This window comes from Girardinichthys multiradiatus, chromosome 8 (assembly GCF_021462225.1).
Source record: "Girardinichthys multiradiatus isolate DD_20200921_A chromosome 8, DD_fGirMul_XY1, whole genome shotgun sequence".
NCBI lineage: Eukaryota > Metazoa > Chordata > Actinopteri > Cyprinodontiformes > Goodeidae > Girardinichthys > Girardinichthys multiradiatus.
The window spans coordinates 4,116,545-4,260,723 of NC_061801.1; the positions used below are offsets into that span (position 1 = coordinate 4,116,545).

The window sequence follows — 144,179 nt, forward strand, 5'->3', positions numbered from 1 at the left end:
GAACCTTGGGTTTGGAAGCTCTTAGTCTCTGTCTGTAGGTTGGGATGAGGTGGATTAGATTATGATCTGAAAAACCCAGAGCAGCCCTGGTAACAGCATGATATGAGTCCTTTAAAGCTGTTTAACAATGGTCCAGTGTGTTTTTGTCTCTGGTGGGACACATAATATGCTGTCTGTATTTGGGGAATTAATTTGAGAGGTTTGCGCTGTTAAAATCTCCCAGTATTATGATGAAAGAGTCCGTGTATTTTTTCTCCAGGTCTGTAATCAGCTCAGCAAGATGTTTTTCCGCGGCAGAAGTGCAGCCATGCGGTGGAAAATATGAGCCGATTATTATAAACGAGGAAAACTCTCTTGGTGAATAAAACGGCTTAGAGATTATGGAAAATGACTCCAGATCCGGGCTACATGTTTTTCCCAGCACTTTTACGTCTCTGCACCAACTTTCATTTATATAAAAGCAGATTCCGCCTCCTCGCTTCTTTCCCGATAGCTCCGCGCTGCGATCCGCTCTGAGCAGCTGGAAGTCCGGCAACAGCAGTGCGCGGTCCGGGATGTTTTCACTTAGTCATGTCTCGGTAAAGCAGAGAACCGCTGATCCGCGGAGGTCCGTGTTTTTACCGGTGAGAAGAAGCAGTTCGTCCATCTTGTCGTTGAGAGAACGGACATTTGCCAGGTGGATTGAAGACAGTGTTGTGCGAAGTCCTCTTTTGCGGCGCTTTACCAGCGCGCCAGCACGCTTTCCCCTCCGCCGTTTTCGGCGCAGAATCCCGTATAGAGCCGCAGTTCCGCTTGCCAGAAGCTCAGTGAACCTCGGATCGATGAAAGATGGTGAAAAAATCCCAAGAGAGGACTCTTTGATGTTGAGAAGTTCCTCTCTACTGAATGAGACCACAGGATTGTGGCCCGACATCACAGAACTGTGGCTCGAAAAACATAAAAACACACAAAATACAAAAACAAAGAGAGAGCGAAGCTCCGAGGCTGCCATCGTCGGCGCCATCATGTTCAGCATTTGTCCATGATGATGCATACCAAGTTTGAAGTGGATCCGATGATGTATGAGAGAGATAAAGCATTTAAAGTTTCCTAGGGGGCGCCATTGATCTAAATTCCAGCATAATCCATTAGAGCTGTTTGGGAGATGACAAAGAAAAACACCTTGAAGCTTGCATGAGTGAGAGTTTAAAAGGAGGACATCCAAAAGTGACCCACATGATTTCCTGTTCTAAGTGAGCGGGGCTAAAGTGAGGTCATAAGTTCACCATACCAATGTGTTTAGCATTTGTTCACAATGATAAATACCATATCTGAAGGGGATCCGATGATGTACAATGAAGATAAAGCAGTTAAAGTTTCCTAGGGGGCGCCGTTGATCCAAACTCCAATGTAATCCAATAGAGCTGTTTGGGGGTTCACAAAGATCAACCATATTCAGTTTGGAGTAAATCAGACTTTGCGTTTGTAATTTAAAGCCAAACGTAACGCCATGTGGTGACGTCGCACTTTGCCACATTGCCACGGCCACACCCTTCAGCAAAACCTGTCAGTACTGGAGACCAACTTACACCATCATGTTATCTGTCTCTGGGGACAGGTTTGTGTTGATTAAGTGAAGGGCATCATTTATGGAGCACCCTAAGTGAAACATTATATTTCCTGTTCCCAAGGGGCGGGGCTTCGATGATGTCAGCATTTGACCTTTGAATATTGTTTCGGGCCAGATGCAGATCAATTTCAGAAGATTTTGAAGTCTGTAAGTCAAAAGTTGTAGGAGGAGTTTGCTTAGATTCAACGTATGTAAATGAGAGAAAATGGGATGTGGAAGCGTGGTAAGGTGTATTCGTCACTTCCTGTTTTCATTGTTGCACTCGGTGGATTGTTTGGTGTATGAAGGCTCTCTCATTTGATCTGATTTCTCTCTACTGTGATATCTCTGACTTGTTTTAATACATAAGCATGTTAAAACATATTTTCTGTTGCAGCATTTAACATTTGGGGACTCTCGATGTCTTGCACGATTTTTCAAGTAGTGGTAAGGGGTCGCTAGCTTAGCGTTAGTTTTAGCTCCACCATGGCTACCCGTTCTGCTGTTTATCTCCACCGAGGGTAGCTCCCCGTAACAGTCCTTCAGCAGAGCCTGAGCAGCCGGGGCCTCAGGCCGGCTGGGTGACGGTACATAGAAAGCATAGTCCTAGATCCCAGCCCACAGGTCACCACCAACCGGTCTACATTTCTAACTACATTTTCCCTGCTCAGCGACACACCTGCCGAGAAGCCAACTCTGGTAATTGGCAGTTCCATAGTCAGAAACATGGCACTAGAGACACCAGCGACCATAGTCAAATGTTTGCTAGGGGCCAGAACGGGCGACATCAAATCCTAACTGAAACTGCTGGCTAAAGATATGCGTAAATACAGTAAGACTGGTATTCACGCTGACGGTAATGACACCCGGTTTTTGCCAATCGGAGGTCACCAAAATTAGTGTTGCTTCGGTGTGTAAGTTTGCCAAAACAATGTCTTACTCTGTAATTTTCTCTGGTCCCCTCCCTGATCTGACCAGTGACTACATGTTTGGCCGCATGCTGTCATTCAACCGCTGGCTGTCTAGGTGGGGTCCAGAAAACGAAGTGGGCTACATTGAAATTTGGCGAACGTTTTGGGGAAAACCTGGTCTGATCCGGAGAGACGGCATCCACCCCCTTTTGGATGGAGCAGCTCTTCTTTCTAGGAATCTGGACTAATTTATTAGTTCTCCAAAACTCTGACAACCCAGGGATCAGACCAGGAAGCAGGGTCGTAGTTTAACACTCCTCTCTGCAGTTTCTGTACTGCTACCCACCCATTATCCTATTAAGACAGTGTCTCAAAATTTATTAGATTAAGGAGGAAATCATGAAAATCTCATAAAAATAAACACAACTCAGACTAAAAATAAAAATATTAAATGTGGCTTACTGGACATAAGATCTCTCTCTTCAAAGACTTCGCTAGTTAGTGACTTGATTTGTGATAATCAGATTGATTTATTTTGCCTCACAGAAACCCGGCTGCAGCAAGAGGATTATGTTACTATAAATGAGTCAACTCCTACTAATTATTTGAATTTTCACTTACTTTGAAATACTGGGCGAGGAGGAGGAGTAGCAACCATCTTTCAGTCCAATTTTTTGATTAGCATGTATATGCTTCCAATAGGTAAAATTATTAGGCAGCATAGGATAAATGTTCACTGTTAGGCTAACGATACTCGGCTTTACTTATCCATAAATCCCGATGATCCCAACCAGTTAGATAGACTACAAGCATGTCTTGAAGACATAAAAACTTGGATGACTTTAAATTTTCCGCTTCTAAATTCAGACAAGATAGAGGTTGTCGTCTTTGGACCGGAGTCTTTGAAAAAGAAACTGCTTAGTCAATCACTTAACTTGGATGGCATTAAATTGACCTCCGGTAATAAAGTAAAAAACCTTGGTGTTATTTTTGACCAGGACATGTCATTTAAATCCCATATTAAACAGGTTTGTAGGATTTCCTTCTTTCACCTCGGGAACATTGCCAAAATTACAAATATCCTATCCAGGAGTGAGGCTGAAAAACTAGTGCATGCATTTGTTACTTCAAGGCAAGACTACTGTAATTCTTTACTATCAGGTTGTCCAAAAAATGCAGTTAAAAGCCTTCAGCTGATTCAAAATGCTGCAGCAAGAGTTCTGATGAAAGAGAGATCATATGTCTCCTATTTTAGATTCCCTTCACTGGCTCCATGTCAAATCTTGAATATAATTTAAAATTCTCCTTCTCACATGTAAAGCCCTTAATGATCTAGCTCCATCATACATCAGAGATCTAATTGTTCCATATATTCCTAACAGAGCACTTCGTTCTCAGACCGCAGGTTTACTGGTGGTTCCTAGAGTCTCTAGAAGTACAATGGGAGGCAGATATTTTAGTTATCAGGCTCCTCTCCCGTGGAACCAGCTCCCAGTTTTAGTCCGTGAGGCAGACACCCAGTCTACTTTTAAGGCTAGGCTTAAAACATTCCTTTTTGATAAAGCAAATGGACTGAACTTATATAGCGCTTTTCCAGTCATACAGACCGCTCAAAGAGCTTTACACTAGCGCCACATTCACCCAATCGCACTCCCTAACGCTCACACATTCATACACCGATACGCAGATCGGTAGGCAACTTGAGGTTCCTACTGAGCCACAGTCGCCTCTAGCTTATAGTTAGAGTGGCTTAGGTTATCCTGAGCTATCTCTGTAGTTATGCTGCTATAGGGTTAGGCTGCTGGAGGACATAATGACCACTTTCAATCTCATCGCTACATTCTCATACTACTCTCCAATTTTGCATTATTTGCTGTTATTTCAGCTTTTAACTTTATGTTCTCTCTCTTTTTTCTTCCTAGAAGCTACACCTGGCCTGACTCTGGCCTGTGTCTACCTGTGACACCTTCCTGGAGGGGGACATTGTCCAAGCTTCTGCTGGCAACAACTTAATGCTCACTTTCTACCAATGATACATTTGACCCTGTCTCTCTCCTAGACATAGCTACTGACTGAGCTTTTACTGTGACTAATTATATGTGCTCTCTTTCATACTCCAACCTTGAAAACTGGCTCAGAGTTTATCTGTTCTTTCTTCCTAAATGAAACGACTAAAGGAGCTACATCCATTAACATTTACTTTTCCTTCCCATAGAAAGTACTCCTGGATCAGTGCTTCTGTGTTCTTTTTGTGTCTCTGCTCTGTTCTCTCAAACCCCCAGTCGGTTGTGGCAGATGGCCGCTCACACTGAGCCTGGTTCTGCTGGAGGTTTATTCCTGTTAAAAGGGAGTTTTTCTTCTCCACTGTCACTACATGCATGCTCAGTATGAGGGATTGCTTCATAGTCAACGCCAGTGACTGTCCACTGTGGCTACATGCTCATCCAGGAGGAGTGACTGCTACAAGTCTCTGACTCGATGCAATCTGCTGGGTTTTCTCAGATAGAAAAAGTTTTTATCCAATTTGAATAAATAACTGTATCTTACTGCACTGTTCAATGGTTAGGATTAATTGGAATGTATGTACCTGACTTTGTGAAGTGCCTTGAAACGACATTTGTTGTGAATTGGCGCTATATAGATAAAACTGAATTGAAAACTGAATTGGTGGCTTTGATCAAAAATGGCCAACTTCCTGTGGGGTTTGGACATTGGGTCCAAGAGACTTTGGAGATCCTGATAAGTTACATATGTGTAACGAATTTCATAAACCTCGGACAAAACATGCTTTGGGGTGTTTTAGTACTTCTAGATGGCGCTGTGGAGAAATTATGCCATGTCCACCAATTATTTTACTAGATATCTTTAGGGAGCTGGACTAAGATCAATCATGTTGAATTTGATGTTGATCGGATGAAAAAATGTGGAAATCAGAGGCAAAAGTAAAAGGCCATGGCCCGACATCAGATTTCACCACGGCCACGCCCTCCAGGCAAACCTCTTTGATGATGTCAGGATTTGATAATTGAATATTGATCAATACCAGGTTTCATGTCTCTGTGACTTTCCTTGCAGGAGCTATAACATTTTCTTTTTTTTTGGCGAGTCGTCAAACTTTGAGGCCTGGCTACGCAACTTCAACACACTCAAAAGCTCATGATTTTGATAACTTTAGTTCCCCTATCCCCTCTGTGCAAACTGATCAAATTTCAAAGTGATCAATCAAAATCTGTAGGAGGAGTTTGATCAAATATGGAGGCTAAAATGGGGTCAAAATCGCAAATTCAATCCAAGATGGCCAAACTTCCTGTTTGTTATAGAACATGGGTACAAGCAACTTTCCAATCAATGCATGGTTAAAATTCGCCGGATATTGCCACAAACACACTGGGGTGTTTTGTCTTTAGCTTAGCAACAACTATGCTGATGACATCACATGCAGTGTCGGCAACAGCTAAAGGTGGAACGTATACTGTTGCCAAAATAACAGTGGTGAACTCTGGGTAAATATAATGGACGAAAGCGTACTGCTAACTGGACTGCGGAGACTACACTTCACAGTAACATCCTAAATACACCATCTGTTGTTCTGTCACTACTGTCAGTCCACCTCCTTTGCTTTTCCGCTCCTCTTTAAATCTCTGTCTGCTTGTATGGTCAAAAAGCCTGATGGAGAGATGCTGGAGTCAGGGATATGATCCTGTAGCCACGTGAAAAACATAAGAAAAAACCAGAAACCAAAAACCAAACAACCCCAAATCATAACACAATTCAATTCAATTCAGTTTTATTTATATAGCGCCAATTCACAACACATGTTGTCTCAAGGCACTTCACAACAGTCAGGTACATACATTCCAATTAATCCTAACCATTGAACAGTGCAGCCGGAGTTAGCTTTTTATTCAAATTGGATAAAAAGTTTTTCTATCTACGGAAACCCAGCAGATTGCATCCAGTCAGTGACTTGTAGCAGTCACTCCTCCTGGATGAGCATGTAGCGACAGTGGACAGTCACTGGCGTTGACTTTGCAGCAATCCCTCATATTGAGCATGCATGTAGCGACAGTGGAGAGGAAAAACTCCCTTTTAACAGGAAGAAACCTCCAGCAGAACCAGGCTCAGTGTGAGCGGCCATCTGCCACGACCGACTGGGGGTTTGAGAGAACAGAGCAGAGACACAAAAAGAACACAGAAGCACTGATCCAGGAGTACTTTCTATGGGAAGGAAAAGTAAATGTTAATGGATGTAGCTCCTTTAGTCGTTTCACCTAGAAAGAAAGAACAGGTAAACTGAGCCAGTTTTCAAGGTAAGAGTCGGAAAGAGAGCACATAGAGTTTGCTACAGTTAAGCTCAGTCAATCGCCATGTCTAGGAGAGAGAAAGGGTTAAGCACTAAAAGACAGGGCTATGTGGATCATCGGTAGAGGGTGAGCATTAAGTTGTTGCCAGCAGAAGCTTGGACAATTCCCCTCTCCAGAAAGGTGTCACAGGTAGACACAGAGCCAGGCCAGGTGTAGCTTCTAGGAAGAGAATAGAGAGAACAAGGTTAAAAGCTGCAATAACAGCAAATAATGCAAAATTGGAGCGTAGTGTGAGAATGTAGCGAAGAGGGTGAAAGTGGTCGTTATGTCCTCCAGCAGCCTAAGCCTATAGCAGCATAACTACACAGATAGTTTCAGTTCAGATTATTTAGTTAAACGGCGCTTATTTACAACAATGTCGTCTCAAGGAACCCCACAAAGGGTCCCACTGATGGTATTGGGATACCTCTCTCTGTCAAACTGATTATAACCATTGGAAAAGAGAAGGGGTCATACAGGTAGCAGAAATGGAGGGTATGTTTGCACCTCAACCATAACTGAGCTGGTTTAGGCTAAACCTGACTCCCCCTTACTTCAACCAACAGGGAGGGAGGAAGGCTCCCTCACAGGATCAAAACAGTCCAAACACAAATCAGGTTCCGCAGTTATTTCCAATGTTGTCTCACCTGCTGAGGATGAAGTAATCATCTTCGGGAGTATGTCAAAGATTTTCTTTTTAATAGAATCAATTTTATTTAAGAAGAATCTCATAAAGTCATGGCTGCTAAGAGCTAAGGGAATGGATGGCTCAACAGATCTATGACTCTGTGTAAGTTTAGCAACTGTACTAAAGAGAAACCTAGGATTATTCTTGTTCTCTTCTATTAATGATGAGAAATAAGCTGTTCTAGCTTGGCGAAGTGTCTTTTTATACAACAGTAGGCTATTTTTCCAGATTAAGTAGGAATCCTCTAGGTGTGTAGAGCGCCATTTTCTCTCAAATTTTCTAACATTGTGCTTTAAAGTATGCAGCTCTGAATTAAACAAAGGAGCTAGCCTCCTATGAATGATTACCTTCTTTTTCAAGGGGGCTGCATTGTCTAATGCATCACGCTATGATGAAGACACACTATGAACAAAAGAATCAATTTGTGAAGGGGCAGAAACAGAATTATTGCCCTCCATTGTGCTTTTCAGTGATAATGAGGAAATTAAAAGTGGAACAGATTCTTTAAAGGTTGTTACAGCATCGCCTGATAATGATCTACTGTAAGGAAATTTTCTTTCAGGTGGGGAGTACTCGGTTAAATTAAACTCAAAGGTTATTAAGAAATGCTCAGACAAGACAGGTTTATGAGAGAATATCGTTATGTCTTTACACTCAATGCCATATGTCAGCACAAGGTCCAGAGAATGAAGACAAAAGTGGGTAGGTTTGTTAATGTTTTGAGCACAGCCAATTGAGTCTAAGATAGCATTAAACACTATATTTAGGCTATCACTTTCAGCGTCAACATGAATGTTAAAATCCCCCACTATAATAACTTTATCTGTATTTAACACTGAATCAGATAAAAGGTCTGAAAACTGATCTGAAAATTGAGAGTAAGGGCCTGGTGGACGGTACAGAACAACAAACAGAAGTGGTTTTAGTGCTTTGCAATTTGGATGAGGAAAACTAAGGATTAAATATTCAAAAGAGTTGTAGCTATTGATTGGTCTGGGACTAATCAATAAACATCAAAAATGACGTCCTTGTTTGCCTGATGCAGTGCTGGTACTGTCTGCAGGCCCATCATTCGCCAATGGTGGAATGACAATAACCCGATTTATGCTTAGCAGCTACCGGGAAGAACGCCGTGATATGACGCCGTTTATACCCACCCTTCGAAGCTGACCCTATTTTAGAAAGCTTCACCGTTAGCTTTCACACAGGGTCATAGGGTGAAAGGAAGTGGGAACCGACTCAGCACCTTCGCAATAGCAGACATAAAAACCACTTGGAGAGGGAGCCCAGATGTCAGTCAAAGGGCCAATACGCTCATAAAAAATGAGCCTATCGGCCTAATTTTAGCGTAACGGTGAAAACTTTCAAGTTAGCGGCCCACTACGCTAAAATGCACTGGCAAGAATCCTGAAAGGCCTGCTGGAAAATGAAATCAGCAACTCCATAAAGCCTGTCAGCAGAAGGAAGTAACATGCTCTAAAATGTCCTGGTAGATGGCTTGGTTGACCGTGGAATTCAGAAAACGCAGTGGACCGACAACAGCAGATGACATGGCACCCAAAATCATCACTGACTGTGGAAACCTCACACTGGATTTTGTAGAGGTAAACTTTGAAAGTGCTTAGGTATGTTTTAATTTAGCTAAAATAATTTGGACTGTTAAGAAGCATTTAAAAAAATTCCCCAAAGTTTTTTAAATGATCAGCTGAACTACATGTACATGGAAATGGGGAAATACACTCAACCCATGAACACTTAGGGACGACATGGTAGACTCACCTTCATGCTGATTTCAGTTGATCCCAGGAACCAAAACTCCAGAGAAAAAAATAATATCATTCCCTAAATATAAGTCACTGCTTCTTGACCCTTTACATGCTCTGCTCATTGTTTCAGCGTTCCCAGTCAATGGAGTTGTTTTCTTTTCCCATCCTTTTACATGACATTTATGTTTATAGAAATATTTAAAGAAATACACTAAATGTTTTAGAAAGCAAACATTAAGTGTATGCTAGGGGGATTTTACAAGAAACATACCACACAAACAGACAGTCTCACAAACATTTTCAGGGATGATTCTTTATTAGTTTGTTGGACACCAAAGAAAGTTCAAAATCCCTATATATAATCTGAACTGTAAAAGAAAAGACAAAGAATATTAAAAAAAACTATGACGTGATCAAAGGAAGTAGTTTCAACTTTCTGGGGAGAGTTTTATGTCCTTAAATGCAATTTTAGCATCTACATAAAAACACAAAAATTAAGCACTGCAAATGTCAGCTGTTTTACAAAAAGTATCTGAATAATAAACAGAAAGCCTCAGAAAGACAGAGCATGTACATGTATTGGAGTTGCTTCTGCTATCTTCTGCTCTGTAATCTGAAACTAAACTTGGGGAACATGTATACTTCTTACTTTTGGCTTTGTGGAAGCCTTTATCACAGCCATGATAACCTTATTCAGAATTGAAATGTTTATGGTATAAGGCGAATTGTATGGGCAGAAACTTGCTCAGACTGACTCTGTACTTGTGTAATTTCAAAATGAATGCTATTAAAAGAAAATAAATTTCCTGAACTGAATTTAATGGTTTGAAACTGAATTCATTTGCTTAAAAATATATTTTGTTGTATTGCAAATTAAGTTTGACTACTTTTACTTTCTATGATTCAATTTCAATTCCAAAAATAATTAAACACAAATTCGCCAATTTAAGTTTCACATTAAGTTAAAGTTCCTTTATGGCATTTTGAGCTGGAGCAGTAGAGCTTACATGAGCTTGGCTGATGTCATTTACCAAGTCAAATGAACCCCAATAAGAAGCATTATGTAAACAAAAGATGGGTTAATTGTAACAGTTTTGTTACCTTTAGCTATTAGCTAAAGAAGTTAAATTAGCATAGTGTGCTGCTATTATTACGTCAATCTGCGTTTCCCCGTCAATATGTTTGACATGGTGATTGGTATCAGCCAAGCCCATGTAAGCTTCTCTGCTCCAGAGCAAAATCCAGGAAAGAAAGTTTAAGGAAGTAAAACGTGAATCTGTGTTTGATTAGTCGGTAGCTTTCCTCAAGGACCCGGATGTGTGACACAAAAAACTGAATTTCGGAATTGAAATGGAATTATAGAACTGAAAGTGCTATAGTGAAACACAATTTTTAATACAACAAAATACATTTTCAAAGCAAATTAATTTAGTTTCAAACCATTAAATTCAGTTTCAGTTTAGTGAAATACATTTTCAAATGAATGCATTTAATTTCAAATTAGAGAAATATAGATTCAGTATTAGCAATTCAAATTCAGTTTCTGATGGCACAAGTTTCTGCCCAAACAATTGCTACCTATTATCCTTTTGTGAATGAGGCATTTAAACATGCTGTTGTTCTGTTTTATTCTCTAATTACAATTTTGTCAAGTCTGTTGTTGCATAAGCAAATATGAGAATCACTCACACAGCACAGTACAATATAACTGCAGCCAGACAGAAGCACCTGCAGCTATGCACTTCACCACTGGATCAGGTCAGGACCAGCGAACGAGCACCTGGTCTCCATCCTCTATGGAGTAAAACTGGAGTGTCTTTAAGTCGCCGTCCATGTCAAATTCTGTCCCCAACATCTGTCACCAAAATAGCTTGTTAGAATCAACCAAGACTTGAGTTTATTTTAAATAAAGTAATTTCAAATAATTTTTGTGTTGAAAAAAATGTATTTAAACAAAAAACAAATGTATTAAAACAAACAAAACAATTTAATGTAAAATGTTTCTTGTTTTTTTATTGGAGGTAGACTACAAATGAACTACACTTCTGAAAACTATATCAATTTAAAAATGTTTGAAGCATTTCTTATAAAGAGTGATTATATGACTAAATATTAATTCTGTGTTTTAGAGGAAAGCCAGATCTTCAAGCATTCTTCAGTTCATAAAGTAAATGAAGATTGATAATTTTTTGAGTTTCCTAATATTGCTTTTTAACTTGAACAAGGGAGCAAAGACCTTTCTCATTTATTTAGTGAAAGTAACAGGATGTGATTGTGGAGAGATGCATAAGTGTTCCTTTGCATTGGGTTCCTTTTTAACAAAAAATACAACTAAGTCCAGTTATATTTCTGGACTACATACACGGCGTTGCAAAAAAGTATTATGCTGTTTATTCTTTCCGGTTTTGCCTTTTGTCACACCATAACACATCAGCAAACAAATTTCATAAACAGACAAAATTAACCTGAGTAAACACAAAATGTACTTTTCCAACAATTACATAATCTCTATCAAAACTAATCAACTTGATGAATAAATCAAATTTTTTGTAAAGCTAGTTTTATTTCACTTTTCACCCCCAGGTCTGACAACTGCCAGACCTGTGGAATTAAAAACACTTCGCTGTTTCCCGTCTGGGATCGGAGGCCGGGAGAAGGAGCGGGCCTTCTAGCCTAGGTCTGTGCTGGGTTGGGTTTCAGGTTTTGGGGGTTGTCTAGTGCTTCTCTGGGTCGCTTGGACTTCTTTGGACCTCGGTCCCCGGCATTGGTGTCCTGTCCGTCGGCTGGGAGGGGGTGCTGGGCTCCGGAAAGGGGAGCTTGGCCAGGCACAGTGTGTGGTGTTGATTGGGATGCGGCTTCGCTTTGGTGGAGGGGCTGGCCGGCTGGCCTGCTGGGTGCGGCGGGGTGTGTCGGCGGGCGTGGAGGGGTTGCAGCGTGTGGGGTCCCCTTCTTGGATGTGGATTCACCGGCATTTGAATCGGCTGAGCAGTGATGGCGGGACTGAGCTGGTTAATGTTTCTCCCTGGGCTATCATTGCAGTGGCGGTGATGTGGTGCTTGCCGCTGGCTGGGGAACTCTTGCCAGGTGAGTTTGCACCGTGTGGGGTCAGGGACTTCGTTGTGGGCACCGTGCTCAGTGGTGTCTGCCCTGTTGGCCCTGCGCGGGGCCCTGGCCTTGTGCCACGCTGTGTGGTGGGGGGCAGGGTGCGGCGGGGGTGCTTGGAGCGGGGCGATGTGTGGAGCTTGCGCTGTGTGTGTGTGTTTCTTTGTCGGCTTTTCGGGGATGGAGCTTACCTGTGGGGGTGTGCCCCTGTGGGGAGGGGATTCATGGTATTTGGGTTCGGGGGCCTGTGTTCGATATTTGTGTCCTAGTTGGGGGTGGCCATGTGAGGAAATTCATGTTGGGGTTCATGGGGGGGGCTCATGGGGTTGAGATCAGAATTCATTGGGGAGTTGGGACTGTTTCACCCTGTGGTGGCTCTGGTTGGCGGGCTCGTTTGGACCAGGTAGACCCCTCTTTTGTACATGGCCCCCTCTCCAGGTGGGGATTGGGGTTGTTGGGGACTTGGGTCGGGGCGGGGGGTCGGGGTCCAGGCCAGGATTACTCGGGTTTGGGAAGTGCTAGGGCGGTTTGCCTGTAGGGGTGCCTGGACCTGGGAGTACAGAGTATGTATGGGAAGTGTGAGTGAGTGTACGACATCCATTGTTGTTTGTCTTTACGTTGGGTGCGTGGGTGTGTTTTTATGTCTACGCATGAGGGTGGAAATGTGTGATTGTGACTGTGTGCATGTTTTTTGTGTCAGGTTAGGTCTTGGGCTGTTCTCTCTCTCTCCTGGATCAGTTTAGGCCCCCCTTCAAATGTGGGGCATATTTCCTCCCTGACACACTACCTGCCGGTGGTTGGTGTCTCTGCCTGCTTGTGGTTCTCGGTGTCCGGGGCTGGGTGCTTTGGTGTGTGCTGGCTCACTCTCGGTGGCTGCTTGCCGGGGCTTGGACCCCCGAGCCATGTCCGTCCTCTGCATGGGGGGTGATATGTCCCAGGGTCTTGGGTCTCTGGGTGCATGGCTGGATCTGCTCTGGTGTAGACAGCTGCTGGCAGGGCCTGTGGGCTCGTCGCTGCAACTCCCTGGAGCTTCTGCACTGTGGCTGCTGGGTGGTTCCCCTGGGACTCTCCCCTGGTCTTCTCTAGGGGGGTTGCGATTGTCCCAGCGATCGTTCTCCTGGGGTTCCTGTGCTGTGGGAGCCTTTGGATGTCTTGGTGCTAGCAGAATATCTGCAGCACACATGTTCAGTTTTGTGTTCTTTGTCTGTGTGTTTTTAAAGTTAAGACAAACTTTATTTAAAGGGTTATTTTAAACAGAAGATTGGCCATAATGCACCGTCTGCGCTTATGCTGCCAAATAATATTTACCCAGAAAAGTTTAGTTTTCAATCCAGCAAATAATGTGCCCCTAACATCATTTTACTAAATTTGATAACTAAGTAAACACCATTAAGCCCCATTTCTCTAGAAAGATGTGGCTCTTTTCCAAAATACTCCCTTAATAATATTTCTTTAAATATTATTTTAATAAATAAAGGCAACTTCTTAGACACCGTTGAGAAATGGTCATCCAGAAGGTTGGTTTTATTCAGCAGATCATTATTTAAAACAGTATTTTATTAAAATAATATTTTATCTGATCTTGCATTGTGAAGGGTTGTCTAAAGGTATGCTGATTATTGCCTAAGTTGGTTCCAAGACTAACTTAACTTCATTTCCAGATTCTTCAAGAAAATCCTTTGTTCTCAAACATAAATAACATTGCATGGTAATGTTCCATCACTCTTTTGGTCATGGTTCTCAATCATCTTTGATGAACTTGTTTATATTGCACATAGCCCATTAGTCCTCGTTATTCTTTAATTCTGCTTGGTAGTTTAGTTGGATTGTTTTAGCATAGTAAAGAGTTTGTTGATTGAAATCTGTTTGACTTTGAGTTGACTTATTTTTGTTAATAAATTCTTGTATTTTAAGAAATTGTGTGAATTCATTCCATGTGTGTGTAGAGTTTATGCAGTTCAATAATGTCAGAGCTTGTCTCACACCTTTCTATTTTGTCCTAATACCATCGCCTTACTGGGCTGGTATTCACAGGACAACCCTTAACAGACCGCAATATTATTTGATAAAATATTAATATTAAATAATAATCTCAGATTCATAATCCCAACATGGCTCAGATCACCTGTTTAGATTCAGGTGTTACCAGATACACAAATGTTCTATACTGAGCCGCATTTACCACTGAATACATCATGCATTCATTCGTGCACTTTTTGGTAAAAAAGCTGTTATTATATATGTTTCTGCAGGTGCAGAAGCAAGCAAGGTGTTATCTTGTAATCTCTTCATCCTTTTCTCTCCTCCATTCTTTTCTCCTTCTCTCCCTTTTTTCTTTTTGCCCATCCTCTCTTTTTCGTGCTTCTTTTTTCCTTTTCGTTTCCGTCTCCGTGTCCGTAACAATTGAAAAAATTGTTTTTAAAAAAAAAGAAAAAACTTAATCAGAATCTGCTTGACAACATAAAGTAGGTTTAAAGATCTTTAGTATTGTGGCTATATTTCTGGCAACCTTAGGCAAGTGTTCGGCTACTTCCATTTCCCTGTCATACACTGCTTAAGTTTTCTTTAAAAACAGTCAGAATATTATTCAGGAATAAATACACAAAATACTGAAATAAGTTCATACAGGTAAGATAAGGCCTTCAAATTAAGCAGACTATGTTTAAATAGTGTAGAAGGGGGATGATCTGAGAGTACCAGCTGTGGGTAAGGACTATCAGATTGCTTTTTGCTTCTTCTTAGTTTGGTATATAGTGAAATTGATTTATATAGCTAATTCTCTCTTGAGAATTGATCTAACTGCTCTTCTCTGTGACATTTGTTTCTACTACTTTATTTGGAACCCTTCACATGTTTTTTTTTTCTGTGTTTAAAAGCAGCAGTTCTCCAGCCGAGTCTGCACAACTTGGGACCTCGAGCTAGATGCATCTCAGGAGGTAAGAAGCGTGGTCCTAGATCCCAGCCCAAAGTTCAACACCACACTGCGTAAAATTGTAACACATTTTCCCCACTAAGCAAAACAACCACAAATACGGTACCTCACATAGTCAAAAGCATTCCAGTTGCCAGAGTGGCTGACAGCAGGTCCTACCTGAAACTCCTGGCTATGGATAGGTGTTGATACAGTAAAATTATTATTTACGCAGGTGGTAATGGTGGTTGGCTACAAATCAGAGGTCAGTAAAATTAATGTTACCTTGGTGTGTAAGTTTATGAAATTTAGTCGCATGCAGTCATTTAACCACTGGTTGTCTTGGTGATGCCCAAAAAAAACACTTATAATATTATCCAAAGACCTGGGCCAATTAAAAGTTACAATTCTTGCGAAAATCTAACTTTATATTTTTCATTCCAGTTTTAAAGCAGTGAAAAAACGTTTGCTTGTGGTTTTGTACTGCCCACCATGTCCTCACGGAAAGTTTTTAGATGGGTTTTTAATCTAAGTTAGTATTAAATACTAGGATCACTATAGTAGGGGATATTAAAATTCACATACACATTAAAAGCAATAACCTTAATGCAGCCCTCAATAATTCTTAGATTCAAGAGACTTTGCCCAAAAAAACTTTCAGACCTGCAGTCTTCTTACTCTTGACCTTTTGCTGACATATCGCCAGACCTTGGAACAAGATATTGTTTGCAAGTTACACATACTGTCAAGTCTTTCTACCAAGTCTACCAGGTAAAAGACATAAATGTCCATTGTAGAGTTTTGTTATGAATAGTTTAGTAATGAGTATTATTAAGATGTAATAGGATGCATCTGTATTTTAAATGTAAATCTGCAATGGATTTTTGGGTTAAATAGTGTCAATGTGGTAAATCACAGATGTTTTTTGATCAAATATTTTTATTTTGTAAAACTGGAAGTACCTTTTTTTTTTTGCAATTCCTTTAACGTAACTGTGTAAAATGCGGTCCCTGAGAGGAGCTATATTCAGCAATTAAAGAGTTCAGTTTGAGGAAGAGCTTGGCATTCATTATTTTTTCTATTTTGGAGCTGAATCCTAGGAGGGAAGCTATGTTTGTGACTATGTAAAGTCTGTAGACAATGAAGGTTAATGCAAGACATGCTAATTAAATGTTGAATGGACTTTCCAGTCATACTGACCACTGAAAGCGCTTTATACTAGAGCCACATTCACCCAGATGCACTCACTAACGCGCACACATTCATAGCACACAGATCGCAGATTTGTAGGCAATTTGAGGTTAAGTGCCTTGCCCAGGGGCACTTGCCCAGGGGCATTGAGGAGGAAACAATGATAGACTTTATGGAGGGAAAGATTGCATGAGATTTTAGTTTCAGGATCACATTCTCATGTGGAAGGCTAGTGCCAGTTGACTTATTTAGAAGGAACAAGAATCAGTGAGTGTGCAACAAAGCAATGCAGGGTTTCAAGCTCTGCCAGATCACTAACTGGACAGACTCTGAAATTGCGTATAAAGAAATATTGTGGGGAAAAAAGTCTGCAGCAAAAATGTTGGTCTCAATATGAAACAATGAACACTGTGTAAAACAAACAAGTTTGCCAATCTGGGATAGTATTTGACTGAAGTAGCAGGAAGAGCTGTAGCAGGACACACAAAAAGCAATTTACATCATGGTTAGCTCTACACCTGAATCACAGTCCCTTTGAAAGAAAGGAAAGTAGTCACTGGGCGTGCGTCCAAATTACTGTACTTAACTTTCGTGAGAAAATCATCTGATGTTGTGGCTCTCAGGGAGTGGTGTGATGAATAAGATCCAGATTTGTAGTCTGGAATCTGTAGGTGTTTCAAGTAAAATAAATGGCTGTCTGCTTTGTCAAGTGTTCTTACAGTTCATTCCAGAGCTTAATTACACATGAAAAACAGACAACAAGTAGAATGTGCATGAATTTATACAATTCCTGTAAAATGAAGGCCATAGCAGACAGAGTGAGAGCACTTCAGGTTATCAGGCACACCCCAAAGGATTATCTAAAATGTACTGTGTGGCACTGTCTTTTGAACAACAGTGGCTCAAACCATATTGTGTCTGACAGGATTAAAAGAATGATAGACTCATAGCTGTAGACAGGAAGTTTTTATGGGCTTTACAAGCGCCATTTACAGCATCTAGTGTAACCGACGCCATCTGTATACATTTAAGACTAGATAAGGACACACAGATTTCCAAACAGCTGCACAACTTCTGGGAGTTGGGAGTCTCTGGCCAGTATAAATAAAAAGATGCTGTTGAACATTACCTACCACATCCCGATGTCATCAGAGAAGACAACGTAAACACTAAACTAAAAGTGATGTTGCCCTTCTCTCAATGACTGCACCTAATCTTAACCCAAACCTGTTGGATGTGTCATCAAGTTCAGACTGCACCAAATAGCTTTCACTGCAGACATCATCAAGAATTATCTTCAGATAGCTCTTGCAGAAAAAGATAAAGACACTGTCGTGTTTCAGTGGCTGCATGGACTTTAAACCATTTGAAATTGAGTGGCATGTCCTGACAATAGCAAGAATAGTATTCAGGGGTTTCGCCCAGCCCATTTCACCTTGCAGCAACCATAAGAAAAACCAAAGACAGTGTTGATGATTTTATTTCAAGTTCTAGTGATGTGGAAGAAGCATTCTCAGTGACCACAGAGGCAAACACTATCCTGTCCAATGCAGTAATGAGCTCATGCAATTGACCAACTGCCCAAAATTGAGAGTGGACAGATGGTTGTGTTGGGTGTTGGGATTTGTATGGAAAACTGACATCTCAAGTTTGAGCTAAAAGAACTGCCTAATGTTTAAAAGAGCAATCTTTTCACCATACAATGTGAAAATACCTACAGGAAAAGGGAGTTGGCTAAGAGGTGAAGCTACCACAAGACTTGACTGAGATGTGGGATGAGTAGTGTTCAGAGCTTCTACTGCTTTATCTAGTTATTGTTCCAAGATGGTATCAAATTAAAAGCTAAATTCATAAACAGTAAAACTAAACATCTTCTGAGATGCAATTCCGCACAAAATCAGTCCAGGAGCCGCAAATGGGTCATGGGCTGCCCTTTGGATAACCCTGGCTAAGAGAAAAAAAAGAAATACAAATATTTTGCATACTCTTTCTTACTTGTCCCATACTTTTTAACATCAGAAATCTACTGAATTTAAATTCAACACTTCCCTCCCCAATTTCACCGAAATTATTAAAGCTATTTTAAACAACAAGCTGTGTATTTCAATGCTACAAAATCCTAATCAACTTTATCTCTGATCCGCACCATCAGAGCTGGTTACTTATCAAAAATGAAACTGAACTTCAGTGTATGGATAGGCAATACAAGCTTGAAATATTTTCACCTTTTTTTTGTATTTACTGAAATGGCTATAAATAAAAGTGACGATAAATTATTCCTTCCTAGTTTGAGTCTATTTGGCTATAAATGTATCATCAAGTATAGTCCAGAGCATGATTAACAAAAACACTGGTGTAAAAATAAAATATATGACTCAAACTTGCTGAATTTTGGTCAAGAAAACCAAAATATTAACTGTGGCTGGTCTTAGCAGAAATATTGGGAATGTTACTGTGCTTCCCCGAGCACTAAACACCCTCTCTGAAACTGTACTGTTTGCTGGGACACACAAGAATGTATTTGGCCAAATGACTGAGCAGAGGAAAATGTACCTTCAATACTGTTTTTTAACTGTCTGCCAGTTGACTATAACAAGTAAGTGTTCAATACACACTCAATTTTCAAGATTTCCTGCACACTTCTACAGCTTTGTCAATTTTGGTATCTCTTATGCTTCAGCCCCCAAAAACAACAGAAAATAGGTAATAGGGATGATATACTTGGCCCTCTCTTTCAGTGTTACGTAGCTATTGGCTGAGCTTTTACTAACTAACTGTATTTGCTCTTCTTTATACACTAGACTTGAAAACTGACTCAGAGCTAATCTGTTTAGCTATTTTGCTGAAGCAACTAAAGGAGCTACTACTGCCATTAACTTTTTACTTTCTTCAACATAAAGGTTCCTCTTGGATCTGTGCTTCTTCTTTTTTTATGTGTCTATGCTCTGTCTTCTCAAATCTCCAGTAAGTCATGGCAGATAGCCGCTCACATTGAGCCTGGTTCTGCTGGAGGTTTTGTCTTGTTAAAGGGAAGTTTCCTTTCCGCTGTCAACACATGCATGCTCAGAATGAGGGATTCCTGCAAAGTCAACAACACAAAGCAAGCAACTATTAACTGTTGCTAAATGCTCATTAAGGAGGAGTGAATGCTGCAAGTCACTGAATCGATTCAATCTCCTGGGTTTCTTTGGACAGGAAACCTTTTAACCCATTTGAATAATAAACTGTTTTTGACTGTAGTGTTTCTTAACTAGGATCAATTGTAATGGATGTACTTGACGTGTAATCGGCACTATGAAAATAAATTAAATTGAAAACTAGGTGGTGTGTCTCGGGGTCTTGGGCCTCTGGGTACACGGCTGGATCTGCTTGGGCGTGGACGGCTGCCGGCGGGGCCTGTGGGCTCGTCACTGCAGCTACCTGGGGCTTCTGCACTGTCGCTGCTGGGTGGTTCCCCTGGGACTCTCCACTGCTCTTCTCTGGGGGGGTTGTGGTAGTTCTCCAGGGGTTCCTGTGCTTTGGGGGGCCTTTGGATGTCTGTGGCTCGGATCTCCTCAGTGTCCGTCCAGGGACCATGGGGCAGGTCTGTGGGTCCTCACACTCGCTATTGCATATTTTTGTGGAGAAACCTTGTATACAAAAGCACACTCATACTCACAGGTGTTAAGCTTCAGGTGTTGACAGATACACAGATGTTCTATATTGGGCTGCACCTCTCACTAAACAAAACAAACAAAAAAACAGCTGCAGGTGTATAAGCAAGCAGGGTGTAATCTTGTATTCTCTTCATCCTTCTTTCTCTCCTCCACTCTTTCCTCCTTTTCTCTCCTTTTTCCCCATCTCTCTCTTTTTCGAGCTTCTATTTTCCCTTTTATTTCAGTCTCTGTATCCGTAACAATGGAAATATTCCCAAAGAAGTTTATAATAAAGTTTATTTTATAAATATCAAGCAGAGCTTTAAAGCATTAGCTGTGATGCTCCGCTTGTGAAAGTAAATCTGTTGGGCAATTTCTCGGCACTCAGACAACAATTCTGAGCGATACTCTGCCGGACAGGACACGGTAAAAAAAAAGAAAACTAGGTAAAATAATTATATACAGGTCCTTCTCAAAAAATTAGCATATTGTGATAAAGTTCATTATTTTCTATAATGTAATGATGAAAATTTAACATTCATATATTTTAGATTCATTGCACACTAACTGAAATATTTCAGGTCTTTTATTGTCTTAATACGGATGATTTTTGCATACAACTCATGAAAACCCAAAATTCCTATCTCACAAAATTAGCATATTTCATCCGACCAATAAAAGAAAAGTGTTTTTAATACAAAAAACGTCAACCTTCAAATAATCATGTACAGTTATGCACTCAATACTTGGTCGGGAATCCTTTTGCAGAAATGACTGCTTCAATGCGGCGTGGCATGGAGGCAATCAACCTGTGGCACTGCTGAGGTCTTATGGAGGCCCAGGATGCTTCGATAGCGGCCTTTAGCTCATCCAGAGTGTTGGGTCTTGAGTCTCTCAACGTTCTCTTCACAATATCCCACAGATTCTCTATGGGGTTCAGGTCAGGAGAGTTGGCAGGCCAATTGAGCACAGTGATACCATGGTCAGTAAACCATTTACCAGTGGTTTTGGCACTGTGAGCAGGTGCCAGGTCGTGCTGAAAAATGAAATCTTCATCTCCATAAAGCTTTTCAGCAGATGGAAGCATGAAGTGCTCCAAAATCTCCTGATAGGTAGCTGCATTGACCCTGCCCTTGATAAAACACAGTGGACCAACACCATCAGCTGACACGGCACCCCAGACCATCACTGACTGTGGGTACTTGACACTGGACTTCTGGCATTTTGGCATTTCCTTCTCCCCAGTCTTCCTCCAGACTCTGGCACCTTGATTTCCGAATGACATGCAGAATTTGCTTTCATCCGAAAAAAGTACTTTGGACCACTGAGCAACAGTCCAGTGCTGCTTCTCTGTAGCCCAGGTCTGGGGAATGCAGCACCTGTAGCCCATTTCCTGCACACGCCTGTGCATGGTGGCTCTGGATGTTTCTACTCCAGACTCAGTCCACTGCTTCCGCAGGTCCCCCAAGGTCTGGAATCGGCCCTTCTCCACAATCTTCCTCAGGGTCCGGTCACCTCTTCTTGTTGTGCAGCATTTTCTGCCACACTTTTTCCTTCCCACAGACTTCCCACTGAGGTGCCTTGATACAGCACTCTGGGAACAGCCTATTTGTTCAGAAATGTCTTTCTGTGTCTTACCCTCTTGCTTGAGGGTGTCAATAGTGGCCTTCTGGACAGCAGACAGGTCGGCAGTCTTACCCATGATTGGGGTTTTGAGTGATAAACCAGGCTGGGAGTTTTAAAGGCCTCAGGAATCTTTTGCAGGTGTTTAGAGTTAACTCGTTGATTCAGATGATTAGGTTCATAGCTCGTTTAGAGACCCTTTTAATAATATGCTAATTTTGTGAGATAGGAATTTTGGGTTTTCATGAGCTGTATGCCAAAATCATCTGTATTAAGACGATAAAAGACCTGAAATATTTCAGTTATTGTGCAATGAATCTAAAATATATGAATGTTAAATTTTCATCATGACATTATGGAAAATAATGAACTTTATCACAATATGCTAATTTTTTGAGAAGGACCTGTATTTTTGTTCTTATGCTTATATAAGTGTGCATGCATACTGATATATGAGTGGGTATGTTTGTGTGTCTACTTGGTAAGCGTGAGATTTTGTTATGAAACCTTATTCTCAAATATTATGTTCATAAAGCTAGTGGTTAATTGTGTATGCATCAAATACAATAAAGGCTCACCCTAACCCCTAACCCAAAACCAAATCATGGCAGTCTTCCTCACTTATTCAATGACTGTTCTGACAACATAAGCTACACTGTACATCCTCAGGCAAACTTTGTTTCCTCCCATCTGAACACCTTTTTTGAAGAAACTGCTTTAAATTATGTGCAATATTTTCTCCCGTGTGGTCATTGTAATCATGCGCTCACGTGTTGTGTGTGTCTGTGCGTCAGGGCGGAGCTCCACCGCGATTGATACAGACAGCAGAAAATTGTATAGGTAGATATAACTTAGTGTATAGTGCATTATGCTTGTTTCACAAAAGGACAATGTATAGACATGTTTAATATAGAAAAGGTAACCTTAAATATCTTCTGTTCTATGTTAGTTATTAAAACAATTTGATATACTTAACTGGACCATCTAAATATAACCTTCCATTACAACACTATGTGTCTAGTAAGACAAATGTTAGCACCTGTAATTAGGTACATTTCAAAATTTAGAAAAGTTCAAGATTTAGAAAAAAAAAATGTTTGCACTTCTTGTATAAAATAAAATTGTATAAAATGAAAGACAACTTTTTGGATGTTGTTGTAGCATTAAAAAGCATATATTCTGTATCCACTATGCGCAGTTTTGTATTAATGCATTGTTAAAGCTAATACAAATTATACAAAAATACATAATGAGTTTCTTTTCAAATAGGAGTACGAGTACTGTACTATGCTGACATTAAGGTGACCCACCAGTAAGGTGACAATACGGGTGCCCGCCCATTTGTGATTGAAACCCCTAGAATGCTTGCAGAGTGAAGCATGAGATTAAATAATTCTATTATGGAGTCATTGCTGTGAAATTTAAATAGCACTTACGAAAAGTCTGTCGTATATGGCATCTCAGACTTGGCGAAAGTCATCTCAAGAATCATATGACCAAAGTTAGTATGTGCCATTAAGTAAAAAGGCAATCCTCAATAGGGAAATATAAAGTTTAGAACAGTATCTCATCAGGTAAGGACCTAACACTCTGTTAGACAATATTTATCTGTATCTCACTTCTGTATCAGAAGCATTCGTGGATAATAGAGAACAAACACGACTTGATAAAAAAATAGGCGCACACAGATCTGCTGGGCTTGATGAGCAATTATTTAGCCCAATTTGCTTTGTGAATCCTGTGTTCAAATAAATCAGATAGACCAGTTGTGTCCAAACTATTGTCACGTGGGCTAAAATTGTCAAGTCAAAAGTACTTGCAGGCCACAAAATATTTAAAAAAACATTAATATCACAAAGAATGAAATTATGAATTTTCTTACCTGCTAAACAATAGAGTAAGCATTTTAATTAAATAAAGTAGTCAGTATCTGTATTTTCTGTGCAAAATATTGTAAATCCAAACAGGTTTTGCACATTCTCCTTATCAACAGAAAGCTTCCACTGCAAAATTCTTTTGGGATGAAAAACAGAAAAAAAGTCTATTCTCAGCAATAGGAACAGGATTTGGGTCATTTTTTCTTTGTAAACACTTGACAATTAAGCAATTATTACCCAAGTTTAACAAATTGCTTAAAAGTAGATTTGGGTGCACCATAGTCTGCCTTTGAGTAAAAGTCATTAAACTGATGTGGTCCTATTTACTATTAAAATTAAAGAGAATACAAAAAGTGTGGTTATTGAAAGATAAATACTCTTTTGTTTTTTTAACTTTATCCATTGTAAGAGGATTTTAATTTGGTGGTAATAATTTTGCCCTGATTAAAACTGAAAAAATTCAGGGTGTGGCACTGGAGCAGCGGTAGAGCGCCCGACCCATGTATTGAGGGTTTTCAGCCCTAGACGCAGCTGTCCCCTGGTTCGAGTCCGACCATGTCCACCTGTGCTGCATGTCTTCACCCCATTCCCTGTCTGCCTACTTTCAAAAAATTACTAAATAAAGGCCACTAGTGCTGCAAAACAATTCTTAAAAACAAAGAAAAAACTGAAAAGTCTCCATCTGCATCAACCACTCATGATGGTGGGCCAAATTTCTATCATTCTTAAACTGCATTTGGCAGCAAAATTGTCTGGCCCCCCGCAAGAGGCCCCTGCGCTGCACTTTGGACACCCCTGAGATAGACGGTGCAAAGGTTTTACATAAGATGCAGCAAACTCAATCAACTTGTGAATGACTGTCAGGGATTTCTGTGTTATGTGTAATGAAGTGTTACCTTGTGGCTGGTGTAGGTAAGCCTCAGATCTGAAGATGGGACCTTCAACAGTCTGTGCAGCAGTCCTTTTACTTTCTGAACAACCATAGAGGCTGCAAAGGAGAAAAACAAAATTGCACATGTTTGAGAGATGGAACTTTCACATGAGATTTAATTAATTAATAAAAGTTTAATTAATGCTGAGCCAGAGAACCAGTCTAGCGCTTTGGTTTTTACCTGGTAGTTTCTTCTCTATAGGTTTCTGGTTAGTATCATCAGGAAAGACAAACGTAATCTCTAAGAAGAAATGAGGAAACCAAAAACATCAAACAGTACCATATTTGTGAATCAGAACAATGTTAATTTGTGGAGCCAACAGAAAAGCAGAGAGATAAATGAGGAAGAACTGACTTAAGAGCTGATTTTTCAGCGCAAATGGCTCTTGCTTCTTCAGCTCGCCTTCATCCGGGGCTCCATACTCTTAAAAAAAAAATCAACAAGAAAACAATGAATGAAAAACCCAACAAAAACATTGTGTCTTTTCTAGGGACTCCATTTGTTCCTAATACAGCGCATTATAAGCCCGTTTTTAAATTCAATGCAATTTATCTATATAGTATCCGCTGTTAAATTGTGCTATTTAGAGGCATTGCAGAAGACAAAAAATTCCTTCCAAGATGCAGCAAGTAACTTTTGTAAAAATGAATTTTTTTACATATTTGTTTAAACTGTCACTTTATCCTGACAGTAGGGAATAAATAAAACTCCTCTGGCTCCTCCCAGTGGTCCTACCACCTTATGCAGAAATACACAGTTCTTGGTCAGAAACAACCAAACAAAGCTAGGAGTAATGTCTTAGCAGTATAAAGCTATTATCAGAGTGTTGTTTTGCACAGCACTTGGAAATACTTTGTCCTATGGAAACCACAAATAATGCACTCAACCGCAATTTCTGCACACTCACTGCAAAGGACTCTCACAGTGATGAAAAAGCAAGTTGAAGCTTGCTTAAAGTTTGCTGTAGAAGATTCAGGCAAGCGAGTGAAATACTTAGAACACAAATGCTGATGAGAGTTAGGCAAACGGAGAACTCTTTGGAGGTCATTGCACACACCATGTTCGAAAGAAAAACGGTTCGGTGCACATCAACCCAAAAACACCACACCTAAAGCAAAATGTGGTGCAAGAATCATCATGTGGGCAGCACATGGTATTGAGAGATTTCATATTTGGGACAACTGAGGCACAGAGGGAACAGTAGTTGTCTTGCAATCTGAAAGTTGTGGAATCCTCTATCATGTCAAATGTGACAGGATGAATCCACACTGTAAAGGAGAGGATTGTTTGTGCACTAATTTGTGTGAAAGTACACAAGGGCGCTCACTCAAACCCACAGGTGTTTAGATTCAGGTGTTAACAGATACACAAATGTTCTATACTGAGCCGCAGTTACCACTAAATACATCTTGCATTCTCGAAAAACTGGGTGAGGAGGAGTAGCAACCATCTTTCAGTCTGATTTATTGATTAGTCACAGACCAATTAATTGCTACAACTTGAATATTTAATCCTTAGTTTTCCTCATCCAAATTGCAAAGCACTAAAACCACTTCTTTTTGTTGTTTTGCATCTTCCACCAGGTCCTTATTCTCAATTTTTAGATCAGTTCTCAGACATTTTATCTGATTTAGTGTTAAAAACAGACAAGGTCATTATAGTGGAGGATTTTAACATTCATGTTCAATAGGCAAAATTATCGGGCATCATAGGATACATTTCCACTGTTCCACTGTTATGCTGATGATACTCAATCCTGAAGAGTCCAACCAGTTAGACTACAGGCATGTCTTGAACACATAAAAACTTGGATGAGTTTAAATTTTCTGCTTTTAAATTCACACAAGACAGTGGCTGTCTTTGGACCAGAGACTTTGAAAAAGAAACTGCTCAGTCAATCAATTAATGTGGATGGCATTAAATTGACCTCAGGTGATAAAGTAAAAAACTTAGTGTTACTTTTGACCAGGACATTAAACAGGTTTCTAGGATTTCCTTCGTTCTCCTCCGGAATATTGCCAAATGAAATATATCCTGGATGTCCACAAAATGCTGTTACTGTTGTTATATAGTCTGATAACACACTATATAACAACAGAATTAAAGCATATCAGACAGATGTCGGGACTAAATAGGCACGTTTAGCCAGTTTAGTCCCAACAGCTGTCTGATATGCTTTAATTCTGTTATATAGTCTGACAACTGCTATAAGAAAGGGGCAAGGAAAACGGTCCCTCGCACATCTGGGGTGCCACAACCTGCCATTAAAGGAACTCTCCAGCGCAGATAAAGTCTCAGGTGGAGGTGTTCTTTAACACAGCTACACCATCTTCCTCCTTCCCTCCACCACCTCCACAGTATCCAGGGGGCATCCCATGACAGGTCTGGCCCTCTTAATCGGTTTATCCGGTCTCTGTCTGTCAGCTGCAGAGATTCCACTACCCCAGCAGGCCACTAAATAAAAAGTAGCTGATGGTTAAAAATATTCCATAATTTAAAGATTGGAAAGAACATATTTAAAATAATTTAAATTCCCAATTGTTTATTTTGCTCCAATTTAATGTTTCATTTAATAAAATCGCAACTCCAATCCACTTTTTATGCATTCCTGATAACTCACAAAGTTAAAACTGGGAGGAATACTGCTGGATTACATGAGATCGAGTTTGTGTTCGATTATGTAACTGTTGATCTACAGATCTTAGATTGAGTATTGCTATATTGTGTATTACATTTTTAAAGGATATAGCTGTATGCTGCTGGTGTGTAATGATGTTCAAATTCAATGTTACTCTGTGCTCATTTTTAGATCTTGTATAAAGTTGCCTTTAATGAGCTAAGTAGAAGAAGCTAACCAGAATGATGGATTACAGGCCACTGTGCAGGAGGGCAGAGCTGTGTCCAAAGTAGCACTCCCTTCGCCAGTGGCGTGCACAGACATTTCGGGGGGCAGGTGCTCAAGTGGAAAAAAAAGGCACCTTGTGCGGCACATGGAGCTGTCGGTTGCCTTTGTAGTGTGAGATTTATTACAAGCACAACATGAACATAATTTATATGTATTACTAAGCACCCCGAAACAAACTGTCCTGTGGGTTGAAGGGAAATGACCACTGTAGAATATAAACTATGTGTGTAACTGCAATGTGTGGAAATAGGGGGGGTCAACCTTAAGGAGTGAAGCATAGAAGGGGCCTGGGAGTGAGAAGCATAGAGAGTGCAAGGTCATAAATTAGAAGAGGATAGGGAAGAGAATTTAAGTGCACCCTTTCATCAAACATTTTGACAGGTGGGCGGGACTTCCGGTGAGGGTGGGACTTCCGGTGGGGGCCATGTGGGCGCCATGTGGTTGCCATGTGGGCAGGAGGTCACGTGGTCAAGCAGGGGGGTGTGTCCAAGGGGCGTAACAGTGGATGTTGATTGGTTGTCGTCATTAGGGGCGATACCTTAAATGAGTCAATTAAAACACAGGGGTGTGTTTAAGGGTGTTACGGGGAAGGCCTTAAATGAGCCAATTAAAACACACAGGGGTGTGTTTAAGGGTGTTATTAATAATCTGTATGTTTTTTCAGGCGTTAATACATCTAAAAAAAAAAAAAAAAAAAAAGACATGCATCCTTTTATATTTTAAAGGTATAATCAACTTAATGTTGACCTATCACATGAAATCCTAATAAAGGAACTGTGTAACCTGACAGAATTGTAAGTTAATTTTGCTTTACAGCAGGACCTATTTGTTGAATATATGAGCCAGTCTAAATCCATTCAAAATAGAAAAGACCTAAAAAAGTAAATAAAAAAAATTGTGCTTCACTACATCGATGGAACGAGAAAAACCTTCAGCTTCTGCGTCAACATACTGGAAAAGCAGCTGAAATAGGTAAGACGAATATCAGATTAACAGAAAAAAAAAGAACATCAGTATACTGTTTCCAAGTTACAAATTGACTCTAGCAATTATGTGTTTGTTTTTGAATCATGAGAGACTCCATTTTAGGAAAAAGGAATGATAATTTTAGTTACCTGTAGCTTTTCTAAAACATTTTACTTTTTCATCTTAGAGTTACAAGGTTACAGTTATACCATATCCAACTGTTAGGGGCGATGTCAGGAAGGGGCAGTTACGTCTGTTTCTTAGATAACATATCACCTTTGAACTCAAGAAGGGTTTTGGTCTTAAAAACATAGTCTTTGCAGTTGAGATAACACTGTCATGTTCTGGTATAAATACTGTGTGTAAATGTTGGGGCTCTGTTTCATTGGTTAACCTCAGTGTCAGGGTCTTCAAATGCTGAATGTCTTTGAACCATAACACTTGTTACATTGAAAAATACCAGTACTGACAAGAAAAAATGTCGGTAAATATTTCAGGAAACCCGGAAATTGTGGCTTCTTCTTCTGATAATTCACAAAAGCACAAAGACATCTTTAAACGTAAGTAAGTAAGTAAGTATTCATTTTTAAGAAATCATTAAATGCATGTGAATGTTCTCAAATTTTGTTAATATATATTGTTTATATATATATATATATATATATTTGTTTCTTTGTCATAGAACCCACCGCTGATGACCTTGATGATTTCATCTTGACACAATCAGATTATGGTAAGTAAATGTTAAATGCAATAAAATATATATATATATATATATATATATATATATATATATATTATAGTTAACCCTTGACAATGTTTCAATTTATAGATTTGATGAGAGAGGTAAACCCGAATGATCAAGTTGGAGGGTTCAGCGGCTGGAATCGACAGTCAAAATTAAGAAGGCGAATTATCTCCAAACAAGAAAAAACCGCAACAACTGAACTTTCTTTTAACACAGAAATTAAAACTGATTCTTTGAATACCCCCCCGTCAATTATCATCATTTCCCCTGAAGACACACCGGACAAGTTACCGGCACCACCAGAAAGTAAGTCCTAAGAACTAACTATTTTTCTTTGAGAGTGAATGTATTTTAAACCTCAGATAAAAACTGTTTACAGATTCGACTGAGAGATCTGTGGCAGACACAGCTGTCGAGCAGGAGCAAGGTAAGGAAATAAAAATTAAATAAAAACAATATATATATATATATATATATATATATATATATATATATATATATATGTATTTTAAGCATAGTTCAATAAAATGTCATATAAACCTGTTTACAGATACATCCAAAGATGCCACATTGAATCCGCCCACCAGAAGGTCGCTTTTCAAAGATCAAGACAGCTTTCAGCAGAAAGGCACCATTTCAGACCAACAAGAAGTGAAATCTGGAGGTTTTACCGCAAAGAATCGGAGTAAGATAAAAAAAAAAAAAAAAACTTGTGTATTTTAAAAACTATTTTTCGTTTTATTTATGAACGCTGTGCTGCGCAGCGTAAGATAACTTTTATTGTCTTCTGTTTTTTACAGAATATTTAACCCCGGCCAAAAGACAGCGACTCTCTGCACTACAAAGCAGAGCAACACTAGTGAGTGGATTAATGAACGGTACGTTTTAATTCATACATACATACTGAATTAATTTGAATTCCTTTATTTTTTTTTTCCAGCTTTAATGTGATTATTTCAATATATATATATATATATTTATTATCTATTTATTTATTTTTTGTTCATTCTCCTTACAGAGGTAACGTTGATGGTAGGACAGATTGGTCACAGAAACGGACAGCGCAGGAAGACAGTCTCTACAGCCTCACGGAATCTTCGTAATAAGGCCTCATCGTTAACGCTTCTGGCAGCATGTCAGATTCTGTTAAAGAAGCATTTTGGTGACATCAAGGTGATTTTAAACTGAACTGATCACTGTGTTTTGTTTTTTGTTTTTTTTGTTTTTTCTGTAGGTTAGTTTTATTTTTATTTTGTTTCTTATGTTCATAGAAATGGATAACCGAATCAGACTTGCCCTGGATGAAATAAGAAATGTAGTTAATGAACTTAACGAAATTCCCGTTAATGCAGAAGTAAATAGCGCACCGTCTCCACACAGCATTGAGCAAAATTATCATAATCCTTCTACATCACACTCCGCAGATCGGCACGGGGGTCATTTCAATACGGACGTAGCAGTTAGTTCTGATCAAATAATCAGACTTGCCCTGGATGAAATAAGAAATTTAGTTAATGAACTTAACGAAATCCCCGTTAATGCAGAAGTAGCAGATAACATCGTTTTAAATGCATCTCCTGCTAACAGTGAAAATGTAATAAATGAACATCAGCACGGTGATGTTTTAAACGTAATCAATCAGGCTCTTTCCGATTTAAATAGCGCACCGTCTCCACACAGCAGCATTGAGGAAAATGATCAGAATCTTTCTACGTCACACGCCGCAGATCGGCACGGTGATGTTTTAAACGTAATCAATCAGGCTCTTTCCGATTTAAATAGCGCACCGTCTCCACACAGCAGCATTGAGGAAAATGATTCACCTGACACTCATCAGAATCCTTCTACGTCACACGCCGCAGATCAGCACGGGGGTCATTTCAATACGGACGTAGCAGTTAGTTCTGATCAAATAGAGCGAGATCCTCCAGCTGTGGTTGAACGTGAACATTTTAATAACCATGAAATAAGGAGACCTTTTACCATACCGCCGCCCTGTCCAAGTAACGTTCCAGATTTAGCAGCATTCTATACAGACATCATGCGTATTATAATTGAATTAGCCGACGCTGCGAGGTCGTTAACCAGACGTAACGACGTTGTGCAGCTGGAATTAGTGGGTGAAAATCTCAATCGTCACATCACATTTACTGTTACAGATAATGGAAATATGATCCTGCCTGCTTTCGAAAACTTCCTCGACGATTTAGTACAATCGAATGCAAATATACCTGTAGATAATAACATGGAATTTGTTCTTCAGGTTGTTAATGACCCAGCAGGAGGTTCTAAGCGTAAAGCTGCAGGAACGTTAGACTGTGAACTGTTTAATAAGAAAATGCGTCATTTGTATATTATAAACAATACCGGTAATCAGTTATGTTTTGCAATCAGCCTCGCACACGTCTCTGACCCTGAGCTTACTGATGACCATGCTGTAGAACTGGGGAGGAGATGGCAGCATCAGGCAGGCCTCGACAAGCAAACAGCAGTTACTTTTAGTGATATTGGTAAATTTGAAACCATTCTGAAGAGAACAATTGTAGTGTTTCACAGAACCACGGACTCTACTGCTCTGTGTAAATTTGAGACCAGTTTCCCTGATCATTCAAACCCTCTGTTTTTGCTGTTATTTCAAGGTCATTACTATGGGATAAAAAATCTCAAAGGTTTTATGGGGTGCAGATATATTTGTAATTACTGTTACGCCGGCTATCAGAATGCCAATACACACCATTGTGAAGGTTATTGTCCAGTGTGTCGAACATATACATGTATGCAAGAGATTAGCAATCCTGTAAGCTGTGCGGGCTGTCAAAGAATCTGTCGTAATTCTTCATGTTTCAGCAGACACAGGGAACCGCACATCAGAAATAGTGCTGAAAGGCCTATGAGTGACTGTGAGTTGGTAAAACTGTGTAAAGTATGCAAACGGATATACGTTATTCCAATCAGTAAACCGAATAAACCACACGTGTGTAATGTAAAATGAAGTATTTGCGGTGAAAATGTACCCTCCAGCCTAGACATTACATGCGATGATCATAAGTGTTACATTCAGCCTTGCAGTGCAATTAATCAGCTTGATGATAAACTGATTTTTTATGATTTCGAATGCCTCGTCAATGAGAGCGGCATACATACCCCCTTTCTGGTCTGTGCTAAAACGTTGAAAGGTGATGAATGGTACGCTTATGGACTGAATTGCACCCAAAAATTTCTCCTGCATTTCAGGAGGCCAATGTACAAAGGTTACACCTTAATAGCGCACAATGCGCGGGGGTACGATGGTTACCTGATTCTCACAGCAATGCTGCAGTTAGGGATTAAACCTCATATCGTCATGGTAGGGAGTAAACTTCTCTGTTTAACCGACCCTGATTACAGGTTAAAATACATTGATCGCCTGTCCTTCATGTGCATGAAGCTTAGTGCCATGCCGAAAGCGTTAGGCTTTACCGATCAAAGCAAGGGTTTTTTTCCCCACCTATTTTCCTCTGAACAACATCTCCAGTATGTTGGGGCTTTTCCTCCTCCATCCTGCTACGCTGTAGAACGCATGAGTCTTCAAGAACAACAGGTGTTTAGCAGCTGGTACAGAGAAGCGAGCAAAGAGGTCTTTGACTTTAAGAAAGAAGCTATTCGTTATTGTAAAAATTACGTTGAAATTCTTTTTCAAGGATGCTTAAAATTCAGAGACGAGTTCTTTAAGGAGACAAGTGTGGATCAGTTTAAAAGTATCACAATAGCATCAGCCTGCATGAAGGTTTTTGTAACCAATTTCCTTCCTCCTCAAACCTTAGCCATTCCATCACCTCTGGACTACAGACGTAGCAGTAAAACGTTCTCCAGCGCGTCCATTCAATGGCTCGGCTGGATTGCAGACAGCAGAGCCATATTTATCGAGCATGCATTAAATAGGGGTGAAAAGAAAATCGGGCCATATTCAGTGGATGGGTATGCAGAGATTAACGGTGTCAAAGTTGCGTTTGAATTTTATGGCTGTTTTTTCCACGGCTGTAAAAAGTGTTACATGCCTCATGACAAGTGTCCGTTGAGAGGGGTCACATTTGAACAGTTTTACGCAGCCACTGTTGAGAGAAGCAAGGTGTTACAAACTGTGTACGGCCTACGTCTCGAAGTCATATGGGAGCATGAGTGGATTGAAATGAAAAAATCAGATCCAGGGGTGATCAGCTTTCTTGAGAAAGTTAATGCACCCGAACCGCTATCCCCCCGGGATGCGCTGTATGGTGGACGCACCTGTCCTATGAAGTTGAGGTACACAGCGGAACCGGATGAAACTGTACACTATGTGGATTACACATCTCTGTACCCTTATGTAAACGCCAACTGCGTTTTTCCCCTCGGACACCCCACCATCATTTACAAAAATTTTGATGACCCCAGCAGCTACTTCGGTATAATCAAAGCTGTGGTCTACCCACCACGTAACCTGTTGTTCCCTGTTTTACAATTACAGAACATCCCAAGGTAAACTTGTGTTCACTCTCTGCCGCACATGCGCTGAATTAAATTACCAGTCAGGTCCTTGCAAGCATAATGATCAAGAAAGAGCTTTGATGGGAGCTTGGACGAGTGTAGAATTCTGTAAAGCGTTGGAGTGTAGTTATCGTCTTGCTAAAATCACAGAGGTGTGGCATTTTGAAAAGAGAAGTGATACAATCTTTAAAGGTTACATTCATTGCTTTTTAAAGGGTAAGCAGGAGGCTTCAGGCTATCCGTCTGAAGCAGTGGATCAGGAGAGTAAGTCAAAGTATATAAGCGACTACAAACTGCATCAGGGTATCCAATTAGACCCTGAGAAAATCGAGGTGAATCCTGCCAAAAGGCAGGTTGCAAAATTGTGTTTAAACAGTTTTTGGGGGAAATTTGCGCAAAGAAGTTATCTGTCTCAGACCACAGTCATCACTAACCCTGAAGACTTTTTCAGCTTCATGTTCTCGAGTAAATACAGGGTTAACTATTTTCATTTTTTCAACCCTGAAATGTGTGTAGTGCAGTGGAACTACAGCAAACGTGTCATATATCCACCAAGTAAGACAAATAATGTGTTTATAGCAGCATTCACCACCGCTTATGCACGTTTAAAACTTCTCAGCAGCATGGAGAAGTTACAGGACAGATTGATTTATATTGACACGGACAGTTTGATTTATGTGACAAAAAGTGGTGAAACTCCTCTGGAATTGGGGAATTATCTGGGTGATCTTACTGACGAGTTAGATGGTGACAGCATTTCGGAGTTTGCATCGACAGGACCCAAGAGTTATGCATACCAAACTAAAAACCGTAAAAAAGTAGTGATACGTGATAAAGGCATCACTCAGACGCATGAATGCAGCGAGAGGGTCAATTTTGACAGCATCAAAGGGCTGGTCGAGGGCTACTTACAGGGGTCAAGTGAGGGTGTCATTGAAATCCCTCAGCACACGATCAGGAGGGATAAAAAGAGATTCCGTTTGACAAACGCGACATTTCTTAAAAAGTTTCGACTGGTGTATGATAAGAGACGTCTTTTTTCTGACGGGACAACTCTGCCTTTCGGTTATTAGAGTTGAAGAAGAAATAAAATAAAAAGTCACATGGATTTACAGGAGATTGATTTTGATCCTAGATTTAGAGCACCTTTTTCATGTATGATAGTTGGACCCAGCGGCTGCGGGAAAACTTTCTTTGTAAAAAGTATTTTACAAAACTGTAATCATGTCATGGATATTGTTCCAGAAAATATTGTATGGATTTACACATCTTTTCAACCCATGTATGCTGAATTGCAGAAGATGAATAAAAATATTACCTTTGTGGAAGGATTGCCTCATTCTTTTGAAGATGAAAACCTGTTTCCTCCTGATCAGAATCATCTGATTATTCTAGACGATGTTATTGCTCAAGCCTCAGATGATGAAAACGTGATGAAGGTCTTTACCCAGTTTTGTCACCATCGTAATATGAGTGTTATGATGTTGACTCAGAATGTTTTTCATCAGGGGAAGTTCAGTCGCACTATTAGTTTGAACTGTAATTATATGGTGTTGTTTAAGAACCCGAGAGATAAACTCCAGCTGAATATACTGGCCCGCCAAATGTTTCCATCTCAAAAGGGTCTCTTCTTGGAGAGTTTTGAAGACGCAACGAGAGAAGCTCATGGATATTTAATCATCGATTTTACGCCTACCTGCCCAGAACATTTCAGACTGAGAACGGGGATACTTCCTCAGCAGTGGCCTGCTGTGTACGTACCCAGAACAAAGTAAGTCATCATGTCAGCGCGTATAAAAAGGACTTTACCATTATTCAGAGCTTTGTACCAGGCCTGTCCACAGAAACGTAAAGATATTCTCGCACACTGCTCTCCCGACTTTATTCAGGCTCTGTGCGAGATTGCACTGAATATCCTAAAAGGTAACATTAAACTATCACCCTCTCAACACCGACAATTGAAGAAACAAAGAAATATCATCAGATTGTTGGGTGATAAAAGAACCGGGATAAAAACTAAACAGTTGGCTCTCAAAAAGCAACGAGGTGGTTTTATTCTCCCCATCTTAACGGCTCTTGCACCCTTGATCGGTGATCTAGTGGGTGGAATCATCAGGAGATAATGTCTCTCAGAACATCGCAGAAGATGTTTCTCATTTCACCTCATCAATTCAAGCGTCTGACCCAGTCAGACACGTCCATCAGACAGACGGCGGAGGAGAATTTGGATGCTGAAATGAGAGCGATATTAAACGAGCCGGGTTTGACTTTTTATGAAAAAATCAAGAGATACGATGCTCTTCTCCAGAGGTATCTGACTTTACTTAAGCAAGGTGTCAAAGAAGAAAAACAGCGAGTCAGTTTAACGCTGCAGCGTGACACAGAGGTTCCTGAACATGAGCGGTCCCAAGAAAAACAAGGCCCAGGGCAGGACGAGGCCCCTAAGGATCAGGTTCTTACGGAAGTACTGAAAAGCCTTCCTAAACACAATCGTAAAAATGCAGAGTACATTTTGAAGAAATTATCCGAAAGAAGTGAGAGTTGGACTTCGCGAGGTGAATTTGTATTTAACGGAAATGTTATAAAGGGGTCCCACATGATTGATTTGTTGAAAAATCTCATGCTTCCGTTTAAAAAATCTGGAGCATCACAAACCCGAGGATGGTCTGATTTTCTACACTCCATGTCAGAAGTAAACATACCTATATCTTCAGTCATTAACCCTTATGCTCGTGAAGAATATAGACGTTTCAAAACAGAGGGTACATCGATTGAAAATGGGGGTACACCCCCCAGCGTTAAGCAGAGAAGAAAAAGAAGAAGGCAGATAACTCATTCTCCCTACTGGTCGAGATCTGAGCTGGAAGATCCAAAAAATGCTGATGGGAGATCAAAAAGGTCTCTTCGTAAGACGACACTACCACCCCGATGGATTACATTTTCACCATAAACCCTTATAAGACAAATGAAAGATGTAGTCTATTTCTTTTATTCAATAAAATATTTATTGATTATATTTTTCAAGTCTAACTTCGTTCTCTACTTCACACACTAACATATGATATCATTACACAAATATTAAATCATAAGAAGAAAAAAAAAAACAAACAATGAAAAAAAAAAAAAAGACATTTTAAATTCCATAACAATCCAGAAACATCTCCAAAGAGCATGTTCCGTGAGTATAAAATGTACAACTTTGATTAATGACACATTTCTGATATTTTTTCACAAAGTTAGATACCATTAAATCATTCTTTATCACATCTCCGGTGTATTTCGACAACACTTGCTGCATTGATAATCCGCACGCTCTATGACATAGATAAAAAATGCAATGGTGACCGCACACAGTGGACAGAGTGTTTTGAAGCTGATTATTATGATACAATATTTTTGAGGATCTGTCTTCTAAAAATGTTACGATGCTTGACGGGTAGAACTCGAAATCCGGAGAGAATCCATAAGAGTCAAAAAAGCTGGATTGACCATTCTCATCCAATGTCAGAGCTAGCCAGTGTTCCCCCGGCATGTGTGAAGGATGTGTGTTCACAATAAAGTAGCCCGGCCCTGGGAATTTGTCAGCTAGCAGCGGCAGCTGGTCGCACGGCCACACACCGCAAAACAAATCTCCCAGCAGATGACGCATCAGGCTCTCAATTTCATGATTATTCATGCCTGATTAGATTAATAATAATCCACCAGCACACGCCTCTTTGAATCAATCTCTAAAATAGAATCATAACAAGCGTAGATGATCAGCGTGGTGGTATGAGGCAACGGGTTTCTGAAGCGCATTTCCAATCTTAAATTCCCACTGGAAACTGGAGATAGAGCATCTGTGTCCTCGCCCGGGTTAAGATTAAATGTGAATAGAGAGTATCCTTGATTAAATTCCTGACGTGTTATACTCAGTGGAAGATCTTTTAGATGTCGTCCTGTAGCTGTAAACAAGTTGTAATACTCTCTCACTGAATGACCTTGGTTAAAATTTGGCTGGAAGGCTTTAGCAGGAATTTGTCTGCCATCCTTACACAAAGCTAAATATTCCATATCAAAATGATTAAAGTCAAACGGATTGAGATTGCGTGTTCCTGTAAAAGCGTCATGATCCAGTAACGCAATCACCACATACTTGGGAAAGACGCCTAAGAAAAGATTCTCTTGGTTGCATACCCTTGAATTTTCAGGGATGGAATATGTTTTTACATTCACACGTGAAAGTGGATACAGAGCATTTGCTTTCATTAAAGCTGAAGCGTGCCCCAGTCGTACAGCTGGAGAGACAGTAACTTTTTTGATAAAAAGAGATGCTCCTAATATCCTGAGTTTGTAAGTGGAGTCTCTTGCGGCCATGAGACAAAAGGCATCGTTGGCTCTTGTAAGTTTAATTTTAAGGTCAACAGAGTTTAAAAGAAGTCTCTCGCAGAAAAATATGTCTGCATGCAGGGGGCCTAGGAGATGTACCTCCCTGGAATTTGCCGTAAAGCCTGCTCTGCTGTTAAGACCTTGGTTAGGGCCGTTAGTTGTAACAATAGAGTTCAGAGCACCTGCAGTGTCTTTATAAAAAAGACCAGAGCTAAACTGGGTTTTTAAAGAATCCTCAGAAAAGTTTAACAATGTCTCAATCATGGCTCTATACGGATGTATAGCGCTGGATTGTGAAATCATTCGATCTCCGAGAGTGACGTCACACTGACTGAAGATGGTGTTTAACGGGTAGTTGATGAGCCCTACAGGTGCATCATCTGGCAGGTTTGTTCCATTCTCGTTAGTAATTTTCACTCTGAGATGCAACAGCGTATCGTTGAGATCCAGATACTTTTCTCCGTCTCCCGGAATGAAAAACTCGATCGGCCCTCCATCAGTGATTGCTGATAAAGGCTGGATCTCGGTGTAAATTTTATCTTCGATCGATAGCTGCGTCATCGGGGCAGAAAATAAGTCCAACTCTGCCAGCGTGCACTCTGATGATTTGTTATGTAAAAGAGCCATTATTTAAATATATCAAAACTTGCGGATGACTTCCTTCCTCTTCGTTTGTCAGCTGCGACTGATCTCCTTTTTCGCGTTTGTCGTTGTTTTTTAACCGTCCTTAAACGATCACCAGGGGGTCTTGTTCTGGGTCTTTTGGATAAAACCATAATTCCTGAACCTTCTTGACCTTCGGTGCGTGTAGAACCACTCATTTTACTCACGGCTCTACCGATGACATCCGAAGCGATATTTGATGCAGCCGTTTTAAGATGGGGTTTTGCAATTGCAAATCCTTTTTTAACCAGAGGGGATACGAAGCGGAATAATTTTGAAAATAATGATCCAATTCCGCGTCCGTACATGACCGGGGCCCCATAAAACCCTGGCAGATTACCGCCTGATTGACTTACATAGTAATTTACAAAGCGATTTGGATCACGTCTCAGACTTAGCTGTGCCATGTTCTCTCTTGCCTGCTTGATGCAGTGTTGAATGACCAGCGTAATATGAATGATAACCAATCAATCTTAGAGGTTATATACATATCTCTGGAATAGTTTATACAAATAAAATTTATCTCAGGCTACGTTGTGATATCACCGGTCTGAAGTGTAGTCTTATGACGGTCTTTCCATAGACGAAATTTACAGGAACGTTTTGGTCCGATTTAATTTCTATATTGATATTTTCAATATGTCTTCTGGAGACTGGAAGGTAGTGGGCGGGGTTAAACGTCTGAGTAATCATATCACTGAATGTGCCTTGTACTTTGACGGTCCGCAGTAAAGGTGCAAAAGTGTCGCCTACTATTTGAGGGCTGACCACGTCGCTGTAACAGTATAGGTGATAGAAACCAGCCTTTATATCCGCCGGAAAAGGAGCCAGTTTTGGTTCAGAAACATGAATCCATTCCCCTGGTTTCACGCCCATCATATAAGCTAGAGTGCTGAAGAAGCGTATTTCATACGGACTGTTTGCTTGAAATGCAAATCTCTTTTGAACTTTGCTGAATTTAATGCGTAAACCCGATTTCAATTTTTTGAAAAACATTTCCATCTCTGTCTCGAGTTGAATAACGCTGTTATAGTAGCCACTTCTGATCCTTTGCGTATTGATCTCCACATCACCAACCTTCCTCCATTCAAAGTAGGCATCATAATCCGGTAAATTATGCCATGTATGAGGATATGAAATCTCGGCTAATGCAACCATCCATTGGCCTTCTAAATCAATGTTGAGCTAAATTTACACGGAAACTTGAACTGGTATTATTTTTAAACACTTCCATGCTAGCATTAGATGGAAGAGTAACGTAAAAGCCATCATCCTCTACCTGACGGTTCATGATGCTGTGTCAACTGTGAGGTTTAGTGCAAACCTTTTTTATACGTTTCGAAGTTCATCAAACTTGATCCAACTGTTGAATTTCTCAGGCCAGTTTTTCCAGCTTACAAAAACCTGTTTGACTCCCTTGACCGTACGTCGTTTTAATATTTTTTCCACTTGATACATCTTGTCGTTAAATATTTTTACTTTTTGAAGTTCCTCAGCGTAAAAGGAACCCTCGATAGGTTCTCCAACCAAATCTTTGAGTTTGTATACAGGAGGAGAACGGGGTATCCGGTCATACACTGTAAACACTTCATCCGTAAAACTCTGTTCGTATTTTTTGTCAAACACTCCACGGACCTTGGATATTCTGACAAGATCCCCTTGTTTAAACGTTGTCACTGAGTCCTTGCAATATCTGTTGGACTTGACATCATACAGATTCTGAAACACTTGAAAGGCATTTTCTGGGGTCACTTCCATAGGGCTCATTTTAATGCTGGAGTGGTAGGAATGGTTGTAGCTTCTAGCTAGGTTTTGCAGTACATCGACGTACCGCCGGGTATTATTAGCTGTAAAATATCTCCACATCCTTGTTTTTAATGTGTGGTTAAATCTCTCGACCACTGAAGCTTTTGCTTCACTCGCTGTGGCAAAATGTTCAATACCGTGTTTCTCCATTAAAACTTTAAATTTCTTGTTAAAAAATTCTTTACCGGCATCAGTCTGAAGTTTTTTGGGGATCTGACTTTCTGTAAAAACTGATTCAAATGCCTTTACCACCTCAGCGGCTGTTTTCCTCTTCAAAACTCGTACATACGCCCTTTTTGAAAAGATGTCAATGACTGTTAATAAATAATTATAACCATCATTTTCCATGGCCAGAGCTTGCATGTCACAGAGATCAGCCTGGAACTGCCTCAATGGTCTGGTGACAAAAACTCTGTTTCTCGGGAACTTTATTCTTGCAGGTTTATGTAGAGTATAGGTATCTTCTCCTGATAAAAAATCTTAAACTTTTTCAACCGCAACCTTCTTTCCCGTTTCATCTTGCATAACCCTCCTCAGCCTATCTACACCCCAAAACTTCCCGGATTTGAAGGGCTATAATATACTTTCTTCATCAGCCGTCTTCCTGCCATCTCTGCCTTATGCTCACTCTGCCGATTACTTGTTAAATAATGAGAAAAAACACACAGGAGGGTAGATTTATCCTTATTTTTTTTATTTTATTTTTGTATTTAATATAAACAAAAAACAACCAGAAAACAAAATCAGATAAAATGCAGATGAATTCAAACACTACTAGCTTTTAAACAACACTTTTGGGAAAGGTTACTATGTTTCTACTTTAATTGTATTTAATAGTAAAAAGAAAAAAAGAAGAAAAATCATATAATGCAGATTAACTAAAGTACTGGAATACTAAAAAAAAAAAAAATGATACAAGTCATCAAACATGTGAGATCAGTTTGTCAGTCCATAGCACTCTGAAACAGAGTTAAGTTGTTTGAGATGTTTCTCATCGACCATGCGATCATAAACGTGCGCTATTGCACTGTGGATGCCTTGTACCGATTTCAGTTCATATAAAACCGTCTTGGCAATCGTCTTCACTCTGAAGTCATCCGCTTGTGTGCTTCGAAGTACCAGAAGATTCTGAATAGCAGGAATGAGTTTGGGGGTTACAAGTCGTCGTACGATGCGTTGAAAGTTGACTTGGTAATAATCCTCCCCCAGTACCTCCAGGCAATGGTGTTGACGCTGGCTTGGGTGGTTCGTTATACATCCATAGCAGGTTTCTCTGAGATAGTTCAAAGAGGTTATGTTGAATAAATGAAGTATCGCTGTTTTCACCGTATTGATGAGGGTGGTTGAGAACCAACCGTCAATTTCGTCCTCCTGGTTACTCTCATCCTCTGCTGAAGGCTGAGGGTCCTCCATCGGTCCCAGGGTTTGTGTAGGGGCTTCGGTAGAGGGTGAGTAGCCGGTGGCTACCTCCTCCTCCACGACCACCTTCATGTCTTCAGGCAGGACATTCGCGTCTACAGACTCAGCCATGAATAGCGGTGATGGTGAGCAGAGGTCTGGAGAAAGCGGTAGATATTTCATGTTGTATCCTGTAGGTGATGCAGGACTGAAGTGGTTCTCTGAGAATGAGGATGTTGAGGTGGATGGTGAGAAGAGGTCAGGGGAAGGCGGATGATATGGTCCAATGTTGAAGCTTTCATCGTGCTCAGGAGAGAAGTGGATCTCTGCTCGGTGGTTGTAGAGATCCCTATATGGTGTCGGTCCACTCATTCTCATGATACGATTCTCAGTGTCTGTGAGCTTGCAGTTATCCCCCCCGTATATATATCATAGGAAGGGGCGTGTCCTCAGAAGAGGGTTCGTTCTAAACGTAAAACAGGAAACGTCAGCGTTTTTTTCACTGACATGACATCGATCCAACTTCGTGACTTTTGGAAAAGGTCGGAAAGACGATGTCCAATTTCACTCATCTTCTCTGCCCAAGCTTAAACGGCAGAGCCAGCATTGTCTTGAATACGCCGCAGTCTTGATTGAAAGCCTCCAACACAAACAGATCTGAGGGACTCGTCCGGTTGTTCCTGCGTCTGCTTGCCCGAAAAGACCAGCGGCCATTTGCTGTGGTTTTTGACCCCCACACTGCGCTAAAGAGAGGTTCTCTCTCAGCTATTTCAACATCGGATGGTATATGAAACATTCTCGCCCGTTTTACAGGTCGAGGAGACAGTTCATTTTCTTCTTCTTCTTCTTCCTCCCTCTCCTGCCTTGAGACTGTTTCAGGGCTATCATTAAGGTGCGGGATTGCAAGCTTTAACACAGCCCAGTCACTGTGGGTGAGAGTACACAGAGCCAGTGATCCATTAAATACCTCATCTTGATCCAATTGATACAGGCAAAGCTCTCCTATTTCATACATGAAAATATAACCCCAGCTGCCAACCAGGCCATATGGCTCCAAAGACCATTCTTCCTGCAGAGTGTTGAACGGGGGTCTTTGTACCCTGCAGATGTAGTATGTTGATTTCTTAGGAGCATTCAATTCACGGGATGAATACTGGTAGACGGTCACTGGGGTTTCGCACAGAACTGACATACCTCTTGGCCGAACCGAGGTCTGATTTTCAACCATGGTTGTTGAAGTTGATGTTGGATCCTCATCATCGGTAGAGTATGTCACGACGGGAATTCCGATAGGTATCTCCGTTGAGGAAGTATATGATGCAGTTGCTTGTTCATCATCATCATCTTGGCGCGCGTTGCGTTTCTCCTCCGCTTGACGATAAACTCTCTTAACTCTAGCCATTGTTGAACGGGTGTTCTTTTTTTCCAACGAATGCTGCATGTAAAGTGCAGAGTTTTATCTCTGTATTTAAAGTAAACACTAAGGCACGCCCTATTGTTTTCATTGGGTTATTCAAGGTTTAACGATGCTTACAAACACACCCCCTCTATTTTTAATTGGTGCTGATGCCAAACAGTTTCCGATAATACCATATTTGTCTTGTTCTATTTATAACAAACACACCCCTGTGTTTTAATTGACTCATTTAAGGTATTGCCCCTAATGACGACAACCAATCAGCATCCACTGTTACGCCCCCTTGGACACACCACCTGCTTGACCACATGACCTCCTGCCCACATGGCAACCACATGGCGCCCACCGGAAATCCCGCCCTCACCGGAAGTCCCACCCACCTGTCAAAAAGTTTGATGAAAGGGTGTACTTAAATTCTCTCTTAGGGAAGGCCAGAGACAGGGGAGGATGAGTTGCATGTTACAATCAGAAGTATTCCTTATTTGGACCTAAGGGACTGTTATGTTATGTTATACATGTGGGACATGATATATGTATATGTTGAACACACCCTTGAGACTGAATAAAACGAGCTGGAAGCAAGAGTTGATCAGAGCTGGGCTCACAGATACTTGGCTGGAGTCTCCATCTCTCACTCTGCAGAGGCGAACATAAGTAGATTGTACTTGTGTTTATTTCACTCTTTGAAACCTGTACCCAAATCAATGGACCCGGGGAAGCAGAGACGGCTTCAACAATTGGTGGCTCGTCCGGGATTTGGAACAACAGGCGAAAGAAATTCGGACCACTGACGAGGACCAACAGGCATCAGACACGGGCTAGCCAAAACTACAAAACAGGTAAGCAGAACCTGTTTAATCAAAACTCTACTTTTGGATTTTCGATAGGCTAAATTAATATTGTGTCTGATGTCTAAGTAAGTCTGAGTCAGCCAAAACTTAAGAAAAAGAGTGTCATAAAAGTTGACTAGGATTTAAACTGGTGAATAGGACGTTGTTTTAAACTGGTGAATAAGATGTTGTTTTAAGAGAATTACAAGACTTAGTGGTGGTATTGTGTGGAAAAATATAGTAGTTTCTCGAACGTGGCAGTTCAGAGTACGTCCTCGACGGAGGTCTACTGTTAGCTAGGTTTGAGGCCTGAGGAATTGAAAAACCTCAAATTCTATAGAAAAGTAAATACACTGAGATCAGGCACAAACACTTGGGTGTGAATGCCGTGTTTTACGTGAGTTCTTCCTCAGTAAAACCGGATTACAGACGTAATAAAAGCACAAACACATAGTCTGAGAATAAGTCCTGTGAAGTGATGAACTGTGAGCTGACATACAATTCAGCAAGACCAGGCTTTTTGGTAAAAAACTCATGAGCTGTGCGCAGAGGAAATAATCTGTGTTACAGACTTGTTAGGAGTGAGTGAAAATTTGTGTATGACTGGAGAAGCAGCTGTGGAGAGCAGCTTTCTCATTGCGGGTGACTGAGTGCAGTTTTCTATCTGGAAATCTTACGGATAGACTGCTGATTGCTGTTTTTGATGAGTAACGAAATATTTCTCTGTGAAAATTCAGATTATAAACACATAAACTTAGAAGGAACAATATAAGCGGTGGAAATAACACCGTAAGATATAGAAAGTTCTGTGAGTTTGACATTTTTTTTTTTAAAGAGCTGTGAACAGCAGTTATAACTGTAAGACCGGTCATGAGCTGTCTGTTGGATAAATAACCAACAAACAGACTTTGTTAGGGTTAAAAATTAATGAGCTGTGTGTTGGATAAATAACCAACAAACAGACTTTGTTAGGGTTAAAAATTAATGAGCTGTGCGTTGGTATAAATAACCAACAACAGACTTGTTAGGGTTAGAAAAGTGCATAAGCTGGACACATATACACTCCGGCACACATTAGACAAGATTTATAGTTTAAGTCCATGAGCTGTGAGACACACACACACACAGGCCACTAAAAACAGGCTTCTGGGGGTTGAATGTGTTCTGGTGTCTTGAAAGTTGGTCAAAATTGAATGAGTGAGTGACTGAGATAACACATTAAAAATATATCTTTTAGAAAAAAGGATAGTCGTTGTTATAAGATGGAAAGTGAATTTAATAGAGAAATGGATATCAGTGCAAAAGAACACAATGTTTTATGGAAAACTATAGAAACTCAGCTGTTAATGAAAATTTCTATTAAGAAAACATTTGAATACAAAGAGGAACAGAAGATGGTTAAACGGATGGATTCTAAAATAAATGAAGAATTGTCAAAAGATGGAAAAAGTAAGACAGATAAAGAGAGTGTGGGCAAGTGGTGTAATTTGAAGGAAAAAAATGCAAGAAAAGAGAGAGATTTGGCTGAACAAATGTGTAGAGAAAGCAGTTGGTTAAGCAGAGGAAAATGGAAGGACCTGGCAAATAAAGCAGAAAAAGACAAAGTTTTGGTTACAAATGAGATTCTTGTGGCAGAGTAGTGATAATGCTATGACTGAGAACAGAGACTGGAAAAGTAAACAGATTAAGGATAGCAGTACAGTTGAAATGCCGCCATCATATGAACTTTTAGCAGATCAGCCCGCTTTATCACACCACAAGGCCCCCACCTCTCCCCTTACTGGCTTATATCCTACACTGAAAGTAACTGGGGGACAAGTAAGCGTGTGTGATTTACCGCCAGTAACTGCTCAGCCTCCTCCTGACCCCCCCTGCTCGGCCCCCACCTCTCTTTCCCATTCATCTAGTGATATGGAATTGGTCACACCTCTGAAAGCCGAAGTAACTGAGGGCTCAGTTAATATGTCAGTGTCAGGGAAATGGATAAAAGACGAACTACCGACTGCAGTAATTTATCATATGCAGACACCACCTATTACAGTACAGAATCAGACACCAATTGAAAATGAGGAAGCTATGTTATCTTCCTCAACCCCAATGCCACTAGTACCTGAGGCTATGCCTCCCCCTGCTGGACATGGCTATAACATGAGACCCCGAACTCAGTCCAAATCTTCTTATATGGGTCCACTGTTCCAACAACAATTTGGAGCAAATAGATACAAACCTTTTGCACTGGGAGATCTTACCACTTTGTGTGACAAATTGCCTCCCATCTCAGAAGGAGCGTCTATACGGTTACAGACTCTAGATTCCCTGACAGCAGGTACCACGTTAGCTCTAGGTGACTATCGGGCCATTGCTGGACGATGCATGAAGCCACACAGCTGTCGGGACATAGAGCTTGCTGCAGGTACAACAACAGTACCAGATGAGGTCCTACTTACTGTATATTCCACTCATATAGGCACAGCTCTTAGACAAATGTATCCAGTATCCAGAGGACATACCATTCCAAAATTTGAGTGGAATGCAAACACAAATCCTAGAGAATATTTAGATCAGTTCAAATCCGTGTTGCAAACACAGACAGGAACTAATCCAGACGGAGCTGGTCCCCAAAGGGACTGGTTCCGGGATGCTGTCCTGCGAGGGTTACCGCTGCAGGTTAAAACTAACATTGAGGATAATCCAGATTTGCCTGGATCAGAAATTGCAGTATGGGATCGCCACCTGATACATCATTTATCTAAACTCAAAGAGGCAAAACAAGATGAGGAGAGTGAATTAAAAACGTTACAAACTCAGCTCCTGAAAATGCAATTAGCAGAAGCTAAACTGAAGGTCGGGGAAAAGAAGAAGGAGGGTAAAACATCTAAAATTATGTATGAAGGTGCAGTGTCTCAGCCCCCTCAGGCTCCTCCATTTCCTGGAAATCAAGAAACAGCAGGACAGTGGCATCAGGCCTTGGTCCCATATCAGGGACATGCTGGTCGTTTTGGGGGACGGGGAGGGCCAAGAGCAAGGGGATTTCAGAGAGGACCACAGAGGAGGCTGGGTAATGCTGATGTGTGTTATTACTGCAATGAGCCTGGACATTGGGCCCGAGATTGCCCCCATAAGAATGGTCCACCCGGAGGATATGGGTGTTATGGTCCCGCCATGGCTCCTCCGGCCCGTCCATACAGAGGCAGAGGTGGCCCAGCACGCGGTGCATACGGACCACAACTCCAATTACCAGCCTGGGACGAGCCTTGTCGCTGGCCTGAGCACCACTGAAGGTCCCCACCGACCCCAGAAGACAGCGGCACTACGGACCCCCTGCTGTCTGTGACTGTGTCCGGAAATAGCCTTCCTTTTCTGGTGGACACTGGGGCCACATGTTCAACCATCAAACAGGCTCCTCCAAACACACTCTCCACCAGGACTACAACTGTCATGGGGTTCTCGGGGGCAAAGCAGGTCCTGCCATATACCAAGCCTTTAAAGACTGAAATTGGTGGACAAATACTGAATCACAGTTATCTAGTCTCCACTGACACACCAGTAAATTTACTGGGTAGAGACATGTTAATAAAACTGGGAGCAACCATTTTATGTGGGACTGATGGACTGCAGGTTCACCTGCCCAATGGCATCTAGTTATTTTGAGACAATAACACTTATTTTTCACATGGACAGTACCTCCTCCAGCCACTGCAGGACTCAATAGCTGATATATACTGGGTTTTGCTGCAACCTGAAACCACCGCGCACAGAGGCATTCTCTCGGCTTTCCATCGGTGTAAATCCTGGGTCTCCACTCTGGCGCCCTATGTACCTCCTCCTGACCCCCCGCATGTCACCTTGTTTTATGATAGAAATAATTGTAAATGCTACCAGGAAAGCTTTGCTGACAAGTTAGAGGGTACACACCAATATTTTAATCTGAATGTAATATTACCAACATAAAAAAAGTTTGTTCTAATTGTTGGCTATCTGTATATTATAACTTTGCTAATTTTAACGCATAACATCATAACAGTCCACCAAATAATTTAAATCTAAAATGTATGTACATAAAATAATTTATTTAGATTATTTTACTAAATTCATTTAGTTTGTTTTGGCAATATTTTAATGATATACGTGTTTGAATGTTTAAATGGCTTTTTGGCGACAGGAAATACATTTGTTCACATTCAAAAAACATAATCAAACTAATCCAACTCCAGATAACACAATGTTACTGTCAATAATGGAATTTGCTTTGTTTAGTGAAAAGGTTAAAGATAAACTGTCTTTCTCACCACATGGAATAGGTTGCCTTAATATGGCGATTTTTCACCTGCTAAACAGTGATTATAGCATCAAGTTTGCAAATGACAAATTTAATCTGCCTTATAATGACTTTATATATTGACTATATTATATCAGAATCAGAATCAGAATCAGAAAAGCTTTATTGCCAAGTACGTTTTTGGACATACAAGGAATTTGTTTTGGCGTAGTCGGTGCAATACAGTACAAATTAAACAGTATAAACATATCTACAATATAATATAAATATATGTGCACAGTTTTAAGTGAGTGAGAGTAAATATAGAGCAGTTAGTATATTATTAACATCACAGAACAGTAGGTCTTTAGCATGATGTGCATTTACAGTTAACAGGCTGTGCGTGTTTCTCTGGCCGATGATCAGTTATATGCGCATTTCATTCTCAGACTGCAGTTTTGGTCCATGAGGCAGACACCCTGTCTACTTTTAAGGCTAGGCTTAAAACTTTCTTTTCTGATAAAGCTTATAATTAGAGTGGCTTAGGTTATCCTTGTCAGGATGTGATGTTTTGGACTCTGTTTTGTGGTTTTGTGTTTTTGTTTACCTTTTAATTAGATGTTCTTACTTGTGTTTTGTATTTATGTTAGTTGTGGTTTTTGTTTTGGGTTATATTCTGCCCCCCAGTTTGCTCTCCTATTTCCCTTGGCGTTGCTTTCCTATTTATTTTCTCAGAATGGTTTCCATCCTCTCCTTTATAGGTTAGCTCTAGTTATTGTTTACTAAGGTTTCTTTACTTTTGTAGTCTGGGTTTCCTTATGGTTTCTGTTTGCTAGTGCTTAGGTTGTTGTGTTCCGTCCAGTTTCTCAGTTTCCTTTAGTTCATGTTATTCTTGATTCTTATGTTTTATTTATTCTTTGTTTATAGTTTTGTTTAGGTCTGTTCGGTGTCTTGTTAATTACTTGCATTAGGTTCACCTGTTCCCTCTGCCTCCCGGCCTCCTTGTGTCACCTGTTCCCTGTTCCTCTGATTACCTGCCCTATTGTTTCTTGTCCACCATTGTCTGTATTTAAGTTTGCCTTCGTCCTTTGTTCCACGCGGTGTCGTTATGTCTCTACCATGTCCTCGTGAGATGTCTCTTTTGGATTTTTGCCCTTGCTCTGGATTCTGTTAAGTTCTGTTTTCAAATACCCTGTCTACTGGATTATTTTGTCACCCTGCACCACACCTTCATGTGAGTGAACTCGTTTTATTAAAGTTGGAGTTTTGATCCCACTCTGCTTCCTCCGTGCTTGTCTGCCTCTGGTCCACCACAAAATACCGCAATTATGACAATCCTGAGCTATCTCTGTAGTTATGCTGCTATAGGCTTAGGCTGCTGGACGACATAATGACCACTTTCACTCTATCTGCTACATTCTCATTCAACTCTCCAATTTTGCATTATTTGCTCTAATCTGTGTAACAGTTACAAGTCACACCAGCTGCACAGTGTTGTTCTCATAATGTCTTATCTTCTGTTTGGTTGAATTCCTCTCTGTTTTTATATTTGGACAGAGGAACAAACAGGAGATGCAGGGGGAAGGCTATTTATTAGCAAGAAGATTTGAGTGTTGCTTGAGTTTTCAGTCAGGTCTCTCATTGTAAGATCGACTTAATAGCTGAGTTTAAAAAGCCTTATTGGCCAGTTGTAAACATACAAACTACCAACTATTCAATCATAGTAAACAGAATAAAAAAAAAAAACTATGAATTAAATGCATTATGTATACATACAATTGAACAAAAATAAAAATCCGATCCTAAAAAGAAGATGCATGCATTCAGCTATAGCTACACATATCACCCTTTCTTTTATACCAACATAACATATCATATTGTCTGTTTCTGTGATTATGTAGGTTTCAATCAGCCATCAGATCGAGTTAGGGAGTTTTGTACAAATGAAGTAAACCTGTTCTGTAGCCTCACATACTGATTTATAGGAGGTGTGTTATTATTTCCATTAGCAATCATCCTGGAATCTTTCTGTATTGGTAGAAGTATGGAAAATGAGATTGAACCTACTGTTAGCCACTTGATTTCATCCTAACTTTCTGTGTGGCTGGTTCTGCCTGTTTTGTTTCTCCAGAGATTTCAGGAAAAGTGGGTGAAGAATAGTGTACTATAAAGAACATAATGGACAGTCCTGATGGTCGCCTTCAAATGTTTGTGATACAGCAATAGAGTGTCTTTATTCAGAGGCTTCTTCTTCTCCACTGCAACGCAGAAACTACAGAAGAGCCATTCTGCCTACAAACCTAATTGAATTTGAATACTGAATGGTGAAACATAACCAATAACAAAAAAAATGCTTTCTCAACATTTAAATATTGTTAGAAACCTTTAAGATATGCTTTGTTATTATTTATGGCTTTCCTGCAACTTTTTTAGTATAACTGTGCTATGTTGACATTTTTAACAGTAGAAAAATGACTTACTGTCAATAAGTGTCTGGTAACGCGGGTGTTGGCGGGTGAATGCTATGCTTGGCTGACCTGGCTCTCCTGCCTTCAGCCACTGCTCTCCAAACAGCTTGATGTAGTCAAGCTCTGCCCCCTTTCTTTCCTCAGAGTTGATCTGAAAGCCAGCAGAAATAACAATCAGTCTGCATGAATTGTATAACTTTACCTTAACTAGGACCGATGAGATATACAATTTCATTTGCATCCTCACAGCCGAGCATGCTCTCACTGTGGATTATCCACTGCTATCAAAAACATCTAATCACATTCCTCAAATCTATATAACACGTATACACAATTTACTGTGATAAGAAAATTATACTTGGAACTGTTCCCAGTCCATTAATACATTATATTTTGGTATTAACTGTGGCATCACTACAGTTAATACCAAAATATAATGTATTAAAGTATGTGTACTTGTTTATTTGGCTTTTTTTGGGCTCATTTAGAATTATTGTTGGGTAATAGATCTTTGTTGATCGAATTATTGATTTTTTTCTTCCAGTTGCTGGACACACTAGTCATTATCTGGGTTCTACAAAGTTTTACAATCCTCATTCATGCAATTGAATATCATGAAAAAGTTAAATATTTTTGTCACTCATTTTAAAAAGTGAAACCCATATATTAGATAGATTCATTATATATAGAGTTTATGTACCTACAGAGCCTTTATTTATTTTAATTTTGATGATTATAGCTTACAGATAATAAAAACCCAAACTTCAGTGTTTCAGAGCATTAGAATATTACATAAGAGCAATAAAAAAAACTATGTTTTAGACAGAAATGTTATGCTTCTGAAGATTATGTTATTTCTATCCACTCAATACTTGGTTCGGCTTCCTTTTGCATAAATTACTGCATCCATGCAGTGTGGCATGGAGGCAATAAGCTTGCGTTTTCTGCTGAGGTGTAACGGACACCCAAACTGTCTTGATGATAACCATAATCATCAAAATTACAAGAAATAAATATTTTACTCTATGTGTAATGAATCTATATAATATTCAAGTTTCACCTTCTGAAATGAGTGTCAGGATTTTCTATTTTTTTTAGATGTACCTGTTAGTACATTCTGCGACAGTGTGAAAGGATTGGAAAAGTGCAGAGCCGAGCCTAGTTCTAATACAAAAGAGAGCAGTTTCACCACAACAGTCAGAATAAAGGAATGAAAAGCTGAAGCTAGAATAAAAGGAGATTAAACTAAAGGTTTGAACGTGGAGCTGGAAACACATTGGATCAGTGCCTTCTACTGGAGAAGAACATGCTCATGTAATTAAATGTCCTTCCTCCAATACAATATAATTTATTAATAAAGCACATTCAAAAACAACAAACAACAAATAATGCCTCTATTTCCATTGATGGTTCCAGCTCCGCACGTCTCTACTTGCCACAGAACTTGTTGTGTTTCCACTGACAGCTGGAGTTATGGTTTAAAGCCATGCCTACAACAGTCAGTGTTGTGCACTGTGCCACTATTAACGTTACTGTGACATTAAGTAATATGTGTGAAACGTTAAAAAATAAATAAAAACTGAAACAAAATACAAATCTTTTTTTTTTTTGTATATGCAAGAATGTCTTACATGTTTTTTCATGTGTAAAGTGATCCACCAAGTGCTTACTTCTCCTACACATGGTGGTTCACGGAGTTTTAGGTTGGATACTGGAAATTCGAGCTCCATGGATTCAGCAGGGTCCACCTGTTTGACTCATTGCAGGCAGTATGCCTATGGGCAGCTGCTCTCTGCCTGCTCCACATGGTCCTTAAGCGAACCACCCTGTGTAGGAGGAGCAAGCAGGAAGAGAGTCTGTAATCAGACTGCCTTCATTGGGTCAAACAGGAGGAATCCTATTGTATGTGCAATGTGTCTCCAACTGTTGGCAGTAAGTTTTCGTCCATATTATTTACCCAGAGAGTTCACCAGTGTTATTTTGGCAACAGTTTACGTTCCACCTTCCGCTGTTGCTGACACTGCATGTGATGACATCAGCTCAGTTGTTGCTAAGCTACAGACACAAAACCCCAATGCTTTTGTGGCAATTTCTGGTGATTTTAACCATACTTCACTCTCTGCTGCACTTCCAACGTTTCAACAATGTGTCAGCTGCTCTACCAGAGAAAACAAAACATTGGATTTGTTTTATGCAAATGTCAAGGACTCATACATCTCTACAGCAAGACCTCCTCTAGGCAAATCAGAGCACAATCTTGTTTTTCTCTGCTCGAAATATAAGCCCCTTGTTCAGAGGCAACCTGCAATAAAGAGGACTGTGAGAAAATGGTCACAGGAAGCTGAAGAAGCTCTGCAAGGTTGCTTTGAGGCTACAGACTGGGACGCACTGTGCCAGCCACATGGAGAGGACATCAATGCCATGACTGAGTGTGTAACCGACTATATAAACTTCTGTGTGGATAACATCATCCCCACCAGAACCGTGAGATGCTTCCCCAATAACAAACCTTGGATCACCAGTGACCTGAAGGAGGTCTGGACAGAGCCAATGAACTGAACACATTCTTCAATAGGTTCAGTTCAGAAACAAGCTTCGCATCCTCCTCTCCTGCTCACAGCCAAACAGACATTCCATCTTCCTTTGACCCACAGCTGTCCAGTAACACCTCACATTTTTTATCGTCCACCTCAGCCCTAGTCCCTTCTGCTTCTACATGTTTGCCTTCAACCATATCAGAAGATGCTGATGCTTCCTTTGCTTCCCCATTCCACCTGTGTGTCTCAAGAAGTCAGGTGAAGAGACAACTGGAGAGACTGAATAGGAATAAGGCTGCAGGTCCAGATCATGTCAGCCCTAGAGTCCTGGAGGCCTGTGCAGAGCAGCTCTGTGGGATTCTGCAGCACCTCTTCAACCTTAGCCTGGCCCAGAAGAAGGTTCCGGTGTTGTGGAAGACCTCCTGTCTTGTTCCGGTACCAAAGAAAACTCACCCATCAGTTCTCAATGACTATAGACCTGTTGCCCTGACATCTCACATCATGAAGGTCCTAGAGAGACTCCTGTTGGCCCACCTGAGTAAGCAAACAGTAAACCATCAGGGCCCCTTTCAGTTTGCTTATCGCTGTGGAGTTGGAGTTGAAGATGCCATCATACACCTGCTTCAACAAACCCACTGTCATCTGGACAAAGCCAGTAGCACTGTGAGGATCGTGTTCTTTGATTTCTCCAGTGCATTTAATACAATCCAACCTGATTTGCTTTGTCAGAAACTCCAGAAGACTCAGGTGGAGGCCTCAACAATCTCCTGGATCAAAGACTACCTGACAAACAGACCACAGTTTGTGAGACTGAAGGGTTGTGAGTCTAACCAGGTAGTCAGCAGCACAGGAGCACCACAGGGGACCGTACTCTTACCATTGCTTTTCACTCTGTAAACCTCAGACTTCCAGTACAAGACAGACTCCTGTCATCTGCAGAAATACTCGGATGATTCTGCAGTCGTGGGGTGGATCAGAGATGGACAAGAAGCTGAGTACAGGAAGGTAGTGGACCGCTTTGTGGCATGGTGTGGAAACAATCATCTCATTTTGAACGTGACTAAAACAAAGGAGATGATTGTAGATTTTAAGAGAAACAGGAATAAGTCAAAAACTATTTCTATCGTGGGAGAAGAAGTGGAGGTGGTGGAGGAGTATAAATACCTCGGTGTTCACCTGGACAACAGACTAGAGTGGAGATGCAACTGTGAAGGGACAGAGCAGACTGTACTTCGTGAGGAAGCTTAGGTCCTTTGGTGTTTGCAGCAAGATACTGCATATCTTCTATAGGTCTGTTGTGGAAAGTGCGATCTCTTCTACCATCATCTGCTGGGGAAGCAACATCAGAGCCAGGGACTTAAAAAAGCTCAACAAGCTGATAAAAAAGGCTGGCTCTGTTCTGGGGACTCCTCTGGAACCTCTGGAGATCATTGTGGAAAGACGGATTCTTCATAAAATGAAGAACATTATGGAGAACCCTGAGCATCCTCTTCATGAGACTGTCCTACAACAACAGAGTGTCTTCAGTCAGAGGCTTCTTCAGATCTGCTGGCTGTAAGACGGAGCGCTACAGGAGATCCTTCTTGCCCACAGCCATCAGCATCTACAACGGCTCTTTGAGGAAACCTTCATAATGAGCTACAACAACATTTAATTTCCCTTTGGAATTAATAAAGTATTTTTGAATTGAATTGAATGTACCTTTAAATATTATTGGATTAACTAACTGAATGTCACTATTACACACTCACGATTACTTGAGAAATAGGGACTTTTAGGGAATTTGTATCTGCTATACACAATGCATAACAATAATTGCATTAAGCTGTGATGTGGAATAGGGTTGAAAAGAACACATTACCTGATAATAATACAATACAATAGATAATCTTAAAAAACTACATCAAAAAATCTACTTTCAGAATGTAACTTATTCATATAAATTTAACAGCACAAATTGTATATTCTGTAATGCAGAATATTGCATTGTACATTGTAAATTGTAAATTTGTATATTCTGTAATGCAAAAACAGAACAAAAGAGCAAAGTGTACCGGAGGCAAATTCCTTGTTTGTATGTACGAACTTGGCAATAAAGCTGATTCTGATTCTGAAATTGGTAGCTCTAACTCTCACAGCCATTTGCAACTATCCCACTATTAAATCTTGTCTTTTCCAGCTGAATAACTTAAGCCCAAAGGCTCTTCCATGTGTCTAATGGCCACACAGGTAGAAATTAACTAGTGTTGGCATGGGGAGGGAAATATGTTTAAGGCATTTGATTTCAATTAAATCTAGTAAAGGAACCATTTTACGCCACCCCCATAGTGGATTTTTTTGAGTCCTTTGAACATCTGAAGCAAAAGGAGTGTTTGACACAATCACATTCTGAATAAGGAATGAAACTCATACTAATACTTAAAGTGTGCAAACATGTGCATGAACAAGCACATGCGGGCACAAACACACATGCATACCTCACTGTTGTTCAGGTAGATCAGTTGTCCCAGTTTGGCAATAATGATTTGGTTGACAGTGTTTGGGTTTCCATCAATGCTTGGCAGTTTGTTGTCACGACATGATAACTTAACTAGGAAGGGAATTTTGGCAAGCTCATTAACCACACACCACTGAAAGACAGAGAGAGAGATAACCTGTTTAAACACAACTGTGTTACTTTTTTTTTTTTAAACTCTTCTACCTCCACAAAGTCCTATCAAATGCTCCAGTGTAAATAGTGCTTATCATCTGATTGTACAGTAAAGGAGAGATGAAGCACAAATCACTAAATTCATAAAAGAATTTAAGCTACCATTAAATGAAAGCAAAGTCCATAAATCCATAAATGCTCAAGTTGTGCATGCAGTAACAGCCTGACCTCGGAAATGTTATTGTGGTCCAGATTGAGACACGCCAGAGCTGGAAAGATTGCTGTGCAGCCAGCTATGGAGTAAAGGATAAACAACTTCAGAATGTTTGGGTTTAAACCCAAAAATTGTGTGTGTGTGTGTGTATATATATATATATATATATATATATATATATATATATATATATATATATATATATATATATATATATATATATATATATATATACACACACACACACATACACATTGGGGAGAACAAGTATTTGATACACTGCCGATTTTGCAGGTTTTCCAACTTGCAAAGCATGTAGAAGTCTTTAATTTTTATCAAAGGTACTCTTCAACTGTGAGTGATGGAATCTCAAACAAAAATCCAGAAAATTACATTGTGGGATTTTTAAGTAATTAATTTGCATTTTATTGCATGACATCAGTATTTGATACATCAGGAACATAAAATGTAATATTTGGTACAGAAACCTTTGTTTACAATTACAGATATCAGATGTTTCCTGTAGTTCTTGACGAGGTTTGCACAGTTTGCAGCAGGAATTTTGGACCACTCTTCCATACAGATCTTCTCCAGATCCTTCAGGTTTTGGGTCTGTCGTTGGGCAATATGGACTTTCAGCTCGCCTCAAAAGATTTTTGACTGGGTTCAGGTCTGGAGACCGGTTAGGCCACTCCAGGACCTTGAGATGCTTCTTACGGAGCCACTCCTTCGTTGTCCTGGCTGTGTGCTTTGGGTCGTTGTCATGCTAGAAGACCCAACCTCAACCCATCTTCAATGCCCTTACTGAGGCTTTGGAGGTTGTAGGCTAAGATCTCCTGATACATGCCCCCACCCATCCACCCCTCGATATGGTGCAGTTGTCCTGTACTCTTTGCAGAAAAGCATCCCCAAAGAATGATGTTTTCACCTCCTTGCTTCACAGTAGGGATGGTGTTCCAGGGGTTGTACTCATCCTTCTTCTTCTTCCAAACACGGCTAGTGGAGTTCTGACCAAAAAGCTCTGTTTTTGTCTCAAAATACCACATGACCTTCACCCATTCCTCCTTAGGATTATCCAATTAGAAATTGGCAAACTTCAGACAGGACTGGACATGCACTGGCTTGAGCAGGGGACCTTGCCGTCACTGCAGGATTGTAATCCATGGCAGCGTAGTGTGTTAATAATGGTCTTCATTGAGACTGTGGTCCCACCTCTCTTCAGGTCAATGACTAGGGCTTGCTGTGTAGTTCTGGGCTGATCTCTCACCTTCTTCATGATCATTGCTACCCCACGAGATGAGATCTTGCATGGAGCCCCAGACCAAGAGAGATTGACCGTCATCTTGAACTTCTTCTATTTTATTATAATTGCGCCAACAGTTGTTGCTTTCTCACCAAGCTGCTTGGCTATTTTCCTGTAGCCCATCCCAGCCTTGTACAGGTCTACCATTTTATCCCTAATGTCCTAACACAGCTCTCTGGTCTTGGCCATTGTGGAGAGGTTGGAGTTTGTTTGGTTGAGTGTCTGGACCAGTGGCGTCACCTGGCCTGGGTATTCCCAGGAGGAAGCTGGAATTGAACCCACAACCTTCTGATTGCAAGACGACTACTCTTCCTACTGAGCCACAGTCGCCTCATACTACAAATACTACAGCATGATCGTTTTTCTGAAAATTGCAAGTGACTTAAAACATTTTGCCTTTTTTGCAGAAGTACGACAGAGAGCAAGTTGTGGAGAGCAACAACAGCAGCCTGGAAAAGTGAAAGGTACAGGACCATACTGTATGACATTTGAGTGAAAGAAAGAATAAAAACCTAAAAAATCATTTTTTAAAAATATTTTATGGAATACTTTCTGTTGTCATTAAGTAAAAATTGTATTGTTTTTCTGGCAGCAGAAGGTGTAAGGAGTGAGCAGATGATGGAGAGAAAAGAGAGGAGACACAGAGGCCCAACCAGGTGCAACCTGACAGAATTAACTTTTGTGCTTGCAATGAAAAAAAAAAGAAAAATGATAATTGTTACCTGTTGACTAATTTTATCATCCTTAACATTATGCCTATCTTGTTTACACTGTCAAAATTAATTTTAAAAATAAACAGATTTTGAAGTACATACTGCAGTATTTGGCTTCAAACAAGGTGCCACAATGCTTAAGAAAGCTTCCCCTAGATTCCCTTATGAGGGTGTGGGCTTAGCACCCAATGTTTTCAGGCTCAAGAAACACCCCTGGTGTGGGCAGGTGTCTTTTAAACAAATAAGTTCAAAAGGTGCAGTTAATACAGGTAATGAGTGGTGAGCAGGAGGGCTTCTTCGAGAGGAACTAACAGGCCTGTGAGAGCCGGGATTCTTATTGGTTGTTAAAGACTTAATTAAAGACTTCTACATACTACATAGATATACAAACACACACACACATATATAAACACACATACACGTATATATACATATACATACATACATACATATATATACACACACACATATATATATACACACACACACATATAGATACACATACAGTATTGTGCAAAATGTTCAGGCAGGTGTCAAAAAATCCTGTAAAAAAAGAATGTGTAAACAAAGAAAAGTGTTGATCATTTATTTTAATCAATCAAGAAAATGCAGTGAATGAACAAAAGAGAAATCTAGATCAAATTAATATTTGGTGTGACCACCCTTTTTCCTTCAAAACAGCATCAATTCTTCTAGGTAAACTGCAATACAGTTTTTGAAGGAACTCGGCTGGTAAATTGTTCCAAGCATCTTGGAGAACAAACCACAGATCTTCCTTCTATCTCTTCATGTAATCCCAGACACACTCTATGATGTTGAGATCAGGGCTCTGTGGTGCCATACCATCACTTCCAGTAATTCTTGTTCTTCTTCATGCCGAATATGGTTCATAATGACTTTGGGTATATGTTTGGGCTCGCTCTCTTAGCAATTTGTTAATTGGTATAAAAAAACAATCATGATTTATATTTCTGAAAACTTTCTTTCTGCCTACAGCTTTTGCACAGTATTGTATATATATATATATATATATATATATATATATACACACATACATACATATACAGTACATATGTATATATACATACCAAACAATATACACACATATATATACACACATGCATATGTGTGTGTGTGTGTCACATTATAGACAATGGTAAATGTGTCACTGAACCTTGAGCTGCATCTTCAAGTTGAACGAATGACAGTCTAGTACTAGACAAGTCAAGCTGCTCCAGTCTGCCATGCAACAAAAAAAACATTTGTTTTAGAAGGATCACTTTCATTCAGATTAATTCCATGATTAAAATAACTAAATTAAAGTAAATAAAATGGAAATATTTAAATTTATTTTATTAATTTGAATTTGGACAGTACTTTAGATATGCTGTTTTTATTCGCCTTTGTTCTTTTGAGTTTTATGTTTAAGTATTTTTTTTTGTTTGTTTTCTGCAAGTTTCTCTTTTTATTTTACATTTTTTCACTTTAGGACATCATGAAAATTATCTATCCTTTACCAGGTTTTAAAGTTTTTTACATTTGAATTTAAGTGTACACAAGCAAACAACTGATTTCACATTGACAAGCTGAGGTGTAAATGGAAAAGCTGAGTGTATCTGTTATAACTTCCAAAGAATTTAAGAAGCAGAGTAGCAGCAAGGTAATGCTATGTAAATGCTATGTCAACAATTTTATAAAAATAGACTTTTTGTCAAAATTTCATAGACGTAGCAGCATGTGACTCTAGCAATTCGAACACCTACCTAGCACAGGCCACCATCAATTCCTGCTAAAAAACTAGAATGCCAACAAAGCCAACTAAACTACAGAAGATGGCATCACAGTACACAGGGCCATTTAGGGAAATCAGGGATTTTTGTCTGATTGCTTTCCATTAACATTCATGTCTTATTACATTTTCAGAAAGAGTATCGCAATAACATATTTTCTTTATAGTGTACAACCCTAGATCAAAGTGCTGGAAAGGCTCAGACTGTCAAGGTCTGGACTGCTGATCATGTCAGTAATCAGTTTCCTCACTAGGTGTCGCAGGAATCCTGGAATCTGGAGGCTGACAGGTGCAGCCCATCAGGTCAAGGAGGACTGCCAGCACTTCAGCGGCTGACTGTTTTGCCCCCGTGGTCTTGCTCTATGCATCGTTACCTTGGCTTCGAAGAATCTTTGGAAAGTCCCACGGACCGTGAACCACACCGGACATCTTACCTTGGCTGGCATCCCGACCGGATCAGAGTACCGTTTCAGTTGCGAACCTTGTCCACCATCCTCGAAGGATTACCTCCCTGGCTCCTGTCGGCACCTCACTCTGGATCAGCACTCAGTCCCGACGCATTCTCTCCCTGGCGGATACCGACGCCCCATCAGTAAGCATATCTGCAAACTGCGTTTTGTTTCAATTATCTATTACTTAACCTTGTTCCTTCCCATCACAGTTCAGCCTGGCTTCCTTGTCACCGGATCCTCGTTCCAGTCTTTAAATAAAATAACTAAAACATTCTTGGTTTCTGAGTGTTCTCTGCATGTGGGTCAAGTTGGCAGTCAGAACTATGACAGAACAGGCAGCCCTGCCGGACCCAGCAGAGGCACTCCGTAGGGCAGTTTCTGATCAGAGTCGGCAGATAGATTCCCACGGTGCGACCCTCCAGTCGCTTCTCGAGCAACAGCAGCGGGCTAGTCAGCAAATAGATCAGATGGCTACTATGTTACAGCGTGTTCTGAACCCTACATCCTCCACCGCCACCGGAGGCGCTGCTGAGACATCGGCCGCACGACCTCTTCCTCGGGTGCGTGATGTCACTTCCCCTAACCCAGAAAAATTTTCTGGTGAGCTAGGAAATTGTGGTGGCTTTCTTTTACAGTGTGCTTTGGTGTTTAACCGATCCCCTCATGCTTTCACTCATGACAATGCTAGGATTTCGTTTATTTTAGGGCTTTTGACTCGTAGAGCACTCCGTTGGGCGGAATCGCGTTTCACGCCGCCTTGAGGCTCACCAGTGTTTTTACTGTGGCACTTCCGCTCACCTAATGTCAGTTTGTCCTGCTCGGCCAAAAGAGAGAGGCCGCCGGTTATAGGGGGGCAACTGGTCGGCCATGACTTAAATCTTAAGGCCCCTAGATTTACTTTACCTGCCATGATGATATTAAATCAGAACTCTGTGCCTTTAACGGCTCTGTTAGACTCAGGATGTGAGCTGAACCTGATAGATCAGACCTTAGTGACCCAGCTTAACTTAGAGTTAGAGCAGCTGCCCACTCCACGTATGGTTTGGCTCTGGATGGACAGACATTGCACAGTATCACCCACTGCACCAGACCTTTAGAATTAGTGTTATCAGGGAAACATATAGAGCTCACCTCCCTACATGTTTTTCCGGTTTCGCAGAGCGATTTGGTTCTGGGTTTCCCCTGGTTACAGGACCACAACCCCCACTTAAACTGGGTTGAACTCAGGGTAGACGCCTGGTCCGACCATTGTCTGTCAACCTGTTTAAGGTCAGCTGTTACCCCTAGAACTCATCCTGGGGAGACCGAAGCGATCGAACCAGCAGATTTAGCCAGGGTTCCCCCCGAATACCATGACCGTCTATAGGTTTTTGGTAAGGCCCATGCATTATCATTGCCCAGCCACCGCCCATACGACTGTGCTATCAAGCTTCTACCCGGGGCTCCATTACCCACTAGCCGCTTATTTAAGATCTCTCAGCCTGAACGTCTAGTTATGGAGAAATACTTAGTTGACTCTTTAGCTGCTGGCATAATCCGCCCCTCGTCTTCTCCCCTAGGAGCAGGATTCTTCTTTGTGGGTAAAAAGGACGGTAGTCTCCGGCCATGTATAGACTATAGAGGACTAAATGCCATTACAGTTAAAAACAAATATCCATTACCCTTACTCTCTTCAGCCTTTGAACCGGTACAGGACGCCACCATTTTCATCAAATTAGATCTCAGAAACGCCCATCATTTTGTACGTATCCGCCAGGGAGATGAATGGAAGACCGCGTTCAAGACGCCTGTGGGACACTTCGAATTCTTGGTCATGCCTTTCGGTTTATGCAATGCTCCAGTGGTTTTCCAGGCCCTGGTGAATGACGTTTTGAGAGACTATTTAAACACCTTTGTTTTTGTTTATTTAGATGACATTTTAATTTACTCCAGGAACCTGACCGATCATCACCGACATGTCCGCCTGGTTCTTCAATGCGTCCTGGAGAACCAACTTTTTGTGAAGGCTGAGAAGTGTGAATTCCACAGGTCATCCATCAGCTTCTTGGGCATTATTCTCGAGGGTGGACAGGTTTGCGCTGATCCGGAGAAGATAAAAGCTGTTTTGGACTGGCCTCAACCATATTCCAGAAAACTACAGCGGTTTCTTGGATTCTCAAACTTCTACATAAATGGATTATGGATTTATGGACTTTGCTTTCAACTTCATACGGAACTACAGCCAGGTGGCCACACCTCTAACAACTCTAACCTCGTCTAAGGTGCCGTATGTCTGGACCACTGAAGCTGACACAGCCTTCTCCAGACTCAAGAGTCAATTCTCCCAGGCCCCTGTGCTCATCCACCCGGACCCCAGCAAACAGTTCATCTTGGAGGTGGATGCTTCGGACAGAGGAGTAGGGGCTGTACTCTCCCAGCGCTCGGACCTGGATGGGAGACTCCACCCCTGTGCCTTTTTCTCCCGTCGCCTGTCTCCAGCTGAGCAGAATTACGACGTGGGCGACAGGGAGCTACTGGCCATCAAGCTGGCGCTGGAGGAATGGCGTCACTGGCTGGAGGGGGCCGAACATCCCGTACTGGTATGGACAGACCACAAAAACTTATCTTACATTCAGTCTGCCAAACGCCTTAATCCACGTCAGTCACATTGGTCGTTGTTTTTCTCTCGTTTTAATTTATCCATTTATTTTAGGCCCGGAACAAAGAACACCAAGCCTGATGCCCTCTCATGTCAATTTGGCCTTGATGATTCAGAGAAAGTAACGGTTCCTATTTTACCTCCCTCCTGTACTGTCGGTGCATTAACCTGGGATATAGGGCTCGCCGCACAATCTCCTCTACCTAATGACCCGGGGCCCGGTAATGGACCAGCGGGCCGCGTCTAGGTTCCTGTTGCCGTACGACCTTGTCTGATTGGATGGCACCACTCAGCCATATTTGCTACCCATCCCGGGGCCAGCCGAACTATAGCCTCGATCTCCAGGAGGTACTGGTGGCCCACCCTGCACCGAGACGTGAGGGACTACGTTGCTGCTTGTGTGCCCTGCGCCAGGAATAAGAGCTCAAACCGACCTCCAGCTGGTCTCTTACAGCCACTCAGTACACCTTCACGACCCTTGTACCACATCGCCATAGACTTTGCGACAGGTCTACCATGTTCCGGTGGCATGACCGCCATCCTCACAGTTATTGATCGCTTCTCAAAGGCCTGTTACCTCATCCCACTAAAGAAACTTCCTTCTGCTCTTCAGACGGCAAAACTGCTGATTAAGCACGTGTTTCACCTACATGGCATCCCTCAAGAAATCTTGTCTGACCGAGGCCCCCAGTTCACCGCCCGGGTTTGGAAGGAGTTCTGTTATCCTCCGGAAAAGGATAGAGTGCCTCAAGACCATGGCCTCAGACTTGGAGGCACCGATTATCATCCTGGCCGCGTCACACTCGGCTGCAAACTGCTCCAGTGAGAGCTATAAATCACAAGGTGATGAAGCCAATAGGACCACATCATCCGCAAAAAACAGAGACGCAATACTTTGGCCACCAAAACGGATCCCCTCAACACCTTGGCTGCACCTAGAAATTCTGTCCATAAAAGTTATGACAGAATCAGTAACAAAGGGCAACTGTGGTGGAGTCCAACCCTCACTGGAAACAAGTCCGACTTACTGCCGGCAATGCGGACCAAGCTCTGACACCAGTCGTACAGGGACCTAACAACCCTCATCAAAGGGCCTGGTACCCCATACTCCCAGAGTACCCCACAAAGGATTCTCCGAGGGACGCGGTCGAACGCCTTCTCCAAGTCCACAAAGCATATGTAGACTGGTTGGGCAAACTCCCATGCACCCTCCAGGAGAAGGAGGTTTAAAGGACATTTAAACCTGTCCAATGATTATTTTTATTTCTAGTTGTTTTACCAGAAGAAGAAAGATGCAGAAATTGAACTTTATTTTGAATTATCTGGTTTTCTTATATATTTAAAGTCAATACTGTTCTAAAAAGTACTTAAAATAGCACATTACCTTTAGCTCTGTTCAATTTTTGCCAGAGATATTTTTTCAGTTCTTTATACTTTTATTTCTTTTTATAATCTGTGCTATTTACAAAGAACTATGTATTTGTTCTTTAATATACATTTTTCCAGTTATAAAAAAATATGAAATATATAGACAAAAACACTACACTTGCAGAGAACAGAGTGCAGTGCAGTTCTTTGGCAGGAATATGAGGTCTCTCTTAATCACTTACAAATAACTGTAACTTTGACGGAAGGTATTCCTGCTTATGTCTCTATTTCTCATCTTATTTCTCAAATATACTGCGTCAAACAGTGACACACTATCATCGTTGCTTTGAGGGGTCTAGTATCCGAGTCAAGGCCCCCACCTTGTCCCCCCAAACACACATCACCGCCACTGCAATGCTAGCCCAGGGAGAATCACCAACCAAATCAGCTCCACTGTCACCGCCCACCTAATCTAAATGCCGGCAGCCCCACATTCAAAAAGGGATGCAACTCCCCACCACACGCCTTGCAACCACTCCACAGCCGCTGACCGACAACCACCTCCCCCAGACGCAACAGCGAGCAAAGCAGCAAACCGCCAAGCCCGCTCAACCACCCAGCCAAAGCCAGCAGCCCCAGCCCGCCTATCCCTTAGAGTTCAACAGCAAAAAAAAATAAAAATAAAAAAATAGAGAAAGTAAACCAGCGCCTACGCCAGTTGGGGGACAGGCCCCAGGAACAGACCGGAACTGGGAGCAACACTAGACCAACACATCCACGGTGCAGAACCAAAACAGAGCCCAGTCCCCAATGCCTCCTCCAACGACGCCACCCCCAGCCCAGCACCAGGCCGCAGCCATAACCAGGCCACAAGAAAAACAAAAAACGCCCCACACTAACACTAATACACTGACGGCCAATAAGCCACACAAGTAAGCAACCAAAAACGGCAGGCCAACCCAAATGCAATCTCCAAGCCAGCAGAAAGTAGGCACGTGCACCCCTCCACAGGCAAACGAACTGCAACTGCCAGCACCAGCCATGCAGACTCCGCAACTCGCCACCCCGCCCACCACCATGTTCATGGGAATGAGGCTAGCCCAGCAAACTGAAGAGTGCTACAAAAACAGCCACAGCCCACATCGCATAAAGGCGGCACCCCTCTCAGACACGGAACCAACATCCAGGTCAACAAGGCAACAACGAGAACAACAGCTCCCTCCAGCTAACGGCACAGCAACAAAGATACCACACATCCTTCCGTTACGTTTGTAGGGACAAGGTGAAAACCACCAACCCCAAGTACATACCACCCACCAGGAACCACCCAGCAGACAAACCAGCTTCACACCAGCACAAGGCCGAGAAGCCCAACGCAACCACAGAGCCCAGCGGCACCTGCCCCACCGCACCCACACGCGACAGCCAGAGCAGCACCACACAGGACCACTACCCCACCACCACAGCACACTATACAGATGAGGATAGAACGCACAAATGCACCCGCACCAGCCTCCTAAAACTAAAGCCTCCTTAATGAAAGTGCAGCCCCTCGAAAAGAAGACCCACAACATTCACAACCAAGAACATATGCCCAACACCATTACACCAGCCATGGGCAGGTTGTGAGAAATCCCACACTGAAGGCCAGAAAAGGTTAAAAAGCCCACAGAGCGAAAACCAAAGCCCATCGAGAAGCCAAGACCACTCCACTCTAGCCGCCTGCCTAGCTGATGCAGACCCCTCCACCAAACAGAAACGGAATAAGGAACTGGAGTCAGGAACCAAAACGAGGATCTGGAATCCAAACCAGAACCGCTCATAACCAAACTATGCCCAAACCCACCCAAGGCTGCCCAACCACCCCCACCCCAGAACAGGCAGCCCTGCCGGACCCAGCAGAGGCTCCGTAGGGCAGTTTCTGATCAGAGTCGGCAGATAGATTCCCACGGTGCGTCCCTCCAGTCGCTTCTCGAGCAACATCAGCGGGCTAGTCAGCAAATAGATCAGATGGCTACTATGTTACAGCGTGTTCTGAACCCTACATCCTCCACCGCCACCGGAGGCGCTGCTGAGACATCGGCCGCACGACCTCTTCCTCGGGTGCGTGATGTCACTTCCCCTAACCCAGAAAAATTTTCTGGTGGGCTAGGAAATTGTGGTGGCTTTCTTTTACAGTGTGCTTTGGTGTTTAACCGATCCCCTCATGCTTTCGCTCATGACAATGCTAGGATTTCGTTTATTTTAGGGCTTTTGACTCGTAGAGCACTCCGTTGGGCGGAATCGCGTTTCACGCCGCCTTGAGGCTCACCAGTGTTTTTACTGTGGCACTTCCGCTCACCTAATGTCAGTTTGTCCTGCTCGGCCAAAAGAGAAAGGCCGCCGGTTATAGGGGGGCAACTGGTCGGCCATGACTTAAATCTTAAGGCCCCTAGATTTACTTTACCTGCCATGATGATATTAAATCAGAACTCTGTGCCTTTAACGGCTCTGTTAGACTCAGGATGTGAGCTGAACCTGATAGATCAGACCTTAGTGACCCAGCTTAATTTAGAGTTAGAGCAGCTGCCCACTCCACGTATGGTTTGGCACAGATGAAAAGCTATATTTTATTGTATTGTATCATATTATATTGTATATTTTTGGGGGGTAAGATTAAGAAACTCTAATACACTTGATGGCTTTGGAGAACCTACTTTCTTTAGCCTAAATTAATTTTTTTATTATAGATTTAATTTGATGGTATTCAAAAACTGTATTCTTGTTAATCCCATATTGCGTAAATAAAATTCCTTCAAAATATGTTCCAGGTATTGTATTCCTTTACACCCCCAACCTAGAAAGTTTATCTTATTATTTTTTGTAGGATATCAGGGTTGTTCCAGATGGGTGCACATCTGCATGGGATTAGTGAAGACCCTTACATTTTAGAAACTCTCACCATGGTGTTAAAGCATACATGTCATTTTATATTTGAGCTAATAAATGGTAGGCCTGAAATCTTAATATTATTGCATAGTGTCTGTTCTACATCTAGTCAGGATTCCTCTACGGGACTATGTTTAAACCATTTTGAGATGTACTATACCCTAAGGCTAAGGAGTAGTGATGAAAGTTAGGCAGATCTAGTCCTCCTTTATCTTTGGTCATCTTTAAAATTTTTAAGAGATTAGCTAATTGGGAGAAATAGCAGTAATAGCTCACTGCCTGCGCTGTTTTGTTCCTCTTTATATCACCAAAGAAACACTGATGTAAAAAAGTACGAGCCGCAATATAGGAAGTGTATACATTCGTTTGGCTTAAAAAAGATGTTTAGAAAAAAAACACTGTATTTAGAAAATAAATATAAATATCAGTTAAGATCCCTATCCATACATCCCCATAGAGGAGTTCTCAAGACTTCGGGCCCCCTAAACTTTGACAATCACGATGTAGTTTTTCATGTGCAGTTTTATCATATGTTGGTTTTATCAAAGTCTGTTCTTAACAAATGAGGGTTGTCACATTTTTTCCTGATTGTGTAATGAAATTCTAATAAATTCATTAGCATTTATCAAGTACAAAATGGAGACTTATAAACATCATACTGACTATACCTGGGCAGAGTTGATAACCTGCACACACTTTCCTGCATCAAGGCATTACAAGACAGATTGAGACACTTCAGTGTCTCCAGGACACCCTCTGGCCTTCAGAGAAAATACTTGTATTAGTTTTGAAGTGATTGGAGATGAAAAACATTTTGCATTGCAGACTAAATGGATGACAGAAATGTTACCTCTGCAGTTCTGTTATGTTGTTATTTTCTACAGACAGATCTTCCAGCTGAGGCCACATCGGGGCGCACTCCAGGATCTGACCACAGAAAACAGTAAAAAAGACAAAGAAAAAAAAACTATAACAGAGAATTTTCAAGAAACATTTATAAGCAACTAAAGTGATTTACAAGAACAAAACAAGCTCTATCTTTTACCACTAAGATTTTTAATTAATAAATGTATTAAACAAGAATGTCACCGATCTCCTTTTCTTTGTCTCTGCTGGTGAACTGCTTGCTATTCTCATTAACAACAGGCACTACACTGTAAGTACTAGAACGGCCATAAGCGGTCTTTGAGACTGCTGCATTTAAGCCTAAATTATTTCACCTTGTAAGTTTACAACTGAGACAATATTATATTTAATTTGCTTAACACTGTTTTACAAAGCACCAAATAGACTACTTCTAGTTTTAATAGACAAACTGTAATTCAGCGTTAAGCTTTTACTTGAAAACAAACATCATCATCAAATAAACTGTGATAACATATAGTGTATCACAAATGTCAGTACACCCTTCATATTGCTGCAGATATTATAGTATATGTTTTCATGGGACAACACTGACAAAATGACACTTTGACACAATGAAAAGTAGTCTGTGTGCAACTTATATAACAGTGTGAATTTATACTTCCCTCAAAATAACTCAAGATACAGCCATTAATGTCTGAACCACTGGCAACAAAAGTGAGTCAAGTCAAGTCAAGTCAAGTTTATTTATATAGCGCTTTTCAACAACAAGGCAATCAAGGCGCTGTACATAAGAAAAACCATTACAATGATACAGAATATCAAACAGAGGTAATTAAAAAAATAAAGAGAATAGAATGATGGATAAGAAAATGGTTGACTTTGGTTGAAAAAAGCATGTGCATCAACAACTTCAATATTTTATGGCAAAAAGGACAACTTTTCAAGCAAGAGGGTTTCTGTTTGAACAAGCCGGGAGCCAGACATCTCACATCTAATCTCTTCTATTCAGTAAATAATCTGCCAGCAGCTTCGACCTTCAGCAGAGAACATGGAGTATCAACAACAATGATAACGCTGCCACCAACAGCTCCAGCAGAGACAACCGGGCAGTTGGCTGAGAAAGAGAGGTCATCACAAAAGGTCTCCCCGCCGAATTCCACAGAAGTGGACCATCCCGTTATACCCCCCTTCTGTTTTTTAACAGAAACTTGGTAACATGAATTTAATCAAGCTCCCATTCTGATAGAATCAACGCCTCCGAACTACAATTTTCTTTGTGAGAGCAGACAGCAAAGAAAAGGTGGAGGGGTGGCCACTTTGTTTAAAGATAGATTTACTAAAGTGTAAAAAAGTATTTCTGGGCAAATTTGACTCTTTTAAATATTTGGCTCTCCAGCTAAAGAGTCCGGTCCGAACCATGTTCTTGAATATTTACAGGCCTCCTTAGTACAAAACAAACTTTTTCAGTGATTTTAATGAGCTTTTATCTGTGATGTGTTGATTATGACAGTTTAATTATTGTGGGAGACTTCAACATTCACATGGACAATCCTGAAGACAAAAGTGCAATAGATCTGTGTGACACTCTTAGAAATTTTGTTTTGTCTCAACATGTTAAACGACAAACGCACAAACAGGGACATATTTTGGACTTGATCATCACTAAGGGTCTAAACATTTCCAAGGTGTCTGTAACTGATGTTGCCCTATCTGACCACTTTTTTGTTATTTTTGAAAGCATCATCTGCAATGACTCAGTTATCCAAAGCGATATTATAAGAAAAAGCATATTTAAGGACGGTCCCACTGAAACCTTTAACCAGATTTACTCTTCTACCTCCACTTTGCCCTGTAACACTGTAGATGAGCTGGTAGATAACCTTTATTCTAAAATCTCGGACATCATTGATTTAATTGCTCCGATTAAACTGAACGTTGTTTATGGGACGAAAATGTCTCCGTGGAGAAGTGCTCCACCAGTCAGAAGTGAAAAAAGAGTGTCGAAAAGCTGAACACAGATGGCGAAAGCCTGGACTCCAGGGTCACTATATTATCTATACAGAGAGACTAGACAGATATAACCTACAACTGAAAAATGCAAAGGAATCTTTCTTTTCTGAGATCATCAGCAGAAACATTAACAATGCTCGTGCCTTATTTGACACAGGTTAACAAACCATCCTGTAACTGTAGAATCTTAACTTCACTCTACCAGGGCATGCAATGAATTTGCTAACTACCTCCCTGAAAAAGCCCAAAATAGGTGGTCAGCACATCCACTCCAGTACCAAAGTTGTCTCCAACTAGGACTGATTTTGACAAAATTTTCCAATTTCACCAAATAAAATACAAAAACTTAGAAGAAATGGTACACCAACTAAGCTCTTCTTCCTGCTGTCTCGATGTTTTACCCACAGCTTTCCTTAAGAAAGCTTTGCCTGTCATAACATCTGATTTAACACAACTAATAAACACATCCATTTTGTCAGGTGTTTTCCCCCATGTCCTAAAAACAGCAATTATCAAACCTCTTTTGAAAAAGAGCAACTTGGACAAGCTGCTACTACAGAACTACAGGCTTATCTCAAACCTCCCCTTCATCAGTAAGATTATTGAAAAAGCTGTATTTCAACAGTTAAACAACTTCCTAACAATGACCAGCTGCTTCGATGTCTTCCAGTCAGGCTTCCATGCTCACCACAGTTCAGAGACTGCCCTTGTCAAGGTGGTCAATGACATCCGTATAAATACAGACTGTGAAAGAACCACAGTGCTGGTATTATTGGACCTTAGTGCAGCATTTGACACTGTTGATCACTCCATTTTATTAGAGCACCTAGAAAACTGGGTCGGCCTTTCTGGTACAGCACTCGATTGGTTTAAATCCTACTTGAAGGACAGGGACTTGTTTGTGTCAGTAGGTAACTTTACATCAGAGACACAAAAATCACATGTGGCGTTCCCCACGGGTCCATCTTAGGGCCACTCCTATTCAATATCTACATGCTCCCTCTAACTCAGATTTTAATAAACAACAACGTAAATTATCATAACTATGCAGACGACACACAGCTATATGTTACGATGTCACCAGGTGAGTATGAACCCATTCAAGCGCTGGGTAAATGCATAGAAGATATCAATGCATGGATGTGCCAAAATTTTCTTCAGCTGAATCAAAACAAAACTGAAGTAATAATCTTTGGACAAAAGGAAGAGCGTTTGAAAGTTATCACACAGCTTCAGTTAATACAGCCAGAAACCGCCAATCAGGTTGGAAATCTGGTTGGAGTGATGGACCCTGACCTGAACCTTCAGAGGCACTTAAAGACAGTAACAAGGTCGGCCTTCTATCACCTAAAGGACATTTCCAGGATTAAAGGACTAATGTCTCAGCAGGACCTTGAAAAACTAATTCACGCGTTCATCTTTAGTAGAATTGATTACTGCAATGGTGTCTTCACAGGTCTGCCTAAAAAGTCGTTCAGACAGCTGCAGTTGATCCAGAATGCTGCTGCCCGCCTCCTCACTAAAACAAAAAAAGTGGAGCACATCACCCCGGTTCTAAAGTCCTTACACTGGCTCCCTGTAGCTCAGAGAATTCACTTTAAAATACTTCTGTTAGTTTATAAATCACTGAATGGTTTAACACCAAAATACATTACAGACTTGTTGTCAGTGTATCAACCACCCAGACCTTTCAGGTCTTCTGGCTCAAATCTACTCTGCATACCCAGAACCAGAACCAAACATTGAGAAGCAGCTTTTAGTTCTTATGCTCCACTAATCTGGAAAAAACTCCCAGAAAACTGTAAAAGCGCTGAAAGCCTAGGTTGCTTCAAATCAAGATTAAAAACGTATTTGTTTAGGGTGGCCTTTGAATGTTATCTAAACATTATTAGTTAAGTTTTCAGTCCAACTTTTCTTTCATTTTCTTATCCATCATTCTATTCTCTTTATTTTTTTAATTACCTGTTTGATTTTCTGTATCATTGTAATGGTTTTCCTTATGTACAGCGCCTTGAGTGCCTTGTTGTTGAAAAGCGCTATATAAATAAACTTGACTTGACTTGAAGTAACAAATGCACATGCTAGTTTTTCAGTGTCAGTCCTGGAAAGGATATTTCTAGTTTTGGCAATAAGAAGGAAATCTTAGAAAACCTGTTTAATGTGGTATTTAAATTATATGTCCTGGTTAAAGATAACATCAAGATGTTCTCTACTGCTAAATGAAAGTGTTTGACTGGGTTTTTGGAAAAGTCAATTCTAATTTTTTCAGCACTGGGTTTGTGATGCCTTTTTTAAAATGAGCATTTCTCTGAAGCTGGAATAGTAACTTTTGTAAAGGCTTTATGTATTGCAATAATTGTAACTTCCATTATTGTTGGATCCATAAGAGTATACCATTTACATACAGTAGTAATTTAAAGCAGAAAAATATTATGGGTTGAGGAATTGCTCTTACAAGTTTTTAATATTATTAACGATCGTCAATATTCTGTATTCCATTTTTCTAAATGTATTTAAAATTGTTCAGCTCAAAGGCTGTTTTGTTTGGAATTGACAGAGAATAACCTGGGTATGAGTCCTGAGATACAATCCAATTTAGTAATGAGAATATACCTAAAAGTAGAGATGTCTCTTTAAGATCACATAATTGGATTTACATTGTTTTAAATTTTCTAAAAAAGATTTTCTAAGGTTTCCTTTTCTTTCACTGTTAACTGTAAGTGGTTTTGAAAAATGATTGGAATTATTTACCAAGATACCTGTGTCATTTGCTAACTTACTAATATTCCTATCCTTTCCAAATACTGTTTATTTATGAAAATCCATTTTTTTACACTACAATGGACCTCATATAGTCATTGTTACCATTTTGCAATTTATTTGTTCAGTTGCTTTATCAAATAAAAACATAACTTTTTTGTTGGTCCCTGACTTTTCTCAAAACTGTGCAACTATTAGTAAAATGTGCAAAAAAAAAAAATTTTTTATTTAGTGTGCAAAGAACATATGATTATTTCTAACCATTTCGGCCATTCAGTCATTCTCACCCCAAGGGATTTTGTATTGGTCTATTTAGATTTTAACGGGCAAGATTAAAATAGAATGCTAGGCCGAGAAATTTTACAACTATCTGTCAAAGAGCATCAACCAGCATGGTTGATCCTCCCTCCTCCCAAGGCCAGTCGCAAATTCATTCAGTCAGTCAGTCATTTTCTACCGCTTATTCCATAGTGGGTCGGGGGGAAGCTGGTGCCCCATCTCCAGCAGTCTATGGGCGAGAGGCAGGGTACACCCTGGACAGGTCGCCAGTCCATTGCAGGGCGCAAATTCATTTAGTACATGTCAAATAAGTCTAATAAATTTGGGATCATGTTTTAGCTGGCAGGACATCTTGAGTCAAAATACGTACATGCTTAATGGGGTTCTGTATCTGGGAAAGCAGGAAACAGAGTAGACTTCAGCTCCTTGGAGAGAATGTGATTCTAAAACTGGCAGAGCCTTTCATGGGGAAGGGAATAAATATTAAGACTGATAGTTTCTTCACCTCTAAAATGTGCTATCTACATAGATAGAATAATATAAATATTCTTGCATTCTTAGCTCTTTTTAGTGATTTGTTTTAAGTCCAGTTTGTGTGTTCTCTGTTACCCATTTCTTTTTGTTGCAGTTTATTCCAAATAATTTTGCAATATAAAATTTGATGTTTAGATTTTGTTTCTGTGAAAACGGGAGGCTAAAATTGTTGATTTAAAATACTATATTTTTAAAGATATTTTTCAGCACTAGAGGCCTTTATTTTAAATTTTTCAACAGTAGGTATACAGGAAAGAGGAGCAGAGAGAGAGGGTCAGACATTCAGCAAAGGTCGCCGGCTCTGGGACCCGAACCCGGGATGGCCGCATTGAGGACTATAGCCTCTATATATGGTCACGCACTTAACCCCATACACCACCAGCGCTGCCTCCAAAAATACTATATTTTATTTCGATTTCTCAGATAAATTAGTTTATAAATTTTACTCTTGAATTGTGGCAGACCACTAGGGGGCTTCACTCACACCCAGACTACAGGACAAGATTTACATAAATGTGTTATTTTGCAATTTTCTGTTACTCTGTGGTTCTCAGTTGGACTTGAGTAAACAGGGTGACTGAACTTGGCTCCTGTGTCATCCTTCTTAATTCTTCACATTGGTGACCCCTGAAGTGGACTTATTGAGGCGCGACAATGAAGCCAGTGCCACCCAGGTGACTTCTGTTGCTGTGGAACCTCCACCTGCATCTCCAAATTCTTTTTAAATGGCTGTTGAACTCCCGGACTGGCTTCACGACCCTACTTCATGCTTCATCCATGTTGGGCCATTGTCCATTTCGTCAGGGAACGAACTGCTACTACGTCTCGCAGCACGCATTGCAGCTCTGACGTCACCGGCAGAGGTAATAAATACCTAGCTCAAGTTAATGCTAACTGCTACTCCCTTGTGAACCATCATCGGTTATGCAAAGGAAGTGATCTCTGGAGAAACAGGAGCTTGTGGTCGGGTTTACCTTGTTCACCCCAGAAGAGCTTGACAAGCTGGAAATCTGTCTGATATCAGAAGATCAGACCGTTCAGCCACTATTCAAGCGGTTCCGCACCATTCGGTAAAACGGTTGATAACACAGTGACATTTAGCATGGTTTTGGTTATAAATTATTAATAATAATTACAATTAGTTAATTGTCAAGTGCTGTGAACCCAATAATAACAACACCAGAGTGTATCTCTGATTTCTTTTTGTCAGAAATTATTTTTGGTTAGACTGTATTAATTCTGAATTATGATAATTATAATTTTAATAAATATTTATAATCAATAATCATAAATTCCTGCATCCACATTAAAGCACAATTTGCGATTTAATGGGATTTCCTCAGGCAACACAAACTATAATTATGTGGTTGGCTTGCTGAATACGCTGTTCACTTGATAAAGGATGACACTGCTCCGGGAACAACTGGCCCCGTGGAAAAAAAACATACTTCTACGACGTTGCTCCCTCTTCGATGCAGAAAGGGCCAAGAAGCTCCTCTTTCTGTGGCTTAGGTGATGGCATGGCTCTCGAGCTGATGGAAAACATGCTATCCCTATCAGGTACAGATGATCGTGGGCTGCTCTTCATCCACCTCTTTCTTCAACAGCTCCCTGATCTGGTGCGGTCTGTCCTCGCCAACCCTCCCCTACTTCTCAAAAAGGGCTACCACTAGCTAGCAGAGGAAGCTTGAAGCCACAGAGCTATTGCACAGGACGTTTGCAAACACTCGGTGTTTGGGCATTGTTCAGTTTTTTAATATTCTTTGGACCTCCCTGCTGCTAAGCCAGATGGCGTCCTTGTGGGGATTTTGTGGGAGAAGAACGTTTAAAAATGATGAAGAGACAACTGGTTTCCTCTCAAAGCCAACGCGGGGGAATTTTTATTCAGCACATCTCTGAATACGTCTTCATACAAAATCCCAAAGAATCCCAAAATCCCTGACACGAGTCAAGACATATATCTACAAAAGTCATATCATTGTTGTGTACGTGAAACTTTTTGACCAATAAGATATACCCCTTCCATTTACATAAATTTTCAGGCACACTGAATTCTAATGTCAAAACAACCTGGCAGGATTCAGGATATCATAATTCTTTCCAGCTGGACTGTTTCTATCCAGCCTACAAGTTCACTTCTACAATAACAAATCCATTAGTCTTTCCTCACGCCAAGAACTTTTCCTTATCTAACTTGTTCCCAGACAGGCCTTGCATGCTGCTCAGAGTGACTGTTTCCTTATGCTCAGAACAATCTACACAGAATTCATTTTCACATATGGTAAAAACAATAGTAACACATTTTAATCTACCAATCTAAACTTTAAGCTTCCACAATTTTCACCACCTTAATAACATCACGGAGAACAATTGTTATGCAATCATCCACATCCAGGAGTTTTATGTCCAATGTTTTGCAAAATGCATTTGGTTAGACTTCTTGGGTCAGTGCAGTTTCACCAGTGGCACTGTTCCATTAACACATAAGGTGCAGGCAGTGTCAGATTTTTTGCACCCACAAACTGTGAAAGCCCAGTTGGAGTGTTTGAGGATGGTTAATTTCTACAACCATTTCCTCCCCAGGCTAGTACACCTTTTATAGCCACTTTATGGCGTGCTAAAAAATAAAAAAGCCAATGACAGCATCAACTGGACCGCCGGAACGACTTCAGGATTTTGGTGATCCCAAATACATGTTGGATATTGCTGATCTTTTGGCCCGCCCGTACCTGTCAGCACAGATGGCTTTGACAGCAGACATGTCACTGCAGCAAAATGAGAGTAAAATCAGCATTATTGACAGGGAGTTGCTGGCTCTCTTCCTCGTCACATGACGTTTTCGTTCTTTTCCTGCATATATCAGCTGTAAGCCCTTAATATGTGCCATGTCCAAGATTTCCATCCCATGTTCTGCACAGCAATGCCACCTTGCCACTGTTTCTGAATTTATGGCAGACTTTGAGCACATGGCTGGAATGTCTAACTTAGTGGCTGACTGTCAAGCAGGATGGTCTCTGGTTTACATTGTCATTGATTTTTCCGCTATGGCTGTGGACCAGTGTATTATGCAGACATCCTCACACTCCAGTCTGTGTCCATCAGCTTCAAGTTGGAGGAGAGTCAGGTGCAGGAAGGTGATCCTCTTCTGTTCTGGGACACTTGTGACCGCCTTCTTCCTGTTTTGTGGAACTGCTGTGTTTTTGACTCTGTATATTCCCTTTTATATCCGGGTGTTCAGGCCTCCGTAAAATAGGTCAGTTCTTAGTTTATTTGGCCCTCTGCAGACGCTCGAAGGCACCCCTCGAACAGTTTCTTATTCCTAGTCAGTGGTTGGTAATGTGCATGTGGACCTGGTAGGTTACCTGCCTTCTTCACAAGGTTACATACATTTCTTGACCATGATCGATTATATCACTCAATGGCCATAAGTGGTTCCTCTGGCATCCATAACATCTGCAGTTGTGGCACAGGCATTTTTGTTATCCTGAGTCCAGCGTTCTGGCCACCCTTCATACAATAATGTCAACAGAGGCCCACATTTTGTTGTGCTGCAAGAGACCATATGCTTCTGTCCAGTCGTCTTTAAATGCGTGATTTTCATTGTCCACGTATTTTTGATGAAGCCATATTCTTTCACTCAGTCATCTGTGCACCACCAAGTCATTGAACTGTGAGCAAGCTTCCAAGCCAGTAACTTAGCAACTTGTGTTCAAGGATCCATATAGCTTCTTCTTTGTCATTTTCTGGTGGCTGGTGTACAACCATGTGGTGCATTACTGCCACATGCTGGCTTGGAGTGTGGACAAGAATGTCGCTGACCTGTTCGAAAGTCCGATGCGGCAGCCCTCAGGAATAAAATGTTTATATCCACAAATTTAATGAAAAAATGCTTTGCGGTTAGGGTAGCAGCATCAGCCCTGACTGACAAAGCTCATTGCCTGACTTGCATCACGTGCAGCCAGGGGACAGACGCTTCACAGCGCTGTACCATATTAAAACGAGATGTGGCGCAAATGACGTTAGACTGTTGGAAAACGTGCAGTAATATATAAATGTTTAAAATCAGGTGGGGTCCAGATTGGCCGGCACGTGGGTCCAGATCCAGACCCTGGTCTGCTAATCCGTGACCTCTGGCTTAGAGGCTAGACACAACACATACAGGACGGCACTATGCGCGATATACAGGGGTTGGACAATGAAACTGAAACACCTGTCATTTTAGTGTGGGAGGTTTCATGGCTAAATTGGACCAGCCTGGTAGTCAGTCTTCATTGATTTCACATTGCACCAGTAAGAGTAGAGTGTGAAGGCTCAATTAGCAGGGTAAGAACACAGTTTTGCTCAAAATATTGAAATGCACACAACATTATGGGTGACATACCAGAGTTCAAAAGAGGACAAATTGTTGGTGCACGTCTTGCTGGCGCATCTGTGACCAAGACAGCACGTCTTTGTGATGTATCAAGAGCCACGGTATCCAGTGTAATGTCAGCATACCACCAAGAAGGATGAACCACATCCAACAGGATTAACTGTGGATGCAAGAGGAAGCTGTCTGAAAAGGATGTTCGGGTGCTAACCCAGATTGTATCCAAAAAACATAAAACCACGGCTGCCCAAATCACGGCAGAATTAAATGTGCACCTCAACTCTCCTGTTTCCACCAGAACTGACCGTTGGGAGCTCCACCGGGTCAATATACACGGCCGGGCTGCTATAGCCAAACCTTTGGTCACTCATCAGAATCAGAATCAGAAAAGCTTTATTGCCAAGTACGTTTTTGGACATACAAGGAATTTGTTTTGGCATAGTCGGTGCAATACAGTACAAATTAAACAGTACAAACATATCTACAATATAATATAAATATAAGTGCACAGTTTTAAGTGAGTGAGAGTAAATATAGAGCAGTATAAGATGCAAGAGCAATACAACAGTGCAGATGATCATTGTGCAAGTAAAGCAGTGCAAGTAAGCAGGAGTCCAAGCTGAGCGTTAATGTAACGCATAGAGTTACAGGTTACAGGTGTCCTGTCAGCAAAAAAAGGGGGGTGTGGGTGAAAGGGAGAGTGTCAGTGTGGTTTCCGGGCTTTGTTAACCAGGCTGGTGGCAGATGGGAAAAAACTGTTCTTGTGGCGTGAGGTTTTGGTCCGGATGGACCGCAGCCTCCTGCCAGAGGGGAGAGTCTCAAAGAGTCTGTGACCGGGGTGGGAGGGATCAGCCAGAATCTTCCCTGCCCGCTTCAGGGTCCTGGAGGTGTACAGTTCCTGGAGCGACAGTAGACTGCAGCCAATCACCTTCTCAGCAGACCGAATGACACGCTGCAGCCTGCCCTTATCCTTGGCTGTAGCAGCGGCGTACCAGATGGTGATGGAGGAGGTGAGGATGGACTCAATGATGGCTGTGTAGAAGTGCACCATCATAGTCTTTGGCAGGTTGAATTTCTTCAGCTGCCGCAGGAAGAACATCCTCTGCTGGGCTTTCTTGATGAGGGAGCTGATGTTTGGCTCCCACTTGAGATCCTGGGAGATGATGGTTCCCAGGAAGCGGAAAGATTCCACAGTGTCAATTGTGGAGTCACAGAGGGTGATGGGGGCAGGTGGGGCTGGGTTCTGCCTGAAGTTCACAACCATCTCCACTGTCTTTAGAGCGTTGAGCTCAAGGCTGTTCTGGCTGCACCAGTCCAACAGATGGTCCACCTCCCATCTGTATGCGGACTCGTCACCATCAGAGATGAGTCCGATCAGGGTGGTGTCGTCCGCAAACTTCAGAAGCTTGACAGACTGGTGACTGGAGGTGCAGCTGTTGGTGTACAGGGAGAAGAGCAGAGGAGAGAGAACACAGCCTTGGGGGGAACCGGTGCTGATGGTCAGGGAGTCAGAGACGTGCTTCCCCAGCCTCACGCGCTGCTTCCTGTCAGACAGGAAGTCAGTGATCCACCTGCAGGTGGAGTCGGGCACACTCAGCTGGGAGAGCTTCTCCTGTAGCAGAACTGGGACGATGGTGTTGAAGGCAGAGCTGAAATCCACAAACAGGATCCTGGCATAGGTTCCTGTGGAGTCCAGGTGCCGGAGGATGAAGTGAAGGGCTAGGTTGACTGCATCATCTACAGACCTGTTGGCTCTGTAGGCAAACTGCAGGGGGTCAAGGAGGGGGTCGGTGATGTCTTTTAGGTGTGAGAGCACAAGGCGCTCAAAGGACTTCATCACCTGAAGGCCTCTTCCTTATCCAGTCTTAACCTTCTGAGTTTAGCTGTGAACCAGGGTTTGTCGTTGTTGTAACTCACCCTGGTGCATGATGGTACACAGCTGTCCTCACAGAAGCTGATGTAGGAAGTCACAGCCTCTGTGTACTCGTCCAGACTGTTGGTAGTAGTCCTGAACACATCCCAGTCTGTACAGCCTAAACACGCCTGGAGATTCTCCACAGCCTCACTGCTCCACTTCCTTGTCGTCCTCACAACAGGTTTGCAGAGCTTAAGTTTCTGCCTGTATGCAGGAATCAGGTGGACCATGATGTGGTCGGATTGGCCCAGTGCAGCACGTGGGACGGCGTGATAAGCGTCTCTGATGGTGGTGTAACAGTGATCCAGAATATTGTCCTCTCTGGTCGGACATTTTATAAACTGTCTGTATTTGGGGAGTTCGTGGGTCAGATTACCTTTGTTAAAGTCACCAGCGACGATAACTAAGGAGTCCGGGTTGGTCCGCTCCACACTCAGTATCTGGTCGGCGAGCATGCGCTGTGCGACCTGCACGTTAGCTTGCGGCGGGATGTAAACACCGACCAGGATGAACGAAGCGAACTCACGGGGGGAATAGAAAGGCTTACAGTTTATGATGAAGGCTTCCAGGTCTGGAGAACAGTGCTGCTGAATCACTGTCACGTCGTTGCACCAACCACTGTTGAGGTAAAAACAGATTCCTCCACCTTTCGCTTTGCCGGAGAGTTCCGTGTCTCTGTCCGCTCTGTAGAGCTGGAATCCTGCCAGCTGCAGCGCAGAGTCCGGTATTAATCCACACAGCCACGTCTCCGTGAAGCACAAAACTGCCGATGAATAAAAGTCCCTGTTTTTCCCCAACAACAGTTGTAGTTCCTCCATTTTGTTGGGAAGTGAGCGCACGTTAGAGAGAAATATTCCAGGTAACGGTGTTCGTAGTCCACGCTGGCGAAGACGTACCAGCACCCCAGCCCGTTTCCCTCTCTTCCGGCGTTTCACCGCGTGAACAAAGGTGAGCGCACCTTTGACCAGAATGTCCAAAAATTCCAGAGCAGTAGGCAGAAAAGTTGGAAATAACTCCTCTGGTGTAGTAGCCCTGATGTTCATGAGTTCTTCTCTGGTGAGAGAGCTCCGGGTACCATCACAGAAGACCGTTTTAAAGCAAAAAACAAAACAAAACAATGCGCACCAACACGCCGAGGCGACCATCTGCGGCGCCATCTTGTTGTTCTCATGCCAATGCCAAACGTCAGTTCCAATGGTGCAAGGAGCCCAAATCTTGGGCTGTGGACAATGTGAAACATGTATTGTTCTCTGATGAGTCCACCTTTACTGTTTTCCCCACATCCAGGAGAGTTACGGTGTGGAGAAGACCAAAAGAAGCGTACCACCCAGACTGTTGCATGCCCAGAGTGAAGCATGGAGGTGGATCAGTGATGGTTTGGGCTGCCATATCATGGCATTCCCTTGGCCCAATACTTGTGCTAGATGGGCGCGTCACTGCCAAGGACTACCGAACCATTCTTGAGGACCATGTATATCCAATGGTTCTAACATTGTATCCTGAAGGCGGTGACGTGTATCAGGATGACAATGCACCAATACACACAACAAGACTGGTGAAAGATTGGTTTGATGAACATGAAAGTGAAGTTGAACATCTCCCGTGGCCTGCACAGTCACCAGAACTAAATATTATTGAGCCACTTTGGGGTGTTTTGGAGGAGCGAGTCAGGAAACATTTTCCTCCACCAGTATCACGTAGTGACCTGGCCACTATCCTGCAAGAAGAATGGCTTAAAATCCCTCTGACCACTGTGCAGGACTTGTATATGTCATTCCCAAGACGAATTGACCTACACCATACTATTAAATTATTGTGGTCTAAAACCAGGTGTTTCAGTTTCATTGTCCAACCCCGGTATGTTGGCCTGTTTAGGAACTTTGAATCTGGCCTGAAGCACTTGTTTTAGATATGGGTGGGGGGCCTAGAAAGACCTTCTGTATTTGCAGGCTTAAACCCTTATGTTCTGGTGGCTGATCAGGTGGTAACGGCCCAGACTGCTCACCATGGACTCCTTCCTTCCACAGGGTTAGGGTTAGGGTTAGGGTTAATATATATAAAATATGTCCCTGTTTGTGCGTTTGCCGCTTAACATGTTGAGTCAAAACAAAATTTCTAAGAGTGTCACACAGACCTATTGCACTTCTGTCTTCAGGATTGTCCATGTGAATATTGAAGTCTCCCACAACAATTAAACCGTCATAATCAACACATATCACAGATAAAAGCTAATTAAAATCACTGAAAAATGTTGTTTTGTACTAAGGAGGCCTGTAAATATTCAAGAACATGGTTCGGACCGGGCTCTTTAGCTGGAGAGCCAAATATTCAAAAGAGTCAAATTTGCCCAGAACTACTTTTTTACACTTTAGTAAATCTTTAAACAAAGTGGCCACCCCTCCACCTTTTTTTTGCTGTCTGCTCTCACAAAGAAAATTGTAGTTCGGAGGCATTGATTCTATCAGAATGGGAGCTTGATTAAATTCATATTACCAAGTTTCTGTTAAAAAACAGAAGGGGGGGTGGGTCTGGGTTGGGGGAAGGGGTGTATAACGGGATGGTCCACTTCTGTGGAATTCGGCAGGAGACCTTTTGTGATGACCTCTCTTTCTCAGCCAACTGCCCGGTTGTCTCTGCTGGAGCTGTTGGTGGCAGCGTTATCATTGTTGTTGATACTCCATGTTCTCTGCTGAAGGTCGAAGTTGCTGGCAGATTATTTACTGAATAGAAGAGATTAGATGTGAGATGTCTGGCTCCCGGCTTGTTCAAACAGAAACCCTCTTGCTTGAAAAGTTGTCTTTTTTCCCATAAAATATTGAAGTTGTTGATGAAGTTCACAGATGTAGTAGCACATGCTTTTTCAACCATTTATTAATCATCAGTAGTCCCGAAAAAATCTCATCTCCACAGAAAATCGGTGCAAAGGGTCCGCTGAGAAACACCTTGATATTGAGTCCTCCAACAATACTCAGTAGACGAGTGAAATCCTCCTTCAATCCTTCTGATTTTTTCTTAGCCACGTCATCCATGGCTCCACAGTGTATAATAAGGTTTTCTAGAGACGGACGCTTTTCTGTGATTCCCAGAATATTCTCTGAGATATTGGACACCACATTATTGGTACCAATCATAACTTGTGTTTTTCTTGTTGCAGAAGTTTTGAATACCATTCACACCTGTGTTGCCCACTATTAGGGTTCTTGGTCCGCTGGGACAGTCTTTCTCTGGCAATTTAGGAGAAGACTGTTTAGAATGAAGGTTGTCCTCAAACCTTTTATTTTTTTATTTTTCTCAGAATATGGATCATTTTCCTGGTTTTCATACTGTAGTAGGGCAAATCTGTTTTGGAGGGAAATTCCATTATTTCCAGCTGTCTCACTCCTATCAGTTGTTGTGACAGCAACTCGGTGTCAAAGTCTCCTTTTCCCAGGGGAAACGGGGGCATTTCTCTGTAATTCTGGCCATTCCAATTTATTTAATTGCTGAAATCTTCCAGTGACTCTTCCACTTTGATTTTTTGGGGCATGCGTCTAAAACATGCCAGGGGGGTCTGCCGGTAGGTTTATTCTCAGTGTTCCGTTTGCCGGCTTGAGTCGTTTAGCTAGCTGTCACTGTTTGTTATCACAGGCAGAGTTGAATCATCGCTGTACCCAATATTCACCTCCACATTCACTTCTAGTCAATGAATTTTCATCACCAAAACAGCCAATTTCTGTAAATGTTTGTCGAAGTCCTCTGTGGTGAAGGGAGGCATCTTGTGCTGATTAGCTGGCGTCAACTTGTCCTTCTTTCGGGTTCGATTATAAAAACAAAAAAATCCTTTAGAAAAAAATTAAAATAATAACAATCCTTGGGAGTCGCATGGTAAGAAGAAGTTTTAGTCCAATATTTCCATAATTCTGGCTAAGAGATAAAAAGTAAGGAGTAAAAGAATGCAAGTAAGGAGGGAGCTTAAGAGAAGAGTGTCTGAGCAGGCAGACAGGCGGAAGCTTGGACTATTGTAATTCTTTACTATGAGGAATGTCAACAAAATGGAGTTAAAGCCTTCAGCTTGTCCAAAACAATGCACCAAGATTATGATGAAAATTAAAAAGAGAGATCATATTTCTTCTATTTTAGCTTCTCTTCATTGGCTCCCTATTAAATCCAGGATTGAATTACAAATTCTCAACAGATGAAGCCCTTAATAATCAAGCTCCATCATACATAAGAGATCTCACTCTGCAGGTTTGCTGGTGGTTTCTAAAATATGTAAAAGTAGAATGGGAGACAGATCGTTTACTTATAAGGCACCTCTCCTGTAGAACCAACTCCCAATTTTAGACCATGAGGCAGAAACCCTGTCTACTTTTAAGAGTATGCTTAAAACCTTCCTTTTAGGATGTATGTACTTGACTTGGAATCTGTATGAATTGAACTGAGCTTCCTCCACAGGGTGGCCGGGCACTCTCTTAAGAGATAGGGTAAGGAGTTTGGGTGGGGCTCAGAGTAGAGGCGCTGCTCCTCCAGATTGAGAGGAATCAGTTGAGGTTCAGAATACTCTGAATATAACTAATAGTTCACAGCTTATTTGTGTGAAATTGCAGAAAAATGAATACATCTTCTATTAATTAGTACTGTGTACTTTTAGACTCAAGTTGTGGGATCGGTGATGGACAAGTAAAAGTCAAAGTCATCAGGTGACCAGTTTAGGAAAAACAGAAAAGAAGAGGAAAACACACAAAATATAAAGGTATGCCGCTGTATCATCTCTTGGAGCATGAAAGGTGTTATGTGGGCTATTACCTGTTTCAAGAAAGGCAACAAGCTATAGCCTGTATCAAGGTGATGTAATGTTAGACACTAAGGCCCTGATCTTCAAAAGGTTTGCATGTACATAAATAAGTGCAAACTGGGTTGCATGCACAAAGCTGATCTACAAACCAGGTGCAAATCAAATTGCATGTGTAAAATCAGCAGAACAGCAGGCGCACACTTCTTTGCGTCTTTGCCTTTATGAATATACAAAACATATAATAATGATCCAAACATGCAAAGTTATGGGAGAAGGATATGCAAATGTAATCCATTACCACCCACAATGAGATTTATCAAACCTGAAACGCATTGCTGTTTTTGCATTTATTTAGCAAGTTTAAATGTAGGTGCAAAGTGGCACTAAAAATGTCTGCTGTCACTGTGGGGAGAAGGAGACATAGATAGAATGACAGATGGCACAGAGAGAGAATCTTATGTACATATTTAAACAGATTTGAATTGTCAAAAACATTAGTAATAAAAACAGATGAGAACAGAGGATTCCATTTAGGATGATCTAAAGTCTGATTTGGAGCCCATCATAAATAAAAGCCATGACAAATCTCCTATGATAAGACTCATTGCAACACCTTTTTTTTGTGTCTGGTTCAATCAAGAGCACCATCACTGTTAATGAGATCATCGGCTGTTAAGGTGTTCACAAACGTGATTATGCAGAAGTGCCCCATAACTGATTATCCACCAGAGAGGTGCGTATAGCCTGTGTAAACTGTGCTTTGATGTTGGCAATAAATAGCAAAAGGAAAATATGTAAGAAATAAAGACATTATAACAAAGAATCAATCATTCATTTGCAAACTGGATGCAAGCAGGTGAAAGAAACTTCACCCTTTTAAGGCCACCTATTACATGTCGTAAAAAAGACTATTCTTCAATCATGTCACTAAACACAAGAAAATGCATTATTAACAGTAACATTGGGTCATTGCAGAGCAATTGGAGCTGGATCAGTTTGATTATGTTTTTTCAAATTGAACATATGCCAGGGGAGGGTTTATACAGTCAAAAACAAAATCAATCATACACAAACAAAAAGCATCTGCTCGCAGAACAACTTCAAACTCAGCCTTCTGCATGCAAAACAGAAGGAAAAATTTAGTAACTGCATCATTCATATTGACGCAGTGCAGAAACCCCTGAATCCTTCAAGCGCCACAGCAGAGGACCTGTTCCTTTTTCCTCCAGTACCACTGTAGACAGTATCAGCCATTCAGTAGCACACGCAATTCCTGGATTTAAATCGAACAGTCTGAACCCCTTTTGCACCTGTATTCATTGCACATGCAATCTTTGTAGATCGCACACAACACACCCACTTATTGCACAAGCAATATGGCGCTCCTTATTTGGAATCTTTGAAGATCAGGCCCTTAGAGCGGTTCACTACGGTTCGACTCGCTTTATCTGTGTTTCCAGTAGTAAAAGTTATGTGGAACTCTTACTATTTTTAGTACCTACTTGCTTGTGGTTCCAACCTTTCCAGGTCGCACCGAAAACACGACATCAGAAGACTCTCGGTCACTGATTGGGTAGGGGGCAACATTTTTCAGTAATGAGAAATCTAACAAATTACCTTTTTCAGCGTTACAACGCCATAACCGTTACCGACAATTATTTGGTGCACGTCATAAACTACAGCTACTTATTGAAGCTCTTGTCATCTGTCGTGGCTCACAGCCACAGGAGCTTAGCTTTTTTTCTTTGGTGACGGGAGGAGCAAGGGTCGAGACAATCGCATAAGTGATCATGATTGGTTAAGGTAGAGTAAGCTTTCATGGTGGGCCAAGAGGCAGTGTTGAGTTTACACACAAACCACAAACGCACACAGCAGCCCTGCGCAGGCAAACTAGCAGATGTAAGCTGCAACAATGGCGGGTCTGGAGGGAAAAAATGCATTTTCAAAGTGGAAGTACAGACACTACTTAAACCTTAGAAAAAGAATCTAAATTCGAAGACAACTTAAACTTAAAAAAGTAATGCAATACCTTACCTCCCCTGTTAACTACCTTCCCTGTTAACTAGTTACTTTTATAGTGGACTAAATCAGTTACTAACTCGGTTACTTTCTTGAAGAAGTAACTAGTAACTATAACTAATTACTTTTTTAAAGTAACATGCCCAACACTGCTAATATGAAACGTGTGTGACAAAAAAGTATTTTGATGTGTAATGTGGAACTGTAAATAGTGTTCTGTTTGGTAGAGTGCACAGAACTCTTTACCTGCAACCAGGTGATGTCGCACGTGTTGAGGGCAAGTACTTTGAGGTTGCCGAACGCCCGAAGGTGAGCCCAGGGGTCAGAGGTCAGACTAATTCTGTTGACACTGAAAGAATTAAAAGTGTACACATAATTAGTTAAAACACAATGCAACTGTTAAAACACAGACTTTTCAGACTAAGTTTTACCTGAGCTGTAATCCTTCCAGATTTTCCAGCTGCTCTGTAATTGCAGCCACATCTTCCCATGTGGACACCAGAGACCCACTGAGGTCCAGCCACTGAACATCTAAATAGTGCTGTTAAGGAATCCAAGTGAACTGACATTCACAATTTGAACAATGAAAATCTGACTGAGGAACTAGTTTCAATATGAATAAAACCTATACATAATCCCTCCCATGCACTGCCTTTTTCTGTTATTTTCTTCACTGTTTACTTTCAAAATTACTTTTCAAATTTTGTGATCTGTTACAGATATTATGTCTAGAGTTGCTGAATCTCCAATATTATACTTTCATATTACTATCCTATAAGATGCGCAAAGGTAGCTTTTCCTGAGATTCTGTTGAGATTCAAGGGAAGTTTAGTAGAGTTGTAATCTTACCATATGGATTAAAGAAAAAAGGGGACATAAAAACATACTACATACCAGAAATGCATCAAATAATGAGCTGAAGAATCAAAATGTTAAATATTCCAATTATGAGTTAAGCGAAGATTTACATCTGTAATTATTAGGTTGGTAAAATCAAACCAGACCAAAAGAAGATGATACCAAATAATCATTTAATTTAAAATCAGAAGTCAGGATACTTTAGGAAATACCCAGGACATTTCAAAGTATTTCTTAAGTTTGCATCTTGCAAATAGCAAGAGAATCAACACATTCCAGAACAGAAAAATGCTCATTGTTGTAGTGGTGAACTATTTATTGAATGTGTTCAATCATTTTGACAGGTAGTATTGTCTGGCCTCTGTCAAAAAATATATACAGGTCCTTCTTAAAATATTAGCATATTGTGATAAAGTTCATTATTTTCCATAATGTAATGATGAAAATTGAACATTCATATATTTTAGATTCATTGCACACTAACTGAAATATTTCAGGTCTTTTATTGTCTTAATACGGATGATTTTGGCATACAGCTCATGAAAACCCAAAATTCCTATCTCACAAAATTAGCATATCATTAAAAGGGTCTCTAAACGAGCTATGAACCTAATCATCTGAATCAATGAGTTAACTCTAAACACCTGCAAAAGATTCCTGAGGCCTTTAAAACTCCCAGCCTGGTTCATCACTCAAAACCCCAATCATGGGTAAGACTGCCGACCTGACTGCTGTCCAGAAGGCCACTATTGACACCCTGAAGCAAGAGGGTAAGACACAGAAAGACATTTCTGAATGAATAGGCTATTCCCAGAGTGCTGTATCAAGGCACCTCAGTGGGAAGTCTGTGGGAAGGAAAAAGTGTGGCAGAAAACGCTGCACAACGAGAAGAGGTGACCGGACCCTGAGGAAGATTGTGGAGAAGGGCCGATTCCAGAACTTGGGGGACCTGCGGAAGCAGTGGACTGAGTCTGGAGTAGAAACATCCAGAGCCACCGTGCACAGGCGTGTGCAGGAAATGGGCTACAGGTGCCGCATTCCCCAGGTCAAGCCACTTTTGAACCAGAAACAGCGGCAGAAGCGCCTGACCTGGGCTACAGCGAAGCAGCACTGGACTGTTGCTCAGTGGTCCAAAGTACTTTTTTCGGATGAAAGCAAATTCTGCATGTCATTCGGAAATCAAGGTGCCAGAGTCTGGAGGAAGACTGGGGAGAAGGAAATGCCAGAAGTCCAGTGTCAAGTACCCACAGTCAGTGATGGTCTGGGGTGCCGTGTCAGCTGCTGGTGTTGGTCCACTGTGTTTTATCAAGGGCAGGGTCAATGCAGCTAGCTATCAGGAAATTTTGGAGCACTTCATGCTTCCATCTGCTGAACAGCTTTATGGAGATGAAGATTTCATTTTTCAGCACGACCTGGCACCTGCTCACAGTGCCAAAACCACTGGTAAATGGTTTACTGACCATGGTATCACTGTGCTCAATTGGCCTGCCAACTCTCCTGACCTGAACCCCATAGAGAATCTGTGGGATATTGCGAAGAGAACGTTGAGAGACTCAAGACCCAACACTCTGGATGAGCTAAAGGCCGCTATCGAAGCATCCTGGGCCTCCATAAGACCTCAGCAGTGCCACAGGCTGATTGCCTCCATGCCACGCCGCATTGAAGCAGTCATTTCTGCAAAAGGATTCCTGACCAAGTATTGAGTGCATAACTGTACATGATTATTTGAAGGCTGACGTTTTTTGTATTAAAAACACTTTTCTTTTATTGGTCGGATGAAATATGCTAATTTTGAGAGATAGGAATTTTGGGTTTTCATGAGCTGTATGCCACAATCATCCGTATTAAGACAATAAAAGACCTGAAATATTTCAGTTAGTGTGCAATGAATCTAAAATATATGAATGTTAAATTTTCATCATGACATTATGGAAAATAATGAACTTTATCACAATATGCTAATATTTTGAGAAGGACCTGTATTTTTAAAGTGTTTGTAGGAGCAAAATGTATTTAATAATAATAATAATAATACAGAAAATACAGAATCAGTTGTTATTAATGCTTACTGGAAAGCATGCTAACTGGAAATGCTAAAAACATTATATTAGCCAACCAATTCTACTTTGACTAGAATAATTTTGCAATCCACCTGGGTGGACACATTCTCTGCTCTACCTTCTGAGCCGAAGAAGGAATACTAGGTGTTGTTTTCCTGATTTCTCCAGGTGCCCCTGGTCCATTGACTTCACAATGGTTCAGCACAATTGATGGAAGACTCTCAAACCTGTAGTGACAATTGATAAAATTTACAATTAAAAAACATGTTTATGTGCATTTGCATTTGGCACACGCTTTATCCAAAGTGACTTACAAATGATATACCAATACAGTTAACATCAAAATGAACCAGTTCTTCAGAGCTGAAGAACTGGGTCTTCAAGAGTGTCTTCAAGATAGACTGGAATGCCCCTGTTCTGGTAGTGCTCGGCAGGTACACCAGCGTGGAACGACCCATTGTCTTGAGGCTGGTGCAGGCACAGCTAGCTAACACTTTCTTGATGATTGGAGTGACCGAGTTATTACTTAAGCCTTTGCGAGAGGATTTAAGTAGATGGGAGCTGTTCAATTAAGCACTTTTTAGGCTAACATCAGTGACTTGATTTTAATGCAGGCTGCTTAGGGTAGCCTGTGGAGCCCGATGAACAGAGGGGTGACGTTTGCTTATTCAGGCTGATTGAAGATCAGATGCACTGCCAGGTTCCAGGCCATCTGCAGAGGTTTCACAGCACCAGTTAAGAGGGCTTTGCAGTATTCAAGGCACGAGTTGACAGGAGACTGTACCAGGAGCTGGGTGGCATGTTGGATTAGGTTTGGCCTGATTTTCCTTAGGCTTGACAATGCCAGGTCAGATAGTCAACGATCATGACACATAAGTTTCTAGCTACCTATGATGGAGTAAGAGATAGGGTTTCATTTTATTGTTTTGCATGGTTGGTTTGCATAGGAAGAGAAGCAATTCCGTTTTAGAATCAGAATCAGCTTTATTGCCAAGTTAGTGCATACACAATAGGAATTTGACTCCGGCACACTTTGCTCTCAGTGAAGATTCAATTTTATTTTTTTCAATATAAATGGAAACAAAAAAAATTAAATATCTTTAAAACATACATATATACACAAGTGTGAATCTACAGAAAAGATAATATTAGATCAGTCCAAGTATGCATGGCGTTGTTTTGGAACTCTGACTGTCAAGTGTTCATCAGAGAAACAGCCTGGGGGAAGAAACTGTTACTGTGGTGGCTGGTTTTAGAAAAACAGTACAGTCTCTACTGGGCCTGCTTCCGAACATTGTCTATGTGTGAGGACCATCTAAGGCCTTGAGAAATAGTAGTTCCTATGAACTGGAAGTGGTCCACAGCAGACAGTGTTGTTGAGGATGGTGAGGGGCATGTGTGGGGGCAGTGTTCTAGGAAAGTAATCCATCATCTCCACATTCTTGAGTGAGTTAAGTTCAAGGTGGTTTTAACCACACCAGTGTACCAGCCGATCCACCTTCTGTCTTTATGCATACTCATCATTGTCCTGGTTTAGACCAATGACAGTAATGTCATCTGCAAACTTCAGTAGTTTCACAGACGGGTCTGTTGAGTTGCAGTTTTTTGTGAAGAAGGAGGAGTGGGGAGAGAACATGCGCAAGTGCTTATTGATCTTGTGCAGAAGATGCTCCCCTGTCTCACCTGCTGCTGCCGGTCCTCCAGGAAGCTGGTGACCCACTTACAGGTGGAGGCTGGGACTTTGAGCTGGGTGAGCTTCTGTTGGAGGATATCCGTGTTGATGGTGTTAAAGGCCGAGCTGAAGTCCACAAACAGGATCCTGGCGTATGTCCCTGGGTGGTTGAGGTGTTGCAGGATGAAGTGTAGTCCCAAGTTGAGCGCATCATCTGCTGACCTTTTTGCCCGGTAAGCAAACTGCAGTGTCCACCAGGGGGCCTGTGATGTCCTTCAGGTGCTTCAATACCAGTCGCTCAAAGGATTTCATGACCACAGATGTTAGGGCGACATGTCTGTAGTCATTTAATCCTGTAAATGTGGGTTTCTTGGGTACTGGGATGATGGTGGACTTTAATCCATTTTTATGTCAAAGAAGCCATCTGAGATTTGTGCTGCAGAAGTGTGACCAACCGGTGAGGTACAGTTAGGTTCAAACCAGGAGTGTGCTTTTACTGTGACACCCATGTAAGAATTAGGATTATTGATTAATTCATATTTATCAAGAATTATAATTTAAAATCCTAATTTAAAAAAATTTATTTCTTAACCAAAAATCATTACTTACTAATCGAAATCAGAGATGTCCCCTGGTATTGTAATTATGGCTCGAAGCCCTTAATAATTACAATTATTAAATTCTCAGCAATAATTGATAACTATTACTAGATGTCACTGTGTAATCAACCGCTTCACCGAAGGTGGGGTAACTTTGACCTTATTTTGACAGACAAATCACTCTTGCTCAAAATAAACACAAACGCGTTCTCTTTATCTACGTAAATATTTATTAAATCAACAGCCCTGATACACCTCGCTATTCTGATTCAATAATCTTCACCTAATCAAGCATGCAAAAATTCTACACAAAAGGGGTAAAATAACTTACTAAACAAGATAAAACAACATTGAGTGTGTATGAAGTCAAACCAGCAGTTATGGCAAAACAAGAGAAAATATGGTACTGAGCAAAGCTTTGGAGGCGGCCTCCACCAGGATGCAGTCATAAAACCCCCAAAGTTGGAGCTCAGTTGAACACACGGGGTCAAAAACTTTTGGGCGGCAACCAGTGGAAAAACACGAAGATTGAAGACAATGGAATAGTGAGTATTCCACCATGAGGTTCTAGGAGTCCAACTTTAAGTTCACCTGAGTCTGCGCTCAGGTGTACAAATACAGTGAGACACGCACAGCTTTAATGCGCAGCGGCTTTCAGAGTCCAACAGCAATCAAAGTTTCAATAAGACATTGCATGCACATACAACTTAGAACACATTGGACTATATTCGGCGATTCTAAATTGCTCTAAAATCCTACTCTATCCTGCCAAAGCTATTTCTAATAGAAATAAAACAAAACGGGATTACTTGGTGTCATCTTCTCTGGAGCAGAGGGAGAGAGGGGGGGAGTTAGTTACGCATCCATAACAAACTCAAAGACGGCCGGCCTTCCTCCTTTGACAAAAGGGGAAAAACATGACGGACCATCAGCAGTCGAATGGAACAAAAAAACAAAGAGGATATTTTCGTCTCCTTGGAAAACCTCCGTGGGTTTTGCTTGGTTACGTGTTAAATCCACGTCTTCGATCGGTAAAGTAAAACTTTGCAAGTCTTCCTATTCTTGCAAGCAAAGGTGGGTGTCTCCGGTGTCCTTATACAGTCCACTGTGACATCAGAGCTGCAATTCCTGATGGGAGGTGAGGTAGCAGACCATACTGGAATATATAGTAGCAGATGACACTGGGAGATATAGTAGCGAACAAATGGTCCAACACCCATAACAAACAGTATGGACAAAAGAATGCAGAGGTTGACGGTGTCAAACACAGCTGATAAATTCAAGCAGGGTATGTACTGTGAACTCGGCTGTAACTCAGGCTTTTTTTAAGGCTTCTGTCATAGCCAGCAGAGCCATTTTGGTGGAGCGGCCACTTTTAAACCCAAGGTGTTTTGGGTCCAAGGAAGTTGTTTTTTGAGAGGTATATCTCTCTAAGTAACATCTCTTGTCAGTTGCCTCAGAGCTGTATTCTGCCATTTTAATAGTACATTTTCATTTCTTGACATGTGTCTGTCCGATCTAATTCCAATTTCTCCTGTTTACATAAGCAGTGGTAAGTGGTAACTGTTTGTTATTTTGATCGTGGAAATATTTTTCTAGCTTCATTTACCTTTTGTGTCTAACAACACCCTCCAGCTGTTCAATATCCATCTAAAACAGGAAGTTGATCAGCTAATAATTCCATAAAAAAGAGCATATCTCACTGAACACCATGGAAATACGATGTAAGTACCTTCGCTCCTGAACAGCAAACCACTCGAGCCTCTTGGAGGAAATAGAGATCTCCTCGCTCAGCACCTTCTCTGTGCTAAATTGATAGGTCATATAAAAAGCAGTCAGGAAGTCCACTCCAAAACTCACTTTCACTGGACGGACAAAGGACCCTCCTTTAGGATTTCTAAGAGAAGAAAAAGAAACATTTATTTATTTACTAATTCACTTATAAAAATATTACTCTTAAAATGTGTTCTTTTTCAGTTTTTCAAATTAACTTAACAATATGGATTCATTACACAGTTTTGCTTACTTTCTGAATATTAGGACAATGCTGGGCATTGCACATGCAGCATAAAAACTCTAATGTAGCACTCTGAAGAAACTTATAGCAAATATTGCTTCTAGATGTAATCGCTGTTTGAAGATAAGTTGATAAATAAATGTTGCCAAATTCATAGTCAATTCTGTGTAGGTGCTTAAAGTAAGCAAGTGGGCAATTCAGTACCATAACCACTACCCGGGGCTTCTTGCAAAAGAGACTCAAAAGGCATACAATGAATTACAGCATAATTATCTTATAGCATTTTACCCAAAACATGCAAAGAAGATGCTATATTTTGAGGTGCCAATGGTTGTTGTTCTTTAAAAAAAAAAATTCAAAGTAGTTTTTATACCCCTGATACATTGTTGTGTTTCTGTCTAAATAAAAGCATCACCATCGCTTTGCTCTAAATTTGGCTATGTAGCATACATCAGCCAAGGAAGGGTATCAAATAATTTTTGGCTCGTCACACTATTTAGTAGCAAGAGCGTTAGAGCTCTATACTGCCATACACAACTGAAACTAGTTATTTACATACCTGTATAAGCAGACACCATAACCTTTTTTTTACTCACTGTCTGATATTAAATTAAACTAAACTCTCCAGGCCAGTTTACCATTGAGGGCCAAGCGAAAGTTCCAGACTAAATCACATTTTAAAGCAAGATTTGATTAATTCTCTAATGAATTCAGTCCATTTACCATTCTTCGTCCAGTCAGACTTGAGCAACAACAGTACAACTAAGGCCACGACCCCAGTATAGCTAGTATAGCCATGTGTGGCATCTGGAAGGATCAGTTCCACATTATTTGGAACACATTTTGTTTTGAAACAAAGATATGCTAATTATTCATTGCAGGAACAGCAGTGCTCCATAGTTAATTTGAAGTGGCAGCCCAGATCAACAAAATTAAGATTACACTAATCTACATTTTCCTATTGCAGATATATCCAAGGAAAAGACTGGATGCAATTATGGAGACACTTCTGATTTGCAGCAGTTTAAAAAAAAATGTTTTAATAAAGTAATGGGCATCTGTAATATTTGGTTTTTATATTACAGTTAATGTTATCTGTATTACACATTTTTTTCTGGATATGAAAGATTGTTTGCCATTTTATTAAATTTTGTCAGAATGCAACAACAGTACCAAGGTTTTTGCTTAAATAAAACAGAAGGTGTGTAAGATAATTGTTTCAAAACATTCTGACAAATTGCCCCTGCTACTTCTACATGTGTCTCTCCATCACATTGACAGACAACACTCAACAAATACTCAAGTATTTTCATCTTGAATTCATGTTTTTATGTTCACACTAATGGCCCTTTATAGCATGTTTCTCTTATCTGCCTTTTTCCTCTTCTCCCGCTATCTGCTTGGAGATACTGGCTGCTACCACAAGAGGCTGTTTAGGGGTTTGTGAAAATCCACCAAACATCTATTTGCCCACTACAAAACGTGGGCAAATGTATCTGATTTATTAACAATACATTTTAAACTAGAAAAAATAGCATTTCCTGCAAAAATGCAGTGAGAATGCTGTAAGCTAAATTCTTCAGCTGAAAACTGAGTGAAAGAAGCTAAACTGCAGATAATTTGCTGAAATGTAATGAATTAGCAGAAAAATTTGAAAACTAAAACTTTAGGCTGATCTGCTTAAATAAAAAGACTGCAATATACAAACAGCTCAACAAGCTGTAGTTACCTCAAAACTCCTTGTTCAAAACAATGATTCAAATGTAATACAATTCGCAGAAATGTAAATAAAGCAAGAAAGAAATGCCAGCAGGAAAGATGAATAAGCATAAAATTAAACAAAAGGGTTGCTTAAGAAGATGAACTAAAACTTAAAACTGCTGTTGAAATGATAAATCACATTTGGAGACTTAAAGATGTTGTTTTATTTACACAAGTCTGGTTCAGGACATTTTTGACAAATGCCTCAAAATACTTTTTTAAAGAAGTCCGCATTTATGGGCAAAGATTAAGGGAATGGCATGTTTCAGCAATGGGCACTAACAAGTTTGAACAGTCGATAGCCAACATAAAAGGACAGAGACAACAACATAAAAAGACATATAGAGGAGGTAGAAAGACAGAGAGGGAGAGAGGCACAGACAGTTAAAAGACAAAGAAAGACAAAATGATAGAGAGACAGACTGGCTTTCGCCACCATTCTCCATCTCCTCGCTTTACCTCTGCAGCTCCACGGTGACAGTTACAGTGCCTTGCGAAAGTACTCGGCCCGCTTGAACTGGTCAACCTCTTGCCACATTTCAGGCTTGAAACATAAAGATATAAAATTCAAATTTTTTGTGAAGAATCAACAAGTGGGACACAATCGTGACGTGGAATGAAATTTATTGGATGTGTTAAACTTTTTTAACAAATAAAAAACTGAAAAGTGGGGCGTGCAATATTATTCGACCCCTTTACTTTCAGTGCAGCAAACTCACTCCAGAAATTCAGTGAGGATCTCTGAACGATCTAATGTTGTCCCAAAAGACTGATGATAATAAATAGAATCTACCTGTGTGTAATCAAGTCTCTGTATAAATGCACCTGCTCTGTGATAGTCTCAGGGTTCTGTTCAAAGCGCAGAGAGCATCATGAAGACCAAGGAACACACCAGGCAGGTCCGAGATACTGTTGTGGAGAAGTTTAAAGCCGGATTTGGATTCAAAAAGATTTCCCAAGATTTAAACATCCCAAGGAGCACTGTGCAAGCAATCATATTGAAATGGAAGGAGTATCAGACCACTGCAAATCTACCAAGACATGGCCGTCCCTCTAAACTCTCATCTCGAACAAGGAGAAGACTGATCAGAGATGCAGCCAAGAGGCCCATGATCACTCTGGATGAACTGCAGAGATCTACAGCTGAGGTGGGAGAGTCTGTCCATAGGACAACAATCAGTCGTTCACTGCACAAATCTGGCCTTTATGGAAGAGTGGCAAGTAGAAAGGCATTTCTCAAAGATATCCATAAAGTCTCGTTTAAAGTTTGCCACATGCCACCTGGGAGACACACCAAACATGTGGAAGAAGGTGCTCTGGTAGGATGAAACCAAAATCGAACTGTTTGGCCACAATGCAAAACAATATGTTTGGCATAAAAGCAACACAGCTCATCACCCTGAACACACCATCCCCACTGTCAAACATGGTGGTGGCAGCATCATGGTTTGGGCCTGCTTTTCGTCAGCAGAGACAGGGAAGATGGTCAAAATTGATGGGAAGATGGATGGGGCCAAATACAGGACCATTCTGGAAGAAAACCTGTTGGAGTCTGCAAGAGACCTGAGACTGTGACTGAGATTTATCTTCCAACAAGACAATGATCCAAAACATAAAGCCAAATCTACAATGGAATGGTTCACAAATAAACGTATCCAGGTGTTAGAATGACCAAGTCAAAGTCCAGACCTGAATCCAATCGAGAATCTGTGGAAAGAGCTGAAGACTGCTGTTCACAAATGCTCTCCATCCAACCTCACTGAGCTCGAGCTGTTTTGCAAGGAAGAAAGGGCAAGAATTTCAGTCTCTCGATGTGCAAAACTGATAGAGACATACCCCAAGCAACTTGCAGCTGTAATTGCAGCAAAGGGTGGCGCTACAAAGTATTAACGCTAGGGGGCCGAATAATATTGCATACCCCACTTTTCAGTTTTTTATTTGTTAAAAAAGTTTGACACATTCAATAAATTTCATTCCCCTTCACGATTGTGTCCCACTTGTTGTTGATTCTTCACAAAATATTAGAACTTTATATCTTTATGTTTGAAGCCTAAAATGTGGCAAGAGGTTGACCAGTTCAAGGGGGCCGAGTACTTTCGCAAGGCACTGTAAGTGGCAGTTGGAAACTGTTGATCTCCTTCTCCATTGAATAATATGGGATGTATTACCTCAAACAAGCACCTCTTATTTAAAAGAAATATCTAGTATCCATCAACTGCGCCACCGTGCAGCCCCGCTGCACGGTGGCGCAGTTGATGCATGCGTGGGTTCTCACCGGGTACTCCGGCTTCCTCCCACAGTCCAAAGACATGCCTGTTAGGTTAATTGGTCACTCTAAAATTGACCTTAGGTGTGTGAACGAGTGTGTGCATGGTTGTTTGTGTGTTGCCCTGCGATGGACTGGCGACCTGTCCAGGGTGTACCCCGCCTCTCGCCCATAGACTGCTGGAGATAGGCACCAGCTCCCCCGCGACCCACTATGGAATAAGCGGTAGAAAATGACTGACTGATGACCAAAATAATTATTGAACTGTGAGTGAGAGGGCCCACTGAAGTAAAAGAACTGACAAGGCTCATGTCTCTACATGCTGCCATTTAGGAGAATGGGCGATTCGAAAGCGACCCTCTTCACTGAGAGTCGTAGTCCTCCCTTTTCTTATATTTTGTATTGATCCCAATGGGTCAGGAGGTGTGACATGCATGCACTCAGGGAGTGTTTTAAAGAAAACCATAAAACCTATGGCAATGACAATTATATTTTCCTGAAAGCAGAAAGATAGTTACGTTTTGATGCATACATTATTTCTGTATTTCTGTAGAAAACAACAAGTTTAAACAACTAAGTGCACACTGTGACAGTTGGAGAATTCCGTCATTGGATTACATTGTGAAAATGAAATCTTGTGAAAAGTTGCATAAAACTTAAATCGCGATTTTAGAAAAACAGTAAGAGATATCAAAAAGCTGAATCATTTGAAGATAGCTTAATATGTGACCCATTTGGGGTCACGACATATTTGAATGGAGTTTCTAGCTGAAAGTATGGGGAAGTAGTACCCAAGTACCTAACACAAAATGACCGCCATGTAGTTGCCTCCAATAAAGATGGTCAAAGGGTTAGTGGTAGGGTAAGGTTTAGGCCATAGGAATAAATGAAAATGAATGGAAGTCGATGCAAAGTTCTCAAAAAGATGCTAATCCATAAATGTGTGTGTGTGTGTGCACGTGTGCGTGCGTGTGTGTGTGAGTCTAAGTGTGAGACAGGGAGAGAAGTCACATACAGACATATATAGTAGGAGATACACAGAGCTATAAATAGAACAGTGAGGAGTGAATCAGCCAATCAGCAAAGAGTATCAGTGTAACTTGACACCTGCCGTTTCTTACTCACGCAGCAGGACACTCTGTGTCTGCCCCTGGCCTGGCTTTTTAACATGGAGGTGCATGCTCCCGAACTACCGCCCATAACCCGGAAACCGTAAGGGCTATCGACGTTATTCTTGGACCGTTTTTCTCAGAACGGACAAGGGAACGAGAATAACACTTTTTTGTTAAAAATATAATATTAAAAGGCACAATACTTGGTGTCCACAAAATGCAGTTAAAAGCCTTCAGCTGATTCAGAATGCTGCAGCAAGAGTTCTGATGAACTTCATTGGCTCCCTGTTAAATTTAGAATAGAATTTAAAATTCTCCTCCTCACATATGAAGCCCTTAATGATCTAGCTCCATCATACATCAGAGATCTGATGGTTCCATATGTTCCTAACAGGGCACTTTGTTCTCAGACTGCAGGTTTACTGGTGGTTCCTAGAGTCTCTAGAAGTAGAATGGGAGGCAGATCCTTTTGTTATCAGGCTCCTCTCCTGTGGAACCAGCTCCCAGCTTTAGTCCGTGAGGCAGACACCCTGTCTACTTTTAAGGCTAGTCTTAAAACTTTCCTTTTTGATAAAGCTTATAGTTAGAGTGGCATAGTTTATCAGGGAGGGAGCCTTCCTCCCTCCCTGTTGGTTGGAGTAAGGGGGAGTCAGGTTTAGCCTAAACCATCTCAGTTATGGTTGATGTGCAAACACACCCTCCATTTCTGCTACCTGTGTGACCCCTTCTCTTTTCTGATGGTTGTGATCAGTCTGACAGAGAGGTATCCCAATCCTTGTGGTTTTTAGTATAACAATGACCATCAGTGGGACCCTTTTTGGGGTGCCTTGAGACAACATTGTTGTAAATAAGCGCTGTTTAACTAAATAATCTGAACTGAAACTATCTGTGTAGTTATGCTGCTATAGGCTTAGGCTGCTGGAGGACATAACGACCACTTTCACCCTCTTCGCTACATTCTCACACTACTCTCCAATTTTGCATTATTTGCTGTTATTTCAGCTTTTAACCTTGTTCTCTCTATTCTCTTCCTAGAAGCTACACCTGGCCTGGCTCTGTGTCTACCTGTGACACCTTTCTGGAGAGGGGAATCGTCCAAGCTTCTGCTGGCAACAACTTAATGCTCACCCTCTACTGATGATGCACATAGCCCTGTCTTTTAGTGTTTAACCCTTTCTCTCTTCTAGACATGATGATTGACTGAGCTTAACAGTAACAAACTCTATGTGCTCTCTATCAGACTCTTACCATGAAAACTGGCTCAGTTTATCTGTTCTTTCTTTCTAGGTGAAACGACTAAAGGAACTACATCCATTAACATTTACTTTTCCTTCCCATAGAAAGTACTCCAGTGCTTCTGTGTTCTTTTTGTGTCTCTGCTCTGTTCTCTCAAACCCCCAGTCGGTCGTGGCAGATGGCCGCTCACACTGAGCCTGGTTCTGCTGGAGGTTTCTTCCTGTTAAAAGGGAGTTTTTCCTCTCCGCTGTCGCTACATGCATGCTCAGTATGAGGGATTGCTGCAAAGTCAATGCCAGTGACTGTCCACTGTCTCTACATGCTCATCCGGGAGGAGGGAATGCTGCAAGTCACTGACTGGATGCAATCTGCTGGGTTTCCTTTGATAGAAAAACTTTTTATCCAATTTGAATAAAAAGCTAACTCCGACTGCACTGTTCAATGGTTAGGATTAATTGGAATGTATGTACCTGACTGTTATGAAGTGCCTTGAGACAACATGTGTTGTGAATTGGCGTTATATAAATAAAACTGACTTGAAAAGGAAGGGAAAATTGGAGAAAAAGACAATAATACCTAAACATGCTCTCGAACAACGTCTAATGACTCGGAAACTATAAGGTTTATCGCTCTGATTCATGCTTGCGATTTTCATGTGTCTACATAAATCCGTGTAGGAGATGTGACAGTGTAGAAAAGTTCTTATTTTGAAATTTTTCAATTTCAAGTGATTTTGGGAAGGACAGATTTGGTACTCCTAAACAAACCTTTTTTTTGACAAAACGATAAAAGGTATCAAAATAATTCCTTCACTGTGAGCGCCAGCTAGGTCTGAAGATTAATTGGTGCAAAGCTCATGTCTCTACCTTCAACGGTTTGCAAGAGGCGACGATTCAAAAACATGTGGGTTTAAGGATTTTTTTGCTCTGATTTTTGCTCAAATTTTTACAGGTGGCCCATTCAAGGTGTGTTAACTTTGCGTTGCTTCGGGGCGTTTTTCTGGAAATCTGTTAGTCTCATATCAATGATAAAAAGAAACAAGAACACGATTGTGTGAATATCCACACAAAATACACAAAACAGTCAAAAAGTTAACAAAAGTTTATGAATAAAGATGCAAAATGCAAAACCAATACCAGTAAAACTTTCTATTATAATAACTGCAAAAACAAACTGTAAAAACACACGTAAAATAACAAAACAGAATACTAGACAGATCATCATTCTCATTATCACAAACATTATAATCGCTGTTAAACATGGAGAAAGAAATATATACTATGAAAATATATTTATTCACTTGTTTCAGAAAAAAATAATGATATGAATAGGGACTACAGAACACATGCCTGCATTAAAAGCAGTGTACTGGACAACTCTTTCAAATTTGTATAAAAACGTTTAAGCATACACTATGTTTACAAAATTATAAACAAATGAATCAAAGATATATTTATAATTTTACACAAAATAATTAACAAAGAATTAAAGCAAACAATAAACTATCAGGACCTACTTCAGTTTGCTTTTCAGTACAAGACAGACTCCTGTCATCTGCAGAAATACTCGGATGATTCTGCAGTCGTGGGGTGGATCAGAGATGGACAAGAAGCTGAGTACGGGGAGCTGGTGGACTGCTTTATGGCGTGGTGTAGAAACAATCATTTTATCTTGAGCATGAATAAAACAAAGGAGATTGTTGTAGATTTTAAGAGCAGCATCAGAGCAAGGGCCTTGAACAAGCTCAACAAGCTAATAAAGAAGGGTGGCTCTGTTCTGGGGACTCCTCAGGAACCTCTCAAGATCATTGTACAAAGAAGTATTCTTCATAAAATGAATAACATTATGAAAAACCATGAGCATCCTCTTCATGAGACTGTCGTACAACAACAGATTGTCTTCAGTGAGAGGCTTCTTCAAATCTGCTTTAAGACAGACCGCTACAGGAGATCCTTCCTGCCCACAGCCACCAGCATCTACAATGACTCTTTGAAAAAACCTGCATAATATGAGCTCCAACAACATTTAATTTCCCCTTCGGATTAATAAAGTATTTTTGAATTTTGAATTTGAATTAAAGGGAACATATCATGCTTTTAAGTCCTTCCTTTTCATATTTAAATCATTCAGTTGTGGTCTATATAAAGTGGAACTGCAACGTTTGGTCTGAGATCATTGTTATTGTAGCTCCACAGGTCCCCTTTTACTTTGTTCTGAGGTATATCTGAGAGCAACACATTTTGGTGCAGTGTGTTTAAATTCTACCAACACACTTCACACCCCTCCAGCCTCCAGGTCGCAGAGAATTCCACTTCACCCCGTTCAGCCATTTTTGTAGTTTGATAACAGAGATAAAATGATCAGCAGTGCAGAAACAAGGTAAAATTGACAAAATCAATGCAAAACTGTTTATGTGATACTACTATTCAAAACATACAGTACGGTTACGTCCTCAAGGAGCTAAAAGCAAGCACACAGCACTAACATGTAAGCAGAAGGCACGATGCTACTGCTATCAAAACAATGGCCAGCACGTCATATCGACACACAATAAATTGTGTGTCGATATGACGTATCGGGTGACGTCACGTGCCTCGATTTTGTGGTCCTCATGAAGGTGTCTTGAACCGCTCTTTGTCTGACCCGTCACCTAGAGCCCGTTTGCCATGGGAGACCCTACCAGGGGCATTTAAGCTCCAGACAAGATACCCTCAAGGATCATTTCAGCACTCAAACCCCTCCACCACGTTAAGGTTGCGGTTTTGTTTTTTAATGTATTCGGATTAAAAAACAAAATATAATCGGATTGTACCTTTTATATGGACATAAGTAATCGGAATAAAATGGACGGACTAAAAATGTGTCATGTAAACTTGCCAATCTGAATATTTTGCCAGAGCGACTAGCCACTCAAGACGGAACTACATCACGATGATGCTGGATGCATTTGCGCGCTCAGGTGAGTTTACCTCATTCAGAATAACTTGATCCTGTCAAGCATTTGCATGCATGTCGATCGAACTGTCAATCGGCATAAACAACCCCTCTCATTTGGATTACAATTTCATTCCGATCCTGCCAAATCCGATCAGAATATTTCAACTGACATGTTTACATGACAGATTTTTAGTCCGATCGGCCATTTATTACAATTAGTTATGTCCATGTAAACATAGCTTATGACCTTCTTTTAGAATGTGTAATGACTTCCACAAACATGGCCACAACTGCAGCAAACTTTCTCGGTTTGCTGACACCACTTTAGCCCTACCCACTTAGAACAGGAAGTCACATGTTTCACTGGTGGATGTCGTCCTTTTACACTCTTAATCATACAAGTTCAAGCAGTGTCTGACGACCTGGAACAAGGTGATGTGGAATCCTACTGTGAACAGTGATTCTTGGCAGTGACATTAATGGGTACGCTATTTCCTACCTTTCTCTAGATTCACGTTACTTCTGCTCTACTTTTTTCTCTTCTGCTCTCGGTGAAATCAGATGCTTTTCCACTCTCTCCATGATCCTCCCCCATTTTTGCCCTGCTTCAGCTTTTTGTCCATGTTCTTCTAAGAGCCTCTATTCGTATATCCTCCTAATTTGTTCATTATGGATTTGGTCAGCTTGTCTCTCAACGCAATTGATCAAATTTTCTCGACGGGAAGTCAGGGTAAAAGGGAACCCTCTTGTCCAGACGAGACGTTCTTCGCCGGATACGCAATGGATTCCTGGCAGCAGAGGAAGATTGTGTGTCTGATAATAATGTAAGTCGAGGACGTGGAAGATTTGTACATAATTGGATTTCTGATAACAGGATTTCTGCTTTTTGGAGTTGGCGGTTACCTGGCTTATCGAAAGATTTGTAAAACATCAGCAGCTGTTCAAAGCACTCCAAAGCTGCCTGGGATATTTGAAGGGCTCTATAGAGCTCTCAACACTCAGACTGAAATGGTAAGAGAGCAGAATCGCAAGCTGGACGCGATCCTTGAACAGAATCGCAGGCTGGCTACGTTTTCCGGATTCAAAGGTGATATGATTTCATCTTGGAGAAAGTTGAATGCTCAAGAACTACGGAACGTACCAGAAATTTGGCTATTTGGATTTGAAATTGAGAATGCCAGTAAGACTTTGAAGGCAGGCAGAAAATCACAGCCGACCTGAACCAAAACATTTATTTTTTGTCCAATTCAAGCGCCCCGATATGGCCTTCACAGGCTTCTTATCAAAACATTTCTCCAGGATGTTTTGTAAATACGACGCTCTGCCCCAGCAACCCCTCTCATCTGTGAACTGAACTGTATGGCCGTGTGATAAAACTTCTATCTCTTTTTTTTTTCAAGGACAATGGCACATTCGTCAGTGTTGACAGTGTAATTCTTTGCACACATGCTCATACTTAAATATATGCACCCTCACGACTCCACCATGCCCCTGCAAAATCTTTGCTTATGTGTGTTGCTTTCCCATGCTGAGATTTGTTTTTCTTATTTTTTTTCAATGTCTCAAACTGTATCCTGCTAGGGATAAAGTGTGAAATATGATTTTTTTTCCCCTTATTTTTTACCTAAATGTGGATTTCATTTCTTCTCCTTTTCATAGATTTTCAGATTTCTCAGAAGGATTACCAGTGAAAGGAAAATATTACTAGTTTTTTTTAAATTTGTGAACAAAAGCTGTTTTTACACCAGTGACTCAGCTTCCTTAGTCAGAACTCAGTGATTGCTTAGTTAAATTTCAATGGATGCAAATGACTGTTATTATGGGACTACAACTGCATTATACCAGCGAACCCAAGGATCATTTTCTCTTAGCACAAGATGCTTTCCTTTACATAGAGGACTTAATGATATAATTACCTCTTTAGAAAGATTGGTTTAGGACCAGCTCTTACCAATAAAACCCAAAGGATTATTATTGTTATCTACCTTCTGTGTTTATTTTCTTTGTGATTGTATTGTAATTGTTCTTCCTCATGTACAGCACTTTGAATGTCTTGTTACTGAAAAGCGCTATATAAATAAACTTACCTTACCTACCTTACCTTACTTCCTTGTGTGTCCTCACCACACCTGTGCACTACATTTAAGTGGACCAAGCAATTTACATTTTGAGAGGAGCAGCAAAAATACGTCAGTGGGCAAACAATTCTTGTGTTTCGGATGCGGGTGTTCTGAACCAATATTCCAAGAACAATGAGGAAGAAAATAAATGATATATGTTTTATGTAACTTCAATTTCTGGCACACGTTTGTTTCCAAAACCTGGCCTATTTAAAAAAAACATTTTTATTCAACATAATGTGATGGTTGGAGGAGATATTTTGGAATAATTGCAAAAGCTTACTTTAAAAAAAGACCTAAAAATATTTCCCCAATTATTAAGTGAATACACTGTGGGAACATGATCATTTATGGTTGTATTGATGAAAATCCCAAGTTTTATTTTTATGTTCTTCTGCCTCATACACTGATCCTAACAGCCATGGAAGCTGTAGCTATTGTTAATAGCCTCTCAGAGTCTATTAACAAAATTTACATAAATAGCAACACACTCAAAACACAAACAGCATAGAGGATATTAAGTTCTGAGAGATAAAGGATACCACTCTTTAAGTCACACTGTACAAATTATATTTCAAAACAGGAATTATCCAGCCAATACTGAACTTCAAGAAATTAAAATCACTGACATAGAACAAAAAAAAACAAAACAATGAAACTGAGAGAAACTGGTTACCTGCATGTAAAATACTGCATTCCTTCATGGCTGCCATCATGTTTTCCTCTCTCTGGGTTATCCCACTCCACGCCAATCCATAGCCCTAACAACATAGATAATGCAGGTAAGTTAATATGTCTCCTACACAGGACACGATATATGTGCACCATATGGTGGACATGTATATGTGTGTGTGTGTGTGTTTGTGTGTGTGTGTATGTATATGTATATGGGCTCATCAGGATCCATAAATCCATAGAATTTAAAATTCTCCTTCACACATATAACGCCCTTAATGATCTAGCTCTATCATACATCAGAGATCTGATTGTTCCATACGTTCCTAACAGAGCACTTCGTTTTCAGACTGCAGGTTTACTGGTGGTTCCTAGAGTCTCTAGAAGTAGAATGGGAGGCAGATCCTTTAGTTATCAGGCTCCTCTCCTGTGGAACCAGCTCCCAGTTTTAGTCCGTGAGGCAGACACCTTGTCTACTTTTAGGGCTAGGCTTAAAACTAGAAGCTACACCTGGCCTGACTCTTTGTCTACCTGTGACACCTTCCTGGAGTGGGGCATCGTCCAAGCTTCTGCTGCCAACAACTTAATCCTCACCTTCTACCGATGATACACTTGGCCCTGTCTTTCAGTGTTTAACCCTATTTTTCTCCTAGACATAGCTACTGACTGAGATTTTACTGTGACTAACTGTATATGCTCTCTCTCATACTCTGAACTTGAAAACTGGCTCAGATTTGATCTGTTTTTTCTTCTTAGATGAAACCACTGAAGGAGCTACATCCTTTAACATTTACTTTTCCTTTCCATTTAAAGTACTCCTGGATCAGTGCTTCTGTATTCTTTGTCTGTCTCTGCTCTGTTCTCTCAAACCCCCAGTCGGTCATGGCAGATGGTCGCTCACACTGAACCTGATTCTGCTGGAGGTTTCTTCCTGTTAAAAGGGAGTTTTTCCTCTCCACTGTCACTATATACATGCTTAGTATGATGGATTGCTGCAAAGTCAACGCCAGTGACTGTCCACTGTCGCTACATGCTCATCCAGGAGGAGTGACTGCTACAAGTCTGTGACTCGATGCAATCTGCTGGGTTTCCTTATATAGAAAAACGTTTTATCCAACTGAAGCTGACTGCTCTGTTCAATGGTTAGGATTAACTGGAATGTATGTACCTGACTTGAAATCTATATGATTCAATTGAATTGACTTAGCCCATTTTAAAGTTACCCACCTTTAACACAAGGCAACAGGAAACAACACTCTCCAATTATTTTTACCTCTGCCTTCCTCCCTCCCTGTTGGATGGAGTAAGGGGGAGTCAGGTTTAGCCTAAACCAGGTCAGTTATGGTTGAGGTGTAAACACACCCTCCATTTCTGCTACCTGTGCGACTTCTTCTCTTTTCCAGTGGTTATAATCAGTCTGACAGAGAGAGGTATACCCAATCCTTGTGGTTGTTAGTATAACAATGGCCACCAGTGGGCTCTACATGGACAGACTTTATCAGTTTATTATTTTACTTAGTACCCCTACACATTGCCCATTCTAAAATGGCCAAACTCTAACACTCAGTAGTTTACCTAACCTCCCCAACAACCCTGCACCATTATATTTAAATTATATATAATTTATTGATATAAATTATATGCGGCTGCCGCAGTATTGGGGACGCTGTGCTGGTGCATTGTGGTGAAGAGAGAGCTGAGTCAAAAAGCTTGGGACAGGAACTTCCCTTACGTTGAAGAGAACATAATACATGCTAATACATAATACATGATACATAAGGGCCAAAGCACTTAAATTCTGGGTAGAAGAATGCCAAAGCCAGATACAAAATTATGAAATGTTTACATGATGTCATCATTTGTCTAAATTCGCTTGTAAACAACTGAACCGCTGTTAATCAGAAATGAGAGTGACAGCGCATTTTACCTTCATACGGTGGTACATGCCCAACATAGCGCACCGTGGCCCGTTCCCCCCCGCAGGATACCCGCTTACCCACAGGGTCCAGTGGCATCTCCGGTTTGGTCCGATCAGCTCTCATTTAGCCAACTGTAGAAAAGAAAACATTAAAAGTGCATTAGATCACGCTGATGTATTTGGTACTTTTGGAAAACGGTCGAGCCTTAAATACCTTCAGAGATGTACAAATGAAACTTTTGGCACTAGAATACGAAATCGAGTCTGAATCTAAAAGCTGATCAGAACAAATTTTTGAAGCAAAACCAATAAACGAGCTAAAAATTCTTCTCCTGTTTTTGGCGGTTGGCCATCAGTGTATAAGGCGCATTGCTGCCACCTAACGGGAGGAGTTAACATTTTCCGCTTCTGAATTCAGACAAGGCAGAGGTTGTCATCTTTGGACCGGGGTCTTTAAAAAAGAAACTGCTTAGTCAATCCCTTAACCTGGATGGCATTAAATTGACCTCCGATAATAAAGTAAAAAACAGTGGTGTTATTTTTGACCAGGACATGTCATTTAAATCCCATATTGAACAGATTTCTAGGGTTTCCTTCTTTCATCTTCGGAACATTGCCAAAATTAAAAATATCCTGTCTAGCAGTGACGCTGAAAAACTAGTCCATGCATTTGTTACTTCAAGGCTGGACTATTGTAATTCGTTACTAAATGCAGTTAAAAGCCTTCAGCTGATTCAAAATGCTGCAGCAAGGGTTCTGATGAAAATTAAAAAGAGAGATCATATTTCTCCTACTTTTGCTTCCCTTCATTGGCTCCCTGTTAAATCCAGAATAGAATTTAAAATTTTCCTCCTCACATATAAAGCCCTTAATTATTTAGCTCCATCATATATCAGAGATCTGATTGTTCCATACGTTCCTAACAGAGCACTTCGTTCTCAGACTGCAGGTTTACTGGTGGTTCCTAGAGTCTCTAGAAGTAGAATGGGAGGCAGATATTTTAGTTATCAGGCTCCTCTCCTGTGGAACTAGCTCCCAGTTTTAGTCCGTGAGGCAGACACCCAATCTACTTTTAAGGCTAGGCTTAAAACTTTCCTTTTTGATAAAGCTTATAGTTAGAGTGGCTTAGGTTATCTTGAGCTATCTTCCTTATTTTTTTACCTCCATCGTCTTCCCTCCCTGTTGGATGGAGTAAGGGGGAGTCAGGTTTAGCCTAAACCGGCTCAGTTATGGTTGAGGTGCAAACACACCCTCCATTTCTGCTACCTGTATGACCCCCTCTCTTTTCCAATGGTTATAATCAATCTGACGGAAAGAGGTATCCCAATAGTTGTGGTTTTTAATATAACAATGGCCATCAGTGAGCTCTAGATGGACAAACTGTCTACTTTTAAAGCTAGGCTTAAAATCTTCCTTTTTGATAAAGCTTATAGTTAGAGTGGCTTCGGTTATCCTGAGCTATCTCTGTAGTTATGCTGCTATAAGCTTAGGCTGCTGGAGGACATAATGACCACTTTCACCGTCTTCGCTACATTCTCACACTGCTCTCTAATTGTGCAATATTTGCTGTTATTTCAGTTTTTAACTTTATGTTCTCCCTCTTTTCTCTTCCTAGAAGCTACAACTGGCCTGACTCTGTGTCTACCTGTGACACCTTTCTGGAGAGGGGCATCATCCAAGCTTCTGTTGGCAACACCCTCTATCGATGACCCACATGGCCCTGTCTTTTAGTGTTTAACCCTTTCTCTCTCCTAGACATGGCAATTGACTGAGCTTTTACTGTGACTAATTTTATGTGCTCTCTTTCAGACTCTAACCTTGAAAACTGGCTCTGAGTTTATCTGTTCAGTCTTTCTAGGTGAAACGACTAAAGAAGCTACATCCATTAACATTTGCTTTTCCTTCAGGAAAGGACTCCTGGATCAGTGCTTCTTTGTTCTCTTTGTGTCTCTGCTCGGTTCTCTCAAACCCCCAGTCGGTCGTGGCAGATGGCCGCTCACACTGAGCCTGGTTCTGCTGGAGGTTTCTTCCTGTTAAAAGGGAGTTTTTCCTCTCCACTGTCACTACATGCATGCTCAGTATGATGGATTGCTGCAAAGTCAACGCCAGTGACTGTCCACTGTCTCTACATGCTCATCCGGGAGGAGTGAATGCTGCAAGTCACTGACTCGATGCAATCTGCTGGGTTTCCTTAGATAGAAAAACTTTTTATCCAATTTGAATAAATAACTGAATCTGACTGCACTGTTCAATGGTTAGGATTAATTGGAATGTATGTACCTGACTTTGTGAAGTGCCTTGAGACGGCATGTGTTGTGAATTGGCGCTAAATAAATAAACTGAATTGAATTGAATTGAGTGTGGTACAGTAAGTGAACAAAAACAACCAGTAGGAACAGTGCCCTATAGATAGATTTACTGTAACACTCTGACAGGCCTTTCTAGCGGTGCTTTTCTACCGAGGGTTACTGGCAAATGTAAGTAGTTTTCAGTAAAATAACACAAATGGAGAGATATATGTGAAAATTATTTTATGTCAAAAAAATCAAAACATGTTAGTGGAAATAATTATTTTCTTTTCCAGATAAATTTTAAGTTTATATGATTTTATGTTAAAACCCTTTTTAGGGATTTCAGGGGAAGATGCTGGGAATATGAGACTAGAAAAACAGAGATTTCTATGTGACCAGATGTTGAAATAGGACTCGCTTTTTGAATAATTATTCCAGACAATGAGGTGTTCCATTTCAGATGCATTATAGGCATACTTAAATATTTTACAAATAGTATGTTCAGTTTTGGAATGTTGTGAGAAGTTGATGGAGAACATTTTTAGTTATAAAATTTCATATTTATTCATATTCAGGTATCTAATTGTGTTACCTTTGGAAAAGGTATTTCTAATAAACAATTTATATATCCTGAAGATCATCATGAGAAATTGCAGTGTTATCTGCCAGTTCGCTAATGAGAAATTGTTTACCTAATTTATTCAAATCAGAATTGTTAATCAAAATTGAAAGTATATCTGCTGCAACTATGAAGAGAAACTACAAAATTGGGCAATCTTATTTGATACCTGAACTGAAAAGTTTGGGGAGCTGCAATTTGGCAGTGAGACAAATCATGATGAAAAAACATGAATGCAGTTGCGGGAAAAAAGGTTTGGAGCATTGTGGAATCCAGTAACAGCAAGCGTAAACTTAAAAACAAGAACATAACAAGGACTTTTTAAACAGAGAACAAACAGATAGAGATGTTGATTGATTTTGACAAAATCTGATTGCCACAATCTACAGATTGACAACTACTGTATCAGGGGGCAGCCCATTCAGACTGTTAATGAATACAATTATCTCGGGGTGGTTCTGGGTTACAGACCGAGTGGGACAAATACACAGAACTCATTCAGAAGAAAGGACATTAAAGGCTCTATTTTAAAAAAAAAAAAGTTTTATTTGATGTCTACTGTAAAATGCTAAAGATGTATTATATTGCTTTTGTGGAGAGGGTTTTAACCAGCTGTATGACATGTTGGTTTGGTGGCATTACAGAAGCACAAAAAAACACACTGAGGAAACTAGTGACCAGTAAGTTGCTGGGCATTAGTTTGGATGATCTTGAACACATCTACCAACAGAGAGCTCTTAAAAAGGTAAAAAGAATACATGTTAACCTGAAGCATCCACTAATTACTGCATTTAAACTGCTACCCTCAGGTAGAAGGTACTGCTACCCTGTTCTTTCAAAAGACACCGCAAAACAGTCCTTCATACCGAAAGCAATTACTTTTTTAAATACACATTGAAGACATTTTAATAGATTTCTTCTTTATGGTCAGCAGGTCTGAATCTTTTTTGAGAAAAAGTTTTTAGTCATTTATTTATTGTATCTGCAGAAATAATCATGTAATATGCACATAAGCCATGATCTATCTATCTATCTATCTATCTATCTATCTATCTATCTATCTATCTATCTATCTATCTATCTATCTATCTATCTATCTATCTATCTATCTATCTATCTATCTATCTATCTATCTATCTATCTATCTATCTATCTATCTATCTATCTATCTATCTATCTATCTATCTATCTATCTATCTATCTATCTATCTATCTATCTATCTATCTATCTATCTATCTATCTATCTATCTATCTATCTATCATCTATCTATCTATCTATCTATCTATCTATCTATCTATCTATCTATCTATCTATCTATCTATCTATCTATCTATCTATCTATCTATCTATCTATCTATCTATCTATCTATCTATCTATCTATCTATCTATCTATCTATCTATCTATCTATCTATCCCCATCTACAATGAGGAGAACAAGTATTTGATACACTGCCGATTTTGCAGGGTTTCCCACTTGCAAAGCATGTGTAAGTCTTTCATTTTTATCAAATGTACTCCTCAACTGCGAGTGATGGAATCTAAAACAAAAATCCAATTAAGTAATTAATTTGCATTTTATTGCATGACATAAGTATGTGATCACCTAACAACCAGTAAGAATTCCGGTTCTCACAAGCCTGTTAGTTCTTCTTTAAAAGCCCTGCTGTTCTCCACTAATTACCTGAATTAGCTCAACCTGTTTGAATTCGTCATCTGTATAAAAGACACCTGTCCAACACCTGGCCAGACACTCAGTCAAACAAACTCCACCGTCTCCACAATGGCCATGACCAGAGAGCTGTGTAAGGACATCAGGGATAAAATAGTAGACCTGCACAAAGCTGGGATGGGCAACAAAAAAAATAGCCTAGCAGCTTGGTGAGAAGGAAACAACTGTTGGTGCAATTATAGGAAGATGGGAGAAGTTGAGGATGACAGTGAATCTCCCTCGATCTGGAGCTCCATGCAAGATCTCACCTCGTGGGGCATCAATGATCATGAGGAAGGTGAGGGATCAACCCAGAACTGCACGGCAAGACCTAGTCAATGAAATGAAGAAAACTGGGACCACAGTCTCAAATAACACCATTAGTAACACACTACACCGTCATGGATTAAAATCCTGCAGAGCATGCAAGGTCCCCCTGCTCAAGCCAATGCATGTTCATGCCCATCTGACATTTGCCAATGGCCATCTGGATGATCCAGAGGAGGAATTGGAGAATGTCATATGGTCTGATGAGACAAAAATAGATCTTTTTGGTCGAAACTCCACTCGCCGTGTTTGGAGGAATAAGAAGGATGAATACAACCCCAAGAACACCATCGCTATCGTGAAGCATGGAGGTGAAAACATCATTCTTTGGGAATGGTTTTCTGCAAAGGGGACAAGATGACTGTACCATATTGAGGGGAGGATAAATGGGGCCAGGTATTGGGAGATCTGCCAACAACCTTCCTCCCTCAGTAAGGGCATTGAAGATGGGTTGTGGCTGTGTCTTCCAGTATGACAACGAGCCGAAGCACACAGCCAGGGCAAGTAAGGAGTGGCTCCGTAAGAAGCATCTCAAGGTCCTGGAGTGGCCTAGCCAGTCTCCAGACCTGAACCCAATCAAAAATCTTTGGAGGTAGCTGAAAGTCCATATTGCCCAGGGATAGCCCTGAAACCTGAAGGACCTGGAAAAGATCTGTATGGAGGAGTGGTCCAAAATCTCTGCTGCAGTATGTGCAAACCTCGTTAAGAACTACAGGAAACGGCTGATATCTGTAATTACAAACAAAGGTTTTTGTACCAAATATTAAGTTTTGTTTTTCTGATGTATCAAATATTATGCGATGTAATAAAATGCTAATTAATTACTTATAAATCACACAATGTGATGTTCTGGATTTTTGCTTAAGATTCCGTCCCTCACTGTTGAAGAGTACCTATGAGAAAAATTAAAGACTGTCTGCCTGCCTGCCTGCCTGCCTAGAGAACAAGGATGTGGACTAATGGAAAATCTGAATGAAGAATATAAAGTATGAAAATAACACAAGGTACATTATTTACAAAATGGAGTCCAAATTAACTAACAATAAACAAAATATTAGGTGAAGTGAAAAGTGCAATAATATTGAGACAAAACAAAGAGGAACAATAGCTCATTGGAAAAAAGTTGCTCAACAGGGAAAGACTAAACAAGCTAGATGGGAAAAAATGCAATGTTTTATAATTGAAAAGCAAATTGAAAGGGTAGGTATAACAGCTATACCAACACTTAGAGAAGTTCTTACTGGCGGAGAAAAATTATCTAAAGGAAAATCTTTAAAAACCAAAGAAGTCAGTTTATCTATTATGATAAAGTTTTAGGTGCAGAGATTACCTTCCAAATTCTTTTTTAGATATACAAGTCATGAGGTTAGACATGTTCATCTAAAGTGTTTTAAATGCCAAAATATGGCCATGTTGCAGTTTGTGAAGGCAACAATAGATGTGGGATGTATGCAGGAGAACGTAAATATGGCAAATGTGAATAGCCCATTTTCAAATATTGCAACTTTAGGGGAGAACATACTCTACTTCTGGAGGATGTGGTGCTAATGGAAGTGCGGCAGAAATTCAAAAAGATCCAACAAGGGATTTAACACTCAGTGAAAAACGTTACAGGGAAAAAAACATAGAATTAAAAGAAAAAATACAGACAAGCCATGCAGGATGTCAGTGTGAAAGAACATACAATGATAGCAAGTAAGTCTAGTGTTCAACTAGAAAATGCAGTGTGAATGCTGTAAGCTAAATTTGTAAGCTGAAAGCTGGCAGAAACCAGCTGAAATTGACCGCAGAAAATCTGCTGAAATATAATGAATTAGAAGAAAGCAGAGATGCTAAACTCCTGTTGAAAGCTGGCACAAGGTGGCTATCACTAGCATTAAGGCTGATAGTAATTTACCCCATCTACTATGCAAAAAGCAATGTATAAGCTAAAATGAGCTAAAATGCTAATGCTTGCTACAGCCTATATTCAAAGGGCTATGAAATTTCCCTTTAAAATTATTCACTCTTGTTCAGGTGTTGGAACAGCAGTAGAAGCTGTTTAAGTAGCTGAGATCAAATGGTTGCTGTTTTGATGCTCCCCTGGGACCTATGAAGATGGCCTTATCATAAGTCACAAAGTAGTGGTCTCATTCTGGCTCTGATAGAGATTGAACCTGGTTCAGATGGGGGTTTGTTCCTGATGCCCAGAACAATCTACACAGAATTCATTTTACATATGGTACAAACAATAGTAACACTTTTTAATCTACCAAACAAAGCGTTACGCTTCCACTACATTAGCATCTGGACTAAGACTAGCATGTTGGCTAATATTAACTTACGCCATTCAATGTGTTCATATAGCCCTATAAGTGAAAATAAGCCTAAATGCTAACGTTAGCTTAAATGCTAACATTAGCATGTGGGCTACTACTAGCATGTTGGCTAACATTATCTCACTCCATCCAATATGTTAATTTAGCCCTATAGGTGAATATTGGCCTAAATGCTAATGTTAGACTAAATGCTAACATTAGCATGTTGGCTATCACTAGCATGTTGGATAACATTAACTTGGTCCATTGATAATGCTTATATCAGCCCATATGCAAATGTCTAAGAAATTTCCCTTTAGGGTTAATCACTGTTGTTTGGGTGTTGAAACAGCAGTACATGCTGTTTAAGTGCCTAATACAAAATAGCAGCCATGTAGTTGCTCTCTATGAAGATGGTCAAACGGTTAGATGTATGGTTAGGTTTAGGCTATAGAAATGAATGAAATGAAAGCAAGTCAATCAAAGTCCACAAAAGACAGATAAACATGAATGTGTGTGTGTGTGTGTGTGTGTGTGTGTGTGTCTGTATATGTATATGTATATGGGCTCATCAAGATCCATAAATCCAGATGAGCCCAACCAGTTATGTCTTCAAGCATGTCTTGAAGACATAAACACTTGGTCTTTGGACCGGAGTCTTGAAACAGAAACTGCTTAGTCAATCACTTAACCCGGGTCGCATTAAACTGACCTCCGATAATAAAGTAAAAAACCTTGGTCTTATTTTTGACCAGGACATGTCATTTAAATCCCATATTAAACAGGTTTCTAGGATTTCCTTCTTTCACCTCTGGAACATTGCCAAAATTACACATATCCTATCCAGGAGTGATGCTGAAAAAGTAGTCCATGCATTTGTTACTTCAAGGCTGGACTATTTTAATTCTTTACTATCAGGATGTCCACAAAATGCAGTTAAAAGCCTTCAGCTGATTCAAAATGCTGCAGCAAAAGTTCTGATGAAAATTAAAAAGAGAGATCATACATATTTCTCCTATTATAGCTTCCCTTCATTGGCTCCCTGTTACATCCAGAATAGAATTTAAAATTCTCCTTCACACATATAACGCCCTTAATGATCTAGCTCTATCATACATCAGAGATCTGATTGTTCCATACGTTCCTAACAGAGCACTTCGTTTTCAGACTGCAGGTTTACTGGTGGTTCCTAGAGTCTCTAGAAGTAGAATGGGAGGCAGATATTTTAGTTATCAGGCTCCTCTCCTGTGGAACCAGCTCCCAGTTTTAGTCCGTGAGGCAGATACCCTGTCTACTTTTAGGGCTAGGCTTAAAACTAGAAGCTACACCTGGCCTGACTCTTTGTCTACCTGTTGACACCTTCCTGGAGTGGGGCATCATCCAAGCTTCTGCTGCCAACAACTTAATTTTCACCTTCTACCGATGATACACTTGGCCCTGTCTTTCAGTGTTTAACCCTATTTTTCTCCTAGACATTGCTACTGACTGAGATTTTACTGTGACTAACTGTATATGCTCTCTCTCATACTCTGAACTTGAAAACTGGCTCAGATTTGATCTGTTTTTTCTTCTTAGATGAAACCACTGAAGGAGCTACATCCTTTAACATTTACGTTTCCTTTCCATTTAAAGTACTCCTGGATCAGTGCTTCTGTATTCTTTGTCTGTCTCTGCTCTGTTCTCTCAAACCCCCAGTCGGTCATGGCAGATGGTCGCTCACACTGAGCCTGGTTCTGCTGGAGGTTTCTTTCTGTTAAAAGGGAGTTTTTCCTCTCCACCGTCGCTACATGCATGCTCAGTATGATGGATTGCTGCAAAGTCAACGCCAGTGACTGTCCACTGTCGCTACATGCTGATCCAGGAGGAGTGACTGCTACAAGTCTCTGACTTGATGCAATCTGCTGGGTTTCCTTATATAGAAAAACTTTTTATCCAACAACTGAAGCTGACTGCTCTTTTCAAAGGTTAGGATTAACTGGAATGTATGTACCTGACTTGAAATCTATATGATTCAATTGAATTGACTTAGCCCATTTTAAAGTTACCTACCTTTAACACAATGCAACAGGAAACAACACTCTCCAATTATTTTTACCTCTGCCTTCCTCTCTCCCTGCTGGATGGAGTAAGGGGGAGTCAGGTTTGGCCTAAACCAGGTCAGTTATGGTTGAGGTGCAAACACACTCTCCATTTCTGCTACCTGTTCGACTTCTTCTCTTTTCCAGTGGTTATAATCATTCTGACAGAGAGAGGTATACCCAATCCTTGTGGTTGTTAGTATAACAATGGCCACCAGTGGGCTCTACATGGACAGACTTTATCAGTTTATTATTTTACTTAGTACCCCTACACATTGCCCATTCTAAAATGGCCAAACTCTAACACTCAGTAATTTACTTAACCTCCCCAACAACCCCGCACCATTATATTTAAATTATATATAATTTATTTATATAAATTATATGCGGCTGCCGCAGTAATGGGGACGCTGTGCTGGTGCATTGTGGTGAAGAGAGAGCTGAGTCAAAAAGCGAAGCTCTCGATTTATCGGTTGGTCTACGTTCCTACCCTGACCTATGGCCATGAACTTTTGGTCATGACCGAAAGAACGAGATCCCGGATACAAGCGGCTGAAACGAGCTTCTTCCATAGGGTGGCTGAGCACTCCCTTAGAGATAGGGTGAGGAGCTCGGCCATCTGGGAGGGGCTCGGAGTAGAGCCGCTGCTCCTCCACATCGAGTGGAGCCAGTTGAGGTGGCTCGGGCATCTTTATCGGATGGCTCCTGGACGCCTTCCTCAGGAGGTGATCCAGGCACGTATGTGTGTGTTCAAACGTGAGACAGAGACAGAATAGAAGCAGAATGAAAGAGAATCACACACAGACATATGCAGTGGAAGATACACGGAGCTATAAATAGAACAGTAAGGACTGAATCAGCCAATTAGCATCAACTGTCATTGCAACCACCTGCTGTTTGTCGCTGTCGCAGCACCACACTTTGTGTCTCATCGTTCCCTGGCTTTTTAGCATGGTGGCGCATGCTCCCAAACAATTGCCTATAACTTGGAAACCGTACATGGTATTTGAAAAATTTTCAAACCGTGGGTGACAGCCGTCCCTGGTCCCCGATCATGGAGATTTTCATAGCTCTATGTCATTCACGGTATAAAATAGGACGATGGAAAGAAATGTTGTTACTCATGGATTACTAGTCAAACTGTCAGGGGAAAATACATGGGAGAAGGCCTACGGAATTCTTCTGACTCTTGGTGATCAAGGGGGGTTTGACAGAAAACCGTGAGACCTAGAACAATTTTAAAGTTATTGTGTGAAAGCAGAGACCCGGCCCTAAAAACTGGCCAAAAATGGTGACTTTAGAACGACATTTGTGGCCGTGAGGGCGAGTTAAAAATCATTTTCCCTGAAAAAATCCCCGCTTTCTACACTCTAGTAACTGACATCTCCACTGAAGGAGTGGGATTTTCACACAAACTTTGTGTCGCTTGGAGTCTAATTATAGAGGGACCGTAGTAGTTCTCAACAAACCGTTTTCACTTTTGAAAAGCCAACGGATTTCTCTACAAACTGAAAGTTAAGTTGTGTTTCAAGGTAAAAGTATGGCGATACAGCAGTACCTCAAAAACAGTGAATTCGCCTGACTTCATTAATTTCTATGGGGTTTTTGGAGCATGGTTTTTCATTAATTACGTCGCCATAGTAACTCGAAACGCCAATAAAAGTAATAGCACACATCTCGAGACCGAGCCGGACATTTTGATATATAAATTGTGGGGGTGCGCTCTACGGTTCGGGCCACATTAAAGGAGACAGAAGAATAATAGCAATGCAATGCACTGCTCTCCTATGCATTGCTATGGCAGGCCCCAACTAGAAAATTTCGGAAGAAATTTAGACGGGGCCTGCCTCTTGGTGCGTGCTTCTGGGACTGGAGCTTGCTATTTTTATTGAAATTCATTGTCTGTGCTATTTTCTATGCTATTATCTGCTTAAAATATTACTAGTAACTCTGGAAGACTGAGGCTTTTATTTTGAAATTTTCAGTAAGCCTTATTTTAAATGAGCAACACTGGGTGAGCTCCAACATTAGTGTGAAGCCCAGTCCTGAAATGATCTATTGTTTAATATGCAAAGGCTTTTATTTTGTAGAGCATGTTTTGTCTTATTTTGAAAGTCCAGCATGGTTGTACTTTCAGGTCTGGCGTAGTTCCACTAGTTAAATAGAAGCTGGTTGCTATTCTAAATTCATTATGTATGCTATTATCAGCTTAAAATATTACTACTAACTCTGGAAGACTGAGGCTTTTATTTTGAAATTTTCAGTAAGCCTTATTTTAAATGGGCAACACTGGGTGAGTTCCAACATTAGTGTGAAGCCCAGTCCTGAAATGATCTATTGTTTAAAATGCAAAGGCTTTTATTTTGTAGAGCATGTTTTGTCTTATTTTGAAAGTCCAGCATGGTTGTCCCTTCAGGTCTGGGTTAGTTCCATTAGTTAAATAGAACCCGCTTGCTATTTAAAAATCATTTTCTATGCACTTGTCAGCTCACAAAATCCATAGTAACTATGGAAGGTGTGGGCTTTTATTTTGGAAGTTTCAGTAAGCCTGTTTCAAAGGACCAGCATAGTCCCATTCCCATCACTGGGGGAGCTCCAACAGTAGTGTGAAGCCCACTCCTGCAATCATCTATTGTTTAAAGGCTTTTATTTTGTAGAGCATGTTTTGTCTTATTTTGAAAATCAAGCATGGTTGTCCTTTCAGGTCTGGGTTATTTCTATTAGTTATATAGAACATGCTTGCTATTCTAAAACCATTGTGTATGTTATTATAAGCTTTAAATAATTATTAGTAAGCATGGAGGGTTGATGAAAGAAATTGCCCTTTAGGATTAATCACTGTTGTGTGGGTGTTGGAACAGCAGTACATGCTGTTTAAGTATCCCACACAACATGGCCGCCATGTAGTTGCCTCCTATGAAGATGGTCGAAGGGTTAGGGGTCAGGTCAGGTAAAAGCCATAGAAATGAATGAAAATCAATGAAAGTCAATGCAAAGTCCTCAGAAAGATAGTAATCCATGCATGCGTGTGTGGGTGTGTGTGTGTGTATGTGTGTGTGGGTGTGTGTCTGTGTGTGAGACACAGAGAGGCAGAAAGAAAGACAGAATCACACCCAGACATATACAGTAGGAGATACACAGAGCTATAAATAGAACAGTGAGGAATGAATCAGCCAATCAGCAAAGAGCGTCAGTGTAACTTGACACCTGCCGTTTCTCACTCACGCAGCACCTCACTCTGTGTCTCCTCTGGTCTAGGCTTTATAACATGGAGGCGCATGCTCCTGAACGACTGGCCATAACTCGGAAACCGTAAGTGCGATCGATGTCATTCTTGGACCGTTTTTATCAGAACGGACAGGGGAACATTAATATTCATCCTTTATTAGTGAAAATATAACAATAAAGACACAACACTGGGTGAAAAGAGAGGGAAAATGGCGAAAAAGACAAAAACGCCTGAACATGCTCCCGAGCAAAGTCTAATATCTCGGAAACCGTACATGGTATTTGAATAATTGTTAAACTGTGGGCGAAAGCCATCCCTCGTCCCCAATCATGGAGATTTTCATAGCTCTATGTCATTTACAGTATAAAATAGGAGGATGGAAAGACATGGTGTCACTCATGGATTACTGGTCAAACTGTCATTGAAAATACATGGGAGAAGGCCTACAGAAATCTGCTGACTCTTGGCGATTGAGGGGGTTTTGACAGAAAACTATGAGACCTAGAACAATGTTGAAGTTATTGTGTGAAAGCAGAGGCCCGGCCCTACAAACTGACTGAAAATTGTGACTTTAGAGCGAAATCTGTGGCCGTGAGTGCCAGTTAAAAATAATTTTTTCCTGAAACAATCCCCTTTGTACACTGTAGTTAAACTGCCATCTGCAGAGTGCGATTTTCTTGCAAACTTTGTGTTGCTTGGAGTGTAACTTTAGAGAAACCGTAGCAGTTATTAACAAACCGTTTTCACTTCCAAAAAGCCGGCGGATTTTTCTACAAACTGAAAGTCAAACTGTGTTTCTAGGCGAAGGTATGGCGATACAGTAGAGCCTGAAAAACAGTGAATTTTGAGGATTCCTCCGCCCCTGACTCCATTCATTCCTATGGGGATTTTTGGTGGGTGGTTTTTCGTTAATTACGTCGCCACGGTAACTCGAAACACCAATAAAAGTAATAGCACACCTCCCAGGACGTTTTGATGTATATATTGTGGGGGTGCGCACTGCGGTTCGGGCCGCATTAACGGAGATAGGTTTTGACCAGGTGAATAGTAATAGGTGCCTGCCATGCATTGCTATGGCAGGCCCCAAAAAGAATTTCTGAAGAAATTTAGACGGGGCCTGGTGCGTGCTTCTCGGACCAGAGCCAAACTGTGGCCGAGTTAAGCTTATGACTCCTTGCATTACCATGGCAGATCCCAATAAATATACATAATAAACAATCCAGTTTAAACGTGGATAATAATAGGTGACTCTTTGGAATATCATTGGAGGCAGTGAAGCAAGCCCATTCACTCCTCTCCCTTTATTTCTATGGCAGGCCCCAACTAGGAATGTTGAGGCTTTTATTTTGTAAAGATCAGTACATTTTATTTTGAAAGGATAAAGAAAACCAATTTCCATCACTGAGTCCCAGCAGTGGTGTTAAGACCAATGCTGCAATTATCGCTGTGTGAAATGTGAATACTTTTTTTTTTGTAAAGTATGTCTAAGTCATCTTTTGAAAGTGCAGCATGATTGACCTTTTAGGTCTAGGTTAGTTCCATTAGTTATACAGAACCTGCTTGCTATTTTAAAATCATTGTCTATGATATTATCACCTTAAAAAATGACTAGTAACTCTAGAAGACTGAGGCTTTTATTTTGAAAGTTTCAGTAAGTCTTATTTTAAAAGGGCCAACATAGTCCCATTTCCAACATCTGATGGGCTCAAAAAATAGTGTGAAGCCCAGTCCTGCAATTATTTATAATTTAAAATGCAAAGGCTTTTATTTTGTAGAACATTTTTGTCTTATTTTTAAAATCCAGCATGGTCGTCTTTTCAGGTCTGGGTTACTTCCATTAGTTATATAGAACCTGCTTGCTATTCTAAAATCATTATGTATGCTATTATCACCTTTAAAAATTACTAGTAACTCTGGAAGGCCGAGGCTTTTATTTTGAAAGTTTCAGTAAGACTTATTTTAAAAGGGCCAACATAGTCCCATTTCCAACACCTGATGAGCTCAAAAAATAGTGTGAAGCCCAGTCCTGCAATGGTCAATAGTTTAAAATGTAATGGATTTTATTTTGTAGAGCATGTTTTGTCTTATTTTGAAAATCCAGAATTGTTGCCCTTTCAGGTGTGGGTTATTTCTGTTAGTTATATAGAACCTGCTTGCTCTTCTGAAACCATTGTGTATGCTATTATCGGCTTTAAAAAATCATTAGTAATCATGGAAGGTTGATGAAAGAAATTGCCCTTTAGGGTTAATCACTGATGTCTGGGTATTGGAACAGCAGTACATGCTGTTTAAGTACCCCACACAAAATGGCCGCCATTGCTTCGCAATGCATTCAATGTCTCCTATGCATTGGTATGGCAGGCCCCAATAATAAAGAGTCCAGTTTAGAGGTATAGAGTAATAGGTGCCTCCAGCATTCACACAATTGAGATCCTGTTTCTCTTTACTGTGTGAATGCTGAAGGCATTCATAGTATTGAGATCCTGTTTCTCTTTATTGTATGAAGGCATTTACACTACTGAGATCCTATTTCTCTTTATTCTTCATTATTATTGTGTGAATGCTGAAGGCAACTTTTATACTTTTTAAAATATTCAGCTTTTTATGAATTTTTTGCTCCCATAGGAATGGATGGAAAACGGCAAAAATTCTGCTAAAACTTCACTGTTTTTGCCATTTAACTACTTCCGCATACTTCCAGCTAGAAACACCATTCAACTTTTAAAATGCTTTCACAACCTTCTGCTATTACAGTTTAATTCAACTTTTTGATATCTTTTACAGTTTTTCTACAATTTGGTTTCAAACTTTATTACAATTTTTCAGATTTTCAGTTTTATAATGTAATCCTATGACGGAATGTTCGTGACGCTACAGTGTATGCTCTAGGTTTTTGAATAACCTGAAAAAGAACGAACAAACTCTCTTCACTCGCTCAATTTTCAATCTACCTATACAAATTATACATCAAAACGTAGGATGCTCTTTCGCGATTAAGAAAATGTCACCCTCATTGATGTGGGACACATAGTTTTCCAGCAACATGCCCCGAAGCAACACATAGTCAACACACCCTGTATAGGAAATCTATAAGAATTTCAGAAAACATCAGAGCAAAAAATCCTTAAAGTCACATGTTTTCGAATCGCCGCCTCTCGTAAACCGTTCGAGGTATAGACATGAGCCTTTTGAAGATTTATCTTCAGACCTTGCTGACGCTCACAGTGAAGGGAATTTTTTGATACCTTTTATCGTTTTGTCATAAAAAAGGTTTGTTTAGGAGTACCAAATCTGTCCTTCCCAAAATCGCTTAAAATTGAAAAATGTCAAAATTATCCACTTTTCTACCCTGTCATATATCTCCTACACGGATTTATGTAGACACACGAAAATCTCCATGATTATTCACCGATCCCTGCTGATACCTACGGTCCAAAAATTCTTTGGATACCTTTTATCGTTTTTGCGTGAAGTACGTTTGTTTGAGAGTGAAAAATTCACCTTCACCATTAAAAATGGTCAAAATGATCCACTTTTTCACAGGGTCACACCTCTCAGACAGAATTTTGTAGAAACTTGAGAAGCTCCATGATTGTTCAGCAAGGCCTGCTGATTCATACGGTGCATTAATCAAATCGATAGCCCTTATAGTTTCCGAGTTATTAGACGATGTTTGAGATCATGTTCAGGCATTTGTCTGTTTTTCTCAATTTTTCCCTTTCTTTTCACCTTGTGTTTTGCCTTTAATATTATATTTTCAGCAAAAACCTCTTTCAGAACCAGAACCAAACTCCATTAGAACCTAGAGGAAATCTCCATCAGAACCAGTTAGGAACCTTCCACCAGACCCAGGTCCAAACTCTGTCAGAACCAGGAAGAAACCTCTATCAGAACTGCACTCAAACTCCACCAGAACCAGTGGCAAATCTATATTAGAATCACACCCAAATTCAATCAGAACCAGGAGCAAATCTCCATCAGAAACTTGTATAAATCTCCATCAGAACCATATACAAACACCCATCAGAACCATGTCCAAACTCTATTAGAACCAGGAAGAAACATCTATTTTAACCAGGAATAAATCTCTTTCAGAACCTGGTAGAAATCTTCATCAGACCCATATACAAACTTCCATCTGAACCAGGTCCAAATCTCCTTCAGAACCAGGAGGACCCTTCTATCAGAACCAGATCCAAACTCCATCAGAACCTGGATCAAATCTCCATCAGATCCGGACCCAAACTCCATCAGAACCAGTTAGGGACCCTCCACCAGAACCAAGAGGAAATCCCCATCAGAAATTGGTAGAAATATCCATCAGAACCAGTTAGGAACTGTCCATTAGAGCCAGGTCCAAACTCAATCAGAACCAGAAAGAAAATTCTATCAGAACCAGACCCAAACTCCATCAGAACCAAGAGGAAATCCCCATCAGAATCCGGTAGAAATATCCATGAGAACCAGTTAGGAACACTCTAACAGAACCAGGCCCAAATTTATCAGAACCAGTGAGAAAGCACTACTCTGTGACTTATGATGGTAAGACCATCTTCATAGGTCCCAGGGGAGCAACAAAACAGCAGCCACTTGATGTCAGGTGCTTAAACAGCTTCTACTGCTGTTCAAATACCTGAACAAGAATTAATCATTTTAAAGGGCAATTTCATAGACTTTTTCATACGGGCTGTACTAAGCATTATGGATGGACTGAGTTAATATTAGCCAACATGCTAGTCTTACTACATTAACATTTAGCTAGCCTTAGCATTTTAGCTAATTTCAGCTTTTACACCGCTTTTTACACAGTAGAAAGGGTAAATCAATGTCAGCCTTCATTGTAGTGATAGCCAATATGCTAATGTTAGCATTTTAGCCTCTCTCTTTCTATCCTTTCTGCTTCTTTCCCTCCCTTTTCTTGTCTCTCTTTTTCTCCTTTCTGCCTCTTTCTTCTCTTTCTATTCCTTTTGCTTCTTTCCACCTTTTTCCTTTTTCTCTTTCAGTCCTTCCTGTTTCTTTCTCTTCTCTTTCTTTTCTGCTTTTCTCTTCTTTCTGGCTTGTTCTCTTTCTTGTGTTCTTTAACAGTGTTGATCATTTTTACTGTCATTTTTCAGCATCTTCTGCTTCGTTCGTTCAGCATTTACATTTTCTGTTTCTTTTTCACCTTTCTGCCTCTTTCTGTTTCATGTGTTCTTCAGCTAATTGTTGGTGATTTTTGCAAATTTTTATTTTTTCAAATTTATTTGGCATGCTCTGCTTCCTTCATTCAGCATTCACAATTTCTGCTTATTTTTAATCCTCTTTCTTTTCTTTCTGCCTCCTTCTATTTCATATGTTCTTCAGCTAATTATCGCTTATTACTTTTTCAAACTTTTTTTAGCATCTTGTGCTTCGTTCATTCTGCAGAATGCATTCTCACGTGCTGTTTCACTGAAACAGCAATTTTTCTAGTTATTATCAGTGAGAATGCATACATGACAGACTTCAGAGGTCACGAGGAACTCACTCACCTTCTGTTTGGGTCTGGCTCCATGGCTGCCACAGCCATCCAGACTGGTGGCAAAGTAGTACAGCCCTGTACCCCGAGTACCCCTCTCCTTGGGAGTGTCAGGCAAGTCTTCCAAGGGGAGATCTGTATTTGCAATAACTTCTAATATTAACTGTCCCCAGGTTGTCAACTCCCAGGTTCCTACACATCCTCTTAGCTGTTACACTGGTCTCTATACACTCGAAACACCAGGGGATGCTGTGTGGTGGCTTACTTGGCCCGAGGCTGGATCATATGGCCAGGACTCTGATAGATACCTTTAGCAGATCTGTTGGTCCTCCATCCAGGCCATCAGTCAGGTGGCCCCATCCTTCGGTTCCACAACCCTTCATAAAGTGGGGGAGCTGATGGTTGGGCCCTCAAACTGTCTTGTTCCCGGGTGGCTTGTCTGTTTGGTGCAGGCCTCCCCTCATTAGGATGCGGTGTGAAGGATCTGAGTGGGTCATACAAATGCTGTACTTGCCACCATTCTGCTTGAACCACCTGCAACAGCCCTCCTGTCCTTGTCTGAGATGCACAAAATTCACAGTACTTGAAAATGAACCGTCCCACAGGCAGGTACAATTTTTGGCCGTTCTTCACGCAGGTCCCACTGGGTCAAGAAGACCACTCTGGGGAGAGTGGTGATTCAGCACTCCCCACAAATGAATATGTCTGTTACCTTGACAGGCTTGCACGGCAGTTGGTCTAACTCGTTGCCACCAGTGTTGTGGTGTAGTGGCTTCTCCCACCCCGGCCCTTCCCAGCGGACCATTAGCTGACTTGGAGCCGTGCAGATTGCGCAGCAATTCTTGGCTTCTCTCCACTTCAACATTTCATCTTCCGTTGACAGGAATCATTTTTTTGCTATCTCCAATCCTCTCAAGGCTCTTCCTGTCCAAAGCTGTGAAGTTGTTCTTCGAATGGCAATCACCCCATATACAGTGGCCAGTCTGATGTAGTGTGGCATGGTGTTTGGTTCACTGGCCATTTTCCGGTTTCTGGTTATTCTTAGCTGAGAATTGGCTTGAGCTGTTCAACTCCCTGGATCCCTCTCTTCTGTAACAACACTGTGTTACGATCTAATACTTGCTTCACAATGTCTGTGGTATCGTGACCTTGTGCTCTCACCCACACTCGTTGTCCCTCACGGAATGGCACCTTAGGCGTTGGCTTCCCTGTTTTCTCATTGGCGCTCCGCCCCACTTCTTGTAAAGAGAATAGTCGTTGGTTGAGTTCTGCTTCAGGGGAGGGTCTACTGACATGATGTCTGTCATTTAGCATAGCATTTTTTGCTATCCAGTTTTTCACCAGACCTACGGTGCGTTCCACCACTCCGTTCGCTTGGGGAGTGTATGGTGGAGAGTAAACTCTCATTACTCCATATCTCTGACACCGGTGATCAACCTGTGCGTTGCGAAAATGAGTCCCATTGTCTGTTCGCAGTTCCTTAGGCACCCCAAGGTAGCTGCAGACTTGCTCCAGCATGGCAACGACACTGCTGCCGTTGGCTCTCCTTGCTGCTCTTACAGTTACATACCCTGACATTGAGTCTACTAGCACCAGGAGGTATTTCTCACCGTTCTTCCCTGTTATCTCCAAGGGACCCGCGACATCCATGCACACTGAGCCCCAGGGGATGGTGCTCTTGATGGTCAGACCTTCCAGCCGCTGTCCATGACGCCCTGCGTTGTATTGACCACATACTTCACAGTCCCGTAGTACGCGCCGGATGTGTTTCATAGGGATCCACAGCTCCTGCTCTTCCAATTCCTTACAGGTAGGCAGCACGCCTGCATGTGCTAAGGCCTCATGCACGCTTTGTACCACCTCATCCACGTACTCTTCAGGGACCGCCCTTCCTTGTGGCGTTCTGTCCCACTTCTCGATCCCGACAAAGACAACTTTCCTCTGTTGAACCTAGCAATCCACCTCATTGTTTCCACGCCAGTGAGCCCCTTCTCGGGTATGAGCCGTCTGGTGCTCCACTTCAAGCTCCATGCTCATCCTCTTTTTCCACAGATCTTGATGGGGCACTAACTTTCCTTTGGCGCTTTCAAATCCATTTTCTTCCCAAATTGATAAGTCTTCATTTAAGGCTTGTGCACAGTAGTGGGTGTCTGTGATTATCTTTGCCCTTTTGATTCTTCTCTTCATTAACTCCAACATTCCCTTCAGCACTGCTGTCACTTCTCCCGCCTGTGCATTACCGGGAGTTTTACCTTTCTGGCAACACCTCTCTTGACCGTGCAGTTTGAGAATTAACCCCCAGTAGGCCATCTGATCCAGTCCTTTCCTTGACCCATCAGTGTATAGGACCCACTCTTGGGGCTTTTCTTTCGCAGACGGCTGTAAGGGTGTTTTCTTGCTGGCTGCTTGTGCTGGGCCAATCTCAAGGTTGGGGACCATCAGGATATCTTCCCATCTTCCCCACCTCGTATTGGTTGCTTTCGTGCTTTCCACCGTTCCTTTTCTGAGGTATTTGTGGACTTGGCTCTGAGTGGTGACTTTAATCTGCCGTCCTTGTGCTAAGTCTTTCAGGGTGCTCCAGTATCTAGCAAGCACTGCTAACTCCATTTCTTCTTGGGGGAATTTCTTCTCAACAGATGATAAAGTGTAACTCCACAAAGTTACCAAGCCTCCATTTTTATTACTCACTTTCAGCATGGAGTCCTCATCTTCACAGCTGATTTTGGCCACCAACTTCTCAGTCAAGCTCCTCGGTTCCAACCTTACTGCTTCTTGGATTGCTTCTATGAGCTTATCCAGGTCATTCTGGTTTGATGCAGTCCATGTCCAGTTCTTCTTTGTCACTCTTCTCCTTCTCGCTTCTTTAGGCAGGCATATAATGGCTTAGCATACCTTTGATAATTAGGGACATGATCTCTCACATAGTTGCAAAGTCCCAAAATCTTCTGCAGATCATTTTCAGAGTTAGGTGGCTGGATCAATGCTAGTTTCTCTCAATACCCTTCTGAGAGTCCCAAATCTGTTGTTACTTGGAACCCTAGGTAGTTCACCTGAAACTGTCCATACTGGCATTTCGTGAGATTCAGCTTCAAACCTGCTGCTGTGATTCTCTCCACTAGTGTCTGCAGTCTCTCTAGGTGCTCTTCTTCTGTGTCGTCTGCGATGAACACATCATCTATGTACACTGTAGCTCCTAGGTTGCCCGAAACTTCCATTACAGCTGACTGGAACACATTAGGGGAGTTCTTGTACTCCTGAGGTAGCCATTGCCACACATAACTCTTGCCTATGTGTGTGAATACTGTCTTGCCTTGTGATTGCTTTGCGAGTCTGAGGGAGAAAAATCCATTTGCTAAGTCAATGCAGGACTTATATTTCTTGACTCTGAGTGTCTTCAGTGCTCCTTGGGGATTGATTGGATTGCCTCAGTTTGCTATGGTTCTTTGATTGAGGGCCTTGAAGTTAATTACTGGCCTCCAACTGTCGAAGAGGGATTTTGGGTCGGACCAAAGTGCAGACAAGAGCTTGGCAGTCGCATCTTAGTTTATTCTCAAAAAGGTCAAAAACGTAACAAAAACACTGCAGGTATGAATCAGAGACAAAATCCAAAACTTACAAAACATGCATCTATCTTGCATCTGGTGGCATCGGGTCAAGGACTCTCTGTGACTATGTCTGACTTTTGAGTAACCTTTCTTGGCTCCTCTTCTTTAACATCTGTCTTTCTTGTCATTCTGCTTTGCTTCTTGGTACTGTTCTCTTCGGCCTCTTGTTCAAATTGGGAGGCGAGGTCTCTTACTTTACTTTTTGCGGGGTCTTGCTCTCTGTGGCTTGTGGTGTCAACCATACGTTTGATGCTTGTCTGACCTTCTCTTGCCATTCTTTGTTTGGTCTCGTTCGGTCTCGTTTAAGTAATTGGAGGAGGTCGCCTCTTGGTTTCGCGATGAAGGGGGTGATGAGCGGGTTTTGGCTGACTTCATCTTTTCTTTGGTCTTGCTCTTGTTCTGACTGTTGCCCTCTTCATCACTCTCTGTATCTGCTGTTAAGTCATAACTTGGTATGTCTGAATCAGTTCTGTGGTTGGGTTTTTGTTCTTGTCTGCCATCTTCACTGTGCTCTTCATTTAAGCTTTCTTTGTCATCTTCTTGGACGGCTTGGATCTTTTCTTTGAACTGGGATATCTTTTTGATCTCTTGTTCATAATCTTTCAGTCTTGCAGTGGCTTTGGCAGTGGGGTTTGTGAGGTACCCGTTCAATCCAGTCTCATTGGCAACCATCTTTACAATTGGGTCATATTTTTCGGATGGACTGTACAGTAAGATGAACTTCCCCGGTCCGCACAGTTCAAGGAACACTTTCCACCAGTGTAACCATCAACCAATGTCTTCCTTCTTCTGGACTGCCTTGGGGCATTGTATCACGACCAGTCTTGATTTGTTAGCTGAATTTCTAGTGTCTCTTCTGATTGCACTTGGTTGGAACTGAGGAACATTTTCTTTACTGATGAAGTCCATGTTGAATATCCGTCGCCATATAGCAGCAACTCAGTAGGGACACGTTGTAGCTCCGATCGTGTTGATGTTGGTTGTTCTGCTGATGGGAGCGGTCAATCGGCTCCCCGCTCCGTCAGTTCCTGCGTTTTAATCTCTTCGTCCATCGCTATGTCTTTGTCGTCTTGAGTTGTCCGTCTCCAAAACCTATTGAGATACCTTCGAGTAGGGATGGGTTCAGACTATTTGGCTACTATCTTTACTGTCTGGGTCTGGTCAGTCTACCCTCAATAAAGCACTATCCTCACCTGCACGCTATGCAGTTACTGCGAGGGTTGTGACTGACGGCCTTATCAGTCACAGACAATCTTACTCCCTTTCAGGCTGTCGGTCCAGGGTGCTCAGGCAGAGATGTCCTTCTGCTGAGCATCCTTCATCTGGGGCCCCTCTATCGCTCGTCTGGGTCCCTGTTTGGGCGCCACCTTTTGTTGTCCGATGAGCTAACCCCTCCCTCCTACTTCCTTATTTTGAAGGGGATTGCACAATCCACTTCTCCATCTAACGGGTCCGGACTTCCCTAAACCTGGAAGGTCTTGCTAAGCAGGTTTACTGGAAAATCTGTTTAAGCTGGTGTCAGGAAATGACACGCCCAACCTCTAACAGCCTGCATCCAAGTCTCGCCCTTCTTCAACTGGTGGTCTGGACAACCGAGTAGCCCACAGCAGTCATTCACTCCTCGACAGTCACTTCTGTTAACAGCTGCTCACTCCCCATTTTACAACTTGCAATTGGTGTATGGGTTAGGTTGATTTTAGTGGTTCGGCATGAGCCCCAAGGGCATTGTTTTAACAAGTTTGGCTTAAGGCAACCTATAAAAACCTCCTAAAATCATTTGGAACCAGGCAACAAGACTTTTTACCACCAATGAAAAACGCCAAAATAAGGTGACTCAAATAATTGACTGTCCACAATAAATCTAGAATTTTATATACTTTCTTTAATTAGTAATGCTTTTGCAGGGGTCAGTAACAACTTAAAAATCAGTAAAACGTAATAATTTGAATAATAGAAATAAATCAATCAACCTATTGTTCCCTAATGCTGAAACTGGTAAGGCTGGAGAGGCTTTGGAGACGGAGGCTCACCATGGATCCGAATGGAATGATTTCTTCAGTAGGCAGCTAGTGATTGTCTTCTTGGGTAAAAGGCAAATCTTCAGTTTTTTCCCTCTAAGTGGACAGGCGCTGATGCTCGGGGTCTCGATGGTCAAGTTGGAAAGAAAACAAAAAAAGAAATAAATAAAATTAAAAAAACAGAAACTTTGTTGGCATATGTTTCAAAAGTTGGTAGCTTCCAGAGGCTGAATAATTGACTGAAATAATTGACTGTCCACAATAAATCTAGAATGTTATATGCTTTCTTTAATTAGTAATGCTTTTGCAGGGGTCAGTAACAGCTTAAAAATCAGCAAAACTTAATAATTTGAATAATAGAAATAAAGACATTTAAAAAACAGATACTTTGTTGGCATGTGTTTCAAAAGACGGTAGTGTCATGATTATGAATCTGAGAATATTATTTAATATTTAACATTAATATTTTTATATTTTATCAAATAATATTTCGGTCTGTTAAGGGTTATCCTGTGAATACCAGCCCAGTAAGGTGGTGGTATTAGGACAAAATAGGAAGGTGTGAGCCAAGCTCTGACATTATTGAACAGCAAAACTCTGCACACACATGGAATTAATTCACACAATTTCTTAAAATACAAGAATTTATTAACAAAAATAAGTCAACTCAAAGTCAAACATATTTCAATCAACAAACTCTTTACTATGCTAAAACAATCCAACTACACTACCAAGCAGAACTAAAGAATAACGAAGACTAATGGGCTATGTACACTATAAACAAGTTGATTAAAGATGTTTGAAAACCATGACTGAAGGAGTGATGCAATATTACCATGGAATGTTATTTATGTTTGAGAACCAAGGATTATCTTGAAGAACCTGGAAGTGAAGTTAAGTTAGTCTTGGAACTAACTTAGGCAGTAATCAGCATACCTCGAGACAACCACTCACAATGCAAGATCAGATAAAATATTATTTTAGCAAAAGAATGTTTTAAAGAATGATCTGCTGAATAAAACCAACCTTCTGGATGACTAATTCTCAATGGTGTTTCATTAGCTGCCTTTGTTTATTAAAATAATATTTAAAGAAATATTATTAAGGAAATGGTAAAATATTTAAGAAATAATATTTTGGAAAAGAGCCAGGTTAATGCAATTTATTTTGAAAGTTCCAGGAAAGTCTATACTGGCCTTTCATGTTGTAACCATGGCTGTGGTCCCAACAGTAGCTTCCAGAGGCTGAATAGTTGAAGGAAACCATTGAGGTGTAATTGAGGTTGGTTCAGGACATCCAGAAGCCTGAAACTTAGAGCAATCAGTTGTTCACTGACCAAGTTCACTTCAGTTGTCTTGGTAAAAATGCAACATATGAAATTCAGATTCTCAGTTTTGAGTTGCAGCTCTTCTTAGGGCACACGGGTTGATCCTCTTTATAATGCAGAATTGTCAGCGGGGCTGCGTCTCCGGTCTTCTGATTTATCTATAGATACTTTCTCCATCCGATCTTGTTCGGTGGTCTTCTGCGAGGAATCAACCCTGTTTCTTTCTTTGGCACAGTTTTTATATTGCAGATAGCGTCACTGCTCATCCCCTGTTGCCGGGCAAGCTTTCCCATCATTGAGTTATGCGGTCACCGTTACCTTTCGGTGCTGTCTCCAAGCCTCGGTAGACAGAGTCATAAGCAGCCCGCAGCTGGCTCCCTGTGTTATGACTTTTGCCGGTTTTTCGATCTTCGTGACTCCCGCTCCCGTCCTGGTGCCACGACTTTTGCCTGTTTTTCTACCTTCACAACTCCCGCTCCCATCCTGGTGCTATGACTTTTGCATGTTTTTCGAACTTCAGACTGACGAAAAACAGCGTGCACCTGGCTTCTCGTTTCTCGCTCCCAAGCTTGTTATGACTTGAGCTTGCTCATTGACCTTCCATCCATGCTCAGTTCCTGTGAAGCTGGCTTTCCTCTACCCCTCCCGTCCTAATGTTATAACTCTACTGCCTCTGGCTCCCAGTCCATGGTGCCCTCCTTGTCTGCTCAGCCTCGAGCTTTCTAACACAGTATTTCTCTGCTTCTTGCTCTCACACCAGTTACAACTAAAAAAAAAACAACAAAAAACATCACTTCAGTTTTATTCATACATCACAATTGATTAACATTACCCCTCTTTAGTACATTTAACAATTGTAGAAAAATAGAAAATCATCATACATTTTTCTTTGATTATACCTGTAGTTTTCTACTTCTGAAAAGATAAGACAGTTAAGACTTCTGAAAAAGATTAAGACAGTCACAGTTAATGTGTGACTCCATACAGGCCCCTTCAGTCTTCAGTTCCAGAGTGCGAAGATATACTCATTTTACTGTTTTATGACGTCTTATCCATGTAATATGATCATTATTTATTTGATACTCTAAAGATTAGGCTCTCATTTTATCATGTGATTGTTGTTAAACACAGTCATAGTGATACACGTCTGCAAAAGAAAGAAGAATAAAAACATACACTAAATGGGCCCCCCAGACATCATAGCTTTAAAATGTGAACATTTACTGCTGTATATTTCTGCATGGACATATGGAAGGATCTCACCTCATTTTGACAATATATATATGTGTGTATATATATATATATATTAATTCAGAGATTATCAACAAAATTAAATAATCATCTTGTTAACATTGGAATTCAGTTGATGAGATTGTAAGTACAATATAATATTGATGAATACCAATTAATTGATATAATTTAAAGTTTAAAACCTAAAAAAGCACCAATTCAAAACAAATATTCTATCAAGGCACTTTACAAAAAAGTTATTTTAATCCAAGCATACAGACAGATTTAAAGTCAGTTACATACACTCCTATTTGACACCTCGTTATCAAACAATGCAAGTTCAGTTTATTTTTCAATAGGTAAAAAAAAAAAGGAAAGACAACCCATGCAAAACAACTAAACCTGGCTGCAGCAAGAGGATTATGTTGCTATAAATGAGTCTAGTTATTCTAGTTATTTTCCTTGAAATACTGAGAGAGGAGGAGGAGTAGCAACCATCTTTCAGTCCGATTTAATGGTTAGTCCCAGACCTATTAACAGCTACAACTCTTTTAAATATTTAATCCTCAGTTTTCCGCATCTAAATTGCAAAGTGCCACTTTTGTTTGTTGTTTTGTACTATTCACCATGCCCTTCACAAATTGATTCTCTTGTTCATAGTGTTGCTTCCTCATTGCATTGTGCATTACCTTGAAAAAGAAGGTAATTATTCATAGGAGGCTGGCTCTGGTTCATTTGAGAACTGCGTACTTTAAAGCACAATGTCAGAAAATTGGAGAGAAAATGGTGTTCTACACACCTAGAGGATTCCTACTTAATCTGGAAAAATAGTCTACTGTTATATAAAAAGAGACTTCACCAAGCTAGAACAGCTTATTGCTAATCATTAATAGAAGATAATAAGAATAATCCTAGGTTTCTCTTTAGTACAGTTGCTAAACTAACACAGAGTCATCACTCTGTTGAGCCATCCATTCCCTTAGCTCACAGCAGTAATGACTTTATAGGATTCTTTTTAAATCCTTCTGAACATGATTACTTCATCCTCAGTAAGTGAGGAGCATTGGAGGTAACTCTAGAACCTGATCTGTGTTTGGGCTGCTTTGTCCAGTGGAGCTTCCTGAATGATAAAAAATATTAGCTTCATCTTAACCTTCTGTCTCTAGATGCTCATCTAGGAGTGCATGCTGAAAGTCACTGACTAGATGCAATCTGCTGGGTTTCCTTAGATAGAAAAACCTTTTAACCAATTTGAATAAAGAACTGAATCTGACTGCAGTGTTTGGTAGTTAGGATTAATTAAAATGCATGTACCTGACTTGAAATCTGTATGAATTGATTCAACTGACTTTGTAAAGTGCCTTGAGACGACATGTGTTGTGAATTGGTGTTTAAGAAAAACATTACGCTAATCCAGGAGTACTGACTAAAACTGGTTTGAGGTGAAAACAGAAGGCTCCATGGAAAAAGAGTCTGATAACTAAAATATCTGTGTCACATGCTACTTTCCAAAACAAACAAAAAAACTCCAGTAAGCCTGTAAGGGTCTGAATGCAAAATCCTCTGTTGGGAACATATGGAACAATCATAACTGGTGTATAATGGAGATTGATTATTAAAGTGCCATGCAAACTAGGGGACATAACCAATGGGAACCAAGATATATAAGAAAATTTAAGCTAAACACATCTAACACAAGAATCCATAGAGTGATAAAAACTAAACAGAAGGGATCTAAAAAACTTGAAAGAACATAACGGCACCTGGCTGAGCCGAGAGGGTAAACACACACAAACACCTAACACAGACAAACCCTGACATAAAGGCATTATGTGTTATGACAAAAAAATTACATTCTATTCTGGATTTAATAGGGAGCAAATAAAAAGCAGCAAAATTGGAAAAATATAATCTTTCTTTTTAATTTTCAATAGTCCAGTCCTAATGTAACAAATGCATGGACTAGTTTTTCAGCATAATTTATGGACAGAATATTTTTGATTTTGGCAATATTCCATAGGTGATAGAAGGAAGTCCTAGAAGCCTGTTTAATATGGGATTTAAATTAAATCTTGTCAAAAGATAACATCTAGGCGTCGTAGCGCAGCGGTAGAGAATGCAGCCCACGTATAGAAAGGCTTTGGCCCTCACGCTGTTGTCCCCTGGTTTGAGTCTCGACCACTGCAATCTGGGCTACATATCTTCCCCACTCTTCACTCCATTTCCAGTCTGCCTACTTTTAAAGCAAATGACAAAATAAAGGGCACTGGATTTGTAAAACAAATCTTATAAAAAGATAACACCCAGGTTCTTTCTTTATTAAAAGAAGCCAATTTAATGCCATTCAGATTAAGTGACTGACTAAGCAGTTTCTTTCTCAAAGACTCTGGTCCAAAGACAACAACTACTGTCTTGTCTGAATTTAAAAACAAAAAATTTGGAAGCATATATATATCACTCACAAAAAGTAGGGGATATTCGGTTTTCAAGTGAAATTTCAGGATGAACCTAAAATGCAGTGTAACCTTTACAGATTAATTTAATGTGATTTTCTGTACACTTTGTCCAACATGTCCAACTTTTTAATGTTTCAGTTATTTTTGCACAACTTGCTGTTCTCTAACAAGGAGCTTAATTCACAACAGGTGTTTGATCCATGAATAGCTCAATCAGAATTGGTATTTAAACAGTCCTCTTCATCATGCTGTTCACACTTTGAGACAATGAGACCAAGACATCATCTAATAATTGATCAACAGTGCTGTGCCATTGCGGGGCTTTAGACAGGATGTTCTCAGACTGAAGTGACCACTGAGCTAAGAGTTTCACTGAGTTTCACTGTTTCACTGTCAGCAGGTTGCGCAAGAGATATACAGAGAAACTGGAAGAGTCACAGAAAGATATAGACGTGGACATCCCATATTGATGACCACTTCTTTGTAAACTGTGCCCTGCAGAAACCGATGAGAATAATACTCAAGTCCAGGGACATGTAAGGGAGGTGAAAGGTACCCAAGCATCACGTCAGACCATTCAAAATGGTTTACATCAGCGTGGTCTGCGTACTAGACAACCCAGAAGGGTACTTGACCACAGCACCAGGCACAGGCATTATTATGGGGGTGACCGTGGCGATGCTGGCAGGGATTCGTCTTGTAATGGTTGATTGCCGGTTTCAGTTTGTCTGTCTTAGTCATGGTGTCCTTGGGCAAAACACTTCACCTGCCTTGCCAACTGATGGTGGTCAGAGGGCTCGGTGGCGCCTGTGTATGGCAGCCTCACTTTTGTCAGTGTGACCCAGAGCAGCTGTTACAGCTCACCACCGTCAGTGTGTGAATGTGTGTATGAATGGGTGAATGACTGAATGTAGTGTGAAGCGCTTTGGGGTCTCTGGGGACTTGATAAAGTGCTATACAAGTGCAGGCCATTTACCATTTACCATTATCTAGCATGGGCCAGGGGGCATTTATGCTGGACGAGGGTCGAGTGGGCCTCATTGCTGTTCTTTGAATAAATCAATTCATGTTGAGCAGAAATGACGGCAGCCAATGATGTTGGAGACATCAAGGAGCGTGCTATGCATCAGCCATTGTTTTCACCAGACAAGCCTTTGGTGGTGGTGGTGGTACAGCCTGGGCAGGTGTGTCTGGTCAATCCACAACTGCCCTATACTGTGTGAATGCTAAAGTGACAAGTCTATACTGCCTGGATAACATCACTAGTCCAGTCATTGTCCCCCTGCATGAACAATACAGGCCTAATCTAATATTCAAATGAAGACAGGAAATGGGTCCCACATATGGCATACCACTCTTCAAGAAAAGTGGGATGATATGCATCAGCAGAATTTAAGTCAAAAGTGAACAGCATGAGATGTCATTGTAAAGCTGTAATTGATGCTCAAGGTCACAAGATGCGTTATTGAGATATTGACATGTTTTATTATGGTCCACTGTTGTTGGCTGTTGTTTCAATAAATTGTTACCATTGAAGATTACCATTGCATGTTTCTACTTAAAAGCCTTACTTTCACAATATATGATATCACTGTTGTGTAACCACTTTATGTTTTCCATAAATTCCACCCGGAAGACAAATATCCCAAACTTTCTGAGTAGTCTACATAGTATACAGTATATCATAACGATTTATGATTAACGTGAATGTTGGGGTCATCCATTTTGGTTGGATAGACAGACTAGACTGCGCAGTTCGACATGCACACATTAACAGGCGTCACAGCTCTAATGTCACCCAAGATTATAAAACCCGCGGAAACCAAACTCGTACTCGTACCTGTACTCGTCGTCTTCCACTTATCTGGGACCGGGTCGCGGGGGCAGCAGACTCAGCAGAGACACCCAGACGTCCCTCTCCCCATACACCTCTTCCGGCTCCTCTGGGGGGAGCCTAAGGCGTTCCCAGGCCAGCCGAGAGACATAGTCCCTCCAGCGTGTCCTGGGCCGTCCCCTGGGCCTCCCCCCGGTGGGATGTGCCAGGAACACCTCCCAAGGAAGGTGTCCAGGAGGCATCTAATATAGATGCCCGAGCCACCTCATCTGGCTCCTCTCAATGTGGAGGAGCAGCGGCTCTACTCCGAGCCCCTCCCGGATGGACGGGCTCCTCACCCTATCTCTAAGGGAGTGCCCGGCCACCCTATGGAGGAAGCTCATTTCAGCCGCTTGTATCCGGGATCTCGTTCTTTCGGTCATGACCCAAAGTTCATGGCCATAGGTGAGGGTAGGAACGTAGACCGACCGGTAAATCGAGAGCTTTGCTTTTCGGCTCAGCTCTCTCTTCACCACAATGGACTGGCAGAGTGCCCCCATTACTGCGGCAGCCGCACCGATCCGTCTGTCAATCTCCCGCTCCATTCTTCGCTCACTCGTCATCAAGAACCTGAGATACTTGAACTCCTCCACTTGAGGCAGGAACTCCCCTCCAACCTGAAGAGGACAAGCCACCCTTTTCCAGTCGAGTACCATGTCCTCTGACTTGGAGGAGCTGATGTTCATCCCAGCCGCTTCACACTCAGCTGCGAACCGCCATAGCGCATGTTGTAGGTCGTAGCTAGAGGGGGCCAGCAGGACCACGTCATCTGCAAAAAGAAGAGACGAAATCCCCTGGTCCCCAAACCAGACCCCCTCCGGCCCTTGGCTGTGTCTAGAAATCTTGTCCATAAAAGGACCGGTGACAAAGGTCAGCCCTGCCGGAGTCCAACATGCACCGGGAACTGGTCCGACTTAGTGCCGGCAATGCGGACCAAACTCCTGCTCTGCTTGTACAGGGACCAGATGGCCCCTAAAAAAGGGCCTCCGATTCCATACTCCTGGAGCACCCCCCACAGGGCATCATGCGGGACACAGTCGAATGCTTTCTCCAGGTCCTCAAAACACATGTGAACCTGTTGGGCAAACTCCCATGAACCCTCGTGTACCCTGTAGAGGGTATAGAGCTGGTCCAGTGTTCCACGGCCGGGACGAAAACCACACTGCTCCTCCTGAAGCTGAAGTTCGACTATGAAGGGGGACCACCACCCCAGTTTGCCAGTCCAGAGGCACTGTCCCCGACTGCCACGCAATGTTGAAGAGGCGTGTCAACCATGAGAGCCCCACAACATCCAGAGATTTGAGGTACTCAGGGCGGATCTCATCCACCCCCGAAGCCTTGCCACCGCGGAGATTTTTAACCACCTTGGTGACTTCAGCCTGGTTGATGAAAGAGTCCAACCCCGAATACCCAGCCTCTGTCCCCACCAGGGAATGCGTGATGGCAGGATTGAGGAGATCCTCGAAGTACTCCTTCCACCGCCCGATAATGTCCTCAGTCGAGGTCAGCAGCCTCCCACCCCACTATAAACAGAACTGTTGTTGCAATTTCCAGCGTGTCTCACAGGACGACACAACGGAGGCACATATCTGGGGCGACAGAACTTGGGCGAGTTACTTTTTTCCTCCACACAGCCATTCCTGGAAGAGGTTGAAAGCTGGAGTTCTGTCTGAAACAAGAAGGTCAAAAAATTCATATACTGAGACTCTGCCAACACTCCGGCGCAGGTGAAAACCCCCCGTTTTCTTTAGACCTACCCATCCTCAACCAGTAGAGAGAGAAGAAATCATCAAAGTAATTTCGTTCTTTTTATTTCCTAAATCGGATAGGTGTATTTAGAGGTCTGGACGGGGTGTGGCACAGGTTAAGGTGATTTAGAATCACCAGTACTTAATCCAGCTGATTGGGGCAATCAGTTGCTAGTGGCTACGGGAGCAGCCCACCATCTACCAGCTGATCAGCGAAAATCGAGACATCAGCACGCCAGGAGGTCTTCTCTTACCAAGTTAACCCAAATTGCACATTTTGTCCATAAAACTGCTGATTTGATCTTTATAGATACTCAATGCACATATATTTTTTTTTATTATTATTGTTAGGTAGTTATTTTCATCCCCTTTGTGTAGAATAGTGCTTTGAGTTAGTTAGGTCAAGGTTTTTTGGACCAGAGTACTAATTATATCAGGGCTATATGGTTTCAATAAATTTTGACATATATATAAAGAAGTGTTTGTGTTTATTTCGAGCAAGAGTGATTTATCTGTCAAAATAAGGTCAAGGTTCCCCCACCTTTGGTGAAGCAGTTGATTAAACACTGACATTTAGTGTGGTTTTGGTTAATAATTATTGATTATTAATGATGATGAACTAATTGTAATTAAGTGTTTTGAGCCATAATCACAATGCCAGAAGACATCTCTGATTTCTACTTGTAAGTAAAGATTTTTGGTTAAGAAATTATTTTTCTGAATTGTGATTTTTAATTATTGTTTTTGATGAATATTAATTCATATTAATCATAATCTTTACATGAACAAACTTGAGTCTGTTGGACAAATCAGATTTAAACCAGCCTAGTGCTGTTCCCTTGACCGCTAGAGCATGTTTAAGCCTTTCTGATAGAATAATGTGTTCTATTTTATCAAATGCAGCACTGAGATCTGACAGGACAGACACAAGTCCAATATCTGAGCCCAGGAGAATATCATTAGTAACTTTAACCAGTGCTGTTTTAGTGACATTATGAGCTCTGAAAACCTGACTGAAACTCTTCAAACAGATCATTGCTGTGACTGTGTTAGTTTGACAACTGTACTAAAAGAATCTTGGAAAATTCTTGTGCTTACTAAGGTCAAAACCTTGTTTTGTAAAATGATATAATTTGGCCCATATTGATAAGTGTTTACCCTGACACAAGCTCTGAGTCTCATATGACAACAGATTATCTGTATAATGATGTGTTGTATCAACAAACTATCTAAACAACAGAACCAAACAAACCAGCTAGGATCAAGAGATGAAGTAATGTTTCGTTTCCATGTAGGGGGTCTAGGGTTTGATCCACAGATATGACTCCTTACTACCTTTTTTATAACCAATCATTCTTACCCATTTAATCCACCTCACTATTCCATACCCATCACTGTAATTTTGTTTGATATAATCCACTTTATAAACCATGTATGCACTGTATGATCAGGGCCTGTTCTTCGGGTTATCGCGTGCACATTAGCGAGTGCAGTGGGCTAAACAAAGAGAGGGTACTTGTCCAACCAAACCCTAAGCCTTCATTTACTCCTCAACACAGAGAAGTACTTTGCGGCCTGTCTTACATAAATTAATGTGCTGAGGTTTTAAAACTCAACAGTTTGGTGACCCCGACGTGAGATACCGCAAGACTCTCAACGTGATGTGAGATTAACATTCCCGAGGTGACGTGACAGAAGTCGTATTAAGAAAAGAGTTGTTCCAGGGCGCGGCGGTGGTGATGTTAGCGCGCGACCACATATAGAGGCTGTAGTCCTCGAAGCGGCTGTCCCGGACCCACTTCGAGTCCCGGACCCGGCGACCTTTGCCGAATGTCTCCCGCTCTCTTTGCCCCTTCTTCCTGTCTGCCTACTATCAAAAATAAAGGTCTCTAGTGCCGAAATAATTATTAAAAAAAGAAAAGAGTTGTTCCTCCCTTTTACTCTTCTCAATTGACTGACGTCCGGTTACAAGACCTTTAAAATAAAGTAAGCAGAGAGCCTGTACCCATTTAATTTGTCAACTGCAATTTATTATTGCCTATTTTAACTGTAAAGAGGACATAAAAGGTTTTATTAATTGTCTTTAAGTGTTTAAACTCTATGGGCCAATTTTGGTCCCTGGCTTCGGTGCCCGGTCAATCGGTTGTGGGGGCGCGGGGCTCCAGCGAGGGGGTCTTGGCTGGGCAGTGTGCAGTGTTGATTGAGATTAGGGCTGCAACTAACGATTATTTTAATAATCGACTAATCTGTCGATTATTTTTACGATTAATCGATTAATCGTTTTTTTATTTACTGTTACTGTCATTAACAAAGCAGTGCCCACATCTGCAACATTAAATTAACATTAATTAAATTAATTAACAGAATTTAGCGTGTTTAGTTTCTTATTAGGTATATGTTTTTTTTTTACCATGCTGGCTCTTCCTCTCCCGCTTCAACTCCGACATGCTTTCATCTCAGATGTTCATGTAGAGAAGTCATGCTTCTGTGCCATGGGCATGGGTGCAGTGCTCGATAGTGTCTGCCCTGTTGCACTGGTGGGCGGGGGCTGGGGTCGCGTTACGCGGGACCCTTGCCCCTTGCCTTGCCGTCTCGCGGAGAGCTGTGTGGTGGGGGCAGGATGCGGCGGAGGTGCTTGGAGTGGGTCTGTGTGTGGAGCTTGCACTGTGTGGGTATGGTTTTGTTGGCTTTTTGGCGATGAAGCTCACCTGTGGGAGTGTGCACCTGTGCTGTGGGGAGGGGATTCATGGCGTTTGGGGTCGGGGGCATGTGTTCAATATCTGTGTCCTGGTTGGGGGTGGCCCTGTGGGGAAATTCATGTTGGGGTTCATTGGGGGTGGGGCGGGCTCATCGGAATTATTTGGGGGCTTGTGACTGTTTTATCCTGTGGCGGCTGTGGTTGGCGGGCTAGTTTGGACCATGTAGATCGCTCTTTCGTTCATGGCCCCCTCTCTTAGGATGAGGATGGGGTTGTTGTGGACTGGGGTCAGGGGTCAGGGTCCGGGCCGGGGTTGCTCAGGTTCGGGCACTAGCCCGAGCTAGCCCAGCCCAGATTCAGGTGCTTTTGCGGTCTACCTGTCTCCAACCCCAAAAGGAGGGGTACCACCTCCTGGGTCCCGGTTGCTGGTTTGCCCCTATTGGGTATTGACATTTGGACCTGGGATTATAGAGTATGTATGGGAGTGTGAGTGAGTGTACGATGTCTATTCTTGAGTGTACGATGTCTTTACGTTAGTTGCGTAGGTGGAGTGTTTTAATATGTACACATGATGGTCGGAATGTATGATTGTGACTGTGTGTGCCTGTTTTTGTGTCAGGTAGGGTCTTGAGCTGTGTTGTAAAAAAAGTTGCATCCAGAGACTGATGATTGTCACTCAGAATCAGCTTTATTTTAATCTTGCAAGAGAGAAGGATTTTACAGCATTGGAGATGTGCTCAGTAGTGCTGCCAAATCATTCTGACCAGACAAAGCAAAAGTTATCCTATAAGCTACAACAGTTTTCAAGGTGACTCTCATGAGACCTGTTGTCCTAGACATAATCTTAACAGTGTGGCATACATATTATCTCACACAGCTGCAAGTAGAAGACTGAGAAACCATTACTCTAAGACTAAATAGAAGAGGA

The 144,179-nt window shown here is 41.1% G+C and overlaps 1 protein-coding gene across 4 annotated transcripts; it reads right to left on the reverse strand.

The window, feature by feature from the left end:
• Positions 1 to 9,593: 9,593 nt before the first annotated feature.
• On the reverse strand, positions 9,594 to 108,616 carry tbce (tubulin folding cofactor E). 4 transcript variants are annotated; one of them, XM_047372750.1, is made up of 17 exons: positions 108,462 to 108,616; positions 108,257 to 108,379; positions 106,331 to 106,415; positions 93,938 to 94,102; positions 90,076 to 90,161; positions 87,448 to 87,547; positions 87,263 to 87,365; positions 68,340 to 68,416; positions 68,158 to 68,250; positions 59,489 to 59,553; positions 56,313 to 56,377; positions 55,912 to 56,064; positions 50,910 to 51,048; positions 24,922 to 24,990; positions 24,748 to 24,807; positions 24,532 to 24,623; positions 9,594 to 11,151 (listed from the first exon to the last, which is right to left on the reverse strand). In XM_047372750.1, the coding sequence occupies exons 2-17, from the start codon at positions 108,369 to 108,371 to the stop codon at positions 11,056 to 11,058; spliced, it is 1,563 nt and encodes a 520-aa protein (XP_047228706.1). In that variant the 5' UTR covers positions 108,372 to 108,379; positions 108,462 to 108,616; the 3' UTR covers positions 9,594 to 11,055. The 4 variants fall into 4 exon arrangements, with proteins under 4 accessions (XP_047228706.1, XP_047228704.1, XP_047228705.1 ...); XM_047372748.1 differs by having other exon boundaries at positions 56,247 to 56,377; XM_047372749.1 differs by having other exon boundaries at positions 87,448 to 87,557; positions 90,053 to 90,161.
• Positions 108,617 to 144,179: the final 35,563 nt, after the last annotated feature.

Bases quoted from the DNA above. Each gene is read 5' to 3' on its own strand.
- tbce (XM_047372746.1), bottom strand. From the start codon at position 108,371: ATGAGAGCTGATCGGACCAAACCGGAGATGCCACTGGACCCTGTGGGT. The intron at 106,416-108,256 runs GTAAAATGCGCT...CTATGTTGTTAG, and splicing joins GCATGTACCACCGTATGAAG to GGCTATGGATTGGCGTGGAG. The intron at 11,152-24,531 runs GTAACACTTCAT...TTTTGGTGACAG, and splicing joins TTACCTACACCAGCCACAAG to ATGTTGGGGACAGAATTTGA.